Raw genomic sequence first — 122,736 nt, forward strand, 5'->3', positions numbered from 1 at the left:
CTCTTGACAGCTCTCCTCCACAACCTGCTGCGTATGTCGCCTTGTGCACTGGCGCACATGTGGGTGTAGAACACCCTGTAGACACCAGAGAGTGAGACAGAGACAGAGACACACAGAGAGAGACAGACACAGAGAGACAGAGACACAGAGACACAGAGAGAGACACACAGAGAGAGAGACAGAGAGAGACACAGAGACACAGAGAGAGACACACAGAGAAAGACACAGAGAGACAGAGAGAGACACAGTGAGACAGAGAGAGACACAGTGAGACAGAGACACACAAAGAGAGACACACAGAGAGAGACACAGAGAGAGACACACAGAGAGACACACAGAGAGACACACAGAGAGAGACAGAGAGACACACAGAGAGATACACAGAGAGACACACACAGAGACACAGAGAGACACACACAGAGACACACAGAGACAGAGAGACCCAGAGTGAGACGGAGACACAGAGACACAAAGAGAGAGACAGAGACACAGACACAGAGACACAGTGAGACAGAGAGACACACACAGAGACACACAGAGACAGAGAGACACACAGAGACGGAGAGACACACAGAGACACACAGACACAGAGATAGAGAGACACAGACAGAGACACACAGAGACAGAGAGACACACAGAGACACACAGACACAGAGATAGAGAGACACACACAGAGACACACAGAGAGACCCAGAGTGAGACGGAGACACAGAGACACAAAGAGAGAGACAGAGACACAGACACAGAGACACAGTGAGACACAGAGACACACACAGAGACACACAGAGACAGAGAGACACACAGAGACAGAGAGACACACAGAGACACACAGACACAGAGATAGAGAGACACAGACAGAGACGACAATCACCTTCGTCTCTTGCCCGCCCCCAGTCGCTCTGCTGCTGCTGCTGGGACGGTTTTTGTTGCTGTTCAGTCTCCCCGAGGTGCCAGTGGGCGGGGCGTTGCTAAGGGAGGGGAGGGGCCAGCGGCGGGGGGGGGCTGTTGGTTGCTAAGGGGCGGGGCGTTACGCTGGGAAGAAGTGGTTGTTAGGGGAGGCGTGGCATGCGTTGCTAGGGGGCGTGGCTTTAATGGTTTTATTCAGAGACGCTGGAGTCTGTTGCTAGGGGGTGGAGATACGTTGCTAGGGGTGTGTTTTGTGTTGCTAGGGGGCGTGGCTTTAACGGTTTTTATTAAGAGACATTGGAGTCTGTTGCTATGGGAGCCGATGTACGTTGCTAGGGGGGCGTGTTTTGTGTTGCTAGGGGGCGTGGCTTTAACGGTTTTATGAAGATACGCTGGAGTCTGTTGCTAGGGAGCGGAGATACGTTGCTAAGGGGGCGTGTTTTGCGTTGCTAGTGAGTGAGAAGTGGCTTTAATGGTTTTTCTTAAGAGACACTGGAGTCTGTTGCTAGGGAGCGGAGATACGTTGCTACGGGGCGTTGCTACGTTTCGAAGGGGGGAGTGGTTTGAGTCGTAAAAAGCTGGGAATCTGTTGCTAGGGGAGATGGGCATGTTTTGCGTTGCTAGGGGGGTTGGGCGTGGTTTAATGTATTATAGACACTGGAGTCTGTTGCTAGGGGGGCGGATGTACGTTGCTAGGGGGGCGTGTTTTGTGTTGCTAGGGGGCGTGGCTATAACGGTTTTATGAAGATACGCTGGAGTCTGTTGCTAGGGGGGCGGAGATACGTTGTTAAGGAGGAGCGGAGGCTTCGTGAATGAGACGCTGTTGTATTTGTTGCTGGAGAGGGAGGGGGTGGGAGGGTGATACGTTGCTAGGGGCAGGGACTGTTGCTAGGTGGGTGTGGCTATATTGTTAGGTTTTTTCGGTAAAATCACGTAGGTAAAAAATTAAAATTAATAAAAGTAAAATAAAAAATAAAATAAAAATCACGACGTTTCGGAAGCAACACAAGCTTCCGTCTGGCTATGTTGATAGAAGGCGTGGTCGCGTTGTTAGGGGTTCAGGGCTTGAGTTGTAAGAAGCTGGGACCTGTTGCTAGCGGCGTGGTTCGGTTGCTAGGGGGTTTGGCTCTGTAGCTAGGGATGGAGCTTGAGAAGAGGGCAATGGACCAATGACGAGGGGGCGTATCTAGTAATCAATACAAAATTAATGTCAATGGCTCCAATTATCCGCGAGTCCAATTTATCCTTCCCATTATCAGCGATTATACTTATCCACGATTTTACCCACAAGGCATCCTCAGCAGGCTAAGCAGGTGCTGTAGGCTGCCCACACGGCTACGTGGTGTGTTTGCAGTTCAGCAAAACTAACAGAATAAGTAATGTTTTTTTAAACTGTTTTAAAAACACATTCCTGCGGAGGGAGCTGGTAGGAACGTTGGGTTGCTCGGTCAATGGCCTGCAGGGTCAACGGCGGCGTGGTGTATTCCGCAAATATGCCCGACTGTGATGGCGGGCACAAGCCGGCGTGAGTAGGTTAAAGGTTGAGTTTTATAAGGGCACCACGGGGTGACCAGCCCCTCCCCACCCAGCCCCACCCCTCCCACCGCCCACCCAGCCCCACCCTCCCCACCCAGCCCCTCCCCACCCTCCCCACCCAGCCCCTCCCAACCCTCCCCACCCAGCCCCTCCCCACCCAGCCCCACCCCTCCCACCCCCCACCCAGCCCCTCCCCACCCTCCCCACCAAGCCCCTCCCCACCCTCCCCACCCAGCCCCTCCCCACCCAGCCCCACCCCTCCCACCCCCCACCCAGCCCCTCCCCACCCTCCCCACCAAGCCCCTCCCCACCCTCCTCACCCAGCCCCTCCCCACCCAGTTTTAGTGGCTAGTTTAGTTTTAGTGACTAGTTTAGTTTTAGTGACTAGTTCAGTTTTAGTGGCTAGTTTAGTTTTAGTGGCTAGTTTAGTTTTAGTGACTAGTTTAGTTTTAGTGACTAGTTTAGTTCTAGTGACTAGTTTAGTTTTAGTGACTAGTTTAGTTTTAGTGACTTGTTTAGTTTTAGTGACTTGTTTAGATTTAGTGGCTAGTTTAGTTTTAGTGACTAGTTTAGTTTTAGTGACTTGTTTAGTTTTAGTGGCTAGTTTAGTTTTAGTGACTAGTTTAGTTTTAGTGGCTAGTTTAGTTTTAGTGACTAGTTTAGTTTTAGTGACTTGTTTAGTTTTAGTGACTAGTTTAGTTTTAGTGGCTAGTTTAGTTTTAGTGACTAGTTTAGTTTTAGTGACTTGTTTAGTTTTAGTGACTAGTTTAGTTTAAGTGACTAGTTTAGTTTTAGTGACTTGTTTAGTTTTAGTGACTAGTTTAGTTTTAGTGACTTGTTTAGTTTTAGTGACTAGTTTAGTTTTAGTGGCTAGTTTTAGTGACTTGTTTAGTTTTAGTGACTTGTTTAGTTTTAGTGACTTGTTTAGTTTTAGTGGCTAGTTTAGTTTTAGTGACTAGTCTAGTTTTAGTGACTTGTTTAGTTTTAGTGACTTGTTTAGATTTAGTGACTTGTTTAGTTTTAGTGACTAGTTTAGTTTTAGTGACTAGTTTAGTTTTAGTGACTTGTTTAGTTTTAGTGACTAGTTTAGCTCTAGTGACTAGTTTCGTTTTAGTGACTTGTTTAGTTTAAGTGGCTAGTTTAGTGTTAGTGACTAGTTTAGTTTTAGTGACTTGTTTAGTTTTAGTGACTAGTTTAGCTCTAGTGACTAGTTTAGTTTTAGTGACTTGTTTAGTTTTAGTGACTAGTTTAGTTTTAGTGACTAGTTTAGTTTTAGTGGCTAGTTTAGTTTTAGTGACTAGTTTAGTTTTAGTGACTTGTTTAGTTCTAGTGACTAGTTTAGTTTTAGTGACTAGTTTAGTTTTAGTGACTAGTATAGTTTTAGTGACTAGTTTAGTTTTAGTGACTTGTTTAGATTTAGTGGCTAGTTTAGTTTTAGTGGCTAGTTTAGTTTTAGTGACTTGTTTAGTTTTAGTGACTAGTTTAGTTTTAGTGACTTGTTTAGTTTTAGTGACTAGTTTAGTTTTAGTGGCTAGTTTTAGTGACTTGTTTAGTTTTAGTGACTTGTTTAGTTTTAGTGACTTGTTTAGTTTTAGTGGCTAGTTTAGTTTTAGTGACTAGTCTAGTTTTAGTGACTTGTTTAGTTTTAGTGACTTGTTTAGATTTAGTGACTTGTTTAGTTTTAGTGACTAGTTTAGTTTTAGTGACTAGTTTAGTTTTAGTGACTTGTTTAGTTTTAGTGACTAGTTTAGCTCTAGTGACTAGTTTCGTTTTAGTGACTTGTTTAGTTTAAGTGGCTAGTTTAGTGTTAGTGACTAGTTTAGTTTTAGTGACTTGTTTAGTTTTAGTGACTAGTTTAGCTCTAGTGACTAGTTTAGTTTTAGTGACTTGTTTAGTTTTAGTGACTAGTTTAGTTTTAGTGACTAGTTTAGTTTTAGTGGCTAGTTTAGTTTTAGTGACTAGTTTAGTTTTAGTGACTTGTTTAGTTCTAGTGACTAGTTTAGTTTTAGTGACTAGTTTAGTTTTAGTGACTAGTATAGTTTTAGTGACTAGTTTAGTTTTAGTGACTTGTTTAGATTTAGTGGCTAGTTTAGTTTTAGTGGCTAGTTTAGTTTTAGTGACTAGTTTAGTTTTAGTGACTAGTTTAGTTTTAGTGACTTGTTTAGTTTTCGTGACTAGTTTAGCTCTAGTGACTAGTTTAGCTCTAGTGACTTGTTTAGTTTTAGTGGCTAGTTTAGTTTTAGTGACTAGTTTAGCTCAAGTAACTTGTTTAGTTTTAGTGACTTGTTTAGTTTTAGTGACTAGTTTAGCTCAAGTGGCTTGTTTAGTTTTAGTGACTTGTTTAGTTTTAGTGACTAGTTTAGCTCAAGTGACTTGTTTAGTTTTAGTGGCTAGTTTAGTTTTAGTGACTAGTTTAGTTTTAGTGACTAGTTTAGCTCAAGTGACTTGTTTAGTTTTAGTGGCTAGTTTAGTTTTAGTGACTAGTTTAGTTTTAGTGGCTAGTTTAGTTTTAGTGACTAGTTTAGCTCAAGTAACTTGTTTAGTTTTAGTGACTTGTTTAGTTTTAGTGACTAGTTTAGCTCAAGTGGCTTGTTTAGTTTTAGTGACTTGTTTAGTTTTAGTGACTAGTTTAGCTCAAGTGACTTGTTTAGTTTTAGTGGCTAATTCTAGATTTTAAGCTTTCGTGACTGCAAGGAATCATATTCTTAGGTTTTTTCGGTAAAGTCACGTAGGTAAAACATCAAAATTAATGAAAATAAAATAAAACAAAAATCACGACGTTTCGGAGGCAACACAAGTCTCCGTCATCAGGTGGGACCGTCACAGCCGAATTAGCTGCATCAAGTGAGGCAATGATTCAAGAAGTAATCCCTTATAAGCAAGTTGAAGGGGGGAGGAGAAGGGGGGGGGAGCTCATCAGAATGTGGTAGCCAATGAAAAAACAATGGACTACGGCTTGGACGAGGTTGCTGCTGTACACGCCAACACAATGGACAGAGAGGGGGGAGGGGAGGTCTGATACACATGATAGACAAAAGAACGAAAATGCCCATGTTTATACCAATGCTGGCTGAACAATGAAGAGAGCACTGCCAAAAAATAACTGGGGATGTTAACACTCGGTAAAGTAAAGTAAAATAGTGCCTGTCAAATAAGATGGTCCAAAAAAGTGTAATTAAGTATTTTTTGCGTGGTTGATAACATATTTCCAATGATTACTAAGTTTGTACCCATCATCATGGTTGAAATTATGTCTGTGTTTGTATATTTGTATGGCTTCGTGTACAAACCTTTGATGGTAGCCGGGAGGTTTGCAGAGAACCTTGGTCTCGGAAAAGACAATTTCATGAGAGCCCACCGAGTTGTAGCAATGATCGGCAACGGCAGAAGAATCAGTTCTGCCGTGTTTCAGATCTGACTTGTGCTCGCGGACACGATCAGAAACATGACGTTTCGTTTCTCCAATGTAGCAATCACCACAAATGCAACTCAATTTGTAGACTCCAGGATACTGTAAGTCAGGAACGACATCCTTCACAGATGGAATCACATCACGGATTTTATGTACTGTACTGAATCGGACTTGGATCTTATGTTTGTTTAGAATTTTGGAGATCTTTTTGGTCATGCCTGCTATGTATGGTAACGTGATGGTTTTGGTCGGAGTTTCAAGTGGCTGTTTCTGTGTGGTGGGAGAGACAGCTTGGCGGATAGTACGGTCAGAGCATCCGTTCATCCTGAGGGCCCGATGTACATGTCTTAATTCACCGGTCAGGTGGTGTTTGTCAGAAATGCCATGGGCTCTGTGGTATAGCGTTTTGATGAGAGAATTCTTTTGAGATGGGTGGTGGTGGGAATCCGGTTTCAAGTAGGAATCTGTGTGGGTGGCTTTCCTGTAGACAGAATGTCCCAAGGATCCGTCAGGCCTCCTCTCAAACAGAATATCCAAGAATGGTAGTTTACCGTCTTTCTCCACTTCCATGGTGAATCTGATGGATGGGTGTCTAGAATTGATGTGGTCCAAGAAGTGGTTCAATGCTGGGAGGCCATGTGGCCAGATGACGAAAGTGTCATCCACATACCTCTTCCACAGGGAAGGACGCAGGGTAGATGTCTGGATGGCGTCTGATTCAAACTTTTCCATGAACATGTTGGCTATAACTGGTGACAAAGGGGAGCCCATAGGGGTACCCTCATTCTGTTTGTAGAAGGTGCCATTCCAGGTAAAATATGTGTTGGTGAGGCAATGCCTAACCAGCGCAGGTGCATCAGAATTCAATCCATGTTGGACTAAGTCCTCAATTATTGTTAGGGTGTCCGGTACTGGGACTTTGGTAAACAAAGATACTACATCAAAGCTGACGAGGATGTCATCAGGAGATAGTACCATGTCCTTAACCATAGAGACTAATTGGGTTGAGTTGAGTACTGCCGAAGAGGTCTTGCCTGTGAAAGGGAGCAGAGTATCTGATAGAAAACGGGCTAGTTTGTACGTAGGAGAGTTTATCGTCGACACAATGGGTCGTAGCGGGGTGCCTTCCTTATGGATTTTGGGAAGACCATAGAGTCTGGGAGGTCTTGCCGCCGATGGTTTTAGAGAGGGACGTTTGCTTGGTTCAATTAGGGAAGTCGAACTCGTGATGATGCTGTTGGTTTTCGTCGTTAGGCTTTTAGTGGGATCGTTTTTAATTTTGGAGTAACTCCCATCATTAAGAAGGTCCAGGATTTTGTTGTTGTATGAATCTTTATCCATGATGACCGTGGCATTGCCCTTGTCTGCCGAGAGGATGACTATATCATCTCTCTTTTTTAGGTCCGCGAGTTCAGAGCGTTCGTTTTTGCTGATGTTACTAGTGGGTTTCTTAGCATTCTTAAGAATAGTAGCTATTTCAGCTCTTGCTACATCCGCATGGATGTGTCCTATGCCTCTGAGGGCTACATCAATCTGAGAAATCATATCCTCTACTGGTATATATTTAGGGGTGACGGCGAAATTTAGTCCTTTGGCCAGTACCGTTTTTAGAGTGTCAGAAATTGGGATGTTACTCTGATTAATCACGGTCTTATTAACATCCAGCTTTGCGATGTGTGGCTCTGGTTTCTTCTTAGATAGGAGGTTGAATTTAGAAATCAGGTTAGCTTTGCATTTGGCTGACATTGAGTCAGCAGAAGCAGAAGTCATGTTATCAACGTGGTTCCAATCAGAAGGTGACATTTTTTGTGTTAACATTAAATGTGTTTGTAGGAGAGTCTTGTCTAAATTATCGAGTTCAGATCGGAGTAACCTTATTCTCTCCGAGATTAGTGATAGGCTAGCTTTAAATAAGATCTGTTTAGAGTTCGGTGAGGACACAGCAGCGGATGTGAGTGTGAAAGCGATGGGTATTACCTTGTTATCTCGGCATCTCTTGAGGAAGGCCAGCGTCTCGAGAAGCTGTGACTTCTTGTCTCGTTGTCTGTTAAAAACTCTAACAGATAGGTGGAATTCCTCCCCGTAGAGGGCATTAATTCTAGATTTTAAGCTTTCGTGACTGCAAGGAATCATATTCTTAGGTTTTTTCGGTCAAGTCACGTAGGTAAAACATCAAAATTAATGAAAATAAAATAAAACAAAAATCACGACGTTTCGGAGGCAACACAAGTCTCCGTCATCAGGTGGGACCGTCACAGCCGAATTAACTGCATCAAGTGAGGCAATGATTCAAGAAGTAATCCCTTATAAGCAAGTTGAAGGGGGGAGGAGAAGGGGGGGGGAGCTCATCAGAATGTGGTAGCCAATGAAAAAACAATGGACTACGGCTTGGACGAGGTTGCTGCTGTACACGCCAACACAATGGACAGAGAGGGGGGAGGGGAGGTCTGATACACATGATAGACAAAAGAACTAAACTAGTGGCTAGTTTAGTTTTAGTGACTAGTTTAGTTTTAGTGACTAGTTTAGCTCAAGTGACTTGTTTAGTTTTAGTGGCTAGTTTAGTTTTAGTGACTAGTTTAGTTTTAGTGACTAGTTTAGTTTTAGTGGCTAGTTTAGTTTTAGTGACTAGTTTAGTTTTAGTGACAAGTTTAGTTTTAGTGACTAGTTCAGTTTTAGTGACTAGTTTAGTTTTAGTGACTTGTTTAGTTTTAGTAACTAGTTTAGTTTAAGTGACTTGTTTAGTTTTAGTGACTAGTTTAGTTTTAGTGACTAGTTTTAGTGACTAGTTTAGTTTTAGTGACTAGTTTAGTTTTAGTGACTAGTCTAGTTTTAGTGACTTGTTTAGTTTTAGTGACTAGTTTCGTTTTAATGACTTGTTTAGTTCTAGTGACTTGTTTAGTTTTAGTGACTAGTTTAGTTTTAGTGACTAGTTTAGTTTTAGTGACTAGTTTAGTTTTAGTGCCTAGTTTAGTTTTAGTGACTTGTTTAGTTTTAGTGACTAGTTCAGTTTTAGATTCTGATGATGTTGCGAAAATTAATTAATTAGCTGCTTAGGCATTCGACCCTGACACAGTATTCGCTGACGCTGCGTTTGCAGTCCTGCGCGAGATCGTGACGAAGGGGCTGTTGCCCGAAACGTCGTCTCTCATCTTGTTTTTTCCCTTTTGTAGGCCACAAACGCAACACCCACGGTATTGTTGACGCTACAGGTGTGTTTTTTATTTTTATTAAATGTTCTGAGCAGTCAAAGCTCGCCCTCTGGTGGTAGCCGTAATTCTCACGTTGACACTGCACATTCTCTCTCCACGTTGAATTTACACGTCCCATATACACATCCTATATACATATCCCATATATCCCATATACACATCCTATACACGTATCCCATATACACACCCCATATACATATGCTATATACATATCCCATATACACGTCCCATATACACATACCATATACATATCCCATATACACATCCCATATACACATACCATATACATATCCCATATACACATCCCATATACATATTGGTGTACAACAACCGCCATTCGCCACTAAGTGGCGGTGACGTCACCACGACGCTTGTGCCAGGCCATGTGCACCTTGAGGCCACGTGAAGTGTCGAACGCCCGCTGGCAGGAGGTCACGGGGCAGACCCAGCAGGTGCCACGGGTCGACTGACCGATATGACCGAGATGACTGGCTGATGCACCACCTGTGCCAAATTGCTGTGCTTTAGCCATACGGCACTCCGCTCGTTGTTGTGAGCGTCGCTCCTCCGCCCTCCGTTGTTGTTGGAGGGCGACTGCCTCCAACTGCCCAGTAGCTCCAAGGTGCACCTAGCCTGGCACTGCCATGTAGCAGCGTCCTTCACGAGCCTCCTCCTCCACAGAGGCCGATTTTGACACCGCTGGTACCGGTCCATTGGCAAGTCCACTCAGCTCCACGTCCAGTTGAACAGAAATCCACTCCAGTGTTTGTTCGCGTGTGTGCGTTGTGTGTGTGTACATATACACACACACAACACACTACACACATCTCCTCTGTGTGTGTGTGTATGTGTGTGTGTACATATACACACACATACACAAACACACCGTATGTGTGTGTGTGTGCACGTGTGTGTGCACACCCACACACAAAGTCCAGTCCAGTTGAATAGAAATCCACTCCGTTGTTAGTTCGCGTGTGTGTTGTGTGTGTGTGTACATAAACACACACAACACACTACACACATGCCCTGTGTGTGTATATGTGCGTACACACACACAAACACACCGTATGTGTGTGTGTGCACGTGTTTGCACACACACATACACACAAAGTCCAGTCCAGTTGAATAGAAATCCACTCCAGTGTTAGTTCGCGTGTGTGTGTTGTGTGTGTGTACATATACACACACACAACACACTACACACATGCCCTCTGTGTGTGTATATGTGTGTGTGTGTGCACAAGTATTTGCGTGTGTCTATAAGTAAATATATGTGTACAAACACACATACACACGCAAAGTCCAGTCCAGCAGAACAGAAATCCACTCCTGTGTTTGTTCACGTGAGTGCGTTGTGTGTGTGTGTACACACACATGTGTCCAAGAACACAACACACTACACACATGCCCTCTGTGTGTGTGTATGTGAGTACACACACATGAGTACACACATGAGTACACACACACGTGTGTGTATGTGTGTTTGCACACAACACACACAAAGTCCAGTCCAGTTTCACCCCCTCCACACCTATTGAATCCACCCCGGGATTTGCGACTCGCAGCTTAATCGCAAGAAATGTAACATCACCACCACCATCATCACCACCACATCACCATCGGACCCTCTGTGTAAGTTTCTCATCGGTGTGTTTGTGTCTCTGTGTGTGTGTGTGTCACTCTGTGTGTGTCTCTGTGTGTGTGTGTGTCTCTGTGTGCGTGTCTCTGTGTGTGTCTCTCTGTGTGAGTCTCTGTGTGTCTCTGTGTCTCTCTGTGTGTGTCTCGCTGTGTCTGTGTGTGTGTCTCTCTGTGTCTCTCAGTGTGCTTGTGTCTCTGTGTGCGTGTCTCTGTGTCTCTGTGTGTGTCTCTCTGTGTGTGTCTCTCTGTGTGAGTCTCTGTGTGTCTCTGTGTCTCTCTGTGTGTGTCTCGCTGTGTCTCTCTGTGTGTCTCTCTGTGTCTGTGTGTCTCTCTGTGTCTCTCAGTGTGCTTGTGTCTCTGTGTGCGTGTCTCTGTGTCTCTGTGTGTGTCTCTGTGTGTCAGTCAATGGAGTGACTCAAAGAGACATCTTCCATTCTAATAGCCCTGTGTGTGTACACGTGTGTGTACTGCTATACTAGTATGAGTGTACTGTAAGTGTACATACACTGTGCGTGTGTGTACACGTGTGTGTGTGTGTACACGTGTGTGTGTGCCGCTGTACTTGTGTACTAGTATGAGTGTACTGTAAGTGTACATACATGGTGTGCGTGTGTGTGTCTGTGTGTGTGAGTCAGTGAGTCAAGAGCCATCTTCCATTATCATGCCCTGTGTGTGTGTGTACGGTGTGTGTGTGTTCACGTGTGTGTGTGCGTGTACACACGTATGTGTGTGTACACACGTGTGTGTGTGTGTATGAACGTGTGTACTGCAGTATACAAGTGTTAGTGTACTGTAAGTGTACATACACAGTGAGTGTGTGTGTTCACACGTGTGTGTGTGTATGTTCATACACGTGTGTGTGTGCACGTGAGTGTGTGTACACGTGTGTGTGTGTGTACACGTGTGTGTGTTCACACTGTGTGTGTGGGTGTCTCTGTGTCTGTGTGTGAGTCGATGTCACAGTGAGTGAGTCAAGAGCCATCTTACATAATTATCATGCCCTGTGTGTGTGTACACGTGTGTGTACACGTGTGTGTGTACACGTGTGTGTGTACACTGTGTGTGTGTACACTGTGTGTGTGTACACACGTGTGTGCACTGTGTGTGTGTACATGGTTGTGTACACGTGTGTGCACTATGTGTGTGTACACTGTGTGTGTACACGTGTGTGTGTGTGCACGTGTGTGTGTATACGTGTGTGTGTGTACACTGTGTGTGTGTGTGTACATACACAGTGTGTGTGTGTGTCTCTGTGAGTTGATGAGTGAATCGAGCCAACTTCCGTTATCACTGCCCTGTGTATCTCGTTCCCCGCGTGTGTACACGTGTGTGTGTGTACACACGTGTGTACACATGTGTGTACACGTGTGTGCGTACACGTGTGTGTGTGTACACTGTGTGTGTGTACACGTGTGTGTGTACACGTGTGTGCGTGTGTCTGTCTGTGTGTGTGTCAAGAGCCATCTTCCGTTATCATAGACCTTGTATCTATATCCCTGTGTGTGTGTACAAGTGTGTACTCATGTACTGCCGTACTTGTATGAGTCTTTATATGTGCGTACTTGTATGTGTGTGTGTGCTCACAGCATGTGTGTGTGTGTACTTGTGTGTGTATGGGTTATACGTGTGTACTGTGTATAAGTGTACTGTGAAAAATAAGCATAGGCTTTAGCCTTTCTGGCTATGCCAAACACCAAATATATACATCTTGCGAGGAATCAACTCTGGGATTAGCCACACATACGAGTGGCAAACCATGCAAATGAACATTGCAGTACTTTAATCCTTGCAAAAAATCTACTTGGTGTCTTAAAAATCTTAACACAACTCCTGTTTTTAGTGCCAAAAAGGGTACAAGACCTTTGATAACTCTCAAAAAATAAATTATCACATGATACAGCTGCTAAACCCGAGCTTGTAAGTGTTCTGATAATTGTGGCATTGCCTCTGTACTGTTCAACTTTCGTCATAATTGTTTTTTTACCCTTCTATCTGGCAACAAAACTGACACCACCTTTACAAGGTTTGCATAGACCACAATACCTGCAGTCATAATACAAACAAAAGACATCACTCTGATAATGTGCACTGTCCTTGAAGTTGATTGGTCCACACCCGAGACAGCTTTCCTTAGAGCCTAGTCTCACATGGGTTGGACCAAATGACCGCAGGTATTGTGGTCTATGCAAACATGACTCCTTGTAAAAAGGTGTCAGTTTTGTTGCCAGATAGAAGTGTAAAAAAAACAATTATCATATTTTTACTGGCAAATGAGGTTCCCATAGTGTTCAACTTTCGTTGTCCCTCTGGTCTGACACTGGTGGTGAGACTAGGCCATGAAGAAGTCTGCTGCTGCCTCTGCTTTAGGCCAATCAGTTTCAAAAACAATGCCGTAGATCATTGTTATCAGAGCCACGTTTGTATGTTCACAACAAGGACTGCGTATGGCTAATGCTACAACTTGATTCCCTTGCAAAATGGTTTCTATTTGGTGTTTGAACATCTTAACACGAGTTAAACACGTGTGAGGCTTTCGCGACCAATATTATTCATAATCAACGTTTTTGGGTGTTAGATCGCGTTATTTAGAAATGTGTCATAACTCTCCACCACCCGACACGGCCAATCAGCCAAAAAGTGTCACGTTGACAAAAGACAAAATAGTTCGCTGCTTTAGCCCACCGGTGTGTTGAAGCGTGAAACCACAACATTTACAACTTCAGTTGTACGACGTTTCGCTGGTAATTGCATCCAGCATCATCGGGCAATTCGCCAGAAAGTGCTTTCCCCAATGATGGATGCTTGTGTTGCGCCCGAAACGTCGTGATTTATTTTATTTTCCAACCTACTTGGCTTTACCGAAAGAACCAAAGAGTATGGATTCCTGCAGTCACGAAAGCTTCAAATCAAGATTTACTCATTTGAGGCTGAGTCGACCTAGGGGAGGCCCGAGACCGGTTCAGATAATCGCCACTGTGGTGTTGGCCGTGAGCGGTAATCGAACCCGGGTCACCAGGTTCATATTTGTAGCAATCTTTGGAAGAACGTAATCAACCAGGTGAGGTGTTGACTGTTGTTGTGTTAGCCGACTCTCTGTGTTGTATCGTATCTCTAAGTTCACTAGGTTGGTTTTCTACCTGATGACCATTGCTTGTGTTGCAATCGAAACGTCGTATTCCACTATCTAATTGATTTTCTACCTACGCGACTTTACCGAAAGAACCAAAGAGTATGGATTCCCGCAGTTACGAAAGCTTCAAATGAAGACACAACTCCTGTTGTATTGCCAGAAAGGGTAAAACGCATTCTTATTAAATCCTTTATATTAAGTTCAGTTGCTTGCTTGCTTGCTTGTGCGCTTACGACCGTGCAAATCTTTCGGTCGTTTTTTAACCCACTTCCCGTGATCCAATCGAGCTGACATTTTGCACACAGACTCGTTGTGCGTGACAATTTTTTTTTTTAGGAAAAACAAATTTCATTTAATTTAAAATACCAATGTGATAAAAAAGAAACTCTTACTCAAGAAAAACAGAAATAAATAATAAAATAAAACCGATGCCACGCATATAAAGGATTTATAGTGAAAAACTTTGTTTTTACGGGTTAATTTTTTTCATACTTTGATGCTGGCAAAAAATGTCTATCCCATGGTATAGGTGCTCGACCAGGCCGATAAGTGTTCTGATACTTTCGGAATTGTCTTTGGCATTTTTCTGGTCTGACACTGGTACAAGGCCCTAAATAAGTCTCTGGTGTTGGCCAATCACTTTGAAAGACAATAGATCACACTGGTCACCAAAAAAACATTTTTTTTCTGGCCTGGACTTTTGCAGCTGTTTTAGACTAATTTCAGGGTGCTGATTCCGAATCTGATCTCAGATTTGCTCTATCACATCTCATTTTTATGCTATCGGCATACCCCGTTTTCATTGATTTTACCCGAAATTAACTCTGTCACTTATGATTGCAAGTTGTTGCGAGTCAGTGACTGCTTTAGTGTTAAAATACGGTGCTATATTTTTAGGATAGTGTGCTTATAATATCATTTTATGTAGATATCCACATTTATTTAATATTTTTCTTCTGCAGTGTTTATTGAAAATGCAATATTTGATATCTCAAAAACCTGATGTGATAGACAAAAACTGATGCCAGATTTGGAATCAGCACCCCAAAAATTACCTAAAAACCGTGGGAATATCTTATGCCAGAAAAAGTGTGTTGACCAGTGTGATCAGACATGTTTGTTTAGCATGTTCACAACACGCACGTGAGCTTAATGCAGACTTGATTCTCCTTGAAAAAAAGGTTTCTATTTAGTGTCTGAACACCTTAACACGTATTTTATTGCCAGAAAGGGTCAAACCTTTACTTATTTTTTGTATCATCATCATGGGGATAGCTGCTCACCCCGAGCTCTCATTACTCTGATAGTGCGTTGGCTTTGAACTGTGCGCCTTTTGGCGTCATCTGGTCGAACACCATATGAGACTAGGCTCTAAAGAAAGCTGTCTCTGGTGTGGACCAATCAGTTTCAAAGACAATGCATAAATTATCAGAGTCTTGTTTTTTGTTTGCATTTGACTGCAAGTATTGTGGTTGATGTAAGCATGATTCCTTGCAAAAGGTGTCCGTTTTGTTGCCAGAAAAAAGGGGAAAAAACCCTATTAGTTTAGTTTGTTTGTTGTACTTTGATAACTGGCAAAAAAAAGTATCTCGTGATATAGCTGCTCTACCCGTGCTGTAAGTGCCCTCTGATACGTTGGCATTGTTGTTCGCCTTTTGGCGTTGTTCTCTGGTTTGACACTGGTGGTTGAGACAGGCCATGAAGAAGCCTGTTTGGTGTAGGCCAATCAGTTTCAAACACAATGCGTATATCATTAGATAACTTTTCGATTTAAAGCTTTCGTGACTGCAGGGATTCATCTTCTTGGTTCTTTCGGTAAAGTCACGTAGAAGTGAAATAATAAAATAAAATCATGAAAATAAAACATAATAAAAAATAATTCTCACGACGTTTCGGCCACAACGCAAGCAGCCGTCCTCAGGTGAGGACGGCACCTGAGGATGGTTGCTTGCGTTGTGGCCGAAACGTCGTGAGAATTATTTTTTATTATGTTTTATTTTTGTTATTTTATTATTTCCCTTCTACGTGACTTTACCGAAAGAACCAAGAAGATCATCAGAGAACGTTTGCATGTTTTACCACAACTTTGTGTGGCTAATGCAGACTTTATCCATTGAAAAAGGTATTTGTTTGGAATTTTAACATCTTAACACCTGTTTTATTGCCACAAAGGGTACAAAACCTATTCTTATTTTTCATACTTTGACACTGGTCAAATAGGTCCCATAGATAACAGTGTAGCGATTTTATTTTTTCAGAAGCGTCCTCGCCACAAATGATAGCCCAACGATGTGGCTTATCACGTGGAAGTTTATAGGAGCAGCCAAAGACTCTAAACGTGGTGATGTTGATTCGAAATGTGGAGGGGAAAAGCGGAGGAGCCGGAGAAAAATCCACGCGACCACGGGGAGAGAGAGAGAGACACACACCACAAACTCCAAATATACAACGGGCGTCAGGGTCGGGATCGAATCCACGACCTCCTGTATACCAAGCGAGGTAGTTAGCATCTCCGAGCCACCGCGGCGCCCATTACATCGATACGCATAGCAAAATCAGAGAAGCACAGGTGGGAATTAGAGATACGCAGGTGAGAATCAGAGAAACATTATTTAGCGATACACACACAGATTGGAATCAGAGATAGTGGTGTGAATTAGAGATATGCAGGTGGTAGAATTAGAGATGCGCAGGTGGGAATCAGAGAAAAGGGTGAGAATTAGAGATACAGAGGTGAGAATTAGAGATACACAGGTGAGAATTAGAGATACACAGGTGAGAATTAGAGATACACAGGTGAGGATTAGAGGTACACAGGTGAGAATTAGAGATTCACAGGTGAGAATTAGAGATACACAGGTGAGAATTAGAGATACACAGGTGATAATTAGAGAGACACAGGTGAGAATTAGAGATACACAGGTGATAATTATAGATTCACAGGTGATAATTAGAGAGACACAGGTGAGGATTAGAGGTACACAGGTGAGAATTAGAGACACACAGGTGAGGATTAGAGAGACACAGGTGAGAATTAGAGATACACAGGTGAGGATTAGAGATACACAGGTGAGAATTAGAGATACACAGGTGAGAATTAGAGATACACAGGTGAGAATTAGAGATATACGGGTGAGAATTAGAGACACACAGGTGAGAATTAGAGACACACAGGTGAGAATTAGAGATACACAGGTGAGAATTAGAGACACACAGGTGAGAATTAGAGACACACAGGTGAGAATTAGAGACACAGGTGAGAATTAGAGATACACAGGTGAGAATTAGAGATACACAGGTGAGAATTAGAGATACACAGGTGAGAATTAGAGATACACAGGTGAGAATTAGAGATACACAGGTGAGAATTAGAGATATACGGGTGAGAATTAGAGATACACAGGTGAGAATTAGAGATATACAGGTGAGAATTAGAGACACACAGGTGAGAATTAGAGATATACAGGTGATAATTAGAGATACACAGGTGAGAATTAGAGATATACAGGTGAGAATTAGAGACACACAGGTGAGAATTAGAGATATACAGGTGATAATTAGAGATACACAGGTGAGAATTAGAGATATACAGGTGATAATTAGAGATACACAGGTGAGAATTAGAGACACACAGGTGAGAATTAGAGACACACAGGTGAGAATTAGAGATACACAGGTGAGTATTAGAGATACACAGGTGAGAATTAGAGATACACAGGTGAGAATTAGAGATACACAGGTGAGTATTAGAGATACACAGGTGAGAATTAGAGATACACAGGTGAGAATTATAGATACACAGGTGAGAATTAGAGACTCACAGGTGAGAATTAGAGATACACAGGTGAGGATTAGAGATACACAGGTGAGAATTAGAGATACACAAGTGAGAATTAGAGATACACAGGTGAGAATTAGAGATTCACAGGTGAGAATTAGAGATACACAGGTGAGAATTAGAGATACACAGGTGAGGATTAGAGATACACAGGTGAGAATTAGAGATACACAGGTGAGAATTAGAGATACACAGGTGAGAATTAGAGATTCACAGGTGAGAATTAGAGATTCACAGGTGAGAATTAGAGGTACACAGGTGAGAATTAGAGATACACAGGTGAGAATTAGAGGTACACAGGTGAGAATTAGAGAGACACAGGTGGGAATTTGACAAAAGAATGTGCATATCAAGAGGAATTTAACATATTTATGGGAAATGCAGATATGGGATTAGTCACTACTTGTGGAATGCGTAGGAGGTCAAGGCGCTCTTCCCCATCCAACCCATCTTAAATATACGCTCCAAGCCTCGTGGTGTTTCATTCAGACGCTGTCTTTCCGACAGCCCTGTTCTTCACCTGAGGACGGCTGCTTGCGTTGTGGCCGAAACGTCGTGAGAATTGTATTTTATGATGTTTTATTTATATTACTTTATTATTTCCCTTCTACGTGACTTTACCGAAAGAACCAAGAAGATAGTAGTAATCAGTTTATAGTTTAGTGATTGGAGTCTCATTTGTGACGAGTGCCCTGGGGAAAGAGTCGATCAGTAAAGAGGGGGCGGGCGATGTTGTTTGTAATGTTGTTTGTAATGTTTTTGTAATGATTGTAATGCTGATGATTGTTTTTTTACCCTTCTATCTGGCAACAAAACTGACACCTTTTTACAAGGAGTCATGTTTGCATAGACCGCAATACCTGCAGTCATAATACAAACAAAAGAACATAACTCTGATAATGTGCACTGTCCTTGAAGTTGATTGGTCCACACCCGAGACAGCTTTCCTTAGAGCCTAGTCTCACATGGGTTGGACCAGATGACGCCAAAAGGCGCACAACTCAAAGACAATGCACCATCAGAGTATGAGAGCTCGGGGCAAGCATCTACACTATGGTTCATTGTCTTTGAGTTGTGCGCCTTTTGGCGTCATCTGGTCCAACCCATATGAGACTAGGCTCTAAGGAAAGCTGTCTCGGGTGTGGACCAATCAACTTCAAGGACAGTGCACATTATCAGAGTTATGTTCTTTTGTTTGTATTATGACTGCAGGTATTGTGGTCTATACAAACATGACTCCTTGTAAAAAGGTGTCAGTTTTGTTGCCAGATAGAAGGGTAAAAAAACAATTATCATATTTTTACTGGCAAATGAGGTTCCCATAGTGTAGATTGTAATGCTGTTTGCGATCCCTGATTAGTCATTTGGGGGGGGGGGGGTGGGGTAACTTTTTTGTTTCCTTCTATAAATTTTCACAAATTGTCACCGCAACACCGGCGGCGCACGATTTCTAAACTTAAGTCGGCTGAGCCCGCGTGGCTATTGAGGGGCATCTTCCGAGAAAGAAAAGGGCTTCATAGCTCATCGGATTTGCCGCACCTCCTAGTCTGCAATAAAGATGCTGAACTACTCTTGTGAATGAGAGGAGAAAGACGGAGAGTGTTAAGGGCATACCACACAGGGAGAGGAATCGGCTAAGGAGAAAGAGATAACTTACGACGTGTTGACCCACAAAACAGCTACAACGGGACACGCACAGCAGATACGGGGGTGGGACCGTTAAAAAATGAACTTAACAATTTTTTACTTCATTGGAACCTCATTTGCCAGTAAAAAATATGATAATTGTTTTTTTACCCTTCCATCTGGCAACAAAACTGACACCTTTTTTTACAAGGAGTCATGTTTGCATATGTAATGTAGTAACTCGGCGGGAGACGACTTCACGGGTAACACACTCTTTATTTTATCAAACTTGGTTACAGGTGACTAACACCTACTTTGTATCTCGGGTGACGAACACCCACTTAGCTACTTGGCGACTAACGCCCACTGAGCTACTCGGATGACCAACATCCACTTAGTACTCGGGTGACAAACACCCACTTAGCTACTTGGCGACTAACGCCCACTGAGCTACTCGGATGACCAACATCCACTTAGCTACTCGGCGACTAACGCCACTGGGCTACTCGGATGACCAACATCCACTTAGTACTCGGGTGACAACCACCCACTTAGCTACTTGGCGACTAACGCCCACTGAGCTACTCGGATGACCAACATCCACTTAGCTACTCGGCGACTAACGCCACTGAGCTACTCGGATGACCAACATCCACTTAGCTACTCGGCGACTAACGCCACTGAGCTACTCGGATGACCAACATCCACTTAGCTACTCGGAGCACTAGGTCTTCAGCTCCGTCTTCGGGTCTTCAACTGGGTAACTCTCCCCGAGTGCTCTCGCGCGTCCCCCTTTATACCCCACCTGCGGACGTCGCTGCGAGCACCCACTTATTCGACCAATCGCCGGGCGCTGGCTACGATCCTCTTTTCCCACATCTCATCGTGCCTCACCACTCACTCCGCGCCGCCCCGTCATCTGTCACTCCCGGCGCGCGCGTCCACACCACGCCCACAACGCGTGCCCAACCCCGCACCCCGCGCCGCCCCGTGATCCATCACTGTCACAGTCGGCGCACGTCAATACCACCACTACACATAGACCACAATACCTGCAGTCATAATGCAAACAAAAAACATAACTCTGATAATGTGCACTGTCCTTGAAGTTGATTGGTCCACACCCGAGACAGCTTTCCTTAGAGCCTTTTGGCGTCATCTGGTCCAACCCATGTGAGACTAGGCTCTAAGGAAAGCTGTCTCGGGTGTGGACCAATCAACTTCAAGGACAGTGCATACATTATCATAGTTATGTTTTTTGTTTGCATTATGACTGCAGGTATTGTGGTCTATGCAAACATGACTCCTTGTAAAAAGGTGTCAGTTTTGTTGCCAGATAAAAGGGTAAAAAAACAATTATCAATTTTTTACTTGCCCAGGTAAGGCCCCACTCAGCTGCTATGTCGTAGTTCTCTTTTCATAAGCGAGTTGGTCATCACAAATGATGGCTCAATGAAGTGGGCTTATCAACACGTGCAAATGTACAGCAGGCAGTCTAATAACTCTAAACGCGTCGTGATGTTGATTCGAAATGTGGGGGAGAAAAATCCTCGCGACCACGTAGAGAGAGAGAGACACCGCAAACTCCAAATATACAGCAGCAGGCGTCAGGGATCGAACCCAGGACCTCATGTAGACCAGGCGAGGTAGTTAACATCTCCTAGCCACCGTGATGATGATGAGAGAGACGCAAACTCCAAATATACAGCAGCAGGCGTCAGGGTCGGGATCGAACCCACGACCTCCTGTCGACCAGGCGAGGTAGTTAACATCTCCTAGCCACCGTGATGATGATGATAGAAATACGCAAACTCCAAATATACAGCAGCAGGCGTCAAGGGGGTCTGGATCGAACCCAGGACCTCCTGTAGACCAGGCGAGGTAGTTAACATCTCCTAGCCGGCGCAGAGAGAGCGGTGCCCATTGGGGAGAGAGGTGAGGGTGAGAGGGGGGGGGGGCGTGAGAGGGGGGGGGGGTGAGAGGGGGGGGCGTGAGAGGGGGGGGGGGCGAGAGGGGGGGGGTGAGAGGGGGGGGTGAGAGGGGGGGGGGGTGAGAGGGGGGGTGGTGAGCGTGAGAAGGGGGGGTGAGAGGGGGGGGGGTGAGCGTGAGAGGGGGGGGACGTGAGAAGGGGGGGTGAGAGGGGGGGGGGCGTGAGAGGGGGAGAGGGGGGGGGGTGAGAGGGGGGGGTGAGAGGGGGAGGCGTGAGAGGGGGGGGTGAGCGTGAGAGGGGGGGGGGTGAGAGGGGGGGCGTGAGAGGGGGTGAGAGGGGGGGTGAGAGGGGGGGGGGGTGAGAGGGGGGGGTGAGTGAGATGGTGAGAGAGGGGGGTGAGATGGTGAGTGAGTGAGTGAGATGGAGTGAGTGAGTGCGATGGTGAGTGAGATGGTGAGTGAGAGAGATGGAGTGAGTGAGATGGTGATTGAGTGAGATGGTGGGTGAGTGATATGGTGAGTGAGTGAGATGGTGAGTGAGTGAGATAGTGAGTGAGTGAGATGGTACTGTGTGTGTACTATGTGTACTGTGTGTATGTGTACTGTGTGTATTGTGTGTGTGTGCACTGTGTGTTTGTGCTGTGTGTACTGTGTGCGTGTACTGTGTGCACTGTGTGTGTGTGTACTGTGTATGTGTACTGTGTGTGTGTACTATGTGTACTGTGAGTGTGTACTGTGTGTACTGTGTATACACTGTGTGTATGTGTACTGTGTGTGTACCGTGTGTACTATGTGTACTGTGTGTGTACTATGTGTATGTGTACTATGTGTGTGTGTGCTGTGTGTACTGTGTGCGTGTACTGTGTGTACTGTGTGTATACACTGTGTGTGTACTGTGTGTGTGTACTGTGTGTGTACTGTGTGTATGTGTACTGTGTGTACTGTGTGTATACACTGTGTGTGTAATGTGTGTGTGTGTGTACTGTGTGTGTACTGTGTGTGTGTGTACTGTGTGTGTACTGTGTGTGTACTGTGTGTGTACTGTGTATGTGTGTACTGTGTGTGTACTGTGTGTGTGCTGTGTGTACTGTGTGCGTGTACTGTGTGTATACACTGTGTGTGTACTGCGTATGTGTACTGTGTGTGTACTGTGTGTGTACTGTGTGTGTGTGTACTGTGTGTGTACTGTGTGTGTGTGCTGTGTGTACTGTGTGCGTGTACTGTGTGTATACACTGTGTGTGTACTGTGTGTGTACTGTGTGTACACTGTGTGTGTGTGTGTACTGTGTGTGTACTGTGTGTATGTGTACTGTGTGTGTACTGTGTGTGTGCTGCGTGAGTGAGACGGCTGACAGCGCTGATTGCGTAATGGCTCCTGGAGTTGTGAGTTGAGTGGCCGCGTGTGTCGCGACGCTGGTGGCGATGTTCGCTGCGTTGATGGATCATCATCATCATCGTCGTCGTCAGACGGCTCTTCCCCTAGATCGACTCGGCCTCAAATGAGCACACAGTCAACATCGTCACTGCTGGTGGGGGAGAGAGAGGGGGGGGGGAAGACAAAGGCGGTCGCGCGTGGTTCATCCTTGTGTCGAACCCCGGCCTTCGTAACAAGTGACAATGTCGTGGATGTTAATACAACAACAACAACAATAACAACAACAAGAAGAAGTAGAAGAGTGGTAAGGGTGTTAGTCTTCTTATCTTTGTACGCCTGTGTTTGTAGTACTGTACCGCGTGTGTGTTGTGGTGTGTGTGTGGTGTATGTGTGTGGTGTGTGTGTGTGGTGTGTGTACTGTAGTGTGTATAATGCATCTTATACACACAGAGTAGTGTGTGAGATGGATTAGATATAACTTTGGTTGTGTCTATGAGATGTATTGTTGGTGTGTGTACTGTATGTGTGGAGTACTGCAGTGTGTGTACTGTATGAACGTTACAGAGTAGTGTGGTGTAGTGTGTGAGATGACTTAGATGTAACTTTAAGTTGTGTGTTTGTTTCTATGGAGTGTATTGTCGATGTGGTGTGTGTGTACTGTATGTATGAGTACTGTAGTGTGTGTGTATTGTATTGTAAATGTGTGTACGGTGATTCATGTTACAGAGTGTGGTGTAGTGTGATGGCTTAGATATAACATTAGGTGTGTGTCTGCGTGTGGGATGTATTGTTGATGTGTGTGTGTGTGTGTGTGTATTGTAGTGTGTGGTGTGTGCACTGTATGTGTGTACACTGTATGTGTGTACACTGTATGTGTGTACACTGTATGTGTGTACACTGTGTGTGTGTACACTGTGTGTGTGCACTTAGTGTGTGTACACTGTGTGTGTGTAAGACGGATTATCGTGTGTGTACAGTACTGTATACAATTAATTATAAAGTGTGTGTACTCGTACACAGTACATGTGTGTATCATGTATAATTATTCCTGCGTACTTGCACGCAGGAATATTTATAAATTTGAGTATGCCCATTAAAATTAACGTCTTCATGTTATCTAACGGGAGGAGTGGTTAATTGGAGTGGTGGATAATGGGAGTGGTGGATAATGGGAGTGGTGGATAATGGGAGTGGTGGATAATGGGAGTGGTGGATAATGGGAGTGGTGGATAATGGGAGTGGTGGATAATGGGAGTGGTGGATAATGGGAGTGGTGGATAATGGGAGTGGTGGATAATGGGAGTGGTGGATAATGGGAGTGGTGGATAATGGGAGTGGTGGATAATGGGAGTGGTGGATAATGGGAGTGGTGGATAATGGGAGTGGTGGATAATGGGAGTGGTGGATAATGGGAGTGGTGGATAATGGGAGTGGTGGATAATGGGAGTGGTGGATAATGGGAGTGGTGGATAATGGGAGTGGTGGATAATGGGAGTGGTGGATAATGGGAGTGGTGGATAATGGGAGTGGTGGATAATGGGAGTGGTGGATAATTAATTGGTGTTGCGGATGATGAGTTACGCATAACAGGATTTCTACATCTTCTTGGTTCTTTCGGTAAAGTCACGTAGAATGGAAATAATAAAATAATACAAATAAAACTTAATAAAATAATTCTCACGACGTTTCGGCCACAACGCAAGCAGCCGTCCTCAGGTGGAGAACAGGTCTGTCGAGAAGACAGCGTCTGAATGACACACCACCAGGCTTGGAGCGTCTATTTAAGCTGGGATGGAGGGGGGAAGAGCGCCTTGACAAATGAATTTGCATATCAAGAGGAATTTAGCATATTTATGGGAAATGCAGATATGCGATTAGTACTACTTGTGAAATGCGTAGGAGGTTTGGCGGGCGGTTTAAATCGAAATTTAGGATTTCTACACTGTATTTGTGCACATAATTGCGTGTCGCGTATGCAACACAGTACTGTAACTGTGCATGTGTGGTGAGGCATGCACGGTACATATCTACTGTATGCCAATATTTCATCCAGCAATGGATTTGGACGTGGCCGATGAATGGCATCTGTACGTCTTAGCTTACTGCACGAATGTCTAAATGTTTATTGTGTTTGTGTGCGTCTGTGTTGACAGGTAGAGGTGCAGGCCTGCAATTGATCGCTCACCTCACTGCCGGCTGAAGGGCCCTCCACTGGAGGGGTCTCCACAGAGTCCCTCTGGAGAGTGTTTGGCCTACTCCTCCACGCTCACCGGACGACCTTGAAACGAGGTGGGAACTTTCGATGTAAAGCTTCTTTCGTGACTTGCAGGGATTCATCTTCTTGGTTCTTTCGGTAAAGTCACGGAGAATGGAAATAATAAAATTAAAAAAATTCAACATAATAAAATAATTTTTCGATTTAAAGCTTTCGTGACTTGCAGGGATTCATCTTCTTGGTTCTTTCGGTAAAGTCACGTAGAAGGGAAATAATAAAATAATAAAAATAAAACATAATACAATAATTCACAACGCAAGCAACCGTCCTCAGGTGAAGAACGGGTCTGTCGGAAAGACAGCGTCTGAATGACGCTTCACCTGAGGACGGCTGCTTGCGTTGTGGCCGAAACGTCGTGAGAATTATTTTATTATGTTTTATTTTTATTATTTTATTATTTCCATTCTACGTGACTTTACCGAAAGAACCAAGAAGAGGTGGGAGCTGACCACCTGCCCATGCGCTAACTGACGGTGTGCATCATCATGGGACCTCCTTTGCAAAAGGTGTCAGTTTTGTTGCCAGAAAAAAGGGGAAACACCCTATTAGTATGTTTTGGTACTGGCAAAGGAGGTCTCATGATGCAGAGGTCGCAACCGGGTACCCGATACCCGTACCCTACCCGATACCCGGCTACCCGTACCCAGCCAGGTACGGGTACGGGTACCCGTTTGCGACCCTGGTGCGGCTGGGTGCGTGTAGGCCGTGAGTCACTGGTGAGTCACCGTTTGTCACTCATTTCCCAACGTCTTGTCTCTTCTCACAATTCAAGTTCCTAGAATCAACCCACCCGCGCCTGCAACATGGCTTCATCCCAGAGGTCGCAACCGGGTACCCGCTACCCGTACCCTACCCGATACCCGGCTACCCGTACCTGGCCAGGTACGGGTAGCCGTTTGCGACCCTGGTGCGGCCGGGTACGTGTACGGGTAGGCCGTGAGTCACCGGTGAGTACCCGTTTGTCACTCATTTCGGGTAGGGTACGGGTAGGGAACGGGTACCCGTACCCGGCCGGGCACGGGTACCCGTTTGCGACCCTGGTGTGGCCGGGTACGGGTAAGGAATCAAAACCCGTTTGCGACCTCTGCCATGATGTAGCTGCTCACCCCGAGCTCTCATCACTCTGGTAGTGCGTTGTCTTTGAACTGTGCGCCTTTTGGCGTCATCTGGTCGAACACCGTATGAGACTAGGCTCTAAAGAAAGCTGTCTCTGGTGTGGACCAATCAGTTTCAAAGACAATGCATACATTATCAGAGTATTGTTTTTTGTTTGCATTTGACTGCAAGTATTGTGGTTAATGTAAGCATGATTCCTTGCAAAAGGTGTCAGTTTTGTTGCCAGAAAAAAAAAGGGGAAAGACCCTATTAGTATATGACAGTGTGCTGTTTGTAGTTGCGTGGCCAACACCATGCCCGTACACACACGCACACGCGTGCGTGTGTGTGTGTGTACACGACAAGACTGCGTACACATAACTACACGTGCTTTTGCATAAATGCGTGTACAGTACTTACATCAACAAGTTAATAGTTCATGTATTAAGGATGATGGTACTCCCTGCATAATGTTTTGTGCATACGGCAAGGGATATGATAAGTTAACTGTGTGTGTGTGTATTCTCTATGTTTGTGTATGTGTGTGTGTATGCATGGGGAGCGGTAGTGTAGTGGTTGGCGCTACGCTGCGCTACGAACCCGGCGACCCGAGTTCGATTCCCGATCGCGGCCAACGCCGGTGGCGCTTATCTGAGCCGGTCCTGGGCCTCCGCTAGGTCGACTCAGCCTCAAATTGAGTACCTGGTGTGGTGCGCTAACATCGTCACTGGGGAGACAAAGGCGGCCGGGCGTGGTGCTGGCAAACCCACCCCCTCGTGTGCCGTGCCGGCCTTCATGGGTGCTCGCTAACAGCACTTGCCCCTACAGTCTGTTAAGGCTACACGGGGGATCTTTGCCTGTGTGTCATCGTGTAAATGTCAGACTGTGTAGTTGATGGCGACATTGGCGATGCAGACGATGATGAAGGTGGGGGTGATGCTTTTAGTTGGCTGTCACGGTGGCGATGGTTGTGTTGGCGGTGCTGCTGCCGATATTGATGGTAATGATGATGATGATGGTCTTGCTTTATTGTGATAGCCGTTGGAATGATTAATACCCGCAGAGTTTGGTGATGGCATTGAGAAATATGACAGTGATGACTGATAATTATTAATACGATGATGTATCAATACGATCGTCGATACGATGATGTACGGATGTTGGAATTTCTTTCGCACATCCGTACGTGCTGATCGGAGGTGCGGGGAAGGACAACAATCTCAACACAACAAGCAGCAGTTCTAAAGAAATTAGTTTGTCAATCTCGATGATGATGATTTCAAAGTGGCAGAGCTCCCAGCGGCTTCTTCATATCGGAAGAGAGAGCGTTCCAGACGGCCGCAGAAGCGCTTCTGAAAGCGTCGCGCGATGATGCGGTGACCACCGTCTTTGTTCGATGGCTGAGCCAAAAATGTAGTGTATAGTGTAGTGTATAGGTGTGTAGTGTAGTGTATAGTGTAGTGTGTAGTGTAGTGTATAGTGTAGTGTGTATAGTGTAGTGTATAGTGTAGTGTATAGTGTAGTGCGTAGTGTATAGAAGTGTGTAGTGTATAGTAGTGTATAGTGTAGTGTATAGTGTATTGTATAGTTGTGTATAGTGTAGTGTATAGTGTAGTGTATAGTAGTGTATCGTGTAGTGTATATAGCATCTGAAAGCGTCACGCGATGATGCGGTGAACACCGTCTTTGTTCGACGGCTGAGCCAAAAGCGTGATGGTGATTTATGTTCCTTGATGAAATCAGCACGGTGATTGTGGTTCATTTGTGGCGAGCACTTTGTGTGTGTAATGAGTGCAACCTTCTAACGGCGACGATGACGACAAATGGTATTCATGATGACGACAGTGATGATCATCGTGATGGTGGTGACGGTGAAGATGATGGTGATGATGACGACGATGATTGTGATCATGATTCTGTGATTACAGAATCATGGATGGAGGAGGCCTCAAGCCTCCAAATCCTCCCCCGGAGTCGGTAGTGGAAAAGTCCCCGAGAAAATCGACAACCCCAAGGTGGGACTCAGAATATCTTTGCTCTGTAGATCTCTTGTTAAACATTCATTGGTGACAGTATGAGTCTATGGGTCTCTGTGTGAGTCTATGGGTCTCTGTGTGAGTCTATGGGTCTCTGTGTGAGTCTATGGGTCTCTGTGTGAGTCTATGGGTCTCTGTGTGAGTGTATGGGTCTCTGTGTGAGTCTATGGGTCTCTGTGTGAGTTTATGGGTCTGAGTGTGAGTGTATTGGTTTCTGTGTGAGTAGGTTTCTAAGTGTGTTTATGGTTCTCTGTGAGTAAATGGGTCTCTTGTGTGAGTGTATATGTCTCTGTGTGAGTCTGTGGGTCTCTCTGTGAGTATGTGGGTCTCTGTGTGAGTCTGTGGTGACTGCTAAGACCATCAGCTCGCTACACTTGGGAACCCGGTTTCATCCCTTCGACAACCAGGGCTTGAATTCTCATTGGAATAGGTGGGGATAGTTTCTGGAGCTCAGCCCTGGACAGCTTCGGCCGACATTCAAGCATTTCCACCTTTGACCCTTGAACCCCGAACAACCTCCGTCTCCTTGCCCTTATTCTCTTCCACCCCCCCCCACTCCCCACTCCCCCCACCCCCCACCCCCCCACCAATACCCCCCCACCCCCCACCCCCCCCTACCAATACCCCCCCACCCCCCACCCCCCCACTCCCACAGCGCAACGGTGATGATGGTGGCGGGCGGACGACGAGGCCGACTGCCCGGCACAGCTGGCGCTAGGAAATTGACGCGGGGTCGTGGCGGCGGCGGTGGTGCCGGTGCCGGTGGCGGCTACGGTGGTGGTGGTGTTGGTGGTGGTGTTGGTGGTGGTGGTGGCGGTGGTGGTGGTGGTGGTGTTGGCGCTGGAAGGCCCAGGCGGGTGTTGCCGCACTGGCACCGTCAGCCTCTCTCCGGCGAGTGTGGCCGCGACGCCGAACCAGCCCTCCTGCTCCTGCCCCCGGACGTCGACGCTCGCAGCTTCGACAACGGCCAGCAGGCAAGTCGTGGTGACCAGCGTCACTGTCATCCCTCCCTCGCCTGCCTCCCCACCCTTGCTCCCTCCCACCCTCCCTCCCTCCCTCGCCCTCCCTCCCTCGCCTCCCTGCCCCCCCTCCCTCCCTCCTTGCCCTCCCTCCTTCCCTCCTTGCCCTCCCACCCTTGCGCTCCCTCCCACCCTCCCTCCCCTCGCCTGCCTCCCACCCTCCCTTCCTCGCCTCCCTTGCCTCCCTCCCACCCTCCCTCCTTCCACTCCCTCCCTCCCTCGCCTCCCTCCCTCCCACCCTCCTTCCCTCCCACCCTCCCTCCCTCCCTTCCACCCTCCCACCCTCCCTCCTTGCCCTCCCACCCTCGCCTCCCTCCCACTCTCCCTCACCTCCCTCCCTCCCACCCTCCTTCCCACCCTCGCCTCCCTCCCACTCTCCCTCACCTCCCTCCCTCGCCTCCCTCCCACCCTCCCTCCCTCCACCTCCATCCTCACGACTGTCTCCACCCCCCCCCCCGCCGTGCCCCACCCCCCCCCCCTCCCTCCCCAGGTGTGCAGCGCCAGCTCCGACTCGGAGGAGGAGTTGGAGGCGGCGAGCTCGGGGCGCCGCGCCCCGCCGGCCCATGAACGCCTTCCTCATCTTCTGCAAGCGCCACCGCGCCGCCGTCGTGCGCGCCCGCCACCCTCGCCTCGACAACCGCGGCGCCACCAAGATCCTGGCCGAGTGGTGGGGGGGGCTGCCCCCCCCCGAGAAGCAGGTCTACACCGACCTGGCCCGCGAGGTGATGAGTCTGTGGGGCAGTGATGAGTCTGTGGGCAGTGTAGAGTTTATGGGGCAGTGATGAGTCTATGGGGCAGTGATGAGTCTATGGTGCAGTGTTGAGGTTATGGTGCAGTGTTGAGTTTATGGTGCAGTGATGAGTCTATGGTGCAGTGTTGAGTCTATGGTGTAGTGTTGAGTCTATGGTGCAGTGTTGAGTCTATGGGCAGTGTGGAGTCTATGGTGCAGTGTTGAGTCTATGGTGCAATGTTGAGTCTATGGTGCAATGTTGAGTCTATGGGCAGTGTTGAGTCCATTGTGCAGTGTTGAGTCTATGGTGCAGTGATGAGTCTATGGTGCAGTGTTGAGTCTATGGTGTAGTGTTGAGTCTATGGTGCAGTGATGAGTTTATGGTGCAGTGATGGGTCTATGGTGCAGTGTTGAGTCTATGGTGCAGTGTTGAGTCTATGGGCAGTGTTGAGTCTATGGTGTAGTGTTGAGTCTATGGTGCAGTGTTGAGTCTATGGGCAGTGTTGAGTCTATGGTGCAGTGATGAGTCGATGGTGCAGTGTTGAGTCTATGGTGCAGTGATGAGTCTGCGGGGCAGTGATGAGTCTATGGTGCAGTGTTGAGTCTATGGTGCAGTGTTGAGTCTATGGTGCAGTGTTGAGTCTATGGTGCAGTGTTGAGTCTATGGTGCAGTGTTGAGTCTATGGTGCAGTGTTGAGTCTATGAGCAGTGGTGAGTCTATGGTGCAGTGTTGAGTCTATGGTGCAGTGATGAGTCTATGGGCAGTGTTGAGTCTATGGGCAGTGTTGAGTCTATGGTGCAGTGTTGAGTCTATGGGCAGTGATGAGTCTATGGTGCAGTGTTGAGTCTATGGTCCAGTGTTGAGTCTATGGTGCAGTGTTATATGCATGTTGAACCTCTTGTGTACGTAGCCGTCCGTGCTCTAGACTCTCTGTCTAAAGAGAGAGAGCGATAATTGACTGCCTAGAGAGCAGAGGTCGCAATCGGGTACCCGATACCCGTACCTTACCCGATACCCGGCTAACCGTACCGGGCCGGGTACGGGTACAGGTACCCGTTTGCGACCCTGGTGTGGCCGGGTACGGGTAGGGTACGGGTAGCCGGGTATCGGGTAGGGTACGGGTACGGGTACCCGTTTGCGACCCTGGTGCGGCCGGGTATGGGTAAGGAATCAAAACCCGTTTGCGACTTCTGCTAAAGAGAGGTAATTAACTCTGTCTCTCGACCCGCAGTACAAGGACGCGTTCCTGCGAGCAAACCCCGGCTACCGTTGGTGCCCGTCCAACGCCGCCACCACCACCACCACCACGGCCACCACCGCCGGCCGCCGGGAGCGGCTTCCACCTCCCTCACTTCTCACGGAGCCAACCTAGCGGCGGGCCGTGCCACGCGGGGCCGCGGGCTCTGGCTACGGCGGCGACGACAACGGCGGCGGCGTCCCCGCGGCACGCCGAAGGGGCTCGCAGGATGGGGAAGGCCAATTTGGCGTCGACCGGTAACTTGTCGGATTAACCAAACTCTTTTTGTTTCGATTGAAAGCTTTCGTGACTGCAGGGATTCATCTGCTTGGTTCTTTCGGTAAAGTCACGTGGAAGGGAAATAATAAAATAATAAAAATTAACGTAATAAAATGCAATTCTCACGACGTTTCGGCCACAACGTAAGCAGCCGTCCTCAGGTGAAGAACAGGGCTGTCGGAAAGACAGCGTCCGAATGAAACACCGCCAAGCTTGGCAGCGTATATTTAAGCTGCTGGGTTGGAGGAGGAAGAGCGCCTTGACAAAGGAATTTACATATCAACAGAGTAATTTAGTATATTTATGGAAAATGCAGATATGGGAAATATGCTAAATTCATCTGTTGATATGTAAATTCATGTGGTGAATGGTGGTGGTGATGAATGGTGGTGGTACTGGTGGTGGTGAATGGTGGTGGTAGTTGTGGTGGTGGTAGTGGTGGTGGTAGTTGTGGTACTGGTGGTGAATGGTGGTACTGGTGGTGAATGGTGGTACTGGTGGTGAATGGTAGTGATAATTGTGGTAGTTGTGGTGGTGGTGAATGGTGCGGTGGCTGTCTCTGAATGGTGGTGAATGCTGGTAGTAGTTGTGGTGGTGGTGAATGGTGGTGGTAGTTGTGGTGGTGGTGGTAGTGGTGGTAGTGGTAGTTGTGGTGGTGGTAGTGGTGGTGAATGGTGGTGGTAGTTGTGGTAGTGGTGGTGACTGGTGCGGTGGCTGTCTCTGAATGGTGGTGGTGGTGAATGGTGATAGTTGTGGTGGTGGTGGTGAATGGTGGTGGTAGTTGTGGTAGTAGTTGTGGTAGTGGTGCTGGTAGTGGTGGTAGTGTCATGGTGGTGACTGGTGCGGTGGCTGTCTCTGTTCCAGACGCGTTGACGCACACGGGAGGACTGAGTCTGCTGCTGCTGGCCGGGGAGAATGCGCTCAACGGCTCTCCTCCCTGCGAGGTGAGAAGCTCTCCCGCTGGTGGTGGTGGTGGCGGTGGTGATGGTGGTGGTGATGGTGGTGGTGATGGTGGTGGTGGACGTGACGGTGATGGTGGTGGCAGTGGTGGTGGCAGCGGTGGTGATGATGATGGTGGTGGCGGCGGTGATGGCGGCGGTGGTGACGGTGATGGTGGTGGCGGCCGTGGTGGCGGCGGTGGTGATCGTGATGGTGGTGATGGTGGTGGCCGTGGTGGTGGTCGTGATGGGTGATGGTGGTGGTGATGGAGGTTGTGGTGATGGAGGTTGTGGTGATGGTGGTTTGCACAGTAGGGGGGCACAGGTGGTGCATCGGTCAGTAGTCATCTCAGCCAGCCGACCCGTGGCACCTGCCGAGTCTACCCCGTGACCTCCTGCCGGCGGGCGTTCGACACTTCACGTGGGCCTCAACGTGCACCTAGCCTGGCACAGGCGCCGTGGTGACGTCGCCGCCGCCACTCTGTGGCGAACGGCGGGTTGTTGTTGTTGTTGGTGGTGGCGCTGGTAATGGCGGGCGAGCGGTGTTGGCGGTGGTGCTTTGCCCGTCTCTAGGAGCTGTCTGCCCTCTGCGCTCAGCGCCTTGTATCTCTCACTCGTGCGTGCTCTCTGTGCCAGTCGGTTTGAATCAACGTCCCCCCCGTGCCTGTGACCGCCCCTTGCCGGCGTCCCGTTTCACGATCTGAACCCCCCTCCCGCCATTGGCTCCCGCGCAGATCCCATCGACGCAGACCCACCAATCGCATCGCTCCGCTGCAGCGGAGGAGCGCGGGATCTCCGCCCTCTTTCAGCTCGCCGAGGTACAGACCCTCCCTCCCCTCTCGCCTCCTCCTCCCTCCCTCCCCCCTCCACCCCTCCTCCCTCCTTCCCTCTTCTATGCGTTCATGTGTGTCCGTACCTATGTGTACATACGTGTATGCGTGTGTACGTATGTGTACGTACGTGTGTGTGTCCGTACGTTTGTGTACGTGTGTGTGTGCGTGTGGACGTATGTGTACGTGTGTGTACGTACGTGTGTGCGTATGTCTACGTACGTGTGTGTGTACGTGTGTGTGTGTACGTTGAACTTCTTTCACCACCGTCCTTAGACGACCGCGCTGACTGTAGGTGCGGGGTACGGCTGCTCCTCGCTGAATGCGTTTGCACGACACCCCTCCGCTGTGACGCCGTTGGGGGAAAGCTCGCCTAAGCAGCATCGCTCTCTCCCCTCGCTCTCCCATCGCTCTCCCATCGCTCTCCCATCGCTCTCCCATCGCTCTCTCCCATCGCTCTCCCATCGCTCTCCCATCGCTCTCCCATCGCTCTCTCCCATCGCTCTCCCATCGCTCTCCCATCGCTCTCCCATCGCTCTCCCCCTCCTATCGCTTTCCAATCGCTCTCTCCCATTGCTCTCTCCCCTTGCTCTCCCCTCCCTCTCCCATCGCTCTCCCCTCACTCTCCCCTCCCTCTCTTCACACTCTCCTATCACTCTCCCATCGCTCTCCCATCGCTCTCCCTCTCCCCTCCCTCTCTCCCTCCCTCTCCCCTCGCTCTCCCCTCCCTCTCCCCTCCCTCTCCCCTCCCTCTCCCCTCCCTCTCCCCTCCCTCTCCCCCACCCTGCCCAGATGTGCTCCGACCGCTTGTCCACCGACGCCCCCGACTGGAGGCCTCCACCTCCGCCCCCCCCCCGCGCCGCCGCCTCCGCCGCCCTGGCGTGCCGCCAGAGCTCCCCCCGGCCGCCTCGGCCGCCCCCTTTGCCGTCGCCCCCGACAGCGGCGGCGGCGGCGGGAGGCCCGGCAAGGCGCGGCGCCGGCGCCGCAAGAGGCGCCAGCGCCTCGGCCGGGACGGGCTCCGCCCGGCGGGCGGCGGGGACCTCGGCGAGCGTCGCGCCGCGGCCCACGACTCCAACGTGGACGTCACCATCGACTCGGTCGTCAAGGGCGACGACGACGACGACGACGAGGAGGAGGTGGTGGGCGAGAGGTTGCCGCGGCAACAGCTGCCTCCGCTCCTCCTGCCGCCGCCCCCTTGCCCGCCAAAGGCCGCCGCCGCCGCTGAAGCGGGAGCAGGTGGAGCGGAGGAGGAGCAGGAGGAGCAGGAGGAGGAGGAGACGCACGGAGGGAAGAGACGGGGAGGGGAGAGCGGGAGGGTGCGGTTGATGGCGGTCGGGCGCTGCCAGAAGGTGGAGCTCGACACGGACGTTGTGGCCGACGTTCAGCACGGTGAGCTCCGGAGATGCGGCGTGAGGGGGTGGGGGGGGGGTGGCGATGATGGGTGGTGGGGGGGGGGGATTACGTGGGGCGGTGAAGGGCGTGGAGCAGAGGTCGCAACCCGGTACCCGATACCCGTACCCTAACCGATACCCGGCTACCCGTACCCGGCCGGGTACGAGTACGGGTAACCGTTTGCGACCCTAGTGCGGCCGGGTACGGGTAAGGAATCAAAACCCGTTTGCGACCTCTGGCGTGGAGCGACGCTCACGACAACGGGCGGAGCGCCGGGCGGATAAAACGCAGCGAGTTGGTGCAGTGGGGGGGGGAGGCACGGCTGGCGCACCTGCAAGCCGTCCCGGGCCAACCCGTGGCACCGCCTGCACCAGGCTCTGTCCCGTGACCTCCTCCTGCCCGCGGCGAGCCCTTGGGCACTTGACGTGGCCCCGGTGTGTGCGCCTGGCCTGGCACGGGCGCCGTGGAGACATCACCGTCACTTAGTGGCGAAAGGCGGCTGTTGTTGTTGTTGGGGGCGTCACCATGGAGTTGTGCATGTGTGTGTGTGCGCGTCAGGTTTTGTGGGGAGCGGTAGTGTCGCGGTTAGCGCTACGCTGCGCTATGAACCCCCCGGCGACACGGGTTCGATTCCCGCTCACGGCCAACACCGGTGACGATTATCTGAACCGGTCCTGGGCCTCCCCTAGGTCGACTCAGCCTCAAATGAGTACCTGGCGCGGTGTGTAAACATCACCACTGGGGGAGAAAAAGTCGGTCGGGCGTGGTGCTGGCCACCCACCTTCTCGTGTGCCGTTCTGGCCTTCATAGGTGCTACTCGCTAACGGCACTTGCCCCAACAGTCCGTTAAGGCTACACGGTGGATCTTTGTCAGGTTTTGTCAATATCAGGAAAGTGAAAATGGAGACGAAGATGGACGAATCTAGGCAAGAGCAGGCCGCAGCGGAGCCGCCGGGCCTGGTCGCCGCGGGCAACGCCGCGGCGAAAATGGAAACCCTTGACGATGGTCACGTGACTGTAAGTATGACCGCACCATTGAGCACGAACGTTGCACCAACGTTGCACCAACGTTGGGAGAGCTGTTTGCAAACGACGCACCAACGGTCGGCCCAACGTTTTCCCGCGTTTCTCGGGGCACCCAGTAAAAGGGCGACGTTTGTGCCGACGTTGGAGAGTGGTTGGCAGGCATCGGATCGACGTCGGCCCCCGACGTTTTACCGGGGGGCGCGGTTAAACGCGCGACGTCGGCCCCGACGTTGGGAGAGCGGTCAACGTGTCCCACGTTTCCCGGCTCGACGCGCGTTGGCGTGGGCAACCTTTCGCTCACCGCCCCCCCCCTCCCCCCCCTTTGCTCCGGCAGGCCAAAGCGAAACACATTACCTCAGCGGACGGCGTCGGCGGCTTTGCCCAGCGTGCCCTGCAAAGAGGCTGCCCCCCCACCGGAGCTTCCCACGATGCACCGGGGCTGGGCGGCGGCGGCGTCGACGGAGGTGGCGGCGGCGCCAGCGACGGCGAGCACAGCGGCTCCAGGAAGTCGAAGCGCACGTGCAAGGGCGCGCTCTACAAGACGCTGGTGCTGGAAGGGATGCTCACGACGCTGAGAGCCAACCTCGACCGAGGTGGGGGGTGGCTCTGTGTGCCTGTGTGTGTACGCACGTGTGTAGGCGTGCGTGCGCGTGCGTGCGTAGTGGGGAGCGGTGGTGCAACGGTTCAGCGCTACGCCGCGCTACGAACCCGGCGACCCGGGTCGGATTCCCGCTCACGGCCAACGCCGGCGACGATGATCTAAATCGGTCCTGGGCCCTCCCCTAGGTCGACTCAGCCTCAAATGAGTACCTGGTGTAGCTGTGTGTAGTAAACATCGCCACTGGGGGAGACAAAGGCGGTCGGGCGCGGTGTCGGCCACCCACAGCGGCCGACCTTCATGGGTATCGCTACTCGCTACTAACAGCACTTGCCCCAACAGTCTGTTAGGCCTACGCGCTACGCGGGGGGGGCGGCCTCACTCTGTGTCAGAGGTCGCAAACGGGTTTTGATTCCTTACCCGTACCTGTACCCGGCCGCACCAGGGTCGCAAACGGGTACCCGTACCCGGCCGTACCCATACCATACCCGTACCCGGCCGGGTACGGGTAGGGTACGGGTATCGGGTACCCGATTGCGACCTCTGGGATGAAGCCATGTTGCAGGCGCGGGTGGGTTGATTCTAGGAACTTGAATTGTGAGAAGAGACAAGACGTTGGGAAATGAGTGACAAACAGTTACTCACCAACTCACGGTCTACCCGTACCCGTACCCGGCCGCACCAGGGTCGCAAACGGGTACCCGTACCCGTACCCGGCCGGGTACGGGTAGCCGGGTATCGGGTAGGGTACGGGTATCGGGTACCCGGTTGCGACCTCTGCTCTGTGTCTCTGTGTCGCAGGCAAGAAGGGCTTGCGGAGTCTTGGGGAGGAGCCCCACAGGAGCCGGGAGGAGGAGCGAGTCTCTCCCGTGTCGCCCATCTCCCCGCGACGTCTCAAACGCACGCGCAGCAAAGACTGCGACAAGCCACGGTGACCACGCGCGTCTGCGTGCGCGCGCGTGTGTGTGTGTATGTGAGTGAGTGTGAGTGAGTGTGTGTTAGTGTGTGTGTTAGTGTGTGTGTTAGTGTGTGTGTGTTAGTGTGTGTGTGTGCTAGTGTTAGTGTGTGTGTTAGTGTGTGTGTGTTAGTGTGTGCTAGTGTGTGTGTTAGTGTGTGTGTGGTAGTGTGTGTGCTAGTGTGTGTGTGTTAGTGTGTGTTAGTGTGTGTATGTGTGTTAGTGTGTGCGCGCGCATGTGTGTGTGTGCACATAGCCTGGCACAAGCGTCGTGGTGACGTCACCGCCACTTAGTGGCGAATGGCGGTTGTTGTTGTTGTTGTGAGCGTGTTAAATGCGTGTGCGCGCGTGTCCAGACACCGCTGTTAGGAATGAGCCTTTGTTGTGTAGACTGGTTGAACTTGGAGGTTCCAAGAGTTGTTAAGGTGAGGCTGATGTAGAGGTGCGTGTAAATGACCCTGAGCCTTTTGTTGTGTAGAGGTGGTGCGGCTGAAACCGCTGCCAGGAATGAGTCTTTGTTGAGAGTTGTTAAGCTGCGTGTAAATGGGACTGAGCCTTTTGTTATGTAGACAAAGGCTCATTCCTAGCAGCGTGCTTCAGCTGCACCGAACCTCACAATAATAATATCCAGGGCCTACCTTGGCTCCTCCCACCCTCAACCAGTATATATAGAAGGACTGTTTTCTTGGAATTTCTCTCACTTGATCCAGCAATCGTGCTGTGACGGTTCCACCTGAAGACGGAAGCTTGTGTTGCCTTCCGAAACGTCGTGATTTTCATTTTACTTTTATCAATTTTTTTTTTTTTTACCCACGTGATTTTACCGGAAAAAACCCAAGAATATAATGGGGGATCTTCGCCTTTGTGGCCTGCGCGTGCAGGCTGGGCTCGCTGCGGAAGGAGCTGGAGGAGAAGCTGAGTCGACTCCCGACGTCGCTGCCTCCGAGCAAGAAACCGCTCGCTCGCTCGCCCGCCGACAGAGGTGACGGCTCGCAGGGTCACATGGGCTTCGGAGGTCTCGGTTCACTGATGTCCGCTAGGGGGCGGTGGGCTCAGCAAGTTCCACCACCACCATCGTCATCATCGTCACCGCCACCGCCGCCGCCACCACCATCACCACCACCACTATCACCATCACCACCACTTCCAGCACCACCACTATCGCCACCACCCCCACCACTATCACCACGATCGCCAGCACTATCACCACCACTATCACCACTATCACCACCCCCACCACTATCACCACCACCGCCAGCAGCACCACTATCGCCACCACTTCCAGCACCACCACTATCACCACCACCCCCACCACTATCACCACGACTGCCAGCACTATCACCACCACCCCCAGCACCACCACTATCACCCCCACCACTATCACCACCACCGCCAGCACCACCACCATCCCGCTCACCCTCTCACCCCCTCACCCTGTCGCCCTTCTCTCACCCGCTCACCATCCTCACCCGCTCACCATCCCTAGGCGGCCCATCTTCCAAGAAGCAGCCCTTCCACAAGATCGTGAGCAAGTACAAGCACAAGCGGGACTCCGGCCCCACTTGCAGGCCCTCCGCGTCAGGGCCGCCACCCTCTCCGCCCTCCTGCTCCTTCGGAGACCCCTCGACCCCGGGCCCGTCGGGAGGGCCCTGCCCACGCGCTCCGCACGGAGAGACGCGCGTAGCGGCGCCCGCCGCGGTCGTCCCGCGGCCCGCGGTCTCTCGCAAGGCCGGCGCCGCCCCGGCCCGCCGCTGCCCGGGAAGCCTGCCCACGGAGGGAAGCCTCACGGGCAGCCAGAAGAGGAAGGCGAGGAAGTCTCGCATCACCCACCTGGTCCGCTCGGCCGACGGGCAGCTCTCGCCCACGTCAGGTGACGGCGCGCGGTGGCGGGGGAGGGGCGGTGGTGGCGGTGGTGGTGGTGGTGGTGGCGGTGGTGGTGGTGGCGGTGGTGGTGGCGGTGGCGGCGGTGGTGGCGGTGGTGGCGGTGGTGGCGGTGGTGGCGGTGGTGGTGGTGGCGGTGGTGGCGGCGGTGGTGGTGGTGGCGGCGTAGATCTTTTTTGAAGAAACGACCCTGGCTTCTTCTTGGTTCTTTCGGTAAAGTCACGTAGAAGGGAGATAATAAAATAATAAAAATAAACATAATAATATAATTCTCACTCCCGGAGTTTGTTGAAGGATCTTAAAGTTTTGTGTAATCCCACCCCGTAGTGGCGGTTAAATTTCCACTACGGGGTGGGATTCCACAAAACTTTAAGATCCTTCAACAAACTCCGGGAGCGAGAATATTTTTTTTTTTACTTTATTATTTCCCTTCTACGTGACTTTACCGAAAGAACCAAGAAGATGGATCCCTGCAGTCACGAAAGCTTTAAATCGAAATGTGTCTAGTTTGTTGTCCTTCCCCCGCACGAAAGAAGTTGAACATACATATACATACATCGAGACACAGAGACCCATAGAGACCCATAGAGACCCACATAGACCCATAGAGACCCACAGAGACACCCATAGAGACCCATAGCATGGTTCGCTACATACAGAAGTTCAAGATACCTACATACATGGAGACCCACACACACTCATAGAGACCCATACACACCCATAGAGACCCACCGACACCCAGACCTACAGAGACCCACAGAGACACCCATAGAGACCCACAGAGACACCCATAGAGACCCACAGAGACACCCATAGAGACCCATAGAATGGTCCGCTGCATACAGAAGTTCAAGATACCTACATACATGGAGACCCACACACACTCATAAAGACCCACAGACACCCAGACCTATAGAGACCCACAGAGACACTGATGGAGACCCTTTAGCACGGTTGGATACGTACGGTGCGAAAGAACTTCAACACACACGTACATTAGCACGGTTGGATACGTACGGTGCCAGAGAAGTTCAACACACACTAACATTAGCACGGTTGGATACGTACGGTGCGAGAGAAGTTCAACACACACTAACATTAGCACGGTTGGATACGTACGGTGCCAGAGAAGTTCAACACACACTAACATTAGCACGGTTGGATACGTACGGTGCGAGAGAAGTTCAACACACACTAACATTAGCACGGTTGGATACGTACGGTGCGAGAGAACTTCAACACACACGTACATTAGCACGGTTGGATACGTACGGTGCGAGAGAAGTTCAACACACACGTACATTATCACGGTTGGATACGTACGGTGCGAGAGAAGTTCAACACACACGTACATTATCACGGTTGGATACGTACGGTGCGAGAGAAGTTCAACACACACGTACATTAGCACGGTTGGATACGTACGGTGCGAGAGAACTTCAACACACACGTACATTATCACGGTTGGATACGTACGGTGCGAGAGAAGTTCAACACACACTAACATTAGCACGGTTGGATACGTACGGTGCGAGAGAACTTCAACACACACGTACATTAGCACGGTTGGATACGTACGGTGCGAGAGAAGTTCAACACACACGTACATTAGCACGGTTGGATACGTACGGTGCGAGAGAAGTTCAACACACACGTACATTATCACGGTTGGATACGTACGGTGCGAGAGAAGTTCAACACACACGTACATTATCACGGTTGGATACGTACGGTGCGAGAGAAGTTCAACACACACGTACATTAGCACGGTTGGATACGTACGGTGCGAGAGAAGTTCAACACACACGTACATTAGCACGGTTGGATACGTACGGTGCGAGAGAAGTTCAACACACACGTACATTATCACGGTTGGATACGTACGGTGCGAGAGAAGTTCAACACACACGTACATTAGCACGGTTGGATACGTACGGTGCGAGAGAAGTTCAACACACACGTACATTAGCACGGTTGGATACGTACGGTGCGAGAGAAGTTCAACACACACGTACATTAGCACGGTTGGATACGTACGGTGCGAGAGAAGTTCAACACACACGTACATTAGCATAGTTGGATACGTACGGTGCGAGAGAAGTTCAGCACACACGTACATTAACACGGTGGGATACGTACGGTGCGAGAGAAGTTCAACACACACGTACATTAGCACAGTTGGATACGTACGGTGCGAGAGAAGTTCAGCACACACGTACATGGAGTACTGGACCCAACGTAATGGACGCTCGCCCCACGGGCGGTTCACGTGACGCTCTGTCGGTCTGCGTTTTAAATTTTTTTGTTTTAATGAAAAGTGTTTTTTTTTTTTTCCTGCAGACAAGTCCCGGCCGTCCGCCGCGTGCCCGTCGGACCACGGCGCCACCTCCGAGGGCAGCGCCTCGGTGCCGGGCACCCCCTCGGACGCCTCAGCGGCGGGGTCCTTGTCCGTGCCGGGCACCCCCTCGGACGCCTCCCTGGGGTCCTTGTCGAGCTTCTTCAGCCTGGCCGCCCTAGCGGAGGTGGCCGCCATGGAAACGACCTCGAGGTGCGAGGGCCGTTGGTTCGCTCCCGGGGCCTCCCCGAGCCATTAATGTCTGTGTGTCCCGCGCGTGACGTCACTCCACATCGAACAGCGCCCCTCATGAATAATCATGAGCATGTGACGTCACTCCACATGGACCCCCCCCCCTCCCTCATGAATAATCATGAGCATGTGACGTCACTCCACATGGACCCGCCCCCCTCATGAATAATCATGAGCATGTGACGTCACTCCACATGGACCCGCCCCCTCATGAATAATCATGAGCATGTGACGTCACTCCACATGGACACCCCCCCTCCCTCATGAATAATCATGAGCATGTGACGTCACTCCAATGGATCCCCTCTTTCATGAATAATCATGAGCATGTGACGTCACTCCACATGGACCCACCCCCTCATGAATAATCATGAGTGGGTGACGTCACTCCACATGGACCCACCCCCTCATGAATAATCATGAGCATGTGACGTCACTCCAATGGATCCCCTCTTTCATGAATAATCATGAGCATGTGACGTCACTCCACATGGACCCACCCCCTCATGAATAATCATGAGTGGGTGACGTCACTCCACATGGACCCACCCCCTCATGAATAATCATGAGCATGTGACGTCACTCCACATGGACCCACCCCCTCATGAATAATCATGAGTGGGTGACGTCACTCCACATGGACCCGCCCCCTCATGAATAATCATGAGCGGGTGACGTCACCCCACATGGACCCGCCCCCTCATGAATAATCATGAGCGGGTGACGTCACTCCACATGGACCCACCCCCTCATGAATAATCATGAGCGGGTGACGTCACCCCACATGGACCCCGCCCCCTCATGAATAATCATGAGTGTGTGACGTCACCCCACATGGACCCGCCCCCTCATGAATAATCATGAGCAGGTGACGTCACTCCACATGGACACCCGCCCCCTCATGAATAATCATGAGCGGGTGACGTCACCCCACATGGACCCCGCCCCCTCATGAATAATCATGAGCAGGTGACGTCACTCCACATGGACACCCCCCTCATGAATAATCATGAGCATGTGACGTCACCCCACATGGACCCGCCCCCTCATGAATAATCATGAGCAGGTGACGTCACCCCCACATGGACCCCGCCCCCCTCATGAATAATCATGAGCGGGTGACGTCACCCCACATGGACCCACCCCCTCATGAATAATCATGAGCAGGTGACGTCACTCCACATGGACACCCCCCTCATGAATAATCATGAGCATGTGACGTCACCCCACATGGACCCGCCCCCTCATGAATAATCATGAGCAGGTGACGTCACCCCACATGGACCCCGCCCCCTCATGAATAATCATGAGCGGGTGACGTCACCCCACATGGACCAACCCCCTCATGAATAATCATGAGCAGGTGACGCCACTCCACATGGACACCCCCCCTCATGAATAATCATGAGCGGGTGACGTCACTCCACATGGACACCCCCCTCATGAATAATCATGAGCATGTGACGTCACTCCACATGGACACCCCCCCTCATGAATAATCATGAGCGGGTGACGTCACTCCACATGGACCTGCCCCCTCATGAATAATCATGAGCGGGTGACGTCACTCCACAAGAACCCTCACGTCACGTGATCTCCGTCACGCCGCCGTTGAGACATCGAAGTAAAAAGGACGTCGCGATGAACGAGGGATTACAACCTTTACATGAAACAAGTCTGTGTCACCGCGGCCTTACAAATTGCACGCAAATTGATGCAGTGAATATCATTACATCGCGATCTGCTTTTCGCTTGCAAGTTTCAGATTTTACTGCAATACAAACAAAGATCCCCCGTTTAGCCTTAACAGACTGTAGGGGCAAGTGCTGTTAGCGAGCACCTATAAAGGCCGGCACGGCACACGAGGGGGTGGGTGGCCAACACCACGCCCGGCCGACCTTTGTCTCCCCAGTGACGATGTTTGCACATCGCACCAGGTACTCATTTGAGGCTGAGTCGACCTAGGGGAGGCCCGGGACCGGTTCAGATAATCGTCACTGGTGGTGTTGGCCGTGAGCGGGAATCGAACTCCGGGTCGCCGGGTTCGTAACTCAGCGTAGCGCTAACCGCTACACTACCGCTTACTGCAATACACCCGTCCTCGCACGGGCAAAAGGCGAGTTCACAACAACAACAACAATAATGATGATGATGCTGCTGCATTGTCTTTGAATCCGATTGGCCTACACTTGGCGTGGTGGTTCGTAACCTCTTTGCGTTGTTTTTTCGCTGTCGTTCCACAGACCGCAACCAACCAATCGCACGAGAGAAAGTCAGGCCAAAGAGATTTCCCAGAGCCCCCTCTACATCTCCTGTATGGACTAGTCTGTCCCATCCCCCCCCCCCAACACCGCTGGAAGCTTCCACATGTACCCAGGTGGGGGGGGGGGGGACGGGGGGGGGGGGTGAAGGGAGGGGTGGCTCAGGGTTGGGGCTGTAGGAGGGGGGGAGGGGGGTATAGTAGAGCGCCCATCTGGCGAGCGTGTGTTTCATCGTCATCGTCAGCATCGTCGCCATCATCATTGTCATCATGATCAGCATATTCATCATTGTCATCATCATTGTTATGATCGTCATCATTGTCATATCATCATCGTCGTCATTGTCATCATCATTATCATCATCGCCATTGTCATCGTCAATATTATCATCATCATCGTCATCATTGTCATCATCAGCGTCATTAATATCATCGTCATTGTTTTCATCGTCATCATCATCATCGTCACGGTCATCATCGTCAACATCGTCATCATTATCATCATCATCAGCATATTCATCATCAGCATATTCATCATTGTCATCGTCATCATCGTCATCATTATCATCGCCATTGTCATCGTCAATATTGTCATCATCATCGTCATCGTCAATATTGTCATCATCATCGTCATCATTGTCATATCATCATCATTGTCATCATCGTCATCATCACCATCACTAATATTGTCGTCATTGTTTTCATCGTCATCATCATCGTCGTCACGGTCATCATCGTCAACATCGTCATCGTTATCATCATCAGCATATTCATCAGCATATTCATCATTGTCATCATCATCATCGTCATCATCATCATCGTCATCATTGTCATATCATCATTGTGATCATCATCATCGTCATCATCGTCATCATCGTCGTCATTGTTTTCATCGTCAAAATCATCGTTATCATCATCAGTATCATCATCGTCATCATTGTTATCATCACCAACGTCGTCGTCGTCGTCGTCACTATAATCGTTACGACATTACTTTTCCTGTGCTCGCAGAATCCCGTCGATGTTGAATGTGTCGGAGGAGTTTATTTAGATTTTTAGCGAAACTGCACCCTCGTCCACTTACATTTTGATTTCTTTTTCTTTCCCTTGAACACTTTAAAGGTGAAATTTTAACGATGGTTAAAGACAAAGTTTGAAAGAAATTCACGACCTACGGTATATATATATTTAAAAAAGTATGTGGCGGTTAGCTTTTGTGTTATGCATTGTAGTTGCGGCAGTAGGAGACACGCCGATTGCGTTCCTGTAGCAGGGTCCACAGCCCAACGAAGTGGTCAGTTGCACTCAACTCAGTTGCAGTCAACTCAGTTGCACGCAACTCAGTTGCACGCAACTCAGTTGCACTCAACTCAGTTGCACGCAACTCAGTTGCACGCAAGTCGGTTGCGGTGCAACCGTGCATCGGTCGATGCTTGGACGTCACCCTGCAGTTGCATGCAACTGGTTGCTCGACGCAGGGCCGCAGACCTACCCCGGCTCGGTTGCGTGCAACTGACACCGTTGCTGGCAGTTCACGTGCCACCGGTTGCGTGGAACAGTACAAGCCGCGATCTTGCACGGCAGCGATTTGTAGCGACGGATTTCATCGTCATCATTGTCATCAACGTTGTCATCGTTGTCATCATCATCATCGTCATCATTATCGTCATCATTATCGTCGTCATCATCATTATCATTGTTATCATTATCATCATCATCGTCATCATTGTCATCAATATCATCGTCATCATCATCGTCATCATCGTCATCATCGTCATCATTGTCATCAATATCATCGTCATCATCATCGTCACCATCGTCATCATTATCGTCAATGTCATTATCATCATCATCTTCGTCGTCTTCATCATCGTCATCATGATCGTCGTCATCATTGTCATCATTATCATCGTCACCAATATCATCATCGTCGTCATCATTATCGTCACTGTCATCATCATCATCTCCGTCATCATCACCGTCGCACCGCTGCGCGTTGGCACGGCTGCGATTGACCGTCACGACCCCGGATCGCCGGCGGCGGCAGACAGAGTGGACGACAAGCGGCTTGCGGTGCGACGGTTGAGGGGCCGCACGCGCCGATTTTCACACCGCAGGTTTGGCCGTCGAGGTGTGCGGGACGCGGCCTTCGATGTCGACGGATCGGAGGGCGTGGATTTGCAATAGACGCGTCGCTTCTTAATCAGCGCCACCGTTTTACGGTTCGAGGACCCGGCAATCGCGAGCCCACCCCTCGTAGATTGAACATCTGTTGTGTTTCTTTTTCGTACGAACTAAACCTCCGACGAGTTATTAAATCGAGGTGATTCCTAGGGGGACGGACTCCCTCCCACACCCCCTGGTTCCTGTCACCTCGCGATTTGGCCCGTGACTTAATTTCACGAAACGGCCACCACCGCCACCACTACCACTACCACAACCACCGCTACCACCACTACAACCGCCGCCACCACCACCACCTACTGCCACCATCACCGCCGCCACCACCGCCACCACCAACACAAAAATTATTTCACGGATTTCAGGATCAGAGGCACGATTGAGACTCAGGGAGACCGGGTCTCAGGGTCAGACTCTCCATTGAGACTCAGGGAGACCGGGTCTCAGGGTCAGATTCTCCATTGAGACTCATGGAGACCGGGTCTCAGGGTCAGACTCTCCAGTGAGACTCAGGGAGACCGGGTCTCAGGGTCAGATTCTCTATTGAGACTCATGGAGACCGGGTCTCAGGGTCAGAGTCTCCGATTGAGACTCAGGGAGACCGGGTCTCAGGGTCAGACTCTCCATTGAGACTCAGGGAGACCGGGTCTCAGGGTCAGACTCTCCAGTGAGACTCAGGGAGACCGGGTCTGAGGGTCAGATTCTCCATTGAGACTCATGGAGACCGGGTCTCAGGGTCAGACTCTCCATTGAGACTCAGGGAGACCGGGTCTCAGGGTCAGACTCTCCATTGAGACTCAGGGAGACCGGGTCTCAGGGTCAGACTCTCCATTGAGACTCAGGGAGACCGGGTCTCAGGGTCAGATTCTCCATTGAGACTCATGGAGACCGGGTCTCAGGGTCAGACTCTCCATTGAGACTCAGGGAGACCGGGTCTCAGGGTCAGATTCTCCATTGAGACTCACGGAGACCGGGTCTCAGGGTCAGAGTCTCCGATTGAGACTCAGGGAGACCGGGTCTCAGGGTCAGACTCTCCAGTGAGACTCAGGGAGACCGGGTCTCTGGGTCAGACTCTCCATTGAGACTCAGGGAGACCGGGTCTCAGGGTCAGACTCTCCATTGAGACTCAGGGAGACCGGGTCTCAGGGTCAGATTCTCCATTGAGACTCATGGAGACCGGGTCTCAGGGTCAGAGTCTCCGATTGAGACTCAGGGAGACCGGGTCTCAGGGTCAGACTCTCCATTGAGACTCAGGGAGACCGGGTCTCAGGGTCAGACTCTCCAGTGAGACTCAGGGAGACCGGGTCTCAGGGTCAGATTCTCCATTGAGACTCATGGAGACCGGGTCTCAGGGTCAGACTCTCCATTGAGACTCAGGGAGACCGGGTCTCAGGGTCAGACTCTCCATTGAGACTCAGGGAGACCGGGTCTCAGGGTCAGATTCTCCATTGAGACTCACGGAGACCGGGTCTCAGGGTCAGAGTCTCCAGTGAGACTCATGGAGACCGGGTCTCAGGGTCAGAGTCTCCAGTGAGACTCAGGGAGACCGGGTCTCTGGGTCAGACTCTCCATTGAGACTCAGGGAGACCGGGTCTCAGGGTCAGACTCTCCATTGAGACTCAGGGAGACCGGGTCTCAGGGTCAGATTCTCCATTGAGACTCATGGAGACCGGGTCTCAGGGTCAGACTCTCCAGTGAGACTCAGGGAGACCGGGTCTCTGGGTCAGACTCTCCGATTGAGACTCAGGGAGACCGGGTCTCAGGGTCAGAGTCTCCGATTAAGACTCAGGGAGACCGGGTCTCAGGGTCAGACTCTCCAGTGAGACTCAGGGAGACCGGGTCTCTGGGTCAGACTCTCCGATTGAGACTCAGGGAGACCGGGTCTCAGGGTCATAGTCTCCAGTGAGACTCAGGGAGACCGGGTCTTAGGGTCAGATTCTCCATTGAGACTCATGGAGACCGGGTCTCAGCGTCAGAGTCTCCGATTGAGACTCAGGGAGACCGGGTCTCAGGGTCAGACTCTCCAGTGAGACTCAGGGAGACCGGGTCTCTGGGTCAGACTCTCCGATTGAGACTCAGGGAGACCGGGTCTCAGGGTCAGAGTCTCCAGTGAGACTCATGGAGACCGGGTCTCAGGGTCAGAGTCTCCAGTGAGACTCAGGGAGACCGGGTCTCTGGGTCAGACTCTCCGATTGAGACTCAGGGAGACCGGGTCTCAGGGTCAGAGTCTCCAGTGAGACTCATGGAGACCGGGTCTCAGGGTCAGAGTCTCCAGTGAGACTCAGGGAGACCGGGTCTCAGGGTCAGACTCTCCAGTGAGACTCAGGGAGACCGGGTCTCTGGGTCAGACTCTCCGATTGAGACTCAGGGAGACCGGGTCTCAGGGTCAGAGTCTCCGATTGAGACTCATGGAGACCGGGTCTCAGGGTCAGACTCTCCAGTGAGACTCAGGGAGACCGGGTCTCTGGGTCAGACTCTCCGATTGAGACTCAGGGAGACCGGGTCTCAGGGTCAGAGTCTCCAGTGAGACTCATGGATACCGGGTCTCAGGGTCAGAGTCTCCATTGAGACTCATGGAGACCGGGTCTCAGGGTCAGAGGCACGATTGAGACTCAGGGAGACCGGGTCTCTGGGTCAGACTCTCCGTAAATTGTGTCTCGACGTCGTCGCTACACGTTGGCCTTGGGCGGGCTGGTGGATGCTCAACAAGCCGCCGGGGGGGGGGGGGAGCTCCTTCCATCTCTTCGACTTCCTAAAATGTTTCTATTTTTATCTCGCGCGCGCCGAGGTCTCCTCTGCGTGTGGGGACGCCTGGGTTCGAGTCCGGGTTCCCGCTCCAGTCACCGGGGTTCCGATGGGAAGAGGTGGGGGGTGGGGAAAGGTAGGGGTCGTGAGTTCATTTTGGCCGTGTTTTATAACGGCCCGAGTTGCCTTCTTCACCCCCTCTCCCTCCCTCTCCCTCCCTCTCTCCCTCTCTCGTTCTACCTCCCTCTCTCTCCCTCTCCATCCCTCTCCCTCCCTCTCCATCCCTCTCCCTCCCTCTCCCTCCCTCCCCCCCTCTCCCTCCCTCCCTCTCCCTTCACACATCGGGTGAGGACGCCGGCCGGCTGGCGGAACCTCCCGCGTTGGTCAGTGGCGGCGTCGACCCTCACTGGACATTTGCCTCCAGCGCTTCGCTCGTGAAAGGCCGCGCAAAGTAACGGTTTGACGTTGAGCGACGAGCCAACGGTTCGCGGGTTAACCGTCTGTGACGGGATAGAGCGTTTCCCCCTCGCTTGTTTCGCCACCGCCACCCTCCACCGCGCTCATTGATTGGCCGATAAACACCTTCACGTACGGGGGGGGGGACTGCGAGAGCCGAGGTTATTTGAGCATACGGCCGCTACTATGAATGTCCACGCGATAAGCCACACTCCGTTTGAGCTTATCACTTTGCGACGACCGGGCCTCGGTGATGCGGGGGGGGGGGGGGGGCGAGGTGACCTTGCCCTGGTAAAATACAAAAAAGTTTTCCATCGTGCTGCTCGCTAACAGCACTTGCCCCAACAGTCTGTTGCAGGCTACACGGGGGATCTTTGTCTTTTTCGGTTCCTCCTCTTGGCGTCGCTCTCCCCCCCCCCCTCCTTGCGATCCACCGATTGGCGAGTCACCGATTGGCGAGCCGCGTCACGGGCCGACGTCACAATCATCACCACCATCATCATCATCACCACGATCATCATTTCAATCGCCGTGAGTCACAGGTGACGGGGCAGGAACACGCTGCGCCGTGAGCGTCCGCTGCTGCTGCTGCTGCTACCGTGATGGACTGTTTAATACAAAAATATATTTTTTCTGCTGGGGGGGGGGGGGGGGGCGTGGGGCGCGCGCGGATTCGTAACTACTGAGATGCATCACGTGGGGACGTTGCAACGTTGCGACTGGATTCTCAGCCACGGGCGTTCATTGTCACCGCTGTCGGGTAGGACAGCCGGCAGAGGTCGCAACCGGGTACCCGATACCCGTACCCTACCGGATACCCGGCTACCCGTACCCGGCCGGGTAGGGGTAAGCCGTGAGTCACTGGTGAGTCACCGTTTGTCACTCATTTCCCAACGTCTTGTCTCTTCTCACAATTCAAGTTCCTAGAATCAACCCACCCGCGCCTGCAACATGGCTTCATCCCAGAGGTCGCAATCGGGTACCCGATACCCGTACCCTACCCGTACCCGGCCGGGTAGAGTACGGGTACGGCCGGGTACCCGTTTGCGACCCTGGTACGGCCGGGTACGGGTAAGGAATCAAAACCCATTTGCGACCTCTGACAACCGGTACCGTCGCCGGCTTTCGGAAGGCCGGGGGGGGGGGGGGGGTGTGGGGCCTGCGGTAGTTTGAGAGAAGTGGGGGCGGGGGGGGGCGGTGAATTTTTCGCGTCGTAGCTTTAACCAAATTAAGTATCCGACGGCGTATAATAACGGTGTGCTTCGAAAAAACGTTAACGCTTACACAGGACTAATGGAGACAGAACGGATAACAGCACACTGGGACACGGTAACAAATGTAATCATCTTCTTGGTTCTTTCGGTAGAGTCACGTAGAAGGGAAATAATAAAATAATAAAAATAAAACATAATTAAATACAATTCTCACTTTTATTATTCTATTATTTCCCTTCTACGTGACTTTACCAAAAGAACCAAGAAGATGAATCCCTGCAGTCACGAAAGCTTTAAATCGAAATTAAATCCTCCTGTTTCGAGGGGGTGTGTGGTGTGTGATGTGTGATGTCGTGGGGAGCGGTGGCGTCGCGGTTAGCGAGCCGGGTTCGATTCCCGCTCACGGCCAACATCGGTGACGACTATCTGAACCGGTCCTGGGCCTCCCCTAGGTCTACTCAGCCTAAAATGAGTAACCTGGTGCGATGTGTAAACATCGCCACTGGGGAGACAAAGGCGGCCCGGGCGTGGTGCTGGCCACCCACCCCCTCGTGTGCCGTGCCGGCCTTTATCGGTGCTCGCTAACAGCACTTGCCCCTACAGTTTGTTAAGGCTACACGGGGGATCTTTATCTTTGATGTCGTCACTTGCGAGCCAATCTGAGGGTTGGGGGGGGGTTGTGGGGGTTAATGTGGTCGTACAAATTACAACAGATACCTACTATTGGGTCGTAGCAGCAGCAGTAGTAGCGAGTAAGCATCGAGGGTTGATTCACACCGGCAGTATTAACCAGGGTAGGTCGCCGTGGTTCGAACCGCGCACTCGCTACCACCGCCGGGGCCGCATCACTGCCCCCCCCACCACCACCACCCGGTCTGTCCGCGTGCGTTCAGGACGGCAAGAGAGGGGGGGGGTTGGAGGTGATGGGGGGGGGGTTATTTCAGGAAGGGGTAGTAGCATCCTCGGGCTACGTTTTTCAAAAAATGAAAGAAAAAAAATTCCAGTTTCTACTTCTGTTCATGTTCTTGTTGTTTTGCCGAAGAACCCAACGCTCGGGCTCGCTCGTCGCGGGACCTTGACGCTTGCGTCGACGGCACGGCGAGCGAAGCGTGTGTACGCGTGTGCGTACGCATGCACTTACATGCGCCCTTGATAAAAAGTTTAAAACGCGCGGAGGTGGGGGAGTGGAGGGAGCGAGGGGTCGTGACCCGAAACGTCGCCTGCCGTATACACATTAATTTTTTTCCCCTTTTGTAAGGGCCGCCGCAGCGGTATCTGGCGCGGCGTGTAACAAAAAAATAAGTTTGGTTTTGACTGCTGCTGCTGCTGTTGTGGCTGTCGCATACTCGGGGTGGTTGGCTCAAGTGGCTGAGAATCCAAGCCTCGAGGTTTCAATGACCGTGAATGTTTCCTTTTTTCCCCTTTTAAGTCGTCCCCTCCCCGCCCCCCTTTGTCTTATGTTAAGGGCAGCAGTTATTTCGTGCTGTTTTTCCAGTTGTTATTTTGTTTTGCTTACTTCGCAGCAATAATTATAATAAAAGTAATTTAAAAAAAGCGTGTGTGTGTCGTGGTGAAATCGTATTGTGTCTTTCGTTGTGCAAGGAGACCCCTCTGCTTACGGACGTGTTAGGGTTCCACAGGTCTTTGTTCGTAAGTCCAACTTTACTCCTTGATTCCAAACGCGTTGTACAGCGTGTACGCTAAACACGGGGAGTGGCTTTAAAAGTTGTATACGTTTTGCAGATGTAGATGCCACTGGTTCTTCACGTTCTGTAAATATAGATACTGGTTCTTCACGTTCTGTAGATGTAGATGGCACTGGTTCTTTACGTTCTATAGATGTAGATGCCACTGGTTCTTCACGTTCTGCAGATGTAGATGCCACTAGTTCTTCACGTTCTGCAGATGTAGATGCCACTGGTTCTTCACGTTCTGCAAATGTAGATGCCACTGGTTCTTCAAGTTCTGTAGATGTAGATGCCACTGGTTCTTCACGTTCTGCAAATATAGATACTGGTTCTTCACGTTCTGTAGATGTAGATGCCACTGGTTCTTCACGTTCTGCAAATATAGATACTGGTTCTTCACGTTCTGCAAATGTAGATGCCACTGGTTCTTCACGTTCTGTAGATGTAGATGCCACTGGTTCTTCACGTTCTGCAAATATAGATGATACTGGTTCTTCACATTCTGCAGATGTAGATGCCACTGGTTCTTCACGTTCTGCAAATATAAATGATACTGGTTCTTCACATTCTGCAGATGTAGATGCTGCTGGTTCTATGTTTTGGACTCTATGGAGGCCCGTCGTTAAGCGATGAGTCGTTAACAAGAGGGGTCATTTAGGGGTTCTACTCTACACTACTATACACTAAACTCTTTGGTTCTTTCGGTAAAGTCACGTAGGTAGAAAAATAATGGATCACGACGTTTCGATCGCAACACAAGCGATCGTCATCAGGTGGGACAACCGCTGCTGCCCTGAGGGAGATGGGTGAGTGACAGTGAGGCAGAGCCGTGCTCCGTCCACTGCTGCCCTGAGGCAGAGCCGTGCTCCGTCCACTGCTGCCCTGAGGGACCCCGTGCTCTCCACTGCTGCCCTGAGGGAGAGCTGCGCTCTCTCCACTGCTGCCCTGAGGGAGAGCCATGCTCTCTCCACTGCTGCCCTGAGGGAGAGCCGTGCTCTCTCCACTGCTGCCCTGAGGGAGCCCCGTGCTCTGTCCACTGCTGCCCTGAGGGAGCCCCGTGCTCTCTCCACTGCTGCCGTGAGGGAGCCAGACGTGCTCTGTCCACTGCTGCCCTGAGGGAGAGCCGTGCTCTGTCCACTGCTGCCCTGAGGGAGAGCCGCGCTCTCCACTGCTGTCCTGAGGCAGAGCCGTGCTCTGTCCACTGCTGCCCTGAGGGAGAGCCGTGCTCTCCACTGCTGCCCTGAGGGAGCCCCGTGCTCTCTCCACTGCTGCCGTGAGGGAGAGCCGTGCTCTGTCCACTGCTGCCCTGAGGCAGAGCCGTGCTCTGTCCACTGCTGCCCTGAGGGAGAGCCGTGCTCTGTCCACTGCTGCCCTGAGGCAGAGCCGTGCTCTGTCCACTGCTGCCCTGAGGGAGAGCCGTGCTCTGTCCACTGCTGCCCTGAGGGAGAGCCGTGCTCTGTCCACTGCTGCCCTGAGGGAGAGCCGCGCTCTCTCCACTGCTGCCCGGAGGGAGAGCTGTGCTCTCCACTGCTGCCCTGAGGGAGAGCCGCGCTCTCTCCACTGCTGCCCTGAGGGAGAGCCGTGCTCTCCACTGCTGCCCTGAGGGAGAGCCGTGCTCTCCACTGCTGACCTGAGGGAGAGCCGCGCTCTCTCCACTGCTGCCCTGAGGGAGAGCCGCGCTCTCTCCACTGCTGCCCTGAGGGAGCCCCGTGCTCTCTCCACTGCTGCCCTGAGGGAGAGCCGTGCTGTCCACTGCTGCCCTGAGGGAGAGCCGTGCTCTCCCCACTGCTGCCCTGAGGGAGAGCCGCACTCTCTCCACTGCTGCCCTGAGGGAGCCCCGTGCTGTCCACTGCTGCCCTGAGGGAGAGCCGCGCTCTCTCCACTGCTGCCCTGAGGGAGCCCCGTGCTGTCCACTGCTGCCCTGAGGGAGAGCCGCACTCTCTCCACTGCTGCCCTGAGGGAGCCCCGTGCTGTCCACTGCTGCCCTGAGGGAGAGCCGCGCTCTCTCCACTGCTGCCCTGAGGGAGCCCCGTGCTGTCCACTGCTGCCCTGAGGGAGCCCCATACTCTCCACTGATGGCCGCCTGAGGCTCGCACTCCCGGGGTGCGCTCCGTCGCTTTAAGATGTTCTATGTTCATGTTTTGTTTGTTGCGGTTGCACCCCACTCAAGAGCCGCATGGCTCACAGGGCTATACCTAATCAATTAAACTTTAAACATAAGACCCCTTAAGAGCTTCCAAATAATCCTAGCAGTTCTTTCACTGATTAATAAGTCATAGCTCTTAGAAGTTTATGTCAATATCACAACTAAAGTTTAGATGCATTTCCATTAATTCACATTAAAGTGACATCGTGTGATCGTCAAAAAGGTTATGGAGAGTGAAAGTTTCAAGTTAAAGCCGCGTAAAGCCGCTCTTATTCGACTTGTTAAAAGACCTCAAGCCGTTCGCGTTGTTTTTTATTTTTTTAATCGTAAATCACTATCAGCCGTACATCCGATCGTGTCTCAAGCCATTAAGTTAATACGTCGTTGAAGGTGAGTTCTTTAAACATTAAATTTGACAAACAATGCACACGGTTCTAATTACATTAGTACTGTAGTTTTTTGGGTGATTCAATCCACTGCTGGATTAAGGCCCACTGCACGCTGTGCAAGTGGATCGTAACGATTTACTTGACCAGCCTGTTGGGGGGTGCTGCAGGCTGTGGTTGTTGGAGAGTGCCATAGGCTCCCCCGCACAACCTAGTAACAAATAATTAAAGAAATTTAACTAAAGCACATTCCTGCGGAGGGAGCTGGTAGGAACGTTGGGTTGCTCGGTCAATGGCCTACAGGGTCAACGGCGGCGTGGTGTATTCCGCAAATATGGCCGACTGTGAGGGCGGGCACAAGCCGGCGTGAGTAGGTGAAACGTTGAGTTTTATAAGGGCACCACGGGGTGACCAGCCCCTCCCCACCCAGCCCCACCCCTCCCACCCCACACCCAGCCCCACCCTCCCCACCCAGCCCCTCCCCATCCTCCCCTCCCCACCCTCCCCTCTTCACCCAGCCCCACCCCCACCCCTCCCATTTTTGGATGCACGACGGACGGATGGACGGACACAATAATCCCCTGTGGGCTGGTGTAACCAGGAGGTTCCTACCAGTCTAAAGAAAAACATTACTTACCAGGTAAAGCCCACTGAACTATGTCGCTCTTTCTCAGAAGCGACCTGGCCGTCACGAATGACAGCTCAACGAAGTGGACTTATCGCCACGTGGAAATGTGGCGCAGCCAAATCACTTTAAACGCGTGGTGACGTCGATTCTAAATGTGGAGGGGAAAACTGGAGGACCCGGAGAAAAAATCCACGCGACCACGGGGAGAGAGAGACACGGCAAACTCCACTGACACAGCAAGCGTCAGGGTCGGGATTGAACCCACGACCTCCTGCATACCAGGCAAGGTTATTAACATTTATTTAAGCCACCGTGGCGCCCCAAAGAAATATAAAAAGCCCTGAAAAATAAGTTGCGTCTATGAGCCGGGATTTGAATGAGCCGAGGGAGTCGGCGGAGGAGCGAACGTCCGAAGGAAGCGAATCCCACGACGAGTGAAGGAGCGGCCACCCATCGTCGCACAGACGTGACCTCGGCGCGTGCACACACATACAGGGCTGGGTGGGCATTGTGGGTACAGCAGAGGTCGCGACCGGGTACCCGATATCTGTACCCTACCCGATACCCGGCTACCCATATCCATCCGGGTACGGGTACCCGTTTGCGACCCTGGTGCGGCCGGGTACGGGTACGGAATCAAAACCCGTTTGCGACCTCTGTCGCACAGAGACGTGACCTCGGCGCACACACACACACACACAGGGCTGGGTGGGCATTGTGGGTACAGGAAGTGCTGGGTTATGGGGAGCGCTGTGGCGGTGTGGTGCCCCCAGGGGGCGCTGCGATTTCCGTGGTGGCTACAGGGAGAGGGGCGCCAGGCCGTGCTGCTGCAGCGTGCGCTTGTGCTTGGCGTGGAGCAGCGCCACGCGGGGCTCCCACGCGGCCTTCGCCGTGTCCAGGCGAGACACGAGGGAGTCCAGCGCCGCCTGTACCGCCACACCGGGGCGGTGGGACAGGGGTGGGGGACACACAACAACAACAACAGGTTGTCGCGGTGGCGAGATGTTAGCTACCTCGCACGCTATACAGGAGGTCGTGGGTTTAAACACAACCCTGACGCCTGTAGCAGAATCAGATTTATTTTTTATACTCCAGAAGGAATCTGATTAGCTGTAAAGCTCTTATTTTCACAATGTTCAGTAGGGGAATGGGGTAAGAACGTTTCAACGACAAACAGTGACAAAAACACAATAGTAGTGCAGAGTACAAGACAGGCATCAGGGTCGGGATCGAACCCCTGACCTCCTGCATAGCAGGCGAGGAAGATGAGATCACACCACCGAGGCGCTGCCGCTTTAGTCAGTAAATATCATCCTCAACACTCTAACGTTTGAGACATACACGTCTAAGGGCCTCCTCTATCTGTGTTGGGTCAGGGCTTTCGAACAGCACTGAGCTTGGCTCCGCGCCCACGAGTTGTTGACTCGTCAGCAAAATCTGGCGCGTTACAAATAAATGCCGTCATCATTCTCTCTTCCCGTGGTCCGCGTGGATTTCTCTCGGGGACCTCCGGTTTTCCCCTCCGCACTGAGAATCATCATCGCCCACGCGTTTCGAGTCAAGTTCAAGTTCATGTATTAGGTGTAGCCCTGTGAGCCAGTCGGCTCTTGAATCGGGTGCAACCGCAACAAACAAAAACATGAACAAAAAACATCTTCAAGTGAATATGTGACTAAGTGCAAACAGAAAATCCAAGAAAAGACAGCAAAATATTGCAGAAAAAGCACCGTACACAAAAATGTGCAAAAATCCCAGTGGGATGCAAGTCAAACAACAACAACCACAAGACAAACATGGCCAAACCAAAAAACTGATCGAAAATGACCAAAATAAAGCCATAAAAGCAATGAAACAGTGAAGGTCATAGGAACTGTGACCGAATTTTCACAATAAACGACGTAAACAACATGTACCACCAAACTCTGCAGCCATAGCTGGCTGCATGAGTCGGAGTATCAACAGTCATTTGGCTTCTGCTATCAATGTCCACGTGATGATGATGATGATGATTGTGGTGTTTCTGAAAAGGAGAAAAATCGGCTCTTACCTGCTAAAATGTAATTAGTTTAGTTAACCAATGTTCGAAGGCCCCCTTCATTATTTCAGTATTTGGCTACTGCTATGGATGTCCACGTGATGATCGGCCACTTCGGTGAGCTATCGTTTGCGGGCAGGTCGCTTCTGAAAAAGACCTACACAGCTGAGTGTACGAGTGAGTGTGTGTGTATGAGTGAGTGTGTGTGTATGAGTGAGTGTATATGAGTGAGTGTGAGTGAGTGTGTATGAGTGTGTGAGTGTGTATGAGTGAGTGTGTGTGTATGAGTGAGTGTATATGAGTGAGTGTGAGTGAGTGTGTACGAGTGAGTGGTTCTCACGTGGAAAGCTCTCTCGTACTCCTCCTCCATGAGTTCCATTTTGTCCTGGAGCTCCGTCTGCAGCAGCAGCTTCTCCCGGGAGAGTTTCTCTCGCTCCGCGCGCTCCTCCCTCACACTACGTTGACTCTCCTCTATCTCACACACACGTGTATACACACACACACGTGTATACACACACACACACGTGTATACACACACACACGTGTATACACACACACACGTGTATACACACACACGTGTATACACACACACACGTGTATACACACACACACGTGTATACACACACACACGTGTATACAAAGACAAAGATCCCCCGTATAGCCTTAACAGACTGTAGGGACAAGTGCTGTTAGCGAGCACCTATGAAGGCCGGCACGGTACACGAGGGGGTGGGTGGACAGCACCACGCCCGACCGCCTTTGTCTCCCCAGTGGCGATGTTTACACACCGCACCAGGTACTCATTTAAGGCTGAGTCGACCTAGGGGAGGCCCAGGACCGGTTCAGATAATCGTCACTGGTGTTAGCCGTGAGCGGGAATCGAACCCGGGTCGCCAGGTTCGTAGCGCAGCGCGCTAACCGCTACACTACCGCTCCCCGTGTATACACACACACACGTGTATACACACACACACAAATAAGGCAAAGATCCCCCATGTAGCCTTAACAGACTGTTGGGGGCAAGTGCTGTTAGCGAGCACCACCTATGACAGGCCGGCATGGCACACCAGGGCATGGTGTTGTCAGCACTATGCCCGGCCGCCTTTGTCTCCCCAGTGGCGATGTTTTACACAGGGTATTCATTGAAGGACCGGCTCAGATTATCTACCGCTGATGTTGGCCACGAGTCGGACTTTAACTCGGCTTTGCTGGGTTTGAAGCGCAGTGCGCTAACCGCTGCGCCACCGCTCCCCACACAGAGACCCGCACATGTGCACTCCGGCATGTTGCCCAAGGGGTGGTTGAGTGTGTGAGCGATTCCGCTTGTGAATGACTGAGCGAGCGTGTTGGAATCTCACTCGGAGTTGCCGGGTTTGATGTGCAGTGCGCTAACGGCTGCGCCACCGCTCCCCACACAGAGGCACAAAGATCCCCCGTGTAGCCTTAACAGACTGCTGGGGCAAGTGCTGTTCGCGAGCACCTTTGAAGGCCGGAACGGCGCACAAGGGGGTGGGTGACCAGCACCACACCCTTTGTCTCCCCAGTGGCGATGTTTTTTTTTTAATACACCGCACCAGGCACTCATTTGAGGCTGAGTCGACCTAGGAGAGGCCCAGATAATCGCCACCGGTGTTGGCCGTGAGCGGAAATCGAACTCGGGGTCGCCGGGTTGGTAGCGCAGCGTAGCGCTGACCACTGCGCTCCACAGAGGCACACGGGTACACGTGCACAGGGCATGTTGGTGCCGGGGGTGGTTGATTGTGTGAGTGATTCCGCGTGTGAATGACTGAGCGGGCGTGCTGCGTGGGTGTGCGTTGGTGAGTAACGATGCTGACTCCGCTGGTCATTATTTGACGTTCCTGCTGACGCCGGCGAGAGTGGCCGCGGCTGCTGTTGCAAGTGCGGCTGCCGCTACTGCGGTGGCTGGGAGATGTTACCCGCCTCGCCTGGTCTACAGGAGGTCGTGGGTTCGATCCTGACCTCGACGCCTGCTGCTGTATATTTGGAGTTTGCGTGTCTCTCTCTCTCATCTCATCATCACGGTGGCTAGGAGATGTTGACTACCTCGCCTGGTCTACAGGAGGTCGTGGGTTCGATCCTGACCCCGACGCCTGCTGCTGTATATTTGGAGTTTGAATGTCTCTCCCTCTCTCTCCCCGTGATTTTTCTCCGGGTCCTCCGGTTTTTCCCTCCACATTTAGAATCGACATCGACATTTCCACCGCTGGTTTAGAGTTCATTTGAGCAGAAAATATCCGACTCTTTCTGACTTCTGCTGCCGCTGCCGTGGGTGTTACCGCTGGCGATGAATCTGCTGATGCTGCTACTGTTGCTGCTACTAACGTTGACAACAATGCTCCCACTGCCAGTGTTACTGTTCGCGCAGCGAACGTGGTTTCCACCCCTTCTCCTGGAGCCTGTGACGACGGCAGAGGTCGCAACCGGGTATCCGATACCCGTACCCTACCCGATACCCGGCTACCCGTACCCGGCTGGGTACGGGTACGGGTACGGGTACCCGTTTGCGACCCTGGTGCGGCCGGGTACGGGTAGGCCGTGAGTCACTGATGAGTAACCGTTTGTCACTCATTTCGGGTAGGGTACGGGTAGGGAACGGCTACCCGTACCCGGCCGGGTACGGGTACGGGTACCCATTTGCGACCCTGGTGCGGCCGGGTACGGGTAAGGAATCAAAACCCGTTTGCGACCTCTTGACGACGGTGATGAGGATGACGACGACGATGGTACCACCACTGTTTAAACTGAACTATTAAACACTTTTTGTTATTTTACCAGGCAAGGCCCCACTGAGTTGCATTGCTCGTTTTCAGAAGCGACGTTGGCCATCGCAAACGATAGCTCAAGGAAGTTGCCGGCTCATCATCGCGTGGAAATCTCTTGCAGCTAAATACCACGAACGCGCGATGCTGATTCCGAATGTGGAGAGAAAAACGGGACGGCCGGGTGAAAAATCCACATGACCACGGGGAGGGAAACATGCAAACTCCAAATGTACAGACATCGAACCTACGACCTCTTGTATACCAGGGGAGGTAGTTAACATCTCACCACTGGAACTCATAAATCATTATTATTAAAATGCCACCATTATCCTGGCATCGTCAGCATCAGGATGGAACCCACGACCTCCTGTATACCAGGTGAAGTAGTTAACATCTCGCCATTGTGGCAACAGTAAATGATTGCCATTAAAATTCCACCATGAACCTGGCATCGTCGAGGTCGGCTTCGAACCGACGACCTTCTGTATACCGGGCGAGGTATTTAACATCTCACCACCGTGGTGCAGTGTATCGCTGTGGGATTTTTGCACACAGCGTTGGTGTACGGTGCTTTTTCTGGAAGAATTAGCTATTTTTCGATTTAAAGCTTTCGTGACTGCAGGGATTCATCTTCTTGGTTCTTTCAGTAAAGTCACGTAGAAGGGAAATAATAGAATAATAAAAATAAAACATAATAAAATACAATTCTCACGACGTTTCGGCCACAACGCAAGCAGCCGTCCTCAGCTGAAGAACAGGGCTGTCGGAAAGACAGCGTCCGAATAAACACCACCAAGCTTGGCAGCGTATATTTAAGCTGGGTTAGAGGAGGAGAGCGCCTTGACAAAGGAATTTACATTATTATTTCCCTTCTACATGACTTTACCGAAAGAACCAAGAAGATGAATTTGCTATTTGTTCCTGGATTTTTCTGTTTGCACATATTCACTTTAAGTTGTTTTCTTGTTCATGTTTTTGTTTCTTGTTTGTTGCGGTTGCACCCGATTCAAGAGCCGAATAGCTCACAGGGCTACACCAAATAAATGAAAAATTAAATTAAATTAAATGTGTCCGATTACCCAGCTGGCTCTGCAGGTACTGCACGTCCGACTCCAGCTGCCGCACGCGTAGAGACAGGTCGCCGTGCATCGTCTTGTACTGACGCGTCAGCTCTGTCGGTGAGACGCACAAACGCACGGCGGCAGAGGTCGCAACCGGGTACCCAATACCCGTACCCTACCCGATACCCGGCTACCCGTACCCGGTTGGGTACGGGTAGCCGTTTGCGACCCTGGTGCGGCCGGGTACGGGTAGGCCGTGAGTCACTGGTGTTATGCAGTCTATTCTTAGTCTCAAGCCTCACCTTACCATATTAATAATAAGTATGCGGCCCTTGCCCCACCACCTTCTCCAACCATTATATAAACGCAGTGGTAACTCCTGCAATCTCTCATTTACTTGATACAGCTGTCGTGGCTGTGACGGTACCACCTGAAGACGGAAGCTTGTGTTGCCTCCGAAACGTCGTGATTTTTATTTTTATTTTATTTTACTTTTTAATGTTTTTACCTACGTGACTTTACCGAAAAAACCTAAGAATATGAATCATTGCAGTCACGAAAGCTTCAAATCTAGAATTGGTGAGTAACCGTTTGTCACTCATTTTCGGTAGGGTACGGGTAGGCCGTGAGTCACTGGTGAGTAACCGTTTGTCACTCATTTCGGGTAGGGTACGGGTAGGATACGGCTACCTGTACCCGGCCGGGTACGGGTACGGGTACCCATTTGCGACCCTGGTGCGGCCGGGTACGGGTACGGGTAAGGAATCAAAACCCGTTTGCGACCTCTGCACGGCGGTGACACAGCACACAGCGGCGGTGGTGGTGCGGCAGGATGTGCCGTGAAGCTCATAAAGTCTTGCGCGTAACCTCGGTGTGACCGGGCAATGGCTCGGTGAGACAATGATCAGTCTCGTGCTTCAACTCAGCCTTGTTGCGCTACAGGGTAGCGATTAAGTGTCGTGTGATGTAGTGTAGATTGACGAAGTGTGACTTTGCATGGAGTGCAGTACAGACCAGAACTGACTGCATCCTCTTCCTCTTTCTTCTCCTCCAGTTCCGTCTCCAATTGCGTTGCTTTGCCTCTCCACGTCTCCCTCCCAAACTCAGCTCTCCTACAACCCTCCCTCTGCAATGCTGGAACAACAACAGCAACAACAACAACAGCAGCACTGATGGCAGTAATGCGACACGGTGGCTAGGAGATGTTAACTCCCTCGCCTGGTATACAGGAGGTCGTGGATTCGATCCCGACCCTGACGCCTGCTGTACATTTGGAGTTTGCGGTGTGTGTATCTCTCTCTCTCCTCGTTGTCGCGTGGAATTTTCTCCGGGTCCTCCGGCTTTCCCCTCCACATTTAGCATCAACATCACCGCACGTTCAGCGTATAATGTGAGGTTATATCTGGGTCGTTGATGGATTACAACTCGTCACGATGATTGGCTCTGCCGGTCCTGGTCCATAGCCAATGGGGGGAAGCCTAGGGGCGTGGCCCTGATGTAATGGAAAGGTGACAGCTGTAAGTAGAGGATTGGTTCTGCTGGCTTTGGCCACAGCCAATGGGGAGACGAGTCAGGGGCGTGGTCCCGGGAGCCTACGATGGAGTCTGGAATATTCCATAGAGGCTAACCGGGATTGGTGGAAACGTACCACATGACCCGGATATTAAATAGGGGTGGAGACGAACGACACGTGGTCAGAACTGGAACGAACGGAGGAGGAGGCCACGCGAGAACGGGGGTCCAAGTTGCCACGTGGCTGCGCGTCTCTCTCTCTCTATCTATCCCTCTCACGCTTCCTGTCAGCAGCGTGAAGGAATGCTGTAATGAAAAGTGAATAAAGACCGGATTCCAGAAGTCGCTTCAACGACCTTTATTACAAGCGTATATGGCTGCCGTAAATTTCCACGTGACGATAAGCCCACTTCGTTGAGCTGTCATTTGGTAAAATAAATAGTTTCGTTTTACAGATATGGTGGCCGTGCCAAGCATGGGCGCAACACTGAGGCTACGTGGCGAGGATGTTCATGGCTTGCTGTTGGGAGGTAAAGCCGGACGAAGGTATACGCACGTGTTCCGTCGTACACACGCGCGCGTTCACGCGTGTCGGCGCAGCGTTCATGAACATGAACAGGCGTCGCGTGGCGCTTTGTGTGTGTGTTGGGTGATTTGTTTCCCTTTCTCGGACTTATCCTATCGTGTTGTTGTATTGTGTTTGTTGTTGTCACTGTCTTACCCCGTGCCCAGACTGGACATCTGTGAATACGAGCTTGATAGCTCATCGGATTTTGCCAGTATGAATAAAATATTCTGATTTCAGGCGCACTTCTGTGGCCGTCTGGAACGCTCTTGCTGGCGATGTTATGAAGCCACTTGGAGCTATGGCACTTCTAAATCATCTCGATTGAAAGCTCATTTCTTTAGAACTGCTTTTCCTGTTTAGTTTGTTGCCCTTCCCCCGAATATCCGAAGAGCGCGGCTGGCGACGTACGGTGCGAGACAAGGTCGACACACACAGACACACCAGTGGCAAAATATAGTAGTAGGTTTTTACCCTTTAAACTGGTACAAAACTGACACCTTTATACAAGGTATCATGTTTGCAATAACCACAACACAAGTAGTCAAAATGCAAACAAAAAGAAACAACTCTGATAATGATAATAATATGCACTGTCCTTGAAGTTGATTGGTCCACACCCGAGACAGCTTTTCTTAGAGCCTAGTCTCCATTGGTGTTGGACCAGATGACACCAAAAGGCGTACAACTCAAAAACAGTGCACTATCAGAGTATTGAGAGCTCGGGGTAAGCATTTACACTATGAGACCTCCTTTACCAGTGGCAAAATATAGTAGTAGTTTTTACCCTTTAAACTGGTACAAAACTGACACCTTTATACAAGGCATCATGTTTGCAATAACCACAACACAAGCATTTTGACTACTTGTGTTGTGGTTATTGCAAACATGATGCCTTGTATAAAGGTGTCAGTTTTGTACCAGTTTAAAGGGTAAAAACCTACTACTACACACAGACACGTCGTTATAAACATTCTCCGTTACATCTGATGTCTCGATGGGAATTTCCCAAGTGTCCGATGGACTGAACGCGTTTCCAAAGGCGGACGGGGGCTGCCGTGTCGTCATCCTTACCCAGATGGTCTTTCAAAATCTCCACCTCCCGTCGCGAACGTTCAAACTTCTCCTCGGTGGGATCTGCAACCGAACCACACCACACGGTCTCAGTGTCCGGGTCCACACTGCAACGTGTGATGAGATGTTAACTACCCCGCCTCGTATAGAAGAGGTCACGGGTTCGATCCCGACCCTGACTGACGAAGCCTGTATATTGGATTTTTCTCCGGCTTTTCACCCTCCACATTTAGAATCAACGTCAGGCGTTTTGGAGCCATTTGGCTGCTGTAAATGTCCACGCGATAATACGCCACCTCGTTGAGCTATTATTTGTGATCGCCAGTTCGCTTCTGACAAAGAGCTATACACTGTGGCTCAGTGGGCCTCACCTGGTGAAATAAAAATAGTTTAAGTTTAGTTTAAGTTTCACACCATTGGTACCCTCGTTTGCCAGTAAAAAATATGATAATTGTTTTTTTACCCTTTTATCTGGCAACAAAACTGACACCTTTTTTACGATGAGTCATGTTTGCATAGACCACAATACCTGCAGTCATAATGCAAACAAACAGGACCCTGCGGGGTGGGCTGGTAGGAATAATACTAATACCGGTACAGGGATATCGACCGCACACACACGCACACGCGCACACACGCGCATAAACGTACACACGCACACACACACGCACACACACCGCACGCACACACACATACATGCACGCACGCACACGCGCATAAACGTACACACGCACACACACCGCACGCACACACACATACATGCACGCGCACACACGCGCATAAACGTACACACGCACACACACACGCACACACACCGCACGCACACACACATACATGCACGCACGCACACGCGCATAAACGTACACACGCACACACACACACCGCACGCACACACACATACATGCACGCGCACACACGCGCATAAACGTACACACGCACACACACCGCACGCACACACACATACATGCACGCACGCACACGCACACGTAATGAAGTTGTGTTGCTACGCTTCCAGTTCGCCGTGAATAACGATCCGAAGCCCAATAGCGCCCATTCATCACGCCGCTCGAGTGGGCCGGACACGCACACACGCACGCACACACACGCACACAGTCACACATATACACACACGCACGCACACACGCACACACAGACACGCACACACACGCGCATACACACGCACACACACGCACGCACGCAAACACACACGCACACACACACACACGCGCAGGGGGAGCGGGCGGCCATCTTGTCGGACGGACGGACGGACAAACGGTCGGACGATATAATCTATTGGTGGTCTGGTCCACTTCGTTCCTACCAGTAAAAACATAACTCTGATAATGTATGCACTGTCCTTGAAGTTGATTGGTCCACACCCGAGACAGCTTTCCTTAGAGCCTAGTCTCACATGGGTTGGACCAGATGACGCCAAAAGGCGCACAACTCAAAGACAATGCACCATCAGAGTATGAGAGCTCGGGGTAAGCATTTACTCCATTGGTACCTCATTTGCCAGTAAAATATATGATAATTGGTGTTTTACCCTTCTATCTGGCAACAAAACTGACACCTATTTACCAATTGCCTGTATACTCTGATAGTGCGCTGTTTTTGAGTTGTACGCCTTTTGGCGTCATCTGGTCCAACACCAATGGAGACTAGGCTCTAAGAAAAGCTGTCTCGTGTGTGGACCAATCAACTTCAAGGACAGTGCATATCATTATCATCATCAGAGTTGTTTCTTTTTGTTTGCATTTTGACTGCTTGTGTTGTGGTTATTGCAAACATGATGCCTTGTATAAAGGTGTCAGTTTTTGTACCAGTTGAAAGGGTAAAAACCTATTACTAGGGTGGAGAGGGAACCAGGTGTAGAGGGACCCCTGAACCCTGGGAGTTGTGTACCCTTATGTGTTAGATTGTAACAGCTCTAATAAACCTTTGGCAAAAGCACCTAAACCTTACCTGCGTCTCTGAGTGCGTCCTGGGAACTCCTCAACATACATACATAGCACGGCTCACTAAGTACGGTGCGAAAGAAGTTCAGCAAATATAGTTCGATACTACTATACACGATACACTACTTCAAATCTAGATTCATAGTTCACTAAGTACGGTGCGAAAAAAGTTCAGCATACATACATGTTACGATTCGCTAAGTACTGTTCGAAAAAACTTAAACATACATACATGTCACAGTTCACTAAGTACGGTGCGAAAAAAGTTTAACATACATATCACGATTCACATAAATTGAACACCGAATCATAATTAATCGTAAATAAACCTGATGTCTTCTCATTCTTCTTCTTCTTGCCCTTTCCCCCCCTTTCCCTTTTTCTTCTTGGGCGGCATTATTTTAAACGGGGGGACAAAGTTAAAGAAATCTCACGGCCACCAAATTAATAAAATTAAAGAGACGCAGAAAGGCTGCAGATTGCAATGACTAGGCCCGAGGCGTCGCTGCGTTGCCACGGGCGACCGCAGCCAAATCTCGCGATAACTCAAGCGGGGGGGGCGGGAGGGGCGAAAACAACGCGGCAAGTCTCGCGAGATTTCACGCGAGATTCTTAGGCTTCAGTTGTAGCATAGCTAATTGTTGCATAGGGGCCGTTCATAAATGACGTCACGCACCTGGGGGGGGGTCAGACATTTGTGACGAGGAGGAGGGGTTAGTAATGTGACGTCACATCAAAATGCGCAACTTAAAATAAATATAGACAACACGTTCTACTTAATTAAATAGACTTTTTAATAAATGTTTTCTCCTACAACATTATAGTGCAGCGCCACATTAAATACGCACTACAATGACAATAGTTTAAAGCGATTTGAAGCGTGTTTTATTTTAAAAATGGAAATATGGTTTTAGGGAAGGGGGCAGAGCTGTGTGACGTCATATTTGAGGGGTGACGTCATATTTGAGGGGGGTCTGACTTTTTGTGACGTTGTGTGACGAGGGGGGGGGTCAAAATTCGCCCAAAATTGCGTGACGTCATTTATGGACGGCCCCTAAAAAAATCGTGTAGTGCTATAAAGGGTCCTGTAGTGCTAGAAAGGAGCCTTAATGTGGCGCTGATGTTGTAGGAGTGCTGTTATAACAATTAGTGTTGTTAAAATGTTTATATATTTATTTAAAGTTGTGCATTTTGATATGACGTCACATTTATCAAACACCCTCCCCCCATCGTCACACATCGTCACAAATGTCTGACCCCCCCCCCTAGGTGCGTGACGTCATTTATGGACGGCCCCATAGCACTACAGGCTTCAATGCAATTTTTTATAATTGGATATCACTTTGAGCCCTAAGAAATATAATTTACATGATAAGCCCCGCCTACATGGTGACGTCATAAAACATCTCCCGCTAATTAGCCGTCAGCGCCGCCCATTAACTAATGACGTCACGTAAAGGTTGCGCCGACACGATGACGTCACTTGGCAAATAAACACCCCCCTCCCCCCCATCGGTTTTGGAAAAAATTCCGCCCCAACGCAATGACGTCACTAGACGCGATGACGTCACTAAATACGCGATGATCTCTTTTGGTCACACGATGACGTCACTAGACACGCGAAGGCGTCACTTTACACACGATGACGTCATGTAGAACTGCCACCCCCCCCCCAAAAAATAACAGACGATGACGCAATCACCGACCAGCTCCCTGACGAACGCACGTGGCGTGACGTCTCGCTACGGCGGCCCGCTCGTGACGAGTGGGGTTTTTTTTCTTTCCGAAAAGCGATTTTAATATAGCGGTGCCCACATCTCCATATTTAGTATATAAAAGGCAAAGTTATGAATATGTGTGTCTGTTCAAAATGTTTAGGGTATTTCCCGACATGCAACAAACTTGAAATTTTCCATGTGGGTACTTTCCAGACTGTACATCATGCAAAAATTATAAAAATAGACTTGTTTTTGTTGGGGGGGGGAGGGAGCTCAATAATGCAAATATTTTTTGCACGCCAGGTGAGCTGTGACGTCGCCTCTGTCACGTGACCCGCGCACGTGGAAGCGTAACGCATTGTGGTGTAGTGGTTAGCGCGCCGCGCTACGAACCCTGCGACCCGAGTTCGATTCCCGCTCACGGCCACCACCGGTGACGATTATTTGAACCGGTCCCTGGGCCTCCCCTAGGTCGACTCGGCCTCAAACGAGTAACTGGTGTGGTGTGTGAACATCGCCACTAGGGAGACAAAGGCGGCCGGGCGTGGTGAATCCAAGCCCCGGGTAGTAAAGCTAGTCTATTACTAAGGCATTTAGAAATACTGTACCGTAGTTATTTTTCAATAAACAAATGACTCAGTGCTGCTGCTTTCGCTAAGTTGTCCCCAACTGAAGAAGGACGCTTGTGTTGTGCCCGAAACGTCGTCATTTAATTTACTTAAAATGTTTTACCTACGTGACTTTACCGAAAAAAAAACACAGCATGAATCCTTGCAGTCACGAAAACTTCAAATCTAGAAGAAAAAGGTTTCAGTTTTGTTGCCAGAAAAAAAGGGGGGAAAAAAAACTATTATTATACCTGTATTTCGATTTAAAGCTTTCGTGACTGCAGGGATTCATCTTCTTGGTTCTTTCGGTAAAGTCATCAAGTAGAATGGAAATAATAAAATAATAAAAAGTCACGTAGAATGGAAATAATAAAAATACAACAATAAAATGTTGTATTTTTATTATTTCCATTCTACGTAATAAAAGATGTCTTATTTTTATTATTTTATTATTTCCATTCTACGTGACTTAGAATGGAAATAATAAAAAATAAAACGTATTTTATTACGTTTTATTTTTTATTATTTCCATTCTACGTGACTTTACCGAAAGAACCAAGAAGATACACCTGTATTCTTTAACAGGGAAATTCAGGGCCATAAGGAGTACAGTTTCAATTCGAGCAAAACATGTTTTTATTTTTCACGCTTTCATTTAACCCACTTCGTCTGTTGTATCCTCAAAAAAGAAATATTTTAACTCAATTTTCACACACTTGCCAATGTGCTATCGACTGCAAACTTAGGTATAGGTATGTCATACTGATAACAACACGATATTCTATCATAAAAAATGGTGGTGGTTCAAGTTAATTTATTAGGTATAGCCCTGTGAGCCATTCGGCTCTTGAATCGGGTGCAACCGCAACAAACAAAAAATAAAAACATGAACAAAAAACATCTTAAAGTGACTATGTGACTGAGTGCAAACAGAAAAAAATCACCGTACACCAACGCTGTGTGCAAAAATCCCAGTGGGATGCAAGTCAAACAAACAACAACAACCACAAGACAACTTAGATTAAGGCCATCAGTCTAACTCTGTATTACCACAAACAAACATGGCCAAACCAGTACACTTTTCGAAATCACCAAAATAAAGCCATGAAAGCAATGAAACAGTGATCATAGGAACTGTGACGGAATTTTCACAATAAACGGCATAAACAACATGTACTACCAAAACCCTGCAGCCATAGCTGGCTGCATGAGTATTATAATTCTAGATTTGAAGCTTTCGTGACTGCAAGGATTCATATTCTTAAGTTTTTTCGGTAAAGTCACCATGTAGGTAAAACATCAAAATGCACCTTTAAGATCAGCACACTGGTACAGACAGGTGTGTGGTCACGTGAGTCTATAGGGGTACAATCCATGGGTGTTCCGTTAACTCCACCGATGATTATGGACGCGCTACGAATTGCATTGAGACCCGGACTGGCTGCTACAATTCGTCTGGAAATCCAAAGGAAAAGCGAATTTCACTTCCGAATCGATTTGTCGATTCGCTTTTTCATTTGCAACCCGACGAGTCGAATCGATTCCTTGCGAAACGGAACGTTGACGGGCGCGCGATGCGCTCGTCGTGTTACTCGATTCTATCGATTCCAGTATAAATCGATTCCTCTCGTGACGCTGTATTATCGGGGAGTGGGGAATCGTTAGTTTTATATAAAAAAAAATGCCCGATAAATCGATTCCGTAATTGTACCACGTGGAATCGCTTCGCCTGTTAAGAATTTACATTGTGATACTGGGGTGAAGGGGATGTGTGGAGAAAATCGATTCAATTTAAACCGTGTCGGCGGTTTTCAGAATCGATTCGGAAGTGCAAGTCGGGGGAGGGGGGCTGGAAGGCGGTGTGGTGGGCAGAGAATCGATTTTATTTTAATCGTGTTGACGGTTTCTCAAATCGATTCGGAAGTGCAAGTGTGGGTGGGGGGCGGCGTGGGTGAGAGAATCGATTCGGGTGGTTCCGGGGGCAGAGAATCGATTCTATTTCATCCGTGTTGTTGAATTTTTCAGAATCGATTCGTAAGTGCAAATGGGGGGATGGGGGGGGGGTTTGGAGGGAATCGATTCCACTTGAGTCGTGTTGCCGATTAGTAGAATCGATTCGTCGTTGCAAGTGGGGGGGTTGGTGGGGGGTGATTCCGTGAAGGCGGAACTGGGCGCGGAAGGGCTCAGACGGGGAGCGACGCGGGGGGAGACGAGACACGCGGGGAGAGAGACACGGGGGGAGACACGGGGAGAGACACGGGGAGAGACACGCGGGGAGAGAGACACTGGGGTAGAGAGAGACACGGGGGGAGACGCGAGGAGAGAGAGACACGGGGGGAGACACGGGGAGAGACACGCGGGGAGAGAGACACTGGGGTAGAGAGAGACACGGGGGGAGACGCGAGGAGAGAGAGACACGGGGGGAGACACGGGGAGAGACACGCGGGGAGAGAGACACTGGGGTAGAGAGAGACACGGGGGGAGACACGTTGGGAGAGACGCGGGGGGAGAGACACGGGGGTAGACACGCGGGGAGAGACACTGGGGCAGAGAGAGACGGGGGGGGAGACACGGGGGGAGAGCCGCGGGGAGAGAGACACTGGGAGACACGGGGAGACGCGGGGAGAGACACGCGGGGGGGAGAGACACTGGGGTAGAGAGAGACACGGGGGGAGAGAGACACGGGGGGGGGGGGAGACGCGGACTGCCACGGGGGGAGACGGGGGAAGAGACGGGGAGGAACTCGGGAGACACCGCGGGCTGGTTGGGTGACATAGCGGGGTGGGTGAGCGGGAGGGAGACGCCGGGGGGAGACGCCGGCGGGAGAGTTGTGGGGCGGGGGAGTCGAGGGACGAGGGGAGACGCAGAGGGGGAGACGGCGAGGGAGCAGGAAGAGGAAGGTAGGAGGAGGTGACACGAGGAGCAAGGGAGTGGGGAGAGAGACACACACACAGAGATAGAGAGACACACAGAGAGAGACACAGAGAGAGAGAGACACACAGAGAGAGACACACACAGGGAGACACAGAGAGACAGACACACAGAGAGACACACACAGAGACACACACAGAGACACACACAGAGAGACACACACACAGACACACATAGAGACAGACACACACAGACACACACAGACACACACAGAGACAGACACACACAGAGACAGACACACAGAGAGACAGACACACAGAGACACGCACATAGACACACACACAGAGACACACAGAGACACACACAGAGAGACACACACAGAGAGACACACACAGACACACACACAGACACACAGAGACACACACAGAGAAACACACACAGACACACAGAGAGAGTTAACGAGACGACGCGGACGAGTGACTTTGCTACAGGGTGACGCAGTGAGACGCGATGGCCGCTTCTCAGGGTGGTGGTGGCGTTGACGGAGCCAGTGGCTTCGGTAGTTCAAGCGGTGGTGGTGGTGGTGGTAGTGGTGGTGGTAGTGGTGGTGGTGGTAGTGGTGGTGGTAGTGGCGGTGGTGGTAGTGGTGGTAGTGGGGACAGTGGTGGCGCTAGCTATGCCGTAGCCGGCGCTGCAAGTGGTGGTGGTAGCAGTGGTAGTGGTAGTTATGGTGGTGGCAGTGGTGGTGGTAGTGGTGGTGGCGGTAGTAGTGGTTATGGTGGTGGTAGTGGTGGTGGCGGTAGTGGTGGTGGCAGTAGTGGTGGTGGCGGTAGTTATGGTAGTGGTGGTGGTAGTGGTGGTGGTAGTTATGGTAGTGGTGGTGGTAGTGGTGGTAGTTATGGTGGTGGTGGTGGTAGCACTTACGGATTGGGTGGCACAAGCGGTAGCTATGCCGTAGGCGGTGGGTTTGGTGGTGGTGGGTTTGGTGGTGGTGGGTTTGGTGGTGGTGGGTTTGGTGGTGGTGGGTTTGGTGGTGGTGGTGGCATTGGTGGTGGCACCTACAGCCTCACCTCGGCCACTTCGTCTGCCCCAAGCATCGCGAGCTACAGCGGCGGTCCCAGCAGTGGATTTGGAGGCATCTCTGGTAGCTACATTGGTGGTGGCTGCCTAAGTGGTGGTGGTGGTGGTTCTGCTGGGAATTCTGGTGCTCCGTACGGGAGTAACTTCAACGCCTCTCCCACTGCTGGTGGTGCTGGTGGTGCTGGTGGTGGTGGTGCCATCACTGGACCTGCCAATACCATCGCGGCCAATTCCGTGGCGTCTTCTGCCAGCGGCGGTGGTGCCTCGAATTCTCTCAACAACACCACAACAACAACAACAACCACCACCACCACCTCAACACCCATCAACACCACCACGAGCAGCGGCGGCGGTGGCAACAACAGCAGCCGACAGCCCAAAAAGTATCGAATTCTGGGACTCCTCGATGCCATCCATGACGCTGTCGGCCCTCCGAGAGCCACGGTGGACAGACGGACGGTGGAGAAGTCGTGGAAGCTCATGGACAAGGTGGTGAAGGCCTGCCAGGCGCCACGATTGCAGCTCAAGAATAGCCCCCCGTACATCCTGGACATCCTGCCCGACACCTACCAACACCTGAGGCTCGTGCTGTCCAGGTGATGTGATGGAGGTGTGGGGGGATGGATGGAGTGGTTGGGGTGGGGTGAGTGGGTGGTTGGTGAGTGAGTGGGTGTTTGTGTTGGTGAGTGAGTGGTTGGGTGAGTGAGTGGTTGGGTGAGTGAGTGAGTGGTTGGCTTGGTGAGTGGGTGGGTGAGTGAGTGGTTGGGTGAGTGAGTAAGTGGTTGGGTGAGTGAGTGGTTGAGTGAGTGGGTGAGTGAGTGGGTGAGTGAGTGGGTTGGTGAGTGAGTGTACATCCTGCCCGACACCTACCAACACCTGAGGCTCGTGCTGTCCAGGTGATGTGATGGGGGTGTGGGGGTTGGGGTAGGAAGAGAGGGTGTTTGGGGGATGGATGGAGAGAGTGGTTGGGGTGGGGTGAGTGAGTGAGTGTTTGGATTGGTGAGTGAGTGAGTGGTTGGGTTGGTGAGTGGGTGAGTGGTTGGGTGAGTGAGTGAGTGTTTGGGTTGGTGAGTACGTGAGTGTTTGGGTTGGTGAGTGAGTGGTTGGGTGAGTGAGTGAGTGGTTGGGTGAGTTAGTGGTTGGGTGAGTGAGTGGTTGGGTGAGTGAGTGGTTGGGTGAGTGAGTGGTTGGCTTGGTGAGTGGGTGGGTGAGTGAGTGGTTGGGTGAGTGGTTGGGTGGGTGGTTGAGTGGGTGAGTGGTTGAGTGAGTGGGTTGGTGAGTGGGTTGGTGAGTGAGTGGACATCCTGCCCGACACCTATCAACACCTGAGGCTCGTGCTGTCCAGGTGATGTGATGGGGGTGTGTGGGTTGGGGTAGGAAGAGGGGGTGTTTGGGGGATGGATGGAGAGTGGTTGGGGTGGGGTGAGTGAGTGGTTGGCTTGGTGAGTGGGTGGGTGAGTGAGTGGTTGGGTGAGTGGTTGGGTGAGTGAGTGGGTGGTTGAGTGAGTGAGTGGGTGAGTGGTTGAGTGAGTGGGTTGGTGAGTGGGTTGGTGAGTGAGTGGACATCCTGCCCGACACCTATCAACACCTGAGGCTCGTGCTGTCCAGGTGATGTGATGGGGGTGTGTGGGTTGGGGTAGGAAGAGGGGGTGTTTGGGGGATGGATGGAGAGTGGTTGGGGTGGGGTGAGTGAGTGGTTGGGTGGGTGAGTGGGTGAGTGAGTGAGTGGTTGGGTGAGTGAGTGGTTGGGTGAGTGAGTGGTTGGCTTGGTGAGTGGGTGGGTGAGTGAGTGGTTGGGTGAGTGGTTGGGTGAGTGAGTGGGTGGTTGAGTGAGTGAGTGGGTGAGTGGTTGAGTGAGTGGGTTGGTGAGTGGGTTGGTGAGTGAGTGGACATCCTGCCCGACACCTATCAACACCTGAGGCTCGTGCTGTCCAGGTGATGTGATGGGGGTGTGTGGGTTGGGGTAGGAAGAGGGGGTGTTTGGGGGATGGATGGAGAGTGGTTGGGGTGGGGTGAGTGAGTGGTTGGTTGAGTGAGTGAGTGGTTGGGTGAGGGAGTGGTTGGGTGAGTGAGTGGTTGGCTGAGTGAGTGGTTGGGTGAGTGGGTGAGTGAGTGGTTGGTTGAGTGAGTGAGTGGTTGGGTGAGGGAGTGGTTGGGTGAGTGAGTGGTTGGCTGAGTGAGTGGTTGGGTGAGTGAGTGAGTGAGTGGTTGGGTTGGTGAGTGAGTGGTTGGGTGAGTGAATGGTTGTGTTGGTCAGTGAGTGGTTGGGTGGGGTTGGTGAGTGGTTGAGTTGGTGAGTGAGTGGTTGGGTGAGTGAGTGAGTGGTTGGGTGAGTGAATGGTTGTGTTGGTCAGTGAGTGGTTGAGTGGGTGAATTTAGTGGTTGGGTGGGGTTGGTGAGTGGTTGGGTTGGTGAGCGAGTGGTTGGGTGAGTGAGTGAGTGGTTTGGTGAGTCAGTGGTTTGGTGAGTGAGTGGTTGGGTGGATGGATGAATTTAGTGGTTGGGGTGAGTGGTTGGTTGAGGTGGGATGGGTGAGTGTTTGGGTGAGTGGTTGGGTTGGTGATAGGTTGGGTGGGTAGGCGAATTGAATGGTTGGGGTGTGAAATGAGAAGTTGGATGGTATGGACGAGTGTTTGGGTGAGTGTCTAAGTTGGTGAGTGGGTGGGTGGTTGATTGTCTGGTTGGCTTGGTGATTGTGTGGTTCTGTGGGTGGCTGAAATGAGTGTGTCGGTGGGTTAGCGAGTAAGTGAGCAGGGGAGTGAATTGGTGACAAATGAAGCCTGGAATTATTGGGCTAACCATCCCAAATAAAAATTTTTTTGAGACTCAACGAGGCTTTAATGAATTAATGAATGTTATTTTTATTGTTAGTAACATCAACGCTTTACAACCAAGATAGATAGCGTTTGAGGCTGAGTCGACCTATGGAGAGGCCCAGGACCGGTTCAGATAATTGTCACCGGTGTTGGTGGCCGTGAGCGGGAATCGAACTTGTCAACTCGCCCATTCACTCGCACATCCACTCATCCATTCACTTAGCCACATTCATCCACTCACTCGCCCACCCACCCATTCGCCCATTCACTCGCCCATTCACTCGCCTATTCACTCACCCATCCACTCGCCCATCCACTCGCCCATCCACTCACCCGTCCACTCACCCATCATCTCACCCATCCACTTAGCCACATTCATCCACTCACCCACCCACTTACCCATACACTTGCCTATCCACTCACCCATCCACTCACCCATCCGCTCGCCAATCCGCTCGCCAATCCGCTCGCCCATCCGCTCACCCATCCACTCACCCATCCACTCACCCATCCACTCACCCACTCATTCACCCATCCACTTATAAATCCACTCATTCACTCACACCAACTACTGGACATCTGTGAAAACGAGCTTTACGGCTCATCATCTTCCTCCAGTGATGAAATAAGGATTCTGATTCTAACTCATCCGTGTGTGACGTGACGGGGAATCGGCAATCACTCCCGTAGAGAGGTTAGGGGTGGCTCCGTTGCGAGCGGAACTCTCGCACGAAGTTGTGGTGGTGGTTGGTGGTGGTTGGTGGTGGTTCAGAACTCTACCGTAGAGAGACCCCCGGATGCATTCATCAAAGCGTTGGCTAAAAAAAACAAAAACCTGGGTCACAACCCAGTGGCAAGAGAGAAATTAATATCGCACGTACGTGCAACATTTCCACGGCCTTTTGGCCTGATAGCCGTCCACCCAGCCACTCACCCACCCACCCAGCCACTCACCCACCCGCCCAGCCACTCACCCACCCACCCAGCCACTCACCCAGCCACTCACCCAGCCACTCACCCAGCCACTCACTCAGCCACTCACCCAGCCACTCGCCCGCTGACCCGCCCACTTGCCCACCCACCCAGCCATTTACCCACCCAGTCACCCACCCGCCCACTCACCCACCCGCCCACTCATCCACCCAGCCACTCACCCACCCAGCCATTCATGCATCCATCCAAAGCTCACTCACCCACTCACCTACCCACCCCATGCCACTCACCCACCTGCTAGCCCAATCACTCACCCGCCCAATCACCCACTCACCCGCCCAATCACCCACCCACCCACTCACCCACCCACTCACCCACCCACTCACCCACCCACTCACCCACCCACTCACCCACCCACCCACTCACCCACCCACTCACCCACCCACTCACCCACTCACCCACCCACTCACCCACTCACCCACTCACTCACCCACCCCATGCCACTCACCCACCTGCCAGCCCAATCACTCACCCACCCAATCACCCACTCACCCACCCACCCACTCACCCACCCACTCACTCACCCACCCACTCACTCACTCACTCACCCACTCACCCACCCACTCATTCACCTACCCGCCCAGCCACTCACCTGCCGAGTCACTCACCGACCCAGCAACTCGCCCATTCTGCGCACTCACCTGCACCCACCCACCCAAGCCACTCCCCCATCCAGCAACTGACCCACGCACCCACTCAACCACCCAGCCACTCGCCCACCTACTCACCCATCCACCTACTCAACCACCCAGCCACTCACCCACCTACTCACCCATCCACCCACTCTACCACCCAGTCACCCACCCACCCAAGCCGCCTGCTTCTGTGCCTGCTGATCGAATGCTTCTGAGAGACGGCGAGCGTGTCGGAAAGTGACCCACACGTAATCCGTGCGCGTGCGTGGTCTCCCCCCCCCCCAAACTTGTTATCTTGACTACTGCAGCCGTGTGACATTTGTTTGGTTTGTTGTGGTGGTGGTGGCGGCGGCGGTGCGGCGGTTTGGGTGAGGGAGTGAGTGGTTGGGTGAGTGAGTGGTTGGGTGAGTGAGTGAGTGGTTGGGTGAGTGAGTGGGTGGTGCGGCAAGCGCAGTGACGATTGTCTGAGCCGGTCCTGGGCCTCCCTCCATTCGGCCTCAAATGAGTACCTGGTGTGGTTTGCAGGGCGCCACGGTGGCTAGGAGATGTTAACTGTCTCGCCTGGTATACAGCAGGTTGTAGGTTCGATCCCGACACTGAGATTGTCAGGCTCGGGATTGAACCCACGACCTCGTGCATACCAGGCGAGGTAGTCAACATCTCACTCACCACGGGCGAGACGTTGGCACGCACGCGCAGACATGAACATGCGTGCACGCGCGTTAACACGAAGATCCCCCGTATAGCCTTAACAGACTGTAGGGGCAAGTGCTGTTAGCGAGTAGCAGCACCTATAAAGGCCAGAACGGTACACGAGGGAGTGGGTGGCCAGCACCACGCCCGGCCGCCTTTGTCTCCCCAGTGCTAGCGATGTTTACACACCGCACCAGGTACTCATTTCAGGCTGAGTTGACCTAGGGGAGGCCCAGGACCGGTTCAGATAATCGTCATCGGTGTTGGCCGTGAGCGGGAATCGAACCGGGGTCGCCAGGTTCATAGCGCAGCGTACTAACCGCTACACTACCGCTAACACACGCACGCGCACAAACAACAACAACAACAACCGCCATTCGCCACTAAGTGGCGGTGATGTCACCACGACTCTTGTGCCAGGCCATGTGCACCTTGAGGCCACGTGAAGTGTCGAACGCCCGCTGGCAGGGGGTCATGGGGCAGACCCAGGTGCCACGGGTTGACTGACCGAGATGACCGAGATGACTGGCTGATGCACCACCTGTGCCCCCTACTGTGCCAACTTGCTGTGCTTTAGCCACCCGGTGCTCCGCTCGTTGTGAGCATCGCTCCTCCGCCCTCCGTTGTTGTTGGAGGGCGACTGCCTCCAACTGCCCAGTAGCAGCGTCCTTCACGAGCCTCCTCCACAGAGGCCGATCTTGACACCGCTGGTACCGGTCATCGGCAAGTCCACTCAGCTCCACGTCCTCCTGCACCACATCACTCCATCTCTTCTCTAGCCCGTGCCGCGCCCGTTTAGCCTCCTCGATCCGGCCGAACAAAAGCTGTTTAGGCATGCGGTGGCTGGGCATGCGGGCTACATGACCCAGCCAACGCAGCCTTGCCTGCCGGAGGAGCTCACCGATGGGACTTTGCCCAGATCTTTCAAGGATTTGTGAGCTCACACAATCCAGGCTGGTTAAACCCAGGATGGATTGTAGGCAGGCCAGCCTAAATGTTTCCAACCGGCGAAGATGCTCCATTAGGGGGGTCCACGTTTCGCAAGCGTAGAGAAGGGAGGGAATGACCGTGGCCGAGAAGACCTGAAGCTTCGTGCATAGCGACAGACCAGGTAGCTTCCACACAGCGTTACGCAACCGATGAAAAGATAGTGCCGCTCGACCGATTCGGAGTGAGACCTCTGCTGTTAAACTGGAGCCGGTCATAAGCACACTGCCCAGGTATAGGCACACACACACACACGCGTTAACACACGCGCACGTGTTTCGCAACCCCCAACCCGGAGCAAACCGTTGCCGCCCCGCAGGTACGAGGAACGCATGCAGGCGCTGGCCGAGAACGAGTACTTCCGCGTGTGCGTGGAGAACCTGGTGAGGAAGAGCAAGCAGGCGCTGCGGCTCTTCAAGGAGGCCAGGGAGCGAATGTTCGAAGAGCACTCCCAGCCCAGGCGAGTGGTGGGGCACCGCCGCTCGGCGCTACGGAGACCGGGGGTCGAGGGGGGTGGTGGTAGATCGGCGATGATCGGTCGTGGTGTTGATGGTGGCATTTTAATAGTTTACCGGTGCTACGGTGGCAGGATGTTAACTGCCTCGCCTGGCATGCAGGAGGTCGTGGGTTCGATCCTGACGATGCCAGGTTGATTTTGGCATTTTAATAATTTACTGGTGCCACGGTGGTGAGATGTTTACTGCCTCGCCTGGCATGCAGGATGGTCGTGCATTGGATTCCGATCCTCACGATGCCGGGTTGATGGTGGCATTTGAATAATCATCTCAATTATCCACTCGCAGACTCACTCATTCACTCAGTTCACTCTTGAGTTCTGGTTAAAGAAAATCAACTTCAAACTTCGCTCACTAACTCACTCCCCTTATCACATTCAATCAATTACCCACCCACCCACTGACCCACCCACTCGCTCACCCACCCACCCACTGACCCACCCACTGACCCACCCACTCACCCACTGATCCACCCACTCACCCACTGACCCACCCACTCACCAACTCGCTCGCTTACCCACCCACTCACCCACCCACCCACTCACTCACCCACCCACTCACCAACTGACCCACCCACTCACCCACCCACTCACCCACCCACTCACCCACCCACTCACCCACCCACTCACCAACTCACTCACCACCTCGCTCACCCACTCACTAACTCACTCACCCACCCACTGACCCACCCACTCACCAACTCGCTCACCCACCCACTCACCCACTCACCCACCCACTCACCAACTCACTCACCCACTCACCCACTCACCCACTCACCCACCCACTCACCCACCCACCCACTCACCAACTCACCCACCCACCCACCAACTCGCCCACCCAGGATAATTTTGCGTGCGAGTCTCAGCCTGGCTCCCCCCAGTTCTCACCTCTGGTTGAAGCAAATTTAAACTTGAAACGATCGTTGCCACCTGTCGCTCCAACTGTGGGGCCGGCCAGCTACTGGTGGCTCTGGCTGGCTCTGTGTTCACGACCTGATCCCTATCGCATCTCCGCAGCTAACTTCCTCGAGCACAGGGACTGGGCCATGGACGTGGCGGTGGCATGGATTGTGCGTGCGTGTCAATTGTGCAAGTGTCGCAGTATGCAGTTTGTGTGTGTGCGTGTGTGGTAGAGGTGTGCTGCGTGTGTGTACGTATGTACGTATTCAACTTCGTTTGCACCGCACGTAGCCAACCGTGCTAATCGGAGGTGCGTAGTGTGCGTGCGCGTGCAAAGTGTGCATGGTTTGTGTGTGTGTGTGTATGTGTAATGTGTGTGTGTATTGTGTGTGGAAAGTTTACGTGGTTTGTGTGTGTGTGTAATGTGTGTGTGCAAAGTGTACATGGTTTGTGTGTGTAATGTGTGTGTGGTGCGTGTGTGTGTAATGTGTGTGTATTGTGTGTGGAAAGTTCACATGGTTTTGCGTGTAATGTGTGTGTGTATTGTGTGTGCAAAGGGTACATGGTTTGTGTGTGTGTGTAATGTGTGTGTGGAAAGTTTACATGGTTTGTGTGTAATGTGTGTGTGGTGTGTGTAATGTGTGTGGAAAGTTTACATGGTTTGTGTGTAATGTGTGTGTGGTGTGTGTAATGTGTGTGGAAAGTGTACATGGTTTGTGTGTGTGTGTAATGTGTGTGTGGAAAGTGTACATGGTTTGTGTGGTCAGTGAGCGTGTGTGTATGTGGAATGTGGGTATGTTGTACATATGACGAACTTCTTTCGCGCCGTACGTAGTCAACCGTGCGTCGTGTGTTCTGTGTGGTGTGTGTGTGGTAAGTGTGTGTAGTGTGTGTGTGTGTGTGGTAAGTGTGTGTGTGTGTGTGGTAAGTGTGTGTGTGTTGTGTGTAGTTTGTGTAGTGCGTCCTTTGTATGTGTGGTAAGTGTGTTTAGTGTATCCTGTGTGTGTGTAGTGTGTGTAGTGAGTGTGTGTGTGGTGAGTGTGTCCTGTGTGTGTGTAGTGTGTGTAGTGTGTGTGTATGGTGTGTGTGTGGTGTAAGTGTATGTAGTGTGTGCATTGTGTGTAATGGTATATGTGTGTGTGTGATGAGTTTGTGTAATGGTATGTGTGTGTGTGGTAAGTGTGTCTTGTGTGTATGGTATGTGTGTGTGTGGTGTGTAGTATGTGCATGGAAAGTGTGTTTTTATGGTGAATGTGTAGTAGGTGTGTGTGTAGTGTGTGTAGTAGGTGTGTGTGTAGTGTGTGTAGTAGGTGTGTGTGGTGTGTGTGTGTGTGGTGAGTGTAGTGTGTGGTAAGTGTGTGTGTGTGGTGTGTGGTTAGTGTGTGTAGTATGTGGTGAGTTTAGTGTGTGGTTAGTGTGTGTGGTGGGCGTGTGTGTGTAGTGTCTGTGTAGTGTGTGTGTAGTGTCTGTGTAGTGTGTGTGTAGTGTGTGGTGTGTTTAGTGTCTGGTGTGTTTAGTGTCTTGTGAGTGAGTGTGTAGTGTGTGGTGGGTGTGTGTAGTGTGGTGAGTGAGTGAGTGTGTAGTGTGTGGTGTGTGTGTGTGGTGTGTGTAGTGTAGTATGTGGTGGGTTTAGTGTGTGGTTAGAGTGTGTGGTGTGTGTGTGTAGTATGTGATGAGTGAGTGTGTGTGGTGGATGTGTGTGTAGTGTGTGATGAGTGAGTGTAGTGTGTGTGCGTGTAGTGTGTGTGTCTTTGTAGTGTGTGCGTCTAAGTTCCACTTCATAACCTAAGCCCCATTTCGATTCCCGCTCCCAAAACGAACTTTTCCTAACAGTTTATCGAGGCTCTGTGGCATGTTTGCCTTAGCATGTGTGTGTGACTTTAGCGTGTGTGTGAAGTTGTATACATGTGCGTATCTCTGTGTGTGCTTGAGTATGGCATGTGGAAGTGCAGCGGTCAGCATCGCGCCGCGCTACGAACCCGTCGATTATCTGAATCGGTCGCTGGGCCTCCCCCTAGGTCGACTCGGCCTCAAATGAGTAACCTGGTGTGGTGTGGAAACATCGCCACTGGTGGGGAGACAAAGGCGGCCGGGATGAGTTGTGCCGGCCTTCATCGGCGCTGCTCGCTCACTGCACTTGCCCCGACAGTCTGTTAAGGCGATACGGGGGATCTTTGATGACGTGATGTTGATGGCAGCGACGATGATGATGATGATGGCGATGATGATGTTGATGACGACGATGTTGATGACGACGATGATGATGACGATGATGACGATGACGATGATGACGACGACGATGATGATGACGACGATGATGACGACGATGATGACGACGATGACGATGACGACGATGATGACGATGATGATGATGATGACGACGACGATGATGACGACGATGACGAAGATGTTGATGATGATGATGATGACGACGATGATGATGATGATGACGGCGATGACGACGGCGATGTCGACGATGATGACGATGATGACGACAGTGACAACCGCGATGATGACGACTGCGATGATGACAACAACGACGATTGTTTTTCGTTGCAGGCGAAACCTCACGAAGCTGTCGCTCATCTTCAGCCACATGCTGGCGGAGCTCAAGGCGCTCTTCCCCGGGGGGATCTTCCAGGGCAACGACTTCCGCATCACCAAGGCGGACGCCTCCGACTTCTGGAGGAAGGCCTTCGGAGAGAGGTGAGCCACAGGGTCCGCCCCGTTCCCCCGCCCCTGGCTCTCGGCTCAGCGTCTGCTGAAGGTTCCCCCCCCCGGGGTTCGACTGCAGCTTTCATCCACCCTCGATGGATAGACTCAACACTGCACCGTAGACTCAACACTGCCCATAGACTCAACACTGCCCATAGACTCAACACTGCACCATAGACTCAACACTGCCCATAGACTCAGCACAGCACTGCACCGTAGACTCAGCACTGCACCGTAGACTCAGCACTGCACCATAGACTCAGCACTGCCCATAGACTCAGCACTGCACCATAGACTCTACACTGCCTATAGACTCAACACTGCCCATAGACTCAACACTGCCCATAGACTCAGCACAGCACTGCACCGTAGACTCAACACTGCACCATAGACTCAGCACTGCACCGTAGACTCAGCACTGCACCATAGACTCAGCACTGCCCATAGACTCAGCACTGCACCGTAGACTCAGCACTGCACCGTAGACTCAGCACTGCACCGTAGACTCAACACTGCCCATAGACTCAACACTGCACCATAGACTCAGCAATGCCCATAGACTCAACACTGCCCATAGACTCAACACTGCACCAGAGACTCAACACTGCACCAGAAACTCAGCACTGCACCACAGACTCAGCACTGCACCATAGACTCAACACTGCACCGTAGACTCAGCATTGCCCATTGGCTCAACACTGCCCATAGACTCAACATTACCCATAGACTCAACACTGCCCATAGACTCAGCACTGCCCATAGACTCAACACTGCACCGTAGACTCAACACTACCCATAGACTCAACATTACCCATAGACTCAACACTGCCCATAGACTCAGCACTGCACTGTAGACTCAGCACTACCCATAGACTCAACATTACCCATAGACTCAACACTGCCCACAGACTCAACACTGCACCATAGACTCAGCACTGCACCGTAGACTCAGCACTGCCCATTGGCTCAACACTACCCATAGACTCAACACTCCCCATAGACTCAACACTGCCCATAGACTCCACACTGCCCATTGACTCCACACTGCCCATAGACTCCACACTGCCCATAGACTCCACACTGCCCATAGACTCCACACTGCCCATAGACTCAACACTGCCCATAGACTCAACATTGCCCATTGGCTCAACACTGCCCACAGACTCAACACTGCACCATAGACTCAGCACTGCACCGTAGACTCAACACTGCCCACAGACTCAACACTGCCCTCAGACTCAGCACTGCCCACAGACTGAACACTGCACCAAAGACTCAACACTGCCCACAGACTCAACACTGCACCATAGACTCATCACTGCCCATAGACTCAGCACTGCACCAAAGACTCAACACTGCACCATAGACTCAACACTGCCCACAGACTCAACACTGCCCATAGACTCAACACTGCCCAGACTCAACACTGCCCACAGACTCAACACTGCCCACGGACTCAACACTGCCCACGGACTCAACACTGCCCACGGACTCAACACTGCCCACAGACTCAACACTGCCCACAGACTCAACACTGCCCATAGACTCAACACTGCCCACAGACTCAACACTGCCCACAGACTCAGCACTGCCCATAGACTCATCACTGCCCATAGACTCAACACTGCACCATAGACTCAACACTGCCCACAGACTCAAAACTGACCACAGACTCAACACTGCCCACAGACTCAGCACTGCCCACAGACTCAACACTGCCCACATACTCAACACTGCCCACAGACTCAACACTGCCCACAGACTCAACACTGCCCACAGACTCAACACTGCCCACAGACTCAACACTGCCCACAGACTCAACACTACCCACAGACTCAACACTGCCCACAGACTCAGCACTGCCCACAGACTCAACACTGCCCAAACTCAACACTGCCCATAGACTCATCACTGCCCATAGACTCAATACTGCACCATAGACTCAACACTGCCCATAGACTCATCACTTCCCATAGACTCAATACTGCACCATAGACTCAACACTGCACCATAGACTCAACACTGCCCCTGTACATTGATCGGGTCCCCTCCTTAACCTCCCTTTCGTTCCTCTCTTAAAGCCTCACCACCTCTTCTCCATCACCATCGCCCGTTCCCTTTCCTCTCCCCCATCTCCCCGTCGCCCCTCCACCCCTTCCCTCCCCAACAGCCTCTCCCGTTAACCCCCCCCCCACCCCAAGTAACTCCCCTGTCGCTACTGTCCCTCATTCCTCCTCGACCCACGTGGTACCGGCCCCCAGCCGCCCTCCTAAATCACTCCGCTCCGTGTCGCCGCTCTTCAAACTCCGGCAAGCGGGTGAAGGTGGGTGGGGGAGGGGGGGGGCAGGTCTCCAGGAATATGAAATTAGAAGATCGGTGCGAACGCGGGCGTGCGTGTCTTGAGCTTCGTGACCGGGAAAACCTGAAAGTGTTCATTCCTTGTCTTCTTGGTTCTTTCGGTAAAGTCACGTAGAATGGAAATGATAAAATAATAAAAATAAAACATTATTGAATAATTCTCACGACGTTTCGGCCACAGCGCAAGCAGCCGTCCTCAGGTGGAGAACAGGTCTGTCGAGAAGACAGCGTCTGAATGAGACGCCCCAGGCTTGGAGCGACTATTTGACAAAATAATTTGCATCTTCGCCCCTCCATCCCAGCTTAAATAGTCGCTCCAAGCCTGGGGCGTGTCATTCAGACTCTGTCTTCTCGACAGACCTGTTCTCCACCTGAGGACGGCTACTTGCGTTGTGGCCGAAACGTCGTGAGAATTATTTTAAAATGTTTTATTTTTATTATTTTATTATTTCCATTCTACGTGACTTTTCCGAAAGAACCAAGAAGATGAATCCCTGCAGTCACGAAAGCTTTAAATCGAAATTCGTTCATTCCTTGGTCCATTTTTCTCTGATGACGGGGTCCTGCGGGGCGGGCCGGGAGCTCCGTGCGAGGCTCCGGCTCTCGCGCTGCGGCCTCGTGCTGAACGTGCGGGGAGATCCCCCTCTGCCCGTCGACGGCGAATCGTTTGGTTTGCCTCGCGCGGAATTTGATGGCGAGGCCGATAGGAATTGTTATGTAGACTAGCCGTAGTTTCAAACGCACCAACTTTACCATAATAATAAAAAAGTGGGCCTGTCCTGGCTCCTCCACCCTCAACCAGTATATATACGGGGTCGGGTCTCTTGAAATTTCTCTTTGCTTGATACAGCGAGCGAGCTGTGAGGGTTCCCCCTGAAGACGGAAGCTTGTGTTGCCTCCGAAACGTCGTGATTTCTATTTTTATTTTATTTTAATTTTACTTTTATTAATTAAATTTTTTTACCTACGTGACTTTATCGAAAAAAACCGAAGAATATGAATGTAAAGGTGTCCCCTCTCCGGCCGCTTGACCGTGATGCAAGATCGATGAGAACAGACACACACAACCCCCTTCCTGGCGTGCCTGCGTAGAGAGATGGATAAGATCGTATATACATGAAGCCACACACGTAACCACACGAAGACAAAGATCCCCAACCCGTGTAGCCCTTAATAGACTGCCGGGGTCAGGTTAGGCCCCACCGAGTGACCTGGCTATCACAAACGATAGCTCGGCGAAGTTGCCTTCTTCATCATCATCATCATCACTTGAACGTGCGACGTTGATTCTAAATGGGGAGGGAAAAGCCGGAGAAAAATCGAACGCGACCACTCCCAAGTATACCGCAGGCGTCGTCAGGGTCGCGTTTGAACCCACGACCTCCTGTATACCAGGCGAGGGAGTTAACATCTTGCCACATACAAGAACCTACGCCGTGTAGCCTTTAACTCGCCTGTCGGGGCAAGTGCTGTTAGCCAGCAGCACCGATGAAGGCCGGTCACGGCTCACGAGTGGGTGGTTTGGGCAGCACCACGCCCGGCCGCCTTTGTCTCCCCAGTGGCGATGTTTGCACATTGCACCAGGTACTCATTTGAGGCTGAGTCGACCAAGGGGAGGGCCAGGACCGGTTCAGATAATCGTCACCGGTGTTGGTAGCCGTGAGCAGGAATCGAACTCCGGTTCGCAGCGCATTGTAGCCCTAACCACTACACTACCACTCGCACACACAGTCACTCACTCAGCCACTCACACACTCGCTCACACACTCGCACACACACTCACACGGTCACTCACACACTCACACACACAGCCACAAACACAGCCACACACACACACAGTTACTCATACAGTCACTCACACACACAGGCACTCATATACACACACACACAGGCACTCATACACACAGTTACTCACACAGGCACAGCCACACACACACAGTCACACAGTCACACATCCACTCGGCCACTCACGCACTCGCACACACACACACTGCCACTAACACAATCACAGTCAATCACACACACAGTCACACAGCCACTCACACAGCCACTCACACAGTCACTCACACAGTCACTCACACAAACAGCCACTCGCACACAGCCACTAACACAGTCACACAGTAACACACACACTCACAGTCATTCACACACACAGTCACACAGTCACTCACACACTCACACACACAGTTACTCAGACACTCACACAGCCACAAACACAGCCACTCACAAACAGTTACTCACTCACACAGTCACTCACACAGTCACTAACACACACAGCCACTCGCACACAGCCACTAACACAGTCACACAGTAACACACACACTCACAGTCATTCACACATACAGTCACACAGTCACTCACACAGTTACTCACGCAGTCACAATTAACACACACAGAGCCAGTCACACAGCCACTCACACATAATCACACACACAGCCACTCACACACAATCACACACACACACAATCACACACACATAATCACACACACACAGCCACACACACACACAATCACACACACACACAATCACACACACACACAACACATTAATACGCCAGTATCAAGTCATGCGGTGTAGGCGTTGTCACTCAATTCAGCAGGCTGCCCTTCCTGACTCTCATCATCATCAGGCGGGGAGGAGGGGTGGAGGTTTTTTTTACTCCCCCATTTGTACGACAGCAGGAAGTCCGGAGGCTGGGGGGGAGGAAGGGAGGGGTTGGGAGTGATGGGGTGAGAGAGAGAGAAGTTGAAGTTGTTGTTGTTGTTTTGGAGATTTTCACGGGGCTATTTGTTTTTTCTCCTCCTCATCATCCTCCTACCGCTCGCCCGGGCAGCCAAACAGAAATCTGCGTCGGCATTCCCCACGCGGCAGTCTCCTCCGCCGTCTCCACGCGCTGCTTCTCAGGATTTCTAATTTGGCTCTGGCTCGCGCGGTGGGGAGTGTGGGGAGGGTTACACCGTGAACAGCGTCTTGGAACGCTTACTAATCACTCACACTGACCACGAGTACAGCACACACACACACAACGAAGATCCACCCCCTCCCCCCACCGTATAGACTGTTGGGGCAAGCGCTGTTCGCTTAGCCCAGGGGTCGGCAACCAAAATAACAAGAAGAGCCATTTCTTTCCAATTCGGTACAAAATTCAGTATTTCAAGAGCCGCAATGCATCTGAGTACATACTGTACATACGTACATATCGTCAAGAAGCAGTCCGTAAAGAGCCGCATGCGGCTCCGGAGCCGTAGGTTGCCGACCCCTGGCTTAGCCTATGAAGGCCGGCACGGCGCATACGAGGTGGGGGGGGGTGGGTCGGTGGGTGGTCAGCAACACGCCCGGCCACCTTTGTCTCCCCGGGTAGCGATGTTCACTACACGCCCGCACCGGTTGCTCGTTTTGACATTCCTCCGTCGCGCGGTCAATCGCCCCGTCCGTTCGTCAAGTCCCAGGGACGAGGGCTCCGGATCATCGTTGGCGGCCAACTGGCCCACGCTGAACCCCCCCGTCGGCTTTCTTTTTGCCGGAAGCAGAGCTGGCCGATCGCTCAATGACGGCCCAACGGCGGCGGTGGTGGTGGTGGGAGGAGGTGGTGGTGGTGGTGGTGGGAGGAGGTGGTGGTGGCGGTGGGAGGAGGTGGTGGTGGTGGTGGGAGGAGGTGGTGGTGGCGGTGGTGGTGGCGGTGGTGGGAGGAGGTGGTGGTGGTGGGAGGAGGTGGTGGCGGTGGTGGGAGGTGGTGGTGGTGTTGGTGGCGGTGGGAGGTGGTGGTGGCGGTGGTGGGAGGAGGTGGTGGTGGCGGTGGGAGGTGGTGGTGGGAAGTGGTGGGAGGTGGTGGTGGTGTTGGTGGCGGTGGGAGGAGGTGGTGGTGGTGGTGGGAGGAGGTGGTGGTGGCGGTGGGAGGAGGTGGTGGTGGTGGTGGGAGGAGGTGGTGGTGGCGGTGGTGGGAGGAGGTGGTGGTGGTGGGAGGAGGTGGTGGCGGTGGTGGGAGGTGGTGGTGGTGTTGGTGGCGGTGGGAGGTGGTGGTGGCGGTGGTGGGAGGAGGTGGCGGTGGTGGGAGGAGGTGGCGGTGGTGGGAGGAGGTGGCGGTGGTGGGAGGTGGTGGTGGTGGTGGTGGCGGTGGTGGCGGTGGTGGCGGGTGGCGGTGGTGGCGGTGGTGGCGGTGGTGGGAGGAGGTGGTGGCGGTGGCGGTGGTGGGAGGAGGTGGTGGCGGTGGTGGTGGTGGGAGGAGGTGGTGGCGGTTTAACCACCGCACGGAGAGATTTACGTAGCGGCGGGCCGAGCATCTCGTGGACGATCCGCGAACGGCGTTGGGACTTCTCGGCCGCGGGCCGCACGACACGGCCCAACCCCTTCTCGGGAACTGCCGGGCGTCCGCCTTCCGCGAAATGTCGTGGTCATTACGAACCCTTTTGAGAGAGAGGGAGACTCGGGGCTTGAACCTATGTTCTCATCCATGCTGGTTCAGTGTCGCAGACACGGCCATTTCGAACCCTTTTGAGAGAGAGAGGGAGACCCAGGGGCTTGAACTCATGTTCTCATCCATGCTGGTTCAGTGTCTCAGACACGGCCATTACGAACCCCTTTGAGAGAGAGACCCAGACCCAGGGCTCAGAGGTCGCAACTGGGTACCCGATACCCGTACCCTACCCGGCTACCCGTACGGGTACGGGTACCCGTTTGCGACCCTGGTGCGGCCGGGTACGGGTACGGGTAGGCCGTGAGTCACTGGTGAGTAACCGTTTGTCACTCATTTCGGGTAGGGTACGGGTAGGGTACGGGTACCCATACCCGGCCGGGTACGGGTACGGGTACCCATTTGCGACCCTGGTGCGGCCGGGTACGGGTAAGGAATCAAAACCCGTTTGCGACCTCTGCCAGGGCTTAAACTCATGTTCTCATCCATGCTGGTTCAGTGTCTCAGACACGGCCATTACGAACCTCTTTGAGAGAGAGAGAGACCCAGACCCAGGGCTTGAACCCAGGATCTCAGCTGTGCTGGCTCTGTGATGAAGCCTCATGAATGAGCGACTGACCGGCGGTGGTGAAGGAATGAACGAGTGAATGGGCGACTAAGCCAGCGGGTGTCCGTCCCCCTCCGCAGGGCGATCGTGCCGTGGAAGGTCTTCCGCCAGTGCATCAGCGAGGTCCACCCCATCAGCTCGGGCCTGGAGGCGATGGCGCTGAAGTCGACCATCGACCTCACCTGCAACGACTGCATCTCCGTCTTCGAATTCGACATCTTCACCCGCCTCTTCCAGGTGAGAGCAAGTGTGAGAGAGCGTGCGAGTGTGAGAGCGTGCGTGCGAGAAAGCGTGTGAGAGAGTGTGTGTGTGTGAGAGAGAGCGTATGTGTGTGTGTGTGGGGAGCGGTAGTGTAGCGGTTAGCGCGCTGCGCTATGAACCTGGTTGCCCGGGTTCGATTCCCGCTCACGGCCAACACCAGCGACGATTATCTGAACCGGTCCTGGGCCCTCCCCTAGGTCGACTCAGCCTCAAATGAGTAACTGGTGCGGTGTGTAAACATCGCCACTGGGGAGACAAAGGCGGTCGGGCGTGGTGCTGGCCACCCACCCCCTCGTGTGCCGTTCCGGCCTTCATAGGTGATGCTCGCAAACAGCACTTGCCCCTACAGTCTGTTAAGGCTATATGAGGGATCTTTGTGTGTGTGAGAGAGCGTGTGTGTGTGAGAGTGAACTGGTCCTGGGCCTCCCCTAGGTTGACACAGCCTCAACATGAGTGCCTTGTGCTGTGTGTAGTAATCATCGCCACTGGGGAGACAAAGGCGGCCGGGCGCGGCGCTGGCCACCCACCCCCTCGTGTGCCGTGCCGGCCTTCATAGGTGCTGCTCGCTAACAGCACTTGCCCCCAACGGCCCCTGAAGGCTACACGGGGGATCTTTGTCTTCGCCACTGTGCGGCGGTGACGTCGCCACGGCGCTGGTGCCAGGCTAGGTGCCACTTGGGGCACACAGCAGGTGCATCTGCCAGTCATCTCAGTCGGGCAACCCACGGCACCTGGCTCAGTCACGTGACCTCCCGCCAGCAGCGAGCCGTCGACGCTTCACGCGGCCCCAAAGTGTCGTGTTGTTCCAGATTTGAAGTTTTCGTGACTGCAAGGATTCATACTGTTTGGTTTTTTCGGTGAAGTGACGTATAATGAATAGATGTTCTCTATCAGCTGAACTCAGCGTAACACTTTCCCCCTTCCCGACCCCTCAACAGCAACCCCCCCCCCCCTTACCTTTGCTCCCCCCCCCCCCCACTCTTTCCCTATAGAGTCGTGTTTCTCTATTAGCTCTCTTCACTTATTACAGTGAATTTGGCTGTAACGGTTCCAGCTGAAGACGTAAGCTTGTGTTGCCTCTGGAACGTCGTGATTTAATTCGGTTGTTTTTTCACGTATTCATTTTTACCCACGTAACTTTACCGAAGAAACCAACGAGTATGTGACGTCATATTTGAGGGGGGGGGGGGGGCGGTCTGACTTTTTGTGACGCCGTGCGACTAGGGGGGGGGGGGGGTCAAAAATCGTCCAAATTCGCGTGACTCATTCATGGACGGCCTCTGTCGTGGTTCATATGGGGGAGCGGTGGCACGGTGGTTAGCACCACGAGCCACCCAGCGAACCCCCCGAGGTTCGATTTCCGCTCGCGGCCAACATCGGCGGCAAATATCTGCACCGGTTTTGGGCCTCCCCTCGGTCGACTTAGCCTTAAATGAGTACCTGGTGCGGTGCGTGTGGTTGTTGTTGTTGTTGTTTAGCGTTTCACGTCTCGATAGGCGCTCGCTAACAGATGATCACTAACAGATAGATGATCACTAACAGATGCTCGCTAACAGACCCGCTGTGTCTTGGCCCGCCTGTCCCCGCGTGCCCCCGTCGTCATGCCCAGCCCTGGTCGTCGCTGCTGCGCAACTGGAACGTGCTGGCGGTGACGCACCCCGGCTACATGGCCTTCCTCACCTACGACGAGGTGAAGGCCCGCCTCCTCAAGTACGCCAACAAGCCCGGCAGGTACGAGAGCCGACGGCTCGGGCACTCGCTCGGTCACTTGGTCAGTCACTCACTCACTTGGTCACTCGCTCGATCGCTCACTCACTCGCTCGCTTGGTCACTCGCTCGGTCACTCGCTCAGTCGCTCACTCGCTCGGTCACTCGGTCACTCGCTCACTCACTCGCTCGGTCACTCGTTCGCTCGGAAGCTCGGTCACTCGGTCGATCACCCGCTCGCTCGGTCACTTGGTCACTCACTCGGTCACTCGCTCAGTCACTCGCTCGGTCACTCGTTCGCTCGGTCACTTGGTCACTCACTCGGTCACTCGCTCGGTCACTCGTTCGGTCACTCCCTCATTCGGTCACTCACTCGGTCACTCGCTCGCTCGGTCACTCGGTTACTCGTTCAGTCACTCACTCGGTCACTCGTTCAGTCACTCCCTCGCTCGGTCGCTCGCTCGGTCACTCACTCGGTCACTCGCTCACTCGGTCACTCGGTCGCTCGCACGCTCGGTCACTCGCTCGCTCGGTCATTCGTTCAGTCACTCCCTCGCTCGCTCGGTCACTCACTCGGTCACTCGCTCACTCGGTCACTCGTTCGCTCGGTCACTCGTTCAGTCACTCCCTCGCTCGGTCGCTCGCACGGTCAGTCGCTCGCTCGGTCGGTCACTTGGCCGCTTGCTCAGTCACTCCCCCCCCCACCCCCCGCTGTAACGAGCGGCGAGTGCGCCACCGCTGAGCCACGTTCCATGGCTGGGCGTGGACGGGGCGAGGTGGGGGGTGGTGGCAGGGTGGGGGGCAGGGGATGGGGGGGTATCCGTGTGGCCGTCTGACCGCGAGACCCGCGTCCGGTCAGCTCTTCCCTCTTCTCGCGTCGAGGGGAAACTCTTTCACGACGACGATCTTGTCGGAGGGTTTTCCGCGTGGCGTGAGCGGGGCTCGTGGTCGGTGGGCCAAATCGGGTTTCCCGTTTCTCCGAATCGGACGCCCGTTCTGCCCTAGTCCGCAAAATCTGGGCACGATTGCGTTTTCTATTCATTTGCCTTTTACTATATCTGGTGTACGTGTGCGGTGCGTGTGCGTGCGTGTACTTGTGCGTACTTGGCACAGTTGGCACGATAGGGGGCACAGGTGGTGCATCGGCCAATCATCTCAGTCAGTCGACCCGTGGCGCCTGCTGGGTCTGCCCCGTGACCTCGTGCCAGCGGGCGTTCGGCACTTCACGTGCACGTAACCTGGCACAAGCGCCGTGGTGACGTCACCGCCACTTAGTGGCGAATGGTGGTTGTTGTTGTGTGTACTTGTAGGGGGTACAGCTAGCTGGTACATTTCCCGGTTATCTCAGTTAGCCAACCCATGGCACCTACAGGGTCTGTCCCGTGACCTGCTGTCAGCGAACCTTCGATGCTTCACGTGGCCTCAAAGTGCACCTGGCCTGGCACAGGAGCCGTGGTGACGACTTGTACGTGTGCGTGTACGTGTGTGTGTGTACGTGTGTACGTGCGCGTGTGTACGTGCGCGTGTGTATGTGTACGTGCGCGTGTGTGTGTACGTGTGTGTGTCTACTTGCGCGTGTGTGCGTGTGTGTGTACTTGTACGTGTTTGTGTGTACGCGCGCCTGTGTGTGTGTACGTGTGTGTATACATGTGCGTGTGTGTGTGTAAGTGTGTGTGTGTGTGTGTGCGTGTGTGTGTGTGTGTGCGTGTGTACGTGTGTGTGTGTGTGTGCGTACGTGTGTACGTGTGTGTACGTGTGTGCGTGTGTGTGCGTGTTCCGCGTGTGGCGACCCGAGTTTAACACCGGTGACGATTCTCTGAACCGGTCCTGGGCCTCGATCGACTCAGCCACAAACAAGTACCCGGTGCGATGTGTGAACATCGCCACTGGGGAGACAAAGGCGGCCGGGCGTGGTGCTGGCCACCCACCCCCTCGTGTGCCACAGTGCCGACCTTCATCCGCGCAGCTACTCGCTAACAGCACTTGCCCCCGAGAGTCTGTTGAGGCTACACGGGGGATCTTTGTCTTTGTATTCTCTCCCCCTGTTCTGCAATGGGTTTCTTCCGGGTTCTGCGGTTTCCTCTCACAGCCAAAAATAAAAAAAACCCCCAAGAATGTACTGAACTAAACTAAACGATTTTTCATAATAGTGCTTTTTGTGTAAGACCTTAACAGGATTAGGATTTGTCCACAACTCTGTGGCTGTCGCCTGATGATGCTGGCTGCAGATGTTGTTGTAATTACCGGCGAAACGTCACTGCTACTCGAACTGTAAATGTTGTAGTGGGTTTACTACACTATACACTACACTATACACTACACTACAATTGTAAATGTTGTAGTGGGTTTACTCTCCAACACACAACCGGTTAGTGCTGTACTGGTATACTACACTATACACTACATTATACACTACATTATACACTGCAATTGTAAATGTTCTAGTGGGTTTACTCTCCAACACTCAACCGGTTAGTGCTGTACTAGTATACTCTACTATACACTACACTATACACTACAATTAGTAGTGGGTCCATATTTACGCAATATAACCCAAAAACCTCGATTATGGATAATATTGATCGTGAAAGCCTACATGTTAAACTAAACAATTTGTGTTTAACCAGGTAAGGCCCACTGAGCTGTATTGCTTTTTTTTTCAGAAGCGACCTAGACATCACAAATTATTGCTCATCATCATCATCATCACGTGGAAATACATAGCAGCCAAATACTCTGAACGCGCGACGTTGATTCTCAAATGTGTCGGGGGGGAAAAACCGAAGGACCATGAGAAAAATCCACGCGACCAACACAGGAAGAAAGACACCGCAGACTCCAAACATACAGCAGGTGTTAAGGTCTAGATAGAACCCACATGCATACCAGGCGAAGTAGTTAACATCTCCTAGCCACCGTGGCTTTGACCCAAAGCAAACCGATTTCCGCAAAAATGTACTTTCGTCTCGCGACCGCGAAAACTTGGAGCTTCCCTCCTGAGAAAGAGTCGTGAGACTCGGTGGGGCTTTCCGGGAGAGAGGAGGTTAACACGATGGCTAGGAGATGTTGACTACCTCGCCTGGTTTACAGGAGGTCGTGGGTTCGATCCCGACCCTGATGCCTGCTGCTGTATATTTGGAGTTTGAGTGTCTCTCTCATCATCATCACTGTGGCTAGGAGATGTTGACTACCTTGCCTGGTATATAGAAGGTCGTGGGTTCGATTCCGACCTTGACGCTTGCTGTATATTTGGAGTTTGCGTGTCTCTCTCATCATCATCACGGTGGCTATGAGATGTTGACTACGTCGCCTGGTGTACAGGAGGTCGTGGGTTCGATCCCGACCCTGACGCCTGCTGCTGTATATTTTGAGTACGCGTGTCTCTCTCATCATCATCAAGGTGGCTAGGAGATGTTGACTACCTCGCTTGGTCTACAGGAGGGGGGATCATTGTCTGTCGTGCGACCGTGTCCCCTCGTCTCAGTTACATCTTCCGGCTGAGCTGCACGAGGCTGGGCCAGTGGGCGATCGGCTACGTGACGGTGGACGGCAACATCCTGCAGACGATCCCCCACAACAAACCCCTCTTCCAGGCCCTGCTGGACGGCTACCGCGAGGGATTGTGAGTGGCACACGCATGGACGCACACACGCACGGAGGCACACACGCACGGAGGCACACACGCACGGACGCACACACGCACGGACGCACACACGCACGGACGCACACACGCACGGACGCACACACGCACGGACGCACACACGCACGGACGCACACACGCACGGACGCACACACGCACGGACGCACACACGCACGGACGCACACACGCACGGACGCACACACGCACGGACGCACACACGCACGGACACGCACGCACACAAAGACAAAGATAGTTTTAAAGGCCGTGTCGACCCTCGGATGAGGCCCAGGACCGGTTCAGGTGATTTCTGCCGGTGGCGCGTTGCCGGTGGTGGCCGTGAGCGGGAATCGAACTTGGGCCGCTGGGTTCGTGGCGCTAACTGCTGGCACTACCTCTCCCCACACACACACACTGACACACCGACCATTCACCACGGCGCCGTCACCACGGCACCTGGTGCACTTTGAGGCCACGTGAAGTGTCGAAGGCTCGCTGACAGGAGGTCACGGGGCAGACCCAGGTGCCACGGGTCGACTGACTGATGATTGGCTGATGCACCACCTGTGCCCCCTACTGTGCCAACTTGCTGTGTTTTAGCCGCCCGGCGCTCCGCTCGTTGTTGTGAGCGTCGCTCCTCCGCCCTCCGTTGTTGTTGGAGGGCGACTGCCTCCAACTGTCCAGTAGCGTCCTTCACGAGCCTCCTCCACTGAGGCCGGTCTTGACACTACTGGTACCATCTTTTTGGGTTCTTTAGGTAAAGTCACGTAGAAGGGAAATAATAAAATAATACAAATAAAACATAATAAAATAATTGTCACGACGTTTCAGCCACAACGCAAGCAGCCGTCCTCAGGTGAAGAACAGATCTGTCGGAAAGACAGCGTCTGAATGACGCTTCACCTGAGGACGGCTGCTTGCGTTGTGGCCGAAACGTCGTGAGAATTATTTTATAATGTTTTATTTTTATTATTTTATTATTATTTCCCTTCTACGTGACTTTACCAAAAGAACCAAGAAGATGAATCCCTGCAGTCACGAAAGCTTTAAATCGAAACTACTGGTACCAGTCGTCGGCAAGTCCACTCGGCTCCACGTCCTCCCGTAACGCATCAGTCCACACACTCACTCACTCACGCACTCACTCACTCACTCACTCACCCCACTCACTCACTCACTCACACACTCACTCACGCACTCACTCACTCACACACACACTCACTCACTCACTCACACACTCACTCACTCACTCACTCACGCACTCACGCACTCACTCACTCACTCACTCACACTCACTCACTCACTCACTCACTCACTCACTCACTCACTCACACTCACTCACTCACTCACGCACGCACGCACTCACTCACTCACTCACGCACTCACTCACTCACTCACGCACTCACGCACTCACGCACTCACTCACTCACTCGTTCCCACCCCCCGCGTGTCTGTGCCAGTTACCTCTTTCCGGACGGACGGAATCTCAATCCGGATCTGACTGGCTTGTGTGAGCCCGCACAGCACGATCACATAAAGGTCACGCAGGTAAGGTCAAATACGCTTCTGGCATCCGTGTGTGTGTGTGCGTGCGCGCGTGTGTGTACGTATGTGGTAGTGGTAGTGGTTAGCAAGCCGTGCTACGAACCTGACTACCCGGGGTCGATTCCGTCCCACGGCTAACACCGGTGACGATGATCTGAAACCGGTCCTGGACCTCCCCTAGGTTGACTCAGCCTCAAATGTGCAGTGTGCAAACATCGCCACTGGGGAGATAAAGGCGGCCGGGCGTAGTGCTGACCAAACCACCCACCCGTAGGTGCCACTCGCTAACAGCAACAGTCTGTTACACAAGGGGATCTTTGCCTGTGTGTGTGTGTGCGTGTGTGTGCTTGTGTGTGCGTGTGTGTGCGTGTGTGTGCGTGTGTGTGCGCCACACATGTGTTTGTGTGTCTGTGGGTTCGTTCTTCTGTGGGTCATTAACTGCAGTCCATCATCGCTTATCCGACGGGCGTCAGGGGGAATGGGGGTGCCAGATTTAAAAACAAAAATCACCAGAATTTAAAAAAGATGATTTTTGCACATTTAGGTGTTCTGTGTGTTTGTGTTTTTTTAGCGTTTAAAATTTCATAGTACAGGTTTTATTCGTGCGTAAATAGGTCATTAAATCCGCCACCACCCGACACAGCCAATTTAGTAAGGTTTGTCACGTAAACAGAACGTGCCAATTCGTTACTAGTGTAGGGTTGTTACGGGAGGGCTGTAAGTGCATGGGATCCAACGGGGAATAAACACAGTGGGCGGAGCTCCGGGAGTACACGGGGGGGGGTGCCCGCAGCGACGTCCGCATCAGGCAGCCTGGGGGGTTGTGATCCTGACGGGGGGTATAAAGGGGGAGGACAGAGAGAGCTCGTGGCTCAGTCTGGGAACGAAGGAGGAAGAAGGAAGATCTCCTAGTTAGAAGCCCTGGACTCCCCTCGACGCCGCCCTTGTCAGGGCTGCGGAGGATCGAGCCAGAGGCGTGGTTCCGTGAACCAGGGTCAGTACCCTGGGACTCCGGAGACCGTAGCCCGACTCACCAGTGTCGGGCCAGTTAGCCTCCCCTAGCCCGTTAGTGGAGGACTTGGGAGTAGGTCAGGATTAGCTAGGGTGTATCCCCAGTTATCCGGGTGAGGGGGCCGCTACCCCCTCTAGTGCTGTCCTGTACCGACAACTTGTAATAAAGATACGTGTGCCTCAACCTGGGTGTCCAGCGTACTTACCGGTACTTCATCTGGGGTCAGAAGTATTACGAACATGGAAACACGTCAGACAGCTCGAGCCAGAGTGCCGGACGAGGACACTGCTGAAATCGTTGAGCCCGAGACGGCTCACCAAGACATGGTACAGCCGGGGCCTGACGCGATCCTGCCGGGGCATCGGCATGAAGAGGGGCCGCAGCCAGACGCGCTACGGCTGGCTCACGAGAGGCTGGCGGAGCTGCTGTATGCCGCTGCCGCCACGCTGGAAAACATCACGCGGCTGGGGGCTGGTGGTCCACCACGGGGCGAGGGGAGTCGACGACCGGAGCGCCTTCCCGCCATTTCGGAAGACTCCAACTTTGAATTTCCCGCCATCGCCACGGCAGCTGCAGAGGGCGTGGCCGGGCTAAACCTTGGGTCCGACACCGCTCTCGCTGGGACAGCCGCATCATCGCCAGCGGCGGGAACGTCATCACGGCTGCGACAGGCGATTCCATCTGCCATTCGCGCCGACGCACAACCGAGTCCTGGGGATAGCAGCCTGCAGACTTCCAAGGCGAACGCTGCGCTGCAACAACGGCTACCTCCGCTGAAGGAATTTGTTGGCGCGGAGGGCGACTGGGGCGGCTTCCAGCGTCGCTTCATCGCCCACCAAGAAATGGCTAGGTGGTCGGACGACGAAGCCCTCTGCGCGCTGCCGGCGCTCCTCGACGCCGACGCGCTCGCCGCCCTCACATCGGCGCCAAGAGAGAAGCGTTCTACTCTGCCGAGGGCGCTACAACTGCTGGCTGGGGTCTATGGACCATCTGCAGAATGCAGACAGCAGTTCTACGACCGCAAGCGGGGTGAAAAAGAGTCGCCCCTGGCATACAGGACGAGCCTCCTGGCGCTGGCCAAAACGGCTTTTCCCCGTATGGACGACGACGGCGTGGACGCGATGGTCACGGAGAAAATCCTCCTCCTGGCAGACGACCTGGACATCGCTGTCGTCGCACAGGAGGACGCCGAGATGACCTCTCTTCAGGCGGCGCGCCTCCTTCACGCCAACCTTCTGTCCCTGCGGCGGAAAGCCAGCAGGGCATCGGCCGGGCGTGCGGTGGCTGCAGCCACCCTTCAGACGGAGGAGCTCTACGCCGTCGACCACCGACGGCAACAGGCGCAAGGAGCACGGGCGGCAAGGGACGGCTCAAGCCGGTTCGACCGTCCATCGTCTCCACCGGGGGGTCCGCGGTGTTTCAACTGCGGCGTTCGGGGCCACGTCGCCTTGGGGTGCCGTTCGCCTCGACAGCGCGGGACGACGCCTCGACGGGACGCCGGGCCTCCTCCTCCCAAGCTCCAGCAACATGATCCGGCGAGTCGCGGCACCACACATGCTTGGCCAAAGCACCCACCCGTTGCACACTCTCGCACCACAACGAACGGGGGGCCGATGTTGCGTTGCGACGGCCCAACGCGGATCACTGCGGGGACTCGAATCGAGCCCAAACAGTGGTCCGTGTTGGCCCATCGCGTGGTAGCCGCGTCGTCAGGGTCGTCGGCCGTGGTCGGACACATTGACGGGGTAGAGGTACGCATCCTGGTCGATACGGGGGCATCGGCGACAATCATTTCGGACTTAATTTACAATATTCTGCCTGTACAAAGCCGGCCCTTACTGCCGGTTAACGTCCCATTCTATGCCGCTAACGGGGGCTCTCTGGGCATCATGGGACAGATTCGCGCGCAAATTTGTATCGGGGACATCAAATTGTCGGGGCCGATTTTCGTTTCCTCCTCGCTGGCGGTTCCGTGCCTGCTGGGGACGGATTTCTTAGGCAAAATGCCAATTCGTATTTTGATCGACCAAGGATGCATTGAGCTTCCGTCAGGGCGACGCATGGCCTTCCTGCCTTCCCCTGCGGCGGCTCGGACGGCGTTCGCGACGGTACCGGCGTTCGTCGTCAGAACAGTTAGTGTGCCGCCGGGAGCTCAAATGCTAGTGCCTCTGAAACTTCGTAAGCCCTTCGCTAAGGGCGTAGGGGATCAGGGTGTTTTGCTGGGACCGTCTAGGGCCGGGGTTAGTACACCTAATTTGATTCCGGCCCAGACCGTCGTAAGAGGGGACGGGGACCCTTTCATCGCGGTCCTCAATGTGGGGTCGCAGACAGTGGTGGTTCCTCAAGGGACGGTGCTCGCTCACGCGACGCCGGTACCCTGCGAGGAAACTGTCGCGAACCATGTTGGCACTGCTTCCCGAATGCTCCCACATTCGGACAGCGATGAAGGGTGGCTCGACGCGCTTTGTGCGGGATCGACGGACCTGACAAATTCAGAGCGCCAACAGCTTAGAACGCTACTGAGGGAATTTTCCGACGTTTTCAGTCGGGATAAATATGATTTGGGTTGCACTCACCTGCTGCGTCACCATATTGACACGGGTGACAGCGCGCCAATTCGCCAAAATCCGTTTCGGTTAAGTCCCGCCGAAAAGGACCATGTCAAATCGGCTGTTGATGACATGTTAGCCGCCGACATCATTTCTCCCTCCACCAGCCCTTGGGGAGCGCCGATCGTCCTGGTTAAAAAGCAGGACGGCTCGTTGCGGTTTTGCGTGGATTTTCGGCGCCTTAATAAAATTTCGGTTGCCGACGCATACCCGCTCCCACGGATGGACGAATCGCTGGACGCCTTGGCGGGAGCGCGATTCTTCTCCACACTAGATTTACTTTCGGGATTCTGGCAGCTTCCTCTGGATGATGATTCTAAGCCTAAAACTGCTTTCCGTACACCGCACGGCCTGTTCCAATTCAACCGGTTGCCGATGGGCTTACACTCAGCGCCGGCAACTTTCCAGCGATTGATGGAATTGGTTTTGGCTGGATTGCAATGGGAATCGTGCCTGATTTATTTGGATGACGTTATTGTCTTTGGTAAAACTTTTGATGAACATCTCCAGAGGTTGCGGGCGGTTTTCCTAAAGATGCGGGCTGCTAATTTGAAATTTAAGCCCCAGAAATGCCATTTGTTACGCGAGTCGGTGCGTTATTTGGGGCACATCGTAGGGCGCTCGGGTATTGCTACCGATCCCGCCAAAACGCAGTGTGTCAGCTCCTGGCCGACTCCCACCTCGGTGGGAGAGGTCAGGAGTTTTATTGGCTTCGCATCATATTACCGACGCTTCGTCGCTAATTTTGCAACGATTGCCAAACCCCTACACGCGTTAACATCTAAAGGGGTTCGGTTCCACTGGGGTCAGGAGGAGGAAGCTGCTTTCTGCTCCCTTCGGGACGCCCTGGTAAAGGCTCCTCCCCTGATTTACCCAGATTTTTCTAGGCCGTTTTTGCTCGACACCGACGCGAGCAACACGGGTATTGGAGGTGTGCTTTCCCAGGTGGTTGACGGCGTGGAACGGGTGGTTGCGTACGGCAGTCGGGTGTTGTCTCCAGCGGAGCAAAGATATTGTGTCACCCGTAGGGAACTGTTGGCAATTGTCTATTTCATCCAACAGTATCGCCCATATCTGTACGGTCGGCATTTCACCGTCCGCACAGATCATGCGGCACTGCAGTACGCCCTGAAGGTTCAACAGCCATCGGGACAATTGTCCCGATGGTTGGAGGTCCTCCAGGATTTCGATTTCGAAACCACCTACCGTAAGGGCGTTCGCCACACCAACGCTGACGCTCTGTCACGGATGCCAACCGCCTCCGAATGCGCATGCCTCCTGGGGTCTGGGCGTTGCAAGCCGGCAGGGGACATGATGGTTCCGGTCCTGGCGGCCGCCGCCAATGACGAAACATTGGTCACCAATGATATCGCGGAACAGGGGAAAGATTCCCTGCTTGGGTTGCCCGTTAATGAATGGGGGCGCCTCCAAATGGAGGATACCTCCCTCCTCGCGTTGCGTCGTCGCGCCGGAAGGAAGGGGCGGGGGACGGGTGAGGCCGACGCTTGGGGCATGCACGCAGGGTTGCTCATGCATTGGGACAGCAAATCCCACCGTCACCGGCTGGTGGTCCCTTCGGGATTACGGGGTAAGGTGGTGTGGGCTGCGCATGAGCGCCTCCTCCACCTGGGGACCCAGAAAACTCTCGCCTTGCTCCAGCTGAATTTTTTTTGGCCGGGCATGACAAGGGATGTCACTGATCTGTTGGCAGCATGCCCTCGGTGTGCGCAGCGCAAACCACCGGCACGGATGTCGAACCCGCCCTTGCAGTCCATCCAGGTCTCCCGAGTAAATGAACTGGTCGCACTGGACATTCTGGGGCCATTCCCCGCCACCCCCAGGGGTAACAGATATTTGCTTACTGGGGTCGAATATTTTACGCGCTGGCCTATGGCCTGGCCCCTGCCAAATCAGTCGGCAGCAGCCATCGTCGACGCCTTTGTCCAGGGTTATGTCATGGACAAAGGTGCTCCGGAGCGGTTGCTGACCGACCAGGGTAGAAATTTTTCCGGGAAACTCCTAAAACATGTCTGTGATCTCCTAGGAACGAAAAAAATTCGAACCTCTCCTTATCACCCGCAAACGGACGGGATGGTCGAGCGTCTGCATCGCACCATCTCGTCTATGTTGTCGCAGCAAGTCTCGGACTCACAGACTGATTGGGACTTACAAATTCAAGGGGTTCTAGCGGCATACAGATTGGCCCCCCATGCTGCGACGGGATTTTCACCATTCTTTCTTATGTATGGCCGCGAACCCGACCCACCTGTTTCGGCACAGCTGCGGATCCCCGCGCCGCTGGGTAAAATTAAATTGGGTGAACACGTTAAATTTAACCTTGACAAACTGACTGAGGCGCGGGATGCTGCGAGGCTAAATTCTGACAGGCGTCAAAAGGCGAACGAGCGCCTCAGGCTGGCTCGCGCGCACGTGCTGCAGTGGAAGCCGGGGGACAGGGCATGGCTGCACTGTCCCCAGGTACCACTCGCGACCTCCTCTAAACTCGTGCGCCCGTGGCGGGGCCCCGTCGAGGTTGTCGAGGTTTTGAGGCCTCAGTGCGTTCGAATCAAATGGGGCAGGCGCCGGTGGGTTGTACACCCCTCTAGGCTAAAACCGTTTGTTGCGGTGCGAGGGCCCACTCCACACGCGCGGGGCCAGGCATGTGGGGGGTCGACCGACTCGGAGGGTCCGTCGCTGCTCTCGCCTGATGTGTTGCCGGCTGTCCCACCCACAGGTGCACCGGGAATGACGGGCTCATGCCCTACATCCCACACGGGTGATGCCGACGGTCGCGCCACTTCAATCGCGACCTCATCTCGGAAGAGACAGCCGCCACCGGATGGTCCGCCGTCCGTGGTTGCCCCGTGTGACGGGCCTGCGGCAAGGACGCGCGCTAAGATGCGCAGACTCTTATAATATACAAAAAGAAGAAAATTTTTTTTATTTCACGTGTCATGGTTACTGTATGCTGCGTCGGTGGTGCGCTCCTGCCACAGTGTGTGTGTGCGTTGTGTGTCGTGGGTGTGCTGTGTGTGCTGGGGGAGTTCCTGGCTAGTTGTATATACGCGCTTTTACGGATTTCGTATTTATACGGGGGGGGGGTGCGTCGGACATTCCCTTCGGGGGTGTGCTTGTTCTTCTTGTTGTTCTTGTTGTTGTTGTTCAATTTGCATTTTGTTGGAAAAAAATGAGGCACACACGGGGTTGAGGGGTAAATGTTCCTTTATTGGAATTATTGCAGCCGGGACGGCTGCGAGCTGTAATGGGGGGAGTGATGTAGGGTTGTTACGGGAGGGCTGTAAGTGCATGGGATCCAACGGGGAATAAACACAGTGGGCGGAGCTCCGGGAGTACACGGGGGGGGGTGCCCGCAGCGACGTCCGCATCAGGCAGCCTGGGGGGTTGTGATCCTGACGGGGGGTATAAAGGGGGAGGACAGAGAGAGCTCGTGGCTCAGTCTGGGAACGAAGGAGGAAGAAGGAAGATCTCCTAGTTAGAAGCCCTGGACTCCCCTCGACGCCGCCCTTGTCAGGGCTGCGGAGGATCGAGCCAGAGGCGTGGTTCCGTGAACCAGGGTCAGTACCCTGGGACTCCGGAGACCGTAGCCCGACTCACCAGTGTCGGGCCAGTTAGCCTCCCCTAGCCCGTTAGTGGAGGACTTGGGAGTAGGTCAGGATTAGCTAGGGTGTATCCCCAGTTATCCGGGTGAGGGGGCCGCTACCCCCTCTAGTGCTGTCCTGTACCGACAACTTGTAATAAAGATACGTGTGCCTCAACCTGGGTGTCCAGCGTACTTACCGGTACTTCACTAGTACAGCACTAACCTGTGTGTTGGCTTTGCTCTCCTGTATTATGGATGATATTGGTCGCGAAATCCTACGTGTGAAACCTTTTTCAATTAGTTTACTACGTGAAATTGGCATAAATAGACACAAATACATTTCCTGCTGTAAAAAGTTACCGTATTTTACCGGACTTACCACTAATCAATCTCGAAGACTCTGCATCACTGGGTCATGTATGTAGCACTACTACCACTCCGCTCCTGTTTCAACACTACCACGATGTGTGTTTGATGATAGCCGGAATGGTTACGGCCGTTTGTCGCGGTTTCGCGAGATCGGTCCGGGATGGGCAGAAAATGCTGGAAGCAGCCGGATAAACGACGATCAGCTGTGTGCATGTCAATGTGCATACACACATCCACTTGTGCATCTGTATACATGGGCTGTCTTATGTATTTCCGTGTGTGTGTCGGCCATGAATGTCGGTTAACTCCTGATTCTGTGTCCGGGACCTCTTGCCCGGAGCGAGGCTTTGACACTTTACGTGATAGCCTCGAAGTGTACCTAGCCTGGCACAAGGGCCGTCGAGACATTGTTGTGATGTTTGTACGGTAGAACTCCTCCTGACGATCGCCCCTGTTAATGACTCATGGGTTCACAGGTTTGGAGAGAGATTGAGCGATAGATAGGGAGAGACATTGCTGTTAACCCCTTATCAGTGCCCTACCTTATTACAGACCAATTCAGACCTTACTGGTCACCCCGTGCCCCTTATACGTCTCAACGTTCATCCTACAAAGTCCAATCACAAAGGAGAAACACAAACAAACACATTGACACATTTTGTTTTTTATTTTGTTGCCCGTATTGAAACGGTTGTACTCCGTATGGACCTGAAAACTCCATTTCCCTGTGCAAGAACACGGGGTAAACCGTATGAGTTGACAGGTTTGTTGTACTAACCTGAAGCTTGCAACTGCAAGGGTTGGGGCCTTACCGTCATCCCCAACAACTACCGCTCCCAACACATACGTACACACACACACACGCAGTTATACACACAAGACATAGATCCCCGGTATAGCCTTCACAGACTTTTGGGGCAAGGTGCTGTTAAGCGAGCAGCACCTATGAAGGCCGGCACGCAACACGAAGGGGGTGGGTGGCCAACACCACGCCCGGCCGCCTTTGTCTCCCCCAGTGACGATGTTTACACACCTAGAGAAGGACCAGGGACCTGTTCAGATAATCATCACCGGTGTTAGCTGTGAGCGGGATATGAACTCGGGTCATAAGCCTGGTTCGTAGGGCAGCGTAGCTCCCACCGCTCCCCATCTCGACACGCGGACACGTGGACACTCGCTCGCTCACCCCACCCTCTTGTGGCCCCTGCAGGAGCAGTACGAGCTGTACTGCGAGATGGGATCCACGTTCCAGCTGTGCAAGATCTGCGCGGAGAACGACAAGGACGTCAAGATTGAGCCGTGCGGTCACCTCATGTGCACGTGCTGCCTCACAGCCTGGCAGGTGAGACTCGGGGAGACCGAATGGGACTCGGGGAGTCCTGATTGAGACTCGGGGAGACCGAATGGGACTCGGGGAGACCGAGTCTCTGGGTCAGACACTCTCCATTGAGACTCGGAGAGACCGGGACTCGGGGTCAGAGTCTCAAATGGGACTCTGGGAGACCGGGTCTCTGGGTCAGACACTCTCCATTGAGACTCGGAGAGACCGGGACTCGGGGTCAGAGTCTCGAATGGGACTCGGGGAGACCGGGTCTCTGGGTCAGACACTCTCCATTGAGACTCGGAGAGACCGGGACTCGGGGTCAGAGTCTCGAATGGGACTCTGGGAGACCGGGTCTCTGGGTCAGACACTCTCCATTGAGACTCGGGGAGACCGGGACTCAGGGTCAGAGTCCTGATTAAAACTCGGGGAGATCTGGTCTCAGGGTCAGAATCCGGGAAACCGGAATTCCGGGCCTAGGGATGGGAGGTCAAGTGGTGATCACACCCATGATGTGCGCAGGCCTGAGATGGATTGCCGCATCGCAGGACCGTGACCTTCTCTACCCTCCCCTTTCCTGCCCTTCCCTCCCCTCCACTGCCCTCCGCTCCATTGCCCTGCCCCCCTCCCCAACCTCTCCTCCGCCGCTCCCCCAGGAGTCGGACGGGCAGGGCTGCCCGTTCTGCCGCTGCGAGATCAAGGGCACGGAGCCCATCGTAGTCGACCCCTTCGACCCGCGGGGCGAGAGGTCGCGACCTTTGGCCGCGGCCATCGCCTCCTCGGCCCTCGCCTCCGGGGCTCACGGGGGCCAGGGGTCGCAGGGAGGCCACGGCGGCCTGCGGGTGTGCGGCCTCGACTCGGCGTCGAACCTGGGCTTCGAAGGCGACGAGGACGACGACCTGATGACGATGGCGTCGGCGCGCGACGACACCTCGTCGCTCGTCATCAGCCGCATGGCTGCTCGCTCGCGGGTGAGTCGGTGCGCCGCGGTGGCTAGGAGATGTTCACTGCCTCGCCTGGTCTACGGGAGGTCGTGGGTTCGATCCCGACCCTGACGCCTGCTGCTGTTGTATATTTGGAGTTTGCGTGTCTCTCATCATCATCACGGTGGCTAGGAGATGTTGACTACCTCGCCTGGTCTACAGGAGGTCGTGGGTTCGATCCCGACCCTGACGCCTGCTGCTGTTGTATATTTGGAGTTTTCGGTGTCTCTCTCCCCATGGTCGCGTGGATGCTGATATACATTTCCACACTGTGATGACGACGATGATGAGCCCACTTCGTCGCGCTACCGATTGTGATAGCCAGCGTCGCTTCTGGAAAAAAAGAGCTATGCAGGGGGGACGCTGTCGGGCAGCAGGGCCCTCCAGTGGCCCCCAGCAGGGCCCTCCAGCGGCCCCCCGGGAAGCCGGCTGACCGACCAAGCGGAGGCAGTGGGGGCGACGAGGAAGTGGTGGTTGTCATCGTCACGGCCAGTCGCGCCGAAACGCTGCCACCACTCGCGCCTCGCCCGACGCTGGCGCCCGCGCGCGCGTGTGTGTGTGCGTTCAACACCCGTGTGTGTGTGTGTGTGTCTGTGTTGTGCAGTTGAGTGCCCACGTGTGTGTGTGTAGTTCAACACCCGTGCGTGTGTGTGTGTCTGTGTTGTGCAGTTGAGTGCCCACGTGTGTGTAGTTCAACACCCGTGCGTGTGTGTGTGTGTGTGTGTCTGTGTTGTGCAGTTGAGTGCCCACGTGTGTGTGTGTGTAGTTCAACACCCGCGTGCGCGTGTGTGCGTTGTAAAGTTGAGTGCCCACGTGTGTGTGTGTGTGTAGTTCAACACCCACCCACTTGCGTGCGAGTGTGTGTGGTTCAACACCTGCGCGCGCGTGTGAGCAGTTGAGTGCCCACGTGTGTGTTTGTCTCAGCGCCCACGCGCGCATGCGGCTTGTTCTTGTTTTCTGTGCGTTGCAAGTTGACATTAATAATATACTATGGGAACCTCATTTGCCAGTAAAAATATGATAATTGGTTCTTTACCCTTCTATCTGGCAACAAAACTGACACCCTTTTACAAGGAGTCATGTTTGCATAGACCGCAATACCTGCAGTCATAATACAAACAAAAGAACATAACTCTGATAATGTGCACTGTCCTTGAAGTTGATTGGTCCACACCCGAGACAGCTTTCCTTAGAGCCTAGTCTCATATGGGTTGGACCAGATGACGCCTTTTGGCGGTCTATGCAAACATGACTCCTTGTAAAAGGGTGTCAGTTTTGTTGCCAGATAGAAGGGTAAAGAACCAATTATCATTAATAATATAATCATCACACATCGCGTGCTGACTTAATGTTAATTCACGACTGTTACCCCCCCCCCTTCCTGCCCCCCCTGCCCCCCCCCCATCCCTCAAACCCAGGTGGAGAGGCCGTCCCCGCAGCCCTCGCCGCTCACCTCTCCCATCATGCACCGCCGGCGGCCGCCCCCCGAGCCGCTCGTGTCGGAGTTGCCCCCCGTGCCCCCCCGCCTCGACCTCCTCCTCCTCGCCCGCACCTCCGGGGGCGGGGGGGGCTCCCCCGCGGTCTCTCCGGCACTCTCGCCCAAGGTGAGACGCCGAGGGGGTGACGTCGAGGGGTGACGCAAGGGGTGATGCGAGGGACGACCGTGTGGGCATTGACGAGATGGGTGGTGCATGGGGGGGGGGACGTTGGTCTGGTTCCCCCACGGTCACCGCAGTACTCTCACGCATGGGTAGGGGACGGGGGACACCAAGGGGTGACACCAAGGGGTGACGCGAGGGACAACTGTGTGGGCATCGACGAGATGGGTGGTGAAATGGGGGGGGCCGTAGCTCCCTGAGAGGCAGACACGCAAACTCCAAATATACAGCAGCATGCGAAAGGGGGTGAGGATCGAACCCACGGCCTCCCGCATAGCAGGCGAGGTAGTTAACATCTCCTAGCCACCGTGATGATGATGAGAGAGAGAGAGAGACATTCAAACTCCAAATATACAGCAGGCGTCAGGGTCGGGATTGAACCCGCGACCTCCTGTAGACCAGGCGAGGTAGTTAACATCTCCTAGCCACCGTGACGCTCCAACACTCATCGCAGTCGGGGCGTGGGGGGGGGGGGTGCAGTGCGGGGGGGGGGGGTGACATGAGGGTGCGAGCGATGGGCAACATCTGTGGAGCGAGGCAATATTTTTAGACCGGGGTTCTAATAACCGGGCCGCCCACGGACCGCAACATCCGGCCCAGCGAAGGCCCCCCGGGAGTGGCCCACCAAGAAACTAAAATGGGCACCCGCTTGTACAGACGTCCGAAATGGGGCGACGAAGGGGGGGTGGGCGGCGGTGGCGTTTTGGCGCTGTCCACCCCACCCACCCCGTCGTGTTGCCGCAGCGCCGGCCTTCATAGGTGCCTCTGCTACACGCAAACAGCACTTGCCCCACACGGTCTGTTGAGGCTACACGGGGGGGGTGGGGGGGGGATCTTTTGTCTTGTGTATGTTCGTACGGGTTGCTCTTAAAAGAGCTTCGAAGCTGATCCTGTCTGCGTGTCTGTCCGTTGAACTTCTTTCGCACCGTACGTAGCCGACCGTGCTCAACGGAGGTGCGGAAAAAACATTGTGCGTGAAAGCGTGTTTGTGTGTTTGTGCGTTCTCTCTCCCCTCCCCTGCTCCGCACGGCTTTCCTCTGGCTCCTCCCGTTGCCTCCAATGGCTAAAGAAGAAAATAGTTTCGTGTTTGATTCCCGTGCGGGCGATTTCCGGCAACCAAAAATAACAGGAAGGGACATTTTTTTCTTTCTCCAAATCCCGTAAAGTAAAAACAACTCGGTCTTTCAAGAGCCTCGATTCCAACTTTGGTGAATACGAGAGACGGTGGGTCCCGAACAAACAAACGTCACGATGGCCAGCGGCTTCTGGCTGTCCATCTAACAGCGCTTCTGCGGCCGTCTGGAACGTGCTCTTCGCTGGGAGCTATGATGTCACTTTTAAATCATCATCTAGATTGACAGTCATTTTTATTCCAGCTGCTTGTTGTACTTCCCCCTGCTTAGCTCCGATTCTGCATACAGGAACTCTTCGACTTACGAACAAACCTGTCCGTATGTCCAGTTGTCTGTTCGGACCGAGAGTCGTAAGTTAAACTTCCGCGCAATAGATGGCAGTGGTGGCATCTACATCTACAGAACTTGAAGAACCAGTGGCATCTACGTCTGCAGAACGTGAAGAACCAGTGGCATTTACATCTGTAGAACGTGAAGAACCAGTGGCATCTACATCTACAGAACGTGAAGAACCAGTGGCATCTACATCTGCAGAACGTGAAGAACCAGTGGCATCTACGTCTACAAAACTTGAAGAACCAGTGGCATCTACATCGACAGGAGATTATACAACTTTTAAAGCCACTCCCCGTGTTTAGTGTACACGCCGTACAACGCGTTTGGAATCGACAGGAGTAAAGTTGGACTTGCGAACGAATCGACTTACGAACAGGCCTCGTTCGTAAGCAGAGGGAGTCCTCTGTGCAATGCAGGTGTCCAACCCCTGGGCTATTAACGATCGGTTCGCCCTCTAGCGGCAATCATTGGAATTGCCACTCAAGAATCCCCATTCATTTGAACGGAGGTGCAGTAGTTACTGCTCGGTCTTGCGATGGAAGCGAGTTGGGGATTCCATTCATAATTCCTGGGCTCTCTCAGAGTCGCCATTCATTTCAATGGAGACGTGTGAACGAATGGGGTATGATGAAATCTTGTCCATAATCGAGTTTTTTTTGGGTTGGATCGTGTCAATATAAAAGTGTCGTCGTTAAACCCGCCACCACCCGACACAGCGGCCAGTGCTCCGGATGATCGCTGCAAAGTATGATCTGTGTTTTGATTTAGTGTGCTGATCTTAAAGGTGCATTGAAAAATTTGAATACTCCGATTGATGCTCCTGCTGTTGTGGAGTGACTCATGCAGCCAGCTATGGCTACAGGGTTTTGGTAGTACATGTTGTTTATGCCATTTATTGTGAAAATTCCGTCACAGTTCCTATGATCACTGTTTCATTGCTTTCATGGCTTTATATTGGTGATTTCGAAAAGTGTATTGGTTTAGCCATGTTTGTTGTAGTACGGAGTAAGACTGATGGCCTTAATCTAAGTTGTCTTGTTGTTGTTGTTTGACTTGCATCCCACTGGGATTTTTGCACACAGCGTTGGTGTACGGTGTTTTTTCTGCAATATTTTGTTGTCTTTTCTTGGATTTTCTGTTTGCACTCGGTCACATATTCACTTTAAGATGTTTTTTTGTTCATGTTTTTGTTTTTTGCGGTTGCACCCGATTCAAGAGCCGAATGGCTCACAGGGCTATACCTAATAAATTAACTTGAACTTGAACTTAGTAAGGTTTGTCATGTAAACAGGGCATGGCAATTCGTTACTGGTACAGCACACCGGTGTGTTGGAGAGCAAATCCACAACATTCACAATTTGACTACTCGGATTGTAAATGCTGTGAATTTACGAATTGGCACTTTCTCTTCACGGGACAAACCCTTAATAATTAATTGGCTGTGTCGGGTGGTGGAGACTTTAACGACACGTTTATATTCACGCGACCTCACCCAAAAAACCCTCTTATGGATAATATTGGCCGCGAAAGCCCTACTACTACCACTACTGCGTGTTAAATTGATGACGTGTTGACGCATCTCTATCTCCTCCCTCTCCTCCCCATCAGGGCTCCCCGAACGCCGCTCGCAAACCCGACGCCTTCCCTCCGGCCGTGACCCCCCGTGCCCCCCGCCACCACCAGCCGGGTGGCTGCTCAGCGTCGACGGCAACGACCGCCCCCCACCACCACCACCACCACCACCACGGCGCACCGCCCCCGATGCCCTCCTCCTGCTCCTTCCCCGCCTCCCTCTGCCCGACGTCGTCCGCCACGTCCTCCTCGTCGTCCTCCTCCTCCTCCTCGTCGTCCTCGTCGCACCAGCGGCGCTCCTACCACTTCGAAGTCGCCCCCGGCTCCTTCCCGACCGCCCAGATGTTCCACCACGAGTTCCACGAGCTGCCTCCCGTCCATCCGCCGCCGCCGCCGCCGCCCCCGTCCCGGCCCGTCCCTCCGACCCCGCCGGCGAGCGGGGCGGGGTCGGAGCCGGTCGGCGCGGACTCGGCCGGAAGGGCGTCGCCCTGCGGCCGCGTGGGCGGCACCGCCGCGGCGGCTGCGTGCACCGCGGCTGGTACCGCGGCCGGCGTGCAGCATCAGCAGCAGCAGCCGGCTCAGGTGAGTTTTGCGAGGCCGTTCCCGCCTCTCCCTTTCGTGTTGGGATGGCGAGCTCCGGTCATCCTCGCGACGCAGATGCCGACTTGCCGTCCGAACAAAGGCAGTGGTCACTGCTGCCCCTTGCGGCCGTCTGGAACGCGCTTCTTCTTCCGATGTTCGGAAGCCACTGGGAGCTACACTGCACTTTTAAATCGCCAAGATCTGCTTGTTGTTGTGTGTTAGTTTGTTATCCTTGCCCGCCCCCCCACCCCCCCAGCGCACCTCCGATTAGCGCGGTTGGCTACGTACGGCGGTGCGAAAGAAGATCAGCATACGTACAGCATGCATGCAATTACGTCAGTAATAATAACAACGATGATTATTTTGATTTGTGCCGCCGACGCATGGTGCCCGCTTATCGCTCACGTAGAGAGGGGGAGGGAGGGCGACTCGGAGACGCTGGGAGGAGGGGGAGGGAGGAGGAGGAGGGAGGAGGAGGAGGAGGAGGGGGAGGGAGGAGGGGGAGGGAGGGAGGGAGGAGGGGGAGGGAGGGAGGAGGGGGGGAGGTGGAGGGGGAGGAGGGGGAGGGAGGAGGAGGGGGAGGGAGGAGGAGGGAGGAGGAGGGGGAGGAGGACCCGCGGGCTAGCGGAAGGCAGCCACACGATCGAGATGACAGCCGATTCATGCGACGCTTGTCTTACCCAGTAAGGCCTCGCCGAGTCTCGAGACTCTTTTTTCAAGAGGGTCCTGCCAGGCTTTTGATTTTCAAATATTTTTTCTTCTTGAGCACTGATATGTTGTGTGTGTTGCACGTGTGTGTTGCGTGTGTGTGTGTGTGTTGCGTGAGTTCCGTGTGTTGCGTGTGTGTGTTGCGTGTGTGTGTTGCGTGTGTGTGTTGCGTGTGTGTGTTGTGTGTTGCGTGTGTTCCGTGTGTTGCGTGCGCAGGGGAAGCTGTGCCCTCAAAGCTTCAATGACTACGAGCTGCCCACGGCACCCCCAGCACAGCCCACGGTGTTGATGTAAGACTCCACCGGCGCACCGCAACCACGCGCGTGTGCCTGTGCACTGCCAAAGGGTCCTCCCTGCGTAGCCCGCACTGAAGGACGTTGGGTCAAGTGCTGTTAGCGCTGGGGAGACAAAGGCGGCCGAACGTGGTGTTGGCCACGCCACCCCCTCAATGTTTGTGTGCCGTGCCGGCCTTAATAAGGGTGCTCGCCGAACGGCGAGCACACTGAAAGACAATGCACCATCAGAGTATGAGAGCTCGGGGTAAGCATTTACACCATTGGTACCTCATTTGCCAGTAAAAAAATATGATAATTGGTTTTTTTGTTGCCAGATAAAAGGGTAAAAAAAACAATTATCATATTTTTTACTGGCAAATGAGGTACCAATAGTGCCCGACCTTATTACAGACCAAGTCAGATCTTATTGGTCACCCCGTGCTCCCTTATGAAGTTCAAAGTCCCATCACAAGTGAGAGAAACACAAACAAATAGACGATTTTTTCTTTCTAGATTTGAAGCTTTCGTGACTGCAAGGATGCATACTCTTAGGTTTTTTCGGTAAAGTCACGTAGGTGAAAAAATAAAATTCAAATTAATAAAAGAAATAAAATAAAATAAAAAATCACGACGTTTCGGAGGCAACACAAGTCTCCGTCATCAGGTGGGACCATCACAGCTAGATTTACTACTTTTATTAATTTTAATTTTATTTTTTACCTACGTGACTTTACCGAAAAAACCTAGACGATTTTTTATTGTTATTCTTTTTTGCCCGTATCGAAACGGCCGTACGCCGTATGGACCTGATAACTCAATTTCCCTGCACAAGAATACGGGGCAAACCGTACAGGTATGCAGGCTATGCAGGCACGCCATGGGGGGGGGGTTGTGTGTGTGTGTTGGCGTCTATTTTGCATCACGGTGAACCGGCGAGCGGACTTAGCTTCCTATCGGCCTCGCCATCAAATTCCACGCGAGGCAAATTACTCAACAGCACTTACCCGCCCCACATCCTCCACCCCCCCACCTCCACCCCCCCACCTCGACCCCCCCCACCTCCACCCTCCCAATCTCGACCCCCCCCCCACATCCACCCCCCCTCACATCCACCCCCCCACGCTCCATTAAGGCTACGCGGGGCTGACCCGCACGCGTGCATGTGTGTGTGTTACCCCTTGGCTCAGCGTGTGTGTGTGTTCCCTCTGGCTCAGCGTGTGTGTGTGTTCTCCTTGGCTCAACGTGTGTGTGTCACCCTTGGCTCAGTGTGTGTGTGTGTGTTCCCTCTGGCTCAGCGTGTGTGTGTTACCCCTTGCTACATCGCGTGTGTGTGTCACCCTTGGCTCAGCGTGTGTGTGTGTGTCCCTTGGCTCAGCGTGTGTGTCACCCTTGGCTCAGCGTGTGTGTGTATCACCCTTGGCTCAGCGTGTGTGTGTGTTCCCCTTGGCTCAGCGTGTGTGTGTTACCCCTTGACTCAGCGTGTGTGTGTGTCCCTTGGCTCAGCGTGTGTGTGTGTGTCCCACTGCTCAGCGTGTGTGTGTGTCCCTTGGCTCAGCGTGTGTGTGTCACCCTTGGCTCAGCGTGTGTGTCACCCTTGGCTCAGCGTGTGTGTGTGTCACCCTTGGCTCAGCGTGTGTGTGTATCACCCTTGGCTCAGCGTGTGTGTCACCCTTGGCTCAGCGTGTGTGTGTGTCACCCTTGGCTCAGCGTGTGTGTGTATCACCCTTGGCTCAGCGTGTGTGTCACCCTTGGCTCAGCGTGTGTGTGTGTCACCCTTGGCTCAGCGTGTGTGTCACCCTTGGCTCAGCGTGTGTGTGTGTCACCCTTGGCTCAGCGTGTGTGTGTGTATCACCCTTGGCTCAGCGTGTGTGTCACCCTTGGCTCAGCGTGTGTGTGTGTCACCCTTGGCTCAGCGTGTGTGTGTATCACCCTTGGCTCAGCGTGTGTGTCACCCTTGGCTCAGCGTGTGTGTGTGTCACCCTTGGCTCAGCGTGTGTGTCACCCTTGGCTCAGCGTGTGTGTGTATCACCCTTGGCTCAGCGTGTGTGTGTGTGTCCCTTGGCTCAGCGTGTGTGTCACCCTTGGCTCAGCGTGTGTGTGTATCACCCTTGGCTCAGCGTGTGTGTGTGTTCCCCTTCGCTCAGCGTGTGTGTGTTACCCCTTGACTCAGCGTGTGTGTGTGTGTCCCTTGGCTCAGCGTGTGTGTCACCCTTGGCTCAGCGTGTGTGTGTATCACCCTTGGCTCAGCGTGTGTGTGTGTTCCCCTTCGCTCAGCGTGTGTGTGTTACCCCTTGACTCAGCGTGTGTGTGTGTGTCCCTTGGCTCAGCGTGTGTGTGTGTATCACCCTTGGCTCAGCGTGTGTGTGTGTGTTCCCCTTCGCTCAGCGTGTGTGTGTGTGTGCGCGTCACCCTTGCCTCAGTATGTGTGTGTTACCCCTTGACTCAGCATGTGTGTGTTCCCTCTGGCTCAGCGTGTGCCCGGATGAGCGGGAGATGCCCGAAGGAGCAGAGGTGGTGGAGCCACCGTCGGTGCCGACCTCCTCCTCCTCCTCCGCCGCTGCTGCTGCCGCTGCTGCTGCTGTGTGGGGCGCCTCCTGCCCCAGGTGCTTGCCCACACAGAACCCCACGCGCCCACTCGCAAGCGGTGGCGAGATGTTAGCTGCCTCGCTTGGTATACAGGAGGTCGTGGGGTCGATCCCACAGTCGCGAGATGTTAGCTACATCTCCTGGTCTACAGGAGGTCGTGGGTTTGATCCCATGGTGGCGAGATGTTAGCTACCTCGCCTGGTCTACAGGAGGTCGTGGGGATGATCTCACGGTGGTAAAATGTTACCTCGCCTGGTATGCAAGAGTTCGTAGGTTCGTTCCTGACAAAATCCCTGCTGTATATTTGAAGTTTGCGGTGTTTCTCTCTTTCTCCCTCCACATTTATAATCAACATCACGTGTTCTGAATATTTGGCTGCTATAAATTCCCACGTGATAAGCCACGTGCTCGAGCTATCACGTGTGACCAAGCCGCTTTTGAAAAAGAGCTACGTAGCTCAGTGGGACTTTCCTGGTAAAATAAAAATTGCTTCGTTTTATAGTTTAGTTTCATGCATGAGTAAGCAGAGCTCAGAGAGCATTGCAATATCTGGGACACGGTCCCACCATCGTTGAGCCCCTACGTCAGGCGAGGCCGCGTTGGCTGGGTCATGTAGCCCACATCCCCAGCCACCGCATGTCCAAGCAGCTTCTGTTTGGCTGGATAGAGGGGGGCTACACGGGCGTGGAGAAGAGATGGAGCTGATGCGGTACGGGAGGATTTGGAGCTGAGTGGGACTTGCCGAAGATGAGTAGTTTTTTTACTAAATAACTCGATGGATACGCAAACAATGTCCGTCTCGCTACGGAGAGACTTGCGCAGAGATCCATAGACTCAGATAGGGACCCATAGACTCGCTTCGAAACCCATAGACTCACATAGAAACCCAGATTCGCATAGAGACCCGTAGACTCACATATAGACCCATAGGCTTATATAGAGACCCATAGACTCACATAGATGCTGCCGACACTGAATTTCGAAACCGGACGATTTAAACCAGCGGTTCTTCACCTCTACTGCAGCCTTGCCACCCCCCATTGCTCGAGACCTGGTCTCCCTGAGTCTCAATCAGGACTCTGACCCTGAGACCCGGTCTCCCTGAGTCTTAATTAGGACTCTGACCCTGAGACCCGGTCTCCCTGAGTCCCAATCAGTACTATGATTCTGAGACCCGGTCTCCCTGAGTCTCAATCAGGACTCTGACCCTGAGACCTGGTCTCCCTGAGTCTTAATCAGGACTTTGAATCTGAGAACCCGGTCTCCCTGAGTCTTCACCGGGACCCTGACCCTGTGACCCGGTCTCCCTGAGTCTCAATCCAAACTCTGGACCTGAGACCCGGTCTCCCTGAGTCTTCACCAGGACTCTGACCCTGAGACCCGGTCTCCCCGAGTCCCAATCAGGACTCTGATTCTGAGACCCTGTCTTTTCGCGCTGATGTTTCAATCAAGCCTCCTGCAATCCCAAGATTTCGCCGTGACGTCGCCGCGTGTTTTTTCTGCTTTTACCTCTCACACAGGGCCGATTTTGCGAACCAGACCTACAGCACAGTCTGCAAACGGACAGGAGGTGGCGCTGCAGACGCAACGCAACAGCCACAGGCTCACACGCAAGAGGGTGAGATCGGTGTGGGGGGGGTGCGTGTGCGAGTGTGTGTATGTATATTTGTACGGGGAGGGGTGGTGCAGCGGTTAGCGCGCTGCGCTACGAACCCGGCGACCCGAGTTCCATTCCCGCTCACGGCCACAAACACCAGTGACGGTTATCTGAACCGGTCCTGGGCCTCCCCTAGGTCGACTCATCCTCAAATGAGTACTTGATGCAGTTTTTAAACATCGCCACGAGGGAGACAAAGGCGGCCGGGCGTGGTGCTGGCCACCCATCCCCTCGTGTGCCGTTCCGGCCTTGATAGGTGCTGCTCACTAACAGCACTTGCCCCAACAGTTTGTTAAACAATTAAACTAAACGTTTTTTTATTTTACCAGTTGAGGCCCCACTGAGATATGTAGCTCTGTTGCAGAAGCGACCTGGCAATCACAAATCGTAGCTCAACGAAGTGGACTTATCATCATCACGTGGAACTTTATAGCAGCCAGATGTTGATTCTACATGCGGAGGGAAAAACCGGAGGACCTGGAGAAAAATCCACGTGACCAAGGAGAGATAGAGACACGCAAACTCTAAAAATGCAGCAGCAGCAGGCGTCAGGGTCTGGATAGAACCCACGACCTCCTGCATACCAGACGATGTCGTTGACATCTCCTAGCCACCGTGATGATGATGAGAGAGAGAGACACCGCAAACTCCAAATATACAACAGGCGACAGAGTCTGGATCGAACCCACGACCTCCTGCATACCAGACGATGTCGTTAACATCTACTAGCCACCGTGATGATGATGAGAGAGAGACACCGCAAACTCCAAATATACAGCAGACATCGTCAGGGTCTAGATAGAACCCACGACCTCCTGCATACCAGACGATGTCGTTAACATCTCGCTACAATGGCTCCCCTCAAGGCTACGTGGGGGAATCTTCGTCTTTTGTGCCTGTGTGTGTGTGCCTGTGTGTGTGTGTGTACAGAGAGCCCTTACGACCTCCTCCCGTCGCCCGTCCCCGCCGTGTTGAGTCACCGGGACCTTCCCGAGGGGACCTGGACCCCCACCGTGGGACCCGGCACGGCCGACACTGACCCCCCCGCCAGCCTTCCAGGCAAGGGTGACAGCCTCGTTCGCACGCAGTGAATGTTTAAGGAACGAAACACCGGTGGACTTCTCCACAAATGTGTGGCTGTCGCCTGGCGAAGCCGGCTGTAGTCGCTGGCGAAACGTCACGGTGCTCAGATTGTAAATGTCGTGGCTTGGCTCTCCAACACGCGACCGGTGTGCTGTACTAGTATACTACACTATACACTACTATACACTACACTATACACTACACTATACACTACTATACACTACGCTATACACTACACTATACACTAGTGCTGTACTAGTATACTACACTATACACTACACTATACACTAGTGCTGTACTAGTATACTACACTATACACTACACTATACACTAGTGCTGTACTAGTATACTACACTATACACTACACTATACACTACACTATACATTACTATACACTACGCTATACACTACACTATACACTACACTACTATACACGGTCTCCCAGAATCCCAATCAGGACTCTGATTCTGAGACCCGGTCTCCCTGAGTCTCACTCAGGACTCTGACCCTGAGACCCGGTCTCCCTGAGTCTTCACCAGGACTCTGACCTTGAGACTCGGGAAGACCGGGTCTCAGCATTAGCTTACTCATTGGCTTTGCCATTGTCATCATGAAACCCTCGAGAAAGAGACACCCGGACCCCGGGGTTCATTCTTGTTATGTCACAGGTCACATTTGATTTCGTTTAAACCCCCCTTTTTTTTTCCTTCTCTCCTTCAGATGCCCACCAGGCCCCAGCCAGGCCTCCGAAGCCTCTACCTCGCCTGGCGGTTGACTCGAACCTCACCCCGGGCCTCGAGGCCTCATCGGCCTCTAGCCGGGACTCGGGCCTACCTACTTGGGACTCAGGCTTAACTAGCCGGGACTCGTGCCTACCTGTCCGAGAAGCAGCCGTCACGAGTCGGGAGGCAAGCCTTACGGGATCCTGTCGAGAAATGGGCCTACCTAACCGGGACTCGGGGGGCCTCGCTAGCCGGGAAGCAGGCCTCGCCGGAACTGGCTCGGCCAGTCGACACGCGCCCTCGGCCAGTCGAGAGGCAGGCCTGGCGGGTTGGGAGCCTCTTCCGCCAGGCCGAGACCAGCAGGCGAAGATGGACGGAGAGATCGCGAAGCTGATGGGAGAGGGCTACTCCTTCGAGGACGTCCGGCGGGCTCTGGGCATCGCCCACAACGACGTGGTGATGGCGAAGAGCATCCTGCGAGAGTTCGTGCCGCGGTCTTGACCCGCGAGTGCCCCGGCGCGTTTGGCTTCGGCGGTTTCAGGCCCCAGCGGTTGTCCCCCCCCTGCTCCCCCACGCGCCCCCCGCTCGCCGCCCCCCCCCACTGGTTAACACCGCGGGTGTACTAACCACAAACTCGACCGCGGCGGACGCCCCGCAGCGAAGACGTTTTAAAAAAAGAGATCCGGCGACGTCGCTCGACCGCGGCGTGGTTTAATCGACTGCTCGCAAAATTACTTTGTTGGTCAGCAACAACAACAACAAAACCACCACAAAGCGACGTCGCCACAGGTTGGGGGGAGGGGGCCGCCCCGGGGGGGGTGGGGGTAATGGGTAGGTACCCCTTTGGCTAAGACTGCCGAAGAAAGGGGGGGCGTCTCTGGACGTACACCGCTTCTTCTTGGGAGGCGCGGCATCGATGTTGAGTTGGCGACGACGGCGACGATTTCTACGCCCGTTCGGGGCGGCGTTCGTGACGGGAGCCTTGAGCGCGGCGAGCGCTCGGCACGGAACGTTCCTTCTCCTTCCCCTCCACCCTCCGGCGTAGGCGGCGCCGTTGTTGCACCGCGCGGCTCTCCCCCCACCCTAGCGCGATCTCGGTGGTGCGGAAATCGAGTTGGGAAGGGGAAGGAGAGAGGAGGAGGAGGAAACACAAACACGTTGCTTGGAAGAACGGTGTCACCGAAGAAGGTCCCCCACCCCACTGCCGGCACGGTGGTTGGCGGCGAAACGTCGGACATGGTGGCGGCGCGCGGAAAGATGCGCGGAGTCGGGGAGAGCTCGTCCGGGAGAAGAAGGAACGTGATTTTGCGTTGTTGTTTTATTTGTTGTTGTTGTACGTTTGCTGTCACGGTGCCCTGCTCCGAGCAACGCCTTGGGCATTTCGAAACTCCCACCGCCGCCCCCCCCCTAAACCCCCACCACCCCCACTCCGCTAGGTTGGCAGTGCCGCCGCCGCCATTGTTGTTTGGCGGGGCGAGCGACGCGTGGGTGAGCGTGGGTGAGCGTGGGTTAGCGTGGGTGAGCGAGGGTGAGCGTGGGTGAGCGAGCGCGTGTGTACATGTTGCCGATGTGCGTGTGAATGCAAAGACACGCCGGCGATTGGGAGGGTGACCCGAGGAAGATAATAATATTTCTCACATTTATTGATTACTCCAGAGTAAGTAAATTAACGCCAATGTAATCCTGTGTTCTGCCGTTTAAAAAAAGAAAAAGTAACAATCTGATTATCGTATTATATTGTGTTTTTGGGGGGGGGGGGGGGGCGGGGATGTTGGCTCAGTGGTTGTGGTGGTGGTTGTGGTGGTGGTTGTGGTGGTGGTGTTGTTGGTGGCCAGCGCGCTCCGAATCGCGATCCAGAATCCTGCCGGTTTGACTCCATCTCTCCCCGGCACCTCCACCCTTCGTTTCCCCTACGACTGTGGAGGGCTTGCTAATCGTAATCTGTGTTCATGAGTTGCTGCTAACTGCCCCCCACCCACCACCCCCACCACCCGCACCTCCCCCATTTACCCGAGCTGCTGACGTAATAATTCCCCATCTTTTTAATAGTTTTTTTTATTATAACTTTTTTCTGAATTTTTAAGCAAATCACACAAAGCAATCGACCGTCGCCCACCAGGCATTCGGGCGATAGGGGACTACTTACCGAACGCCGAGTAATCGAATCCGCCTCCGCCTATCCGATCAGAGCCATCGCGACGGGGGATGCCGATGCGTTACGTTCAAAGTTCATTTATTAGGAATAGCCCTGTGAGCCATTCGGCTCTTGAATCGGGTGCAACCGCAACAAACAAAAAACAAAAACATGAACAAGAAAACATCTTAAAGTGACTATGTGCAAACAGAAAATCCAAGAAAAGACTGCAAAATGTTGCAGAAAAAATCACCGTACACCAACGCTGTGCAAATATCCCACCCTGTGCAAATATGTAGACGTCCTCGGTGCCGGCCGCGTTTTATCGACTTGCAGAACACGTGGGTGACCTCTCTGTCTGCGCTATCATGTCTGTGGGAGCAGTGGTGACGGTTCGGGCGCTGCGCTCCAAACCCGGCGATCCGGGTTCGGTTCCCGCTCACGGCCAACACCGGTGACGATTGTCTGGACCAGTGGCCTGGTGGGCCCCTCCCCTAGGTCGACTCGGCCTCAAATAATAATAATGCAATTTATAACGCGCGCAAATTTGCGGACGTAACGGCCGCGACTCAGAGTCGCTCGAAAGCACGTGGTTGTAGAGGTGAGTTTTGAAGTGTCTCTTGAAGGAGACGATTGAGGTGATGCTGGGAATGTGCAGAGGGACGGCGTTCCAGACTGTTGGGGCTGCCACCGAGAAGCGGGGTGACGTGTCATGACATCGCCACCAGGGAAAAAAAGGCGGCCGGGCGTGGTGCTGGCCACCCACCCGCACCCTTCGTGTGCCACCGTGCCGGCCTTCGTAGGTGCTCGCTAACAGCACTTGCCCCAACAGTCTGTTGAGGCTTTACCGGGGGGGGGGGATCTTTGTCTTGTGTGTGTGTAAATGTAGGGAGCGGAGTGGCGAACACGAGTTCGATTCCCGCTCACGGCCACCACCGACAACACCGGCGGCGATTGTCTGAACCGGTCCTGGTGGGGAACTAGGTCATCAACTCCGGTCTCCAAAAGAGCCCTTTGCCGCGTGGAGTCTTAGACATCAGCGCTGGGAAGACAAAGACGGCCGGGCGCGGCGGTGCTGGCCACCACCCAAACCCCGTCTCGTGTGCTACAGTGCCGGCCTTCGTAGGTGCTCGCTGCTCGCTACTACCAGCACTTGTCCCCC

General features: G+C 52.7%; 3 protein-coding genes and 1 long non-coding RNA gene across 4 annotated transcripts in view; 2 read left to right on the forward strand and 2 right to left on the reverse strand.

Moving 5' to 3' along the window:
* LOC144737167 (uncharacterized) overlaps positions 1–954 on the reverse strand; it is a 34,254-nt gene extending 33,300 nt beyond the window's left edge. The window contains exon 1 of the long non-coding RNA XR_013588900.1: positions 872–954. This is a non-coding gene — a long non-coding RNA (uncharacterized LOC144737167). The remainder of the gene's footprint in view (positions 1–871) is intronic.
* A 20,769-nt stretch (positions 955–21,723) lies between these two features.
* Positions 21,724–43,867, forward strand: BBX (BBX high mobility group box domain containing). The gene is made up of 17 exons (XM_078619901.1): positions 21,724–22,909; positions 24,759–24,894; positions 27,904–27,990; positions 28,667–28,985; positions 29,521–29,752; positions 30,993–31,255; positions 32,142–32,221; positions 32,950–33,033; positions 33,838–33,971; positions 34,004–34,434; positions 35,312–35,454; positions 35,798–36,056; positions 36,863–36,992; positions 37,898–37,998; positions 38,503–38,886; positions 41,238–41,445; positions 43,728–43,867. Exons 6-17 carry the CDS (start codon positions 31,228–31,230, stop codon positions 43,807–43,809), a joined length of 2,064 nt encoding a protein of 687 aa, XP_078476027.1. The 5' UTR covers positions 21,724–22,909; positions 24,759–24,894; positions 27,904–27,990; positions 28,667–28,985; positions 29,521–29,752; positions 30,993–31,227; the 3' UTR covers positions 43,810–43,867.
* Positions 43,868–55,472: 11,605 nt separating this feature from the next.
* Positions 55,473–66,704, reverse strand: LOC144737145 (dynein regulatory complex protein 12-like). The gene is given in 7 exon segments (XM_078619854.1): positions 55,473–56,114; positions 57,564–57,694; positions 61,086–61,178; positions 62,082–62,201; positions 64,219–64,281; positions 66,506–66,545; positions 66,547–66,704. Coding segments are annotated over 7 exon segments (603 nt in total). The 5' UTR covers positions 66,574–66,704; the 3' UTR covers positions 55,473–55,985.
* A 4,616-nt stretch (positions 66,705–71,320) lies between these two features.
* Positions 71,321–119,941, forward strand: LOC144737180 (uncharacterized). The gene is made up of 16 exons (XM_078619902.1): positions 71,321–73,049; positions 78,897–79,037; positions 82,551–82,697; positions 90,164–90,320; positions 91,954–92,075; positions 95,536–95,673; positions 97,149–97,236; positions 106,035–106,166; positions 106,802–107,116; positions 108,547–108,732; positions 111,864–112,409; positions 113,334–113,407; positions 115,864–115,995; positions 117,499–117,596; positions 118,566–118,700; positions 119,439–119,941. The coding sequence occupies exons 1-16, from the start codon at positions 71,884–71,886 to the stop codon at positions 119,939–119,941; spliced, it is 4,080 nt and encodes a 1,359-aa protein (XP_078476028.1). The 5' UTR covers positions 71,321–71,883.
* Positions 119,942–122,736: the final 2,795 nt, after the last annotated feature.

The sequence above is a fragment of the Lampetra planeri genome, chromosome 65, assembly GCF_965212315.1.
Source record: "Lampetra planeri chromosome 65, kcLamPlan1.2.h2, whole genome shotgun sequence".
Taxonomy (NCBI): domain Eukaryota; kingdom Metazoa; phylum Chordata; class Hyperoartia; order Petromyzontiformes; family Petromyzontidae; genus Lampetra; species Lampetra planeri.

Bases quoted from the DNA above. Each gene is read 5' to 3' on its own strand.
- BBX (XM_078619901.1), top strand. From the start codon at position 31,228: ATGGGGAAGGCCAATTTGGCGTCGACCG. The intron at 34,435-35,311 runs GTGAGCTCCGGA...GATCTTTGTCAG, and splicing joins TGTGGCCGACGTTCAGCACG to GTTTTGTCAATATCAGGAAA. The intron at 36,057-36,862 runs GTGGGGGGTGGC...TCTGTGTCGCAG, and splicing joins GAGAGCCAACCTCGACCGAG to GCAAGAAGGGCTTGCGGAGT.
- LOC144737180 (XM_078619902.1), top strand. From the start codon at position 71,884: ATGGCCGCTTCTCAGGGTGGTGGTGGCGTTGACGGAGCCAGTGGCTTC. The intron at 82,698-90,163 runs GTGAGCCACAGG...CCCCCTCCGCAG, and splicing joins AGGAAGGCCTTCGGAGAGAG to GGCGATCGTGCCGTGGAAGG. The intron at 90,321-91,953 runs GTGAGAGCAAGT...CGTCATGCCCAG, and splicing joins TCTTCACCCGCCTCTTCCAG to CCCTGGTCGTCGCTGCTGCG.